The 144179-nt window shown below is 32.8% G+C and overlaps 1 protein-coding gene and 2 long non-coding RNA genes across 8 annotated transcripts; all 3 read left to right on the top strand.

Moving 5' to 3' along the window:
* The first annotated feature begins 39630 nt into the window (after positions 1-39630).
* LOC134682108 (uncharacterized) lies at positions 39631-50050 on the top strand. Its single transcript, XR_010100785.1, has 4 exons — positions 39631-40128; positions 43513-43600; positions 48150-48236; positions 49681-50050. It is a non-coding gene; the product is annotated as an uncharacterized LOC134682108 (long non-coding RNA).
* Positions 50051-77670: 27620 nt separating this feature from the next.
* On the top strand, positions 77671-123249 carry LOC134681395 (uncharacterized). Of its 6 annotated transcripts, none has more exons than XM_063540999.1 (22): positions 77671-77786; positions 85514-85559; positions 88532-88622; positions 90110-90272; positions 91456-91681; positions 93121-93187; positions 93775-93837; positions 95733-95804; positions 96479-96535; positions 96911-96967; positions 98356-98460; positions 101316-101414; positions 101901-101954; positions 103183-103323; positions 104626-106269; positions 107008-107085; positions 111828-112034; positions 113321-113355; positions 114597-114714; positions 118960-119034; positions 120457-120570; positions 122530-123243. In XM_063540999.1, coding segments are annotated over exons 1-22 (3675 nt in total). In that variant the 5' UTR covers positions 77671-77784; the 3' UTR covers positions 122691-123243. The 6 variants fall into 6 exon arrangements, with proteins under 6 accessions (XP_063397069.1, XP_063397067.1, XP_063397068.1 ...); XM_063540997.1 differs by having other exon boundaries at positions 101274-101414; positions 122530-123242; XM_063540998.1 differs by having other exon boundaries at positions 101274-101414; positions 107011-107085; positions 122530-123240.
* A 5518-nt stretch (positions 123250-128767) lies between these two features.
* LOC134681394 (uncharacterized) lies at positions 128768-131949 on the top strand. Its single transcript, XR_010100623.1, has 3 exons — positions 128768-129340; positions 130093-130160; positions 130545-131949. It is a non-coding gene; the product is annotated as an uncharacterized LOC134681394 (long non-coding RNA).
* The last annotated feature ends 12230 nt before the right edge of the window (positions 131950-144179 follow it).

The raw sequence follows: 144179 nt of genomic DNA, 5'->3' as shown, positions 1-144179 counted from the left end.
ATGATCATTACCATTATACAAATATAAATAATTAAAGGCAACAGTAGTATACCGCTGTTCGAAATTCATAAAGATAAAAACCGGGTTACAAACTAAAACTGAAGGAAACGTATCAAATATAAGAGAAAAACCTTTACAAATCGCTTTTAACGAATTGACATGTTATTACAAGTTATAAAAACATCGATTTACAACTTAAAAATATTGAAATTACATAGATACTAATAACAAATTGACAATTTACGAATTAAGAATTTTGAAACTTCACAGTAATAAGTTACAAATTGATTATTTACAAAAAATTTCAAAGTACATGTACAAAGAAATTGCTTCCAAAAAATTAGAACAATATTTTAAAAACGTAAATTTCCAGTATATCGTTATTCGCAATTATTAATTGAATTTATACAACGCTTTTTTGTGCATTTTTGCATTTACAACAGTTATGCTTATCAGTTATTTATAGCTGTTGCTTATTATATCGGATATTCACCAAGTGCTGAAATAAGTCATGCATATGTTGACAAAATAAATGTATCTAAAGAATACATTTTTTTACATGCAGGTTAGGCCTAGTTACTTTTTACCACAAAACAATGCTTATTTACAATATAAGCCGCTGGAGATGAAAAAACAAATAAACAGATAGACTGGAAAGAATTCCGAAACGTCAAGAAAGGACACGTAAGGACTAACAATGCCAAGCAAACAAAAAAACAGCAGACAAAGAATATAAGCTGGTAATCAGTCCTTTGTTGTAAGCATACAACTGTTCCAAAAGGATGAAGGCCATGGAATTGCAGAAACACTCCTGAATCACAAGGCAAAATATTGTTATAAAAATCATTGGAAGGAATCATTGAAACAATCTTCTAAAAAGTTGAATACTACCTGCAATAGATGAAATGCAAGCAAACATGAAAGGTTGCATCGTTATCCTGGTTGTCAACGAATATATTGGGGAAGTTCTGAAGTAGGCCATGTCTAGGCATAAAGGTGAAGGCCTTATAATAGCCAAAAGTAACTAGAATAGTTTGAAGAGAAAGGATTGCTACTATAAAAAAGCTTCACATGGACATTCAATATAGGCTTTCACAATAAATCAGTTCAACAAACATTGAGACATGTGGTCAGATAAGGCATATACATGTTTACGAAATAAAGAGATCAGTATAAAATTAACCTCTGTTACTTACACGTTTGCCTAAGGAACTTTTTTAACAGAAATTATGTATGTATGAAATAGTTCATGACTGACGGTCGATTGGATCAAAATTGTAGACTTAAAAACCCGGAAGTAAGATATCAATCACACTTAAACTAAAGAACCTCATGTACGAATAGACTGGAAGGAATGTGTGAAACGGCAAAAGATGACATTTGAGGTTTGCGCCTTATATATAGTGAATATCCAATGTAAATTTGCAAAAAAAAGTATCAATGCAAAATTTTTATAAAAATAGTAAATATAAATGATTTATTGAAAATTCATGTTTTCAAAATAGCCATCTTTGAAGATAGCAACCAATAAATCAATATCTGAACTCTGATAAATATACCATGTGACTATATAGCAACCTTTAGCATCAAGCGCTTAACTAATAAGTCAAAGTGAACAAAGTGAAACGATTACCAAGGACATGCAAATGGTAAATGCGTATTAAGCGTTTTGTCAAAAATCTAAAATATGCCATATATTTAAGGTGGTGTGGAAACTATTCGAAGATTGCAAGCTTCTTATATTATACACAAGACATATCTGTCCTTTTAAAGGCTTATAAGCGGGGCTCGGATTGAACAGATGAAGACCAAATTATTACAGCGTTGACGAGCTTTTGGAAAAAGTCGGACATTCTGAGTAAAGTATGCTAATGCTTTATATGTCTCGAATGAATAACCTCATTCTTTCGAATAATTCAATATGAACTTGTGAAACAGATAATGAACTAAGATCTAGATATTTCAAAGTTACAAAGACTTATAGGGAACATACAAAGCTAGTTTATAACTTTGCCTTTTACAATTAACTTACAGGTAAACTCTGTTATTTTGGAAGGGGAAATTTATACTTCACTGTTAGTGTCTAGATGACATTACTCATTCTATTGATCGAACACAAACACAACAAAATAAAATGCTTCGCCGAGTGTAGCCTGATACGAACACAGAGGTCCAACCATAAACAGTTGGTGCAAGTGTGGTCACAATATTCAAGCTTGATACCGTCTGAATTTTGAATGTGATAAAATCTTTTACACAAAATAAATGTGGTGAAAGATCTTAATAATTTGTAATTGCATGATTGGTTGAAATACTTGTATTAATTTTCAATTTAAGATTTCTTGCTTTTGCACAATACTGTGCAATTGATGATTTTTTGCTATTGCGCAATACTGTGCACTTGAAAATGTCTTGCTAGGCCACACCAATTTAATTTCTTGTTCTACGGATTTTTGGACTCCAAAAATTGGGGCGAGCGAGCGAATTGAAAATTTTAATACAAAAATATTTAATATGCAAATTTTTGAGGCGAAGCTTAAAAAGTAAAGGCGAGCGATTATACATTTTTTTTTGTAAACATAAAATAGTAGGTTTTGACTATATTAAAACTTGATTTATCACTTGTACCTTGACATTTCTTCAATTTATGAAGTATTTTTTCCCTGTTCAACAAGAAATAATTGAATAATTAAATCTGGTCTATGTATGTGTGACTGACAATGAGAAAATTCTCCATCCAAGTCATAATTAGGTTCAGAACAACCCCTTAATGTTATGAATATCCTTTTATGAGGGGTCAAAATATTAAAGTTATAATATATTTTTTTGGTAAATACACTTTAAGTACAAAAGGGCTTATATTTTCCCAAAGAACTATAATATTTGGTATTAAATGGTCAAAACATGTCCAAAAATTTTGTAATATTCCTGGACTTTAACCATAGTAACACATTTACTTTAACAGTTTTAAAATAGGCACATCATGCACATCAACAAACGATAACTGATGAACGACAGGTCTCTGAACCAACCAGGACAGGTGCACAAGCCTGCAGCGGGTATGACCGTCACCATACATTATAATTGCAGTTGAAGGCAAATCCTTCAGAAGTTCTTTGTACTTTATTTTAACAACGAACATTTTTTTATAGGGAATATAAGTTAGGGGGAAAGAAACCAACGTTTTGTTCTGTACTGGTATTTCTATTTATATCGGAGCACTCCCGCTTGGAATAAATTGGTTTCATGCTGAAACAAATATTCTCGCAGATATTTACAGTGTTGTGGGGTGCTGATAGGTTTAAAATCGTTATATAAAGGCTAGACTGTGATTTTAAAAAACAAATGTTGAGATCTTTATATAATATTTACAATAAAAACGGTGCGGGAAATGGACATGATTTCATTTCCGGATGCGGGAAGCGGGAATATAATAAAAATAAAAAAAAATCTGTTTTGAAAATAATAGGTGCGGGCGGGTCCGTCGAACAAAGAATCAAATTGATGTGGCCCTATTGCGAAATAATGTGCAATTGAAGATTTCTTTTTATTGCGAAATACTGTGCAATTGGAGATTTCTTGCTATTACGCAATGCTATGTAGTTGAAGATTTCTTGCTATTCCGCATATGCACAACTGTGCTTTAGCGCAATACTATGCAATACTTCATATAATAATTAAAATTTCATGTTTGGTGTGTATCTCCTGCCATTTCAGTATTTCACGCTTTAATATATAAACTAGAAATAATTAATGTAAAAATAAAAAATGAAAAATGAAAAAAAATGATATGAAGAAATATGAAAAAAATCCCCCCAAATTTCTTTTGACCCACCTCATAGTAATAACCCCCAAACCCAGCTTTTCCTTTGTAATATGGTACCTTGCAGTTCAATTTGAAAGAGATCCATACACTCAAACACACGTTATTGTCTTGAATAACGACGACGGGACACCAATATACGACCGCATTTTTTGTTTACGTTTGTATGAAAAGTGCTCGCATTTATTTTAAGTTAGATTGTAATGTTATTTGTAGCATCACATTCTTCATACACTTCGAGTATACACCAGCTGTAAAATACGATTCTAATACGACGTGCTACTTTCGCTTTTAACAACACCGTGATAAAAATGTTCATATGTCTTTTCTTAGCGCAGACTCAGATCAACATGATATGGCAGATAAACGATACCTCCCACGTAAATCCACATTTATCGTAACCTATGTGCAAACGCTATACCAATTTCGCTTTGATAAAAATTGCAATTGAAAAAAAACAACCTTCAGAACATTTATTCTTATTCTCATGCATTCTAAAAAGAATTAACGTATAAGAAATCGGAATAATGTACAAATTCAAAATAATATAAAATTCCGCAAAAGTTCATTCATACGTTTGGCGTATCAAAATCCTGTCAAAACATGACGTCATTCGAATGAAAACGCCTAAACTGAACTTTTTTTTCCGTTTTCAAAGTTAGTTTTTTTTTAATTCTATTTCATCATGCGTATTTTTTCTGATAACGGCAAGTCAACATCGTGGCTCCTTAGTTACTAAATGTCAACTGTGGATTTGATGGCAGTTAAATAGAAAAAAATGTTTTAAAAAAATGGCATTTGTTTGTAATGAGATTTAACAGAATTATACACATGTTCTCCAGTGGTAATTTAAGAAATACTTGATGTAAGCTCCTGGTAGTATGCTTTAATGAAACGGGTTACAGGATGTCATTATACAATCAACTCTAGATGAAAAGTTAACCATAATCATTGTATGGGAAAAGCACAAATAAGAAAGTCATTGAAACATGCCTAATTTTCATAATTGTCTCATATCATATCTATGTATGATTTTGTAAACAAATCAAAACATATCAGTTGTACATCTTTCTTCATTCTTTATATCAATATAATAAGATTGTTTAATGATTGGAACAGCAAATTATAAGCTTTATCTAAAACAACCAGCGAAATTCTCGAATCAGAATAGACCAAATTCATGAGTTTTGAATTTAAGACTTGATTTAATGAAGAGTTGGTCCTTTATTTAGATATTTTACCCACAAATTCTTTACAATATCAAGCTTTAAAGACCAAGTTCAAATCTCGAGGTTTTTTTCGTAAACATACAGTCGATTTGTTCTTGTGGTGAAAACTGCATACTTTTTCAATACAAATATTTGTTAATTTTACAAGCCTCACCTCATAATAGAGTTGGCATACTGGCATAGGATAGGCATGTTGTAAAATGATAGATGGTGACGTTGAACTGCATATTTCATTACTAATGTTATTTTCAATAACCTCTGGTTTTCCTGTACAAAAAATAAAAAAACCCAGGAAAGATTAATATACAGAATGGACTAAAACGAGATCCTGAACTTTAATACAACCTGACTTTAAATCTTTATACAAACGTATGTGGATTAAGTTAACAATATAATATAATTTCCAAAATCTATTTGTATCAATGGTTTACGTGAACAAATAGTGAAAAGACATCTTACGTTGGGAAGCATTACGATTAAAGGGAGTTAATGTAGTTGCATGCATTGTTGAATTTTACCTTTATTTTGGAACTAAATATGCTTTCGATTCAAACATAACATTCTTTTTTATCATTATTTTTAAATTGTGGATCATTTTATTGTTTCGGAGTCATGTGTTATGTCTTAATCTGTTTTTTGGTTGTTTTTTTCTCTGTTTTTGGATCAGATTGTTGTATGTAAGATGTTCGTTTCGTCTGAAAAATCATCAACAATGACACTCGAATCGTAAAAGTTAGGGACAAGCTTAATACGACAGTCACCGCAGAGGTCGAATCCAGAACAGTTTAGGCAAGTATGGAAAAACTATACAAGCTTAAACTTTTAATTAAAATTGCGATTGATTATTTGAAACAGCATAGGTTTTTTTGCCACAAATTTAAAGTGTAAAAAAAATGAAAAATTTCAAATCAGACTTATTATGATTTAGTTTTAAATTCTATGCGCATGGTTAGAATCAGCTTATAAAAGAACCCCAAGAATTGAATTTTGATAAAATTAAACAAAAGTTTAATTTAAGACCCTTTGACCTGATCAACTTAGATACATTTTATAAAAGGAGCCCAAAACCTAAAATTTCTATATACATGGTAAAACTAAGTATTTTAAAGACCTTAACAAATTATTTTTTTTGTTAAAATCAAACAAAGTTTTATAGTGGACCAACTTGAAAACTTGGCCCCAAAATACACATTTTAATATAGTCTTTGATTCAGCATTACAAAGAACCCTTTAACAATATTAATGTTTTGATTTTGGACAATAATTTTGACCAGTTTGAAAAGTGTGCTCTAAATCAAAAAATATAAATCAATGTTAATTGATAGACAGTATAAACTTAGTTTTAAAGGGAGTTTTAGTGGGAAACGGTAAAAGTGACGCTATCGAATTTCTAACTTGGTGATAAGTATTGCGTATAAGTTTTAAAATACAAAAGTAAGAGAACGGAAACACATTTTTAGGCTTTCTGCATGGACAGATGGGACAGACGGGTCGGACGGACATGAACAACACTTAACGCTACTCCAAGAGCATAAAAGCAGGTCAGTGAAACAGTGATATGCCCTTCCGAAAGTTACAACATTTGCAAGCTTTTGTATATGCCGTATTCATATTGTATCCATCGGTTACGTAAAAGTTGTAATAGATATAAAAAAAGAAGATGTGGTATGATTGCCAATGAGACAACTATCCACAAAAGACCAAAATGACACAAACATTAACAACTTTAGGTCACCATACGGCCTTAAACAATGAGCAAAGCCCATACCGCATAGTCAGCTATAAAAGGCCCCGGTAAGACAATGTAAAACAAATCAAACGAGAAAACTAACGGCCTTATTTATGTAAAAAAAATGAACGAAAAACAAATATGTAACACATAAACAAACGACAACCACTAAATTACAGGCTCCTGACTTGGGACAGACACATACTTACATAATGTAACGGGATTAAATATGTTAGCGGGATCCCAACCCTCCCCTAACCTTGGACAGTGGTATAACAGTACAACATAATAACGAACTATAAAAATCAGTTGAAAAAGGCTTAACTCATCAGATAGACAAAATATAAAAGTGGACGTGGCCGGGTACTTATACATCCCGACACAAAAAGACACAATGAACAGATCTGAGAGTACTCGCAATTATCCGACAGCTAGTTCAAAGCCACTAACAACTAATAAAAAAATCATGCCTCTAAGACTAAACACTCAATCCGTACACATCCAACATACAATGGATTTAGTGTAAAGACGTTATAAACAGCCAGAGAAGAACATGACCTATGCAATGCCAAGTTACAGGTATCGACAGATTGTAGATTCATGAAAATGTATATGTATATAACATACTAGTTAAATTTAGTTAGCTTTTAATATACTGATTACAAAATCAATATTTATACCAATAAAAACAATATTCAATGATCGTATTACAGTGTTGAATAGGTAACCTTTGAGAATAAGATTGTGTTCAAGCCTTATATTGTGTATTCATTTTAATACTATCAAGCGAATTGTATTTTGATCAAATGCATATATGATATTTGAACTTAACACTTTATTTTCTTTAAAAGGACGGCAAGTAAATATTTGTCTTTGATAATACTAATTTTAAAGTTTTAGAGTCTTGTTTAAAAGATTCCTTATCTGAAAACCACACCTATGCTGAAGGTAAGTTGCTCCTTGTTTTTCGGGTGTGTTTTTTAACTTGATTTTCCTAAATTCCTACACGATAAAATTGAGAATGGAAATGGGGAATGTGTCAAAGAGACAACAACCCGACCAAAATAAAAAAAACACAACAGCAGAAGGTCACCAACAGGTCTTCAATGTAGCGAGAAATTCCCGCACCCGGAGGCGTCCTTCAGCTGGCCCCTAAACAAATATATACTAGTTCAGTGATAATGAACGCCATACTAATTTCCAAATTGTACACAAGAAACTAAAATTTAAATAATACAAGACTAACAAAGGCCAGAGGCTCCTGACTTGAGACAGGCGCAAAAATGCGGCGGGGTTAAACATGTTTGTGAGATCTCAACCCTCCCCCCTATACCTCTAACCAGTGTAGAAAAGTAAAAGCATAACAATACGCACATTAAAATTCAGTTCAAGAGAAGTCCGAGTCTGATGTCAGAAGATGTAACGAAAGAAAATAAACAAAATGACAATAATACATAAATAACAACAGACTACTAGCAGTTAACTGACATGCCAGCTCCAGACTTCAATAAAACTGACTGAAAGATTATGATTTCATCATATGAACATCAGGCACAATCCTTCCCGTAAGGGGTTTAGTATCATACCATCATAACATATATGAGAAGAACATAACCCGTGTCATGCCAACAACTGTTTTTAGAATAAATGTGTTTAGTTCCGACGCAAAGACCTTATCAGTGACTCAATATTAACGCCAAAATATGCAATCTTTAATGACTTGACAACAGTATCGTAATTATATCCCTTCTTAATAAGTCTATTCAAAGGTTTTGTAAGTTTATGAGGTGAATACTGACACCTTTGTGCTTTATAATGAATATTTCCATAAAAAAATGGATGTGAAATACCTGAACGTATAAAAAGTCTGCATGTTGAGCTATATTTACGAATGATGTCTTTATACCGATGATAAAATTTAGTAAATGTTTTGACTAGTTTGTGATATCGAAAACCCTGGTGTAATAATTTTTCAGTAATACATAAATTTCTCTCGTTAAAATCTAAAACATTGTTACATACACGAGCGAATCGTACAAGTTGAGATATATAAACACCGTAAGATGGTGACAAGGGAACGTCACCATCTAAAAACGGATAATTAACGATAGGAAATGAAAAATCATCCCTTTTATCATAAATTTTAGTATTCAGCTTTCCGTTAGTGATATAGATATCAAGATCGAGGAAAGGGCAGTGGTCATTGTTAGTATTAGCTTTATTTAAAGTGAGTTCACCAGGATAAATTTCATTAATATACATACTGAAGTCGTCATTATTGAGAGCCAAAATATCATCCAAATATCTAAAAGTATTATTAAATTTGTTTATCAGATGTTGTTTTGATGGGTCTTTGCTTATTTTTGTCATAAATTGTAACTCGTAACAATACAAAAAGAGGTCCGCAATAAGTGGTGCACAGTTAGTCCCCATTGGAATTCCGATAATCTGACGATATACGGAATCCCCAAAGCGAACAAAAATGTTATCTAGTAAAAATTCAAGGGCATATATAGTATCAAAGCATGTCCAATTAACATAGTTTTTTTGTTTATTGCTACTAAAAAATGACCTAAAAGAGTTTGAACATATATATTCACATTCTGATTTTTTGAATGCCCATTTAATTAGGTGTGTGAATTTTTTCTTAATGAGAATGTGAGGCAATGTGGTATACAGGGTAGAAAAATCAAAACTTTGAACAGATTCAAAATCACCAATATAAGCATGCAATTTATCATAACTACATAGGTTTCTTGGTTACATACACTAGCCATATAACTATCTTTTTAATGAGGTAACAACAGTTTTGAGTTTTATTTAGTATAAAAATACATGTTTTAAGCGTATTTATACATAGATTGCGAAAAAGAAGAAAGCTCGGAGAATATCACATGTTTCTCTTATTCATATAAAAACTTAAAGCTATGTACAAATAAATATTACTTATTCCGACAATGAAAGCATTTTGAACTTTTATTTACACTGACGACTGTAAGGGGAAGAGTACACATTATATACAGACTGAATACGCTCGAAGTGTTAAACATTTAAACAGGAAAAACAGTATTTTGTTACACCTAAATTCCCTTTTTGCAACTATTACGTGGTCTACTAAACTTCGAAACACTCATTTAAGCCTTCTGATAAATTATAAATACTATCACAAATTTCATTCCTTGGTTAACTATATATTCATTCATTCATTCATTCATTCATTCAAGAAGGGATAAACAATTATAGAATTAGGTATATGTAAGAGAATGATAATCCCTTTCTTCATGGTTAAATACGAGCGATAGCGAGAACATATCATGAAAAAAGGGATTATGATTTTCTTACAAACTTAGAATATTGTAAAGTGCTCAAGGTGCAAATGATCTCTTCATTGGTTGTATTCAAGAATTTGTTTCATTGTTGGTGTTAATCAAATGTTTATAATTGATGCATGACTCATTTTAGAGTATTTCATTTATGGGCTAAATTGTGTGATGTTAGGACTTGCTTTTACTTTGGGAAATATTAAAAATAATGTGTTAGACAAGCTGTCAGGTGACACAGCAGTACAAAGTATATGTTACTTGACTGTGGGTATGCATGTAAATCGTATAATGTTTTAGCGAGAAATTATCCTTTTTTAATTGCAGTTTCAATCAATAAATAAACTTCAGTTAACACAAATTTTATTTCTCAGCAAGTACTTCAGTCTGGCTTTTAAAAACTATTTTATTATGTCTGGAAACATTTCTAATAAAATGCCTTTAAAAGTTTTTAACTTAAATCAAATTTCTGTTGTTTTTATTTTTATCGGAATATTGGAAATGATTATTCTCTAATAATTCAATTTTGGATGTAATGCATCTTCTGATAATAGACTGACTGACGTTATTTTGTTATCAGCTCATAGACATAATTTAGTCATGTGACCTTGACGTCATCAACATTTTTTCATGTTTTTTTACAATTTAAAATGGAATTTAGAATTTATTTATAAGAAATGACTGTAATAGTTTTTCTGTCCATTCGAAATACAAAAAATGTAACATAAAACAAATGTGGTGCACACTGTTAATAGTGGAGCGGCGAATGATGAAAAAGTCGCTTAGTTAACGATTTTAAATAACCTAAATACCTCATGGAATTTTAAGGTCTTAAATTGTTTATCGATTATTTAGCTTTAGATAAATGTTTGTCGTAAATATCAAATGTGTTACAAATGACGTTAAAAACAGCCTTGAATGACGTTACCCAATTTGCATCGAATACCCCACTGCTGTTTGGGTAGACAAATTTCTCAACAAACCCGTTCTAAAAATGATTTATTTAACGAAATTGGTAAGTTCAGTTATTAATGAACTTCATACAGTATAAGGGCATTTCCAAATAGTCCTATATGTAAATCAGAATGCATCTGAAAATGGTTAAAAATAACACTGAAAAATTATCGTTTTTCACCGAGCATTATTTGCACGTGCAGTAAAGGTGTATTGTAAAGCCACAACAGTAAAGCCGCCTTATAATACTTCAATCGACCCGATTTACTTTTTGAAGTTAATTCCTAATAAGATAGATATTTGGCCAAATATCTGCTTTTTATCCAGATTTCAAGTCCGAATATTTGTCACAGATTTACCGACATTGTTGTGGTTTCTTGTTATAGACCCACATTCAGCACTTTCATTTTCAAGCATATTTCTTGTTCATTTTATAATTTTCTAAGCCTTGTGATTAATTTATGTTGTTTGGTATTGCTGTTTATTCGTTTTTTGTTGAATTCAACTGGGAAAGTGAATATTATTGTAGGGTTGTTTGGTTTTCAGGTGTGTCTGATTTGTTTTTTTTCAATCAAATGGACAATTTAACAGTCTCGTTAAAACTGGTCCCGCCAGATGCCAAAAAAAAATGAAGGTGAATGTTGGTGTTGACAAACGTATTATCTGCGATTCTGTTGTTGAACACCAGATATAAATTCAGATTTATCTATTTCTTTGGTGCCTGAAAATATTGATCACAATACAAAAAAGTGTATTATTTGCAAAATAATGTCTCGGAAAACATGTAAAAGGTTGAAAACATTACACACAATTTCATCTGCTGAAAAGTTAGAGCATGCGACGCTGAAATAATTAATCGAATAGAGCAAGACAATTTGCTCAATAATGCAGTGCATCACGCAGCATGTCTGACCACATACTTGGCATATAGACCAAAATCCCCTGATAAATTTGCGTATGATTTAGTATTTGAAAGAGTAGTTGAAAATATAGACAGAGACCTTATTCATGACAAAAAGTCTCTTGTATTGTCATCACTTTTGTACCAGTCTGTTTTACCTGATAAAGTAAGTAATATAAAAAAGAAGATGTGGTATGATTGCCAATGAGACAACTATCCACAAAAGACCAATATGACACAGACATTAACATATATAGGTCACCGTACGGCCTTCAACAATTATCAAAGCCCATACCGCATAGTCAGCTATAAAAGTTCCGATAAGACAATGTAAAACAATTCAAACGCGAAAACTAACGTCCTTATTTATGTAAAAAAAAAATGAACGAAAATCAAATAAGTAACACATAAACAAACGACAACCACTGAATTACAGGCTCCTGACTTTGGACAGACACATACAAAAATAATGTGGCGGGGTTAAACATGTTAGCGGGATCCCAACCCTCCCCTTAACTTGGGACAGTGGTATAACAGTACAACATTAGAACGAACTGTAAGACATACTTTAATTAAATTTCTAAACTTAAGGCTTAACTTGAGAAGCACTACAGGGATGCCATTGTATTTTTTGCTCAACAAGAACAAGGTAAATCTAGCATTGTATTTGCTAGCAACATGTCCATTGGAGACGCTGTTAAGGTAGCAAATAACATCTAAGCAGAATTTGTAGCTCACACAACACCAACGAACAAACCATTTGTACCGAACAACTTGTTCCATTTTGACAAATTTAGCCAACCCAAAATAAGAATAGCTCCCCATGTGCTTTTGCTTGGAAAAATGCGAAAAATGACAAGTTAGAGCCAGTTTTCTTTGAGGGACAAATGACATCAGACTTTCTACAAGTTCAAATTTGTTCATGTAATGGAAAAAAGTAAAATCACAAAAATACTGAACTCAGAGGAAAATCAATTTGGAAAGTCCATAATCACATGGCAAAATCAAAAAACAAAACGCATCAAAAACGAATGGACAAGAACTGTCATATTCCTGACTTGGTACAGGCATTTTCAAATATAGAAAATGGTGGAAAAAGCATGCCAGGCAACATGTGTTTGCAAGGACCAGGGTCTTCCTTGCAATGATTTATGTTTTGTTAAAATGTAGGTAGTTGAAACAATATCCAGGCAGAATCAGCCGACATAGATGATGACACAGATGAAATAACATGAAAATAGTTCTTGTTGTAATATTTGGTAACTTTATTTTAATTTGCTATATTTTTTTCGACGCTTTATTTGGTATGAAAATAAACTCATCATAGATACCAAAACGGTCATGTCGCAATTTTGAATTTGTTCTACAACACACTTGCACACATTGAGTAATATATCATTCCAATAACTATATTATATATCTTGTATTGAGATAGTTGGAATTCATTTTACGAAAAATCAGTGATATGTCGAATCCTCGAAAACTGAAAGGAAATTTAAAATGACTGCACATTTTGTTTGATTTATCAACAATGCATTTCGGATACTCTTCGGAAAACCTTTATCAAATATTATTCAAGAAATGCTATTTGTCGAGGTCAAATATCAAGGTAATTATGTTACTGTTTTTGATTAGGCTTTATAATTTGTATACCACGGACTACCTTAAAAAAATTTAAATAAAACATTGGTTTGACGCGATGTGCAAATATGAAAAAGAATTTGTCTAAACTAACGCATTTCTACATAATACTACTCATATAATTTATTAAATAGATTATTAATTTTGATAAATATCAACGGTATTGTTTCTACAGATGAAAATAGGATTTTTTTAAGTGATGACCTTTGACCTTGATTTTCGGTATAATTGGACCAGATTTATATTTACGACACATATTTTCAAAAACTACACGATTTCAGCTTTCGAATGAGCTATTAAACTCCCATGAGGTATTTAGGTAATTTAAATTTCTAAAATTGTCCTGTTCGCCGCTCCACTATAATTAACCCGCTACGCGCGTTTTTCAGTGTGCACCAAATGTTTTATGTTATTTCTTCAGAGACAGTAAAAATATTACAGTCATTCCCAAAATAATTTAATTAAAGATGTAATGCGTCTTCTGATTGGCTGACTTCGTTTTGTTTATCATATAATAGACACAATTTTGTCATGTGACCATTACGTCATCAACGTTGTTTCATTATTTACGCCGGTTCCAGTTTGAAATGGAGTTCAGAATTAAATCATAAGAAATAACTGTAATTTTTTGTCAGTCTATTCGAAATAACATAAACAAAACTAGAGGCTCTAAGGAGCCTGTGTCGCTCACCTTTTCTGTGTGCATATTAAACAAAGAACACAGGTGGATTCGTGACAAAATTGTGTTTTGGTGATGGTGATGTGTTTGTTCATCTTTCTTTACTGAACATTCTTGCTACTTACAATTTTCTCTATCTGTAATGAACTTGGCCCTTTAGTTACAGAGAACATATATTGTAGAAAGTTACCAAGATTTACCAAATAAATGAAAATTGTTAAAAATTGACTATGAAGGGCAATAACTCCTTTGAATTGTAAGTAGTTTTGCACAATAGGATAATCCCTTACTAAGAACATGATTTACATTCATTCTTCACAAGTTAGAGACACTAAATTCTACAATTTCATTGGTCGAGAGCACTTCGCTATATTCTAAATAGAATTGACCTTCTGATTAATGATTAAGTATAAAGTATAAAGTACATTTGTAATTCATTCCCAGCTTGGGTCAAACTCATAAAAAAGATCACACCTGGTCAGAGAGTAATATATTTTAAATAACATTCATTCAAAATTGCCACATCATGTAAAACTTAAATATACCAAGCTTACGAGTTCAGATAAGTATTACACGAGTTAAAGAAAATAGGGCCTTTCTTTTACCTGTTAAAACACGCGTACTGAGTTAATTAGGCCGTATTAAAGTGTACTACTTGTATGCCATGACAAAAACAAGTTCACTACATTTTTAACTAACCTCAACTTATACCATAAGTCTATACTAGACTTAATTTAAGAGCGAAAATTATCCAGTAACCATAAAATATATCTGAGCACTCAAAAAAATTTAATTAACATTGAAAATATTAGTTTCAATCCATTTACTAGTATTAATCCAGAGATTATTTAATCAACTTGTTCTATTCTTTATTTTAAAGTTAATATATATGTGTATGTATAGAAGGGTTGATTTAAATCATAAAATGTTTTAATATTGTGAATTTGGGTTTTAATGCTTTTTTGATAACATTTTTAATTTCAAATTATTGTTCAAATTTCTTGCCAAGAGAAATAGTTGTTGTTAAAATTAGTTCCTAAATTGATGAAATAAATAGATATATACCAAAACAGTTTTGCATTATTTCAGACTTGGTCAAATATGGCTCAGACTAAGTCAAGTATGGTTCAAACTAGGTCGAGCATGGATCAGACCAGATTGAGCATGGATCAGACTATGATGAGAATGGTTCAGAATCGTATTAAATGGTTATGTTCTGGTCAAGAACAAGATGAGACTGTTCATATTTATAGGAAGATGTGGTATGAGTGTCAATGAGACAACTCTCCATCCAATTAACAATTTATAAATGTAAACCATTATAGGGTCAAGGTACGGCCTTCAACATAGAGCCTTGACTAACATCGAACAGCAAGCTATAAAGGGCCCCAAAATTTACCAGTGTAAAACCATTCAAACGGGAAAACTAACGGTCTAATCTATATAAAAACGAGAAACACGTATGAACTACATTAACAGACGACAACTACTGTACATCAGAAACTACTGTACACCAGATTCCTGACTTAATGCGAACATTTATAGCGGGATTAAACATTTTAATGGTACCAAACCTTCTCCCTTTTCTGAAACAAGTTTGGTTTCAGTCGAGTTATATCAAGTAAATGTTAGACCAATTTAGACTGGTCAAGCAAAAATCAGTACAGTTTAGTTTAGTTTAAACATATTTATTTATAGTGGATTGGGAAACAAGTTTTGCCACTTATATTAATCCCTTTCCACTTTGCAGGTGCGAGTGCTGCCTTGTAGCGGCATTAGCCTACTCTTTTTCGAAATCTACAAGGGTGTCTTTACCGTGCAAGATATATGGCTCTCTCTTAACACGGGTCAACCATTTATCGTCCCCTTCCGACGGACTATTATCGTTTCCTCAAGACCATACTCGCAAATGGTGTCAAGGGAGAGCCGAAAATTGAGTTCCTGAAATTCTCATCCCGAAAGGGAATCGAACCAGGAACCTTTGTGTTAGTAGTCCGATGCACTAACCACTACACCACGGCTATCTTATAGTACAGTCGAGTACAGATATATGACATTTCAGACGTTTACTGGTTTGTAGTGTAGGTGACCGCAATCCTAACTATTTTAACTTTGAAATGTAACTCAAATGGTAAGTAGTTGACAAATAGGAATTGGAAAATCTTAATAACTAGTGTCATTACTAAGGTATAAAGTATTGCGAGAGTTCTTTACTGTTTATCCTTTTCATAAACTTAACCTCATGCAAAAATCATACATTATTCATGTTATTCCTGCAAACAGTTTAAATTGTACACATACTATATAATATACACTGAAATTTATTTGTAATTTTACAATGCAGTCTCCTATTAACCCGGGCGAACTCTGATGTTCACATTCATGTTCATGCTACATCTATTTTTTTCAGATGCATGCAATGTCTGCATTTAAGGATGTTCGCTTGTCATGTTTTGAAGTTTTTGTCAGATTTTCGAAATCCTCAGGTTTTATCCATTTGAATGCCTTAATTTTTTTTTAAACCTTAACCCCCACTTTTTCTTTTTATAAATCTTTTACATGTATAATTATCAGCCTTTTATAAAAGTCTTATAAAATCTTATTTATTTTTAATAGTTTTTGAGACCTTTAACTACTCAATGATAAAGCTAAAAAAAAAATCAAGAGAGAACATTTACCCGCTAAAATGTCGATCGCTTATATCTCGAAAACAAGCATTGTTTGCTATTCTCCTTCCTTAATTAAGACCCTATCTATGTATACTAGTGTTTTGGAAAGCTATTTATATTGAAACTGAGTAGCAAACTTCCTTAAACGATGTAGATTTCTATCAAAAGAATTGAGGGTATATTGCAGGATATAAACAATATGTGTACACGTACGTTGTCGGAAATAATAAATGGCATGATGTGTATCACAATGAAACAGAAAATCCATATATAAGTATTGATGTCCGTCGTGTTTCTAAAGCTCATTCAAAATTGAATATTTTTCAGTCAACCATTTACGTATACCTTTAAATTTTATTACTTTACATTTTTTATGTTTTTGGTTGATTGTTTCGTTTTCACAACTAATTTATGTTAAATACTTTCATGTTCGCAGTTACCCATTTCAAAGAATACAAGCCATACAAACATTTATTCCTATATAGTGATTTGTATATGATTCAAAACACATGTCGTTATCGAGATAGTATGCAAAATAACGTGAAAATAATTAAAAATACAAAATAGTATTTATATATTGATATCAACAACGTTTGATGCACTCATTTTTTTTTTATATATTTCTATGTTTTTCTTGATATAAATGCTTACCAATAAAACCATCTTTGTCGAGCGAAAGAAGTCTTCCTTCGCTTTTAAAATCCATGTTACACTTGTAAAAGGAGTTCACATCAGAATAGTTGAAGGCGACAATCGTTAGTTCATAATATAACCCTGTATGATTCATCTGTAGTTTAGGGGTATATTTATGTGGATAAAGTGATGTATTGCCTCTACTTATAATCTTTGAATTTTTGCTCCACGCGTATCGACCAAGACGTTGGGAATTGACAATACTACATACAAAGGTAGCATTTCCTCCAAACTCTATTGGGTATGTCCGTTGTTCAAATTGAACTAAAATAAATAAAAAAATCTTATGAATTTTTCGTCGATGAATTATCGAAAACTGAAACCCCAGGGCAATATACCCATAGTTGAACGGCTAAATATATGTTCATTCTACTAAATTTTGAGAGACATTACTGTTTTTAAAATGTTCTTTGATTATTTATATTGTGGTTTGTATAGTGCTGTTTTTCTTATAGTCGTTTTGTTTCTCACTTTTTAACATTGTATTGTTAGTTTGGTTTAAACTTATGAGACTGTATATTCGTGAGATATCTTTCGACTCTCTTCAAACAATTTCCAATATTCTTAGTTTTCTTCATTCAAGTCAAAATGGCCTTAACATGATATTGTACATGTAAGACTTTTAAGTTTATATTAGTAGTTTTCAAATTCTTATTGATTTGACCTATAAACAGTTTTGAATCGAACGCAATAGAAGAGTATCGTGAAGACGACACCAGAAAAAAAATCATATCTTAATATATTTTATGAGTTAATGTAATTTTTTTTCAACAATGAATATCTAGAATTTCCAAATTGTATAATTTCACTAAAAAGATAAAAAAAAATAGTATGCCTTAGTAATATTTTTTATTGCAACCGAAGCATTCAAGTGGTTTTTTTTTTGGCTATTTGATTTGTATTTTTATAGTTATAAAGATTATTTCCAGACTATATTTCTTCGTATTTGAACGAACCCATTTGAACAATACACGCTATACTTACTCTGACAATTTGCACGACAGGCAAACCAAGCGAACATGAACACCAACAGGTAACAAACTGATTCGTTTCTACAAACAAAATTATTACAATTCCAATACATTGATATAAGAAGATGTGATATGAGTGCCAATGAGACAACTCTCCATTCAAGTCATAATTTGTAAAAAAAACTTTATAGGTCAAAGTACGGTCTTCAACTCAGAGTCTTTGCTCACACCGAAGAGTGAGTAATAAAGGGTGCCAAAATTTATTTGTGTAAAACCATTCCAACGGAAAAAACCAACGCCTAATATATAAAAAAAAAAGAGAAAAGAGAAACACTTACATGTATCAACCGCATCAACAAACGACAACTACTAAACACCAAGTTTTTGATTAGATCAGGTGCAAACAAACTTGCATGTTTAGTATCCAGATCTCCAGACAAATACTAGTTCGATGAAAAATTTTCTTGATCAAAGAGTAATTTAATTTAACACTATCAGAAAACAGGAGGTGGATGTACTGCCAATCTAACAAGATGTGTTGAAACGACATGAACATTTGAATAGCGGTACGAAACATTGTTAACTTACATACCAACAATCAGCCCAATTTCTGAAAAAGTTTTGCCTGGTTTTCGGAAGTATTTGATGACTAAGGCATGTCTTATGATGGTCTTAGAACATGTCATAGTCGTAAGATATGTTTTCGAAAGTGTCCCAAGTTACGATTTGTCATAACTTTTGTCGTAAACTTAAGACACCTAGCGACATGACTTATGATGGTCTTATGATTGTCAACTAAAATTTTAATTACTTTTCATGTATAATTTCATGTTAATTGCAATAAAAATATTTGTTATGTTTCTCAGTTAGTCAAATACAAATGTAGTAAAGGTTTTATTTTTCTCAACTACGTGAATTAAAATTTGAATCTGCAAGAAAATAATGTTCACTTATGATAGCCATAAGAACATTATAGCTATGACTCTCTTTAGACAGCTCGTTTGAAATCAATTGTTATAATAGTTTGTTTAGTAATGACGGGATGACGGAATGACAGATATGACTGAATGACAAACACGAGTGAAAGTATATGGTACTGGCAACTTTAGTGTGAGGCCATTTAAGATAGAATGAATAATATTCGTGCGACTTTATAAGTGCCCGTCATACACCACGTAAACGAGTGTTAAATGAAACCAAATGGAAATTCAGACCCATTAGTCAAAAACTAACAATACCAAAACAATACATAACATAGAAAACTAAAGACTCCGCAACATTAACCCCATAAAAAAACAGGGATAATTTCAGGTGCTCCTGAATGGTCAGCAGTTTTTTCTCCTTAACTGGCACCCGTCGTGTTGCTCATGTACGTACAACCCCGGTGATTAGTGTAATTTCTTACGTCACATATGAGGAAAAGGAGGACGGGATTGGGGTTACGATATTAGGAATATATCCGTTGTCATCTGTGAAAGAAATACGCTTATAACATTCAATCTACTTGTGATGGCCTCTGTGAAATTTTCGGACGGATGATTTCAACTTCATATCTTGGAACTCTTTGTTCAATAGCTTCCTACTCTCTATCAATTAGGTCATGGTGGGAAACATAAGCTCTGGAATATCGTTTCAGCTGGGAAACATACACCATATGCAGGCAATCTGGAATGGGCTACATGAACGGTTAAATGGATATGCAGATATATGTTTAAAAATTCGAAGTATGATCAGACCAAACATAATCCCCTGTTTGCAATAAACAGGCTTTACTATAGGCGTTTTCGAAACTCTTCCTTTAAGTTTTTTTTATCGTTCCTGTACATGCGCAGTCTTTGTCCCATCTATTAACGAATTGTCTAGAAAAGCGGTCATCCAGTACAATCTTCTTAACGTAAGACTAAGATTTTTTTTGTAATTGTGGCTCAAATATTTAGAAACAAGTTCTTTTTCATTTCAATCGAATAATGTAATTCTAAACAATACAACCTACGTAAATTGATGTGACAGTCATGAATTAATTTTGATCCCTTTATTGTGAGGTGATGACACACATTTCATTATGCATATTTCATTTCCTGTCTATCAATTTCCAAATAATGACAGCATCAACGTTTTTTTCTCCAAATGCTTTTTTTATAACAATAAATAATAGTGAATTTCGCTTTTAAAATTCTTTTTATCACATCACCGATGAAACAGGTAATGATACTTAAAACGAAAATAATGTTTTTTCAGTGTTAATCGGCAACAAGTGACATAATGTTAATTTAGAAAAAATCGCCGTAATTTTATATGAGACAACTTACTTGGTCGGAATGTTTGTCAAACCTGTAACGAGAGTAATAATGAAGTGCTAATGATTCTATCACATTGCAGGTTCATTTATGATGAGGAAAAAAATACGGTATGCACATGTGACATATGACAGTTGTTATCTAGTCGTTTGATGTGTTTGAGCTTTTGATTTTTTCCTTTTAATAATAATAATAATAATAATAATAATAATAATAATAATAATAATAATAATAATAATAATAATAATAAATTCTTTATTTAAAGAGGGTAAACTCAGTTAGTTACAATAAACTAATCTTCCCTGAGGCCCTCACATACAAATTACAATACAACCAAAACAGATATTTTCACATAGTTAATTTAGTCATGTAGTTCAATGTATTGTTATTAACATAAGATATAATGCTGTTTAAGAAGTATACATGTAGTCATAAAATCAAATGAAAATAAAAAAAATATACAAATACATTGTAGCAAACATTTCTTAACAGGATTGTGTTAGGTACTTCTTGATACTTTGCTTAAAAGTAAAAGTGTTTTGAGATTTACGCATTTTGTGTGGTAGTCCATTCCATAATACTGATCCAGAATAAGCAAAGGATTTCTTAAATAGTTCAGCTTTTGGCTTAGGAACTATCAGATTACCTTGAGTAACACCTCTTAAGGAGTAAGGTTTATTATCTGATTTCAGTTTAAACTTTTGAACTAGATACATTGGTGCTTCCATACGCATACATTTATAAAGAAGTAAATATTTGTGGTATTTTATTCTATTGTCAACTGTCATCCACCCAAGTTTTTTTTAAATAAGGGGGCTGAGGGGGATAAAGGATCTGCATCTAGAATTTATCTTGCTGCCCTTTTTTGGAGTTTTAAAATTCTTGTTTCCCCTTCATTTTTACATTCACCCCAAATAATACAGCAGTAGTCAATTAAGGGAAGAATATACCCATTGTAATATGTTTTCCTTGCATTTATATCTTAAAATTTCTTTATTTTAGAAAGAAGGTATATTCTGGATGATATCTTAGCACAAACTTGGTCAATTTGATTTTTCCAGTTAAGTGTGTTGTCAATTTTAACACCTAATATTTTTTCACATGAAGAATTTTGTAAAACTTTTGAATTTATTACCAAGTTTGGTTGATAAGTCTGAATTGACAGTTTCTGTTTTGTTCCAGTAACCAAACATTTTGTTTTATTTGCATTAATAAAAACATGTTGTTCATTTTACACCACTCTTCAACCCTGTATAAATCTTCTTGAACATCATCATGTATGTTTTCTATGTTTTCCCAGATTTATGAAGAGTGGTGTCATCAGCATATAGGTCTGTTTCACAATTTTCAATGCATAAGGGAAGTATAGAACCTTGGGGGACACCAAATTTTACATGTTGTTGTTCAGAATAAACATTACAAATGTTAACCTGCTAATTAGGGACTATCCGTATTGAATTTTCATCAGAGTTCAGTATTTTTGGTGATTTTACTTTTTTCTATTTGCAGGACATGGTGGCGTTTTGTAACATGCTGAGTATTTGCAGCTATAAAGGGCGTATGATGTGCGAAGAAGAATAAAATTACTAGAATAAGCATGCATTTGTATAAATTTTTACAAGCACTAAGCTGTTTCCTTTCTGGGTGACTTTCAACTTTCAACAATTTGTTTAAAATAACATTTCCTAAATTTTATAGTAATCCCCAAAACAACTAACATTTCAAACATTGATGGTCTTAGGCAGGTTTGAATATACTTAATAGAGTTTTTTTTACATTTTGATGACAGGTTCGAACGAACGTAAAGGGAGCATGTATTACATTTCCAAGATAACACTTAAAGCGTTTTTTTGTTTAATCCAGCATTTAAAAGCATCTTTAAAGATTTAATCATACCGCAAATAAACACCTCTTAATATTTGGTGGGAAACAAGAAAAATATTTTCAAATACACGTACGTCCGATGCGTTACTTATGATAACCACAATTAAATGGACATGTTCGCGTGCGTTTCACCTCTGAAATTTAATTATTGAAGTATGATACTCTTAATTTTACAAGATTTACAATTGTTTTCATTTTTAATGAGTTTGTTTTCATCAAATAAGATGATTGCTGATTATTGGTTGCTTCACGTTTAGTGGCAAATAAATCATGAATGTTCAGGACAAATACGCAATTATACGTTGATAGTACGGTTTCATAGGTGTGCCTTACTCTGGTGTATGGAAACATCACAAGGCGACAATGAGTATTCCCTCAGGGAGAGGCGGTAAAATTACTGCAAGTGTTTACACGACCCTTGGCATAATATGTTTTAGAGATAATTATTTTTGATTTTATTAATTTGGGGGTTTCAAATTTTCAAATTTAGTAAAAAAATATTAGTGTTTTATCTATATTTTGTGTGAATGGGAAGCTCATTTATTTGCCTTGATGTTTTCTTAGGTTAAATAATGCAAAGTTCTAATTTTGTATGTGTGGTTGGTAAACAGAATCTCATGTTAATGTTGTTCTTTTCTTCTGACGAGCATATACTAAGGAAGTTTGTAGATCGATCTCCTTCCCTCTGGTACTATTTTTACCAATGACAATCCCAAAATTCCCATATAGCACGAAAATTCAAGTCTAACAAGTATCGATGTATGCGGTGCACTCGTCCTTAAAAGCAGACATTAAGGCGAAACTCCATCGAAGTTCCATGACGATTCGATCAAGATTAGATACATTTTTGTACCTATCAAAATTAAGGATCCATAAAACGAGTCTTACGTATGATTTTTTAAGCGGCGAAAATAACATGACCTACATTTAGTTCGAGCTTCACTGACGGACGCAGAGAACTATCAAATGATGGTGGTCAATATTTTTGTTTTCAGACAAACTTGTTGAACCAATAAACATCAATAATTACATTAGACGTATGTTTTATCATAATACGTTATTCTGATTGGCTACACTGCAGTTTCGCGTTATTTCTTAATCAACTTCATTTAAGAATTGAATGCTTCTTTTTGTAAATTTATTGGAGTGTAAAAGCGTTGACCGAAGTACATTTTGTATGAAGCGTGGAAGCCAAATGATTGCCTTGGGTATAGACATATTGACTGGACATCTCCCGTCGACATTATACCCTGGCTAAAGGGATGCGTCAGTTTGATTGTTCAGATGTATAAATACGCAGCTTCGTCTGGTCGAAATGAAATATCGTATATTCGATACCTGGTGTAGTGAGAGTTCTTATCCCAGGCATAGTTAACCTTAGCCGTATTTGGCACAACTTTTTGGAATGTTGAATCCTCAATGCTCTTCCACTTTGGACTTGTTTGGCTTTATTAATATATTCATATGAGCGTCACTGATGAGTCTTATGTAGAGCGGTAAATATGATCAAGTTAAATGATTGAATCTGAACAAAACAGCAAAGGACAGCTAAATTTTCAAATAATTCCCATTGCTGATTTGAACACAATGTTTTGTGATTTTTGCTATGAAAATTGTAGATTATTTTTTTAACAACTATAATACCAGATATAAAAAAAATGGAAACAGCAAATGTTGTCACCTAGAACAGACTGTCGTCGTTGTACGCTTCAATATATGAGTTATTATCACTCGAAGATTTTTTTATGTTCTACTCTGGATAGAATACAATGTAACCCCTGATGTGGACTACGTTTAAAATATTTAAAAAAAAAAAAAGAGAACTTGAAAAAAAAACCAGGCTGATGTGTGTTTTCTAATTAATTCAACAACCTTGGTCAGCTTTCATAAAACAATCTAAATCTTTAATACCTTCGGAAATTTTCATGAGGTAAATAAATTAATACAATATCTTGGATGACACCTTTATTTAATTTGAAACTGTCTGATAATGCCTGAGCCAATAGGATTAACTATATACGTATTAAAGCTAATCTGTTTTACAACGGCATAACATTCACAGCTGTTTGGATGCGTGACTGCAGTTTGTGTCAATAAAATAACCCAACATTTTCTTTTAGGATTAATTTGAATAATACTAAATAAATGATCATGATGTTTATTTTGTAGCCTATTATATTCACTTGTACTGATTTGCGTACTCGCTTATATAAATGTTAATAAACTTATATATTTTTTATAACTTTAATTATTTATATTATTATATAAGGGATTTGTTTTGTATTATGTTTATTTCTTAAAATGTACCGATATATATTGTTTCAAATATAAGAGGAGTAACAACGCCTGGGTAGAAACATTAGTCACGAAAACTTAGAAAACTAGCGACAAGGGTCCTTTTCAAGCCCCAGTCACACTGTCATGTTTCAAGAGATATGTTTTACTACGTTTAGAAAGCGTAGCGAAACGGGAATATACGTAACGAAGCGTATCGAAACGTAGTGATCCTTTATTCAAAACTGGACCTGCCCCGTATGTTTTGAAAATTCAACAACAAACGTAGCGAAAATTGAAACGAAGTAGACACCTAGTAAATACGTACCAAAGTTAAGCGGATCGCAACAAAACGTGCTTACTACGTATCGAAATGTATCAATGCGTGGTGAAAACGTTGGTCTACACGTACTACATGTAATACGTAGCGAAACGTAATCAGAACGTAGCACAAACCCAGTAAAACATAGTTTCCAAAATAACGGGACATTTTTGTTCAAAACGAAGTTGAAACGTAGAATTTTAAATCGTAGTAAAACTTGACAGTGTGACTTGGGCTTTACACTGCTGGACTAATTCAGAAAATTAACAGAACATGCAGTTGCATTTAGAAAAGAACTTGCTTTCATTCTGATTTCAAGAGGAAGATGATAGTACACTGTTGTTACTTTGCTACATGTACACGTAACAGTAATTGGTTTTTACATGTGTTACTTATTTTGCTACATAAATTTATACTCAAAATACTTTTTCTCCTTTAATTTACTATGAACAGTCTATCCTTATTGACGTGTTTTTTTTAATTAGAAATAAGTCAGCATAAAATAGACATGCAAGCGTGTCGCAATGCACAATTAAAAATGTTTTCATGCTCGATTGCAAACAGATTTTATTTAGGGGCCAGCTGTCTGAGTACCACTTCCGGGTGCGGGATTTTCTCGCTGCGTTAAAGACCAATTGGTGGCCTTCAGCTATTGTCTGCTCTTTGGTCGGGTTGTTGTCTCTTTGAAATATTTCCTATTTCAATCTTATTAAAACATGTAAATGCACGATTCCAATTAACTACAAGCAACACTTTTCTTTTTCATAACATTTTCATGCAAAAAAAAACAAGTAGAAATTGAGTAGTAAATTTATAAAGCTATACTTCAAACAGGTTTGATAAGTTATTACACAAAATTCCTTCGGTGTCTTAAAAGAGGCTTACCAAAACTGAGTCTGTGATCAGAAACAAAAACGCAAATCTTAAGGAAAATGGAAATCATTGCCATTGTGAAAAAAGTATGCATTAGTTGTCTTGCAGGACTAGTTTTAAATTTAGATACTCTATACTCCTTTCATTTTAAGAATTAAACCGATATGATGGGTAAATACAGTGTAAACAATGAAAAGATTATATATACGTGAAACGATTGTTTTTTCGATTGAATACTAGTAGTTAAACAAAGTGAAATTCGGTACTGTAACAAGAAACAAATACGCAATTTTTTGTAGCACTATTTGTTTTATGCCACCGTGCTTTATTTTCAAAAGTAAAGACTTACTTATATATATATGTATGCAATATGAAAACACTGTTAAATACCACCCAAATAGAATTTGAACATGATAGATAAATACTTACAACCAAAAACAATACTTAGTATTTGTGGAAATACTTTAATTTTCACAACTAGTTCTGTTTTCGTTGAGGCTTCTGTGTCAGATGTTTTCTTGAAACAAAATAATAAATACTATAATTGTTAAATACCATGGATTTCACATTATTTAGTTTAGCACAAAACAATGATAGTGACATTTGTATTCTCATATCTAATATTTTCAATTTATGCTTGAGCGTCACTGATCAGTCTTTTGTAGACCAAACGCGCGTCTGGTGCAAATACAAAATTTCAATCCTAGTATCTTTGATGAGTTTATTTGTAGATCAAAAGCTTATGAAAGTGTAATATGTTCCTTCAGTGATACAATATAAGTCCATCACGCAATGCAACGTATCTGCAGATCATTATTTGCTATGATTAACAACGGATACAACTGTTGTTGCAAGAAACAAACGCACCTAAGTTCTATTAATGACTGTTATAAACAGATTTCGTCTGTTTTTTTTCTTTATTAAAATTGCGAATGCTATAGAAGGTCAAAAAGGTCATAGTTTTAAAGCAATAACGGTAATTACTAGTTCTCCATTAAAAATTTAAAATAATAGTGATAGTGACGAGACGTGATGATATTTGATCAAAGGATAATACGAATCAGTTATTCGATAATGTTCAAAGTTGTTACAATACTGCAATTTTAAAGGAAACGTGATCCATTGATTGGTTGTTGTTTTCTGAATGTACTGTGGAAAATATTTCATGCAAATTTATGACCAAGAGAAGAATTTCCAAACAATAAATAAGATGTTGCATGCAATGAATTTAAATCAAAGTGATGGAAATCACCCAAGGAAAGATTAGAAGAGCAGTTTGAATAATTTCATATTATTAAAGTATGGTGGGGAAAAATGAACACTTATAAAGCACTATTGCTGAAAATTGCTTTTCCAGTATGAGGATAAAATGAGGTTAAATTAAAAAAAATGGGTCTCTTAATTTGCACAATTTTATTTAAACTGCAGTTTATATATCATCTCAATAATGTTGCCTGTTCCGAACCTGTTTTAAATATTAAAAAAAAATGCAAATAAAAAATTCTTCTAGTAAATGTTACCACCATCCTTGTAAGACATAAAATCTAGACCAACAGCAAAGAATTTTATAGTGTCAACAAAGGGCATTTTGTAGGTTGAAACAGTGGTTATAAGCCATTGAAGATTAAAATTTGTAGAGTGCCTTTTGATCAGTTTTTAAAGTATTTTTCAACACAGGGCATTGAAAATGTACTTTTCAACGTAAACAAATTAAAAAACTTATTTTATTGAAATAAGAATTCTTTCTTGATTGCAAAAATATATATTCACTTCTAAAAAAAAATTCAAATGACTAAAATTGACATAATGATTAAAGTAATAATTAAAACAATTAATTGTTATTATTAAAAGTTTTAAAATTGTAAAACTATTTCAAGCCATTTTTTTTTTAAAGATCTTGTTAATCCATTTATCATTTATTTTTCAGATATAATTTACAGAATCAATTTATGTAATGTAGATCAAAAGTAATAGCCAATGAATAAATCTATCATCCTTATATATATCAAACATCTAATATCTACATTTGTGTGTTCAATTATGAGGTCAAATATTTGTATATTAAGATTGTTTAGTGATAATGGCAGTTGTCAATCAAATTAGTATTGTATCAACACCCAATTGCCTAATCAAAATGTTTTTAACAAGAATGTGTTCATAGTACATGGATGTTCCACTCCCATGATCATTTTGTAAGTTCAGTGCACCGTTAAATTGGGATAAAAAATATAATTTGGCATTTAAATTAGAAAGATCATAACCTAAGGAACATGTGTACAAAGTCTCAAGTTGATTGGACTTCAACGAAATCAAAAACTACCTTGACCAAAAACTTTAACCTGAAACTTGCACTATCAGTTTCTATGTTCAGTGGACCGTGAAATTGGGATCTATTTTTGTTCGCTTTGGAGATTCCGTATATCGTCAAGTTATTGGAATTCCAAAGGGGACTAACTCTGCACCACTTATTGCGGACCTGTTTTTGTATTGTTAGGAGATACAAGTTATGACTAAAATTAGCAAAGACCCATCAAAACAACATTTGATACAAAAATTTAACAATACTTTTAGATATTTGAATGATATATTGGCTCTCAATAATGGCGACTTCAGTATGTATACTAAAGAAATTTATCCTGTTGAACTTACTTTAAATAAAGCTAATACTAACAATGTCCACTGCCCTTTCCTCGATCTTGATATCTTTATCATTAACGGGAAGCTTAATACAAAAATTTAGGATAAAAGAGATGATTTTTCATTTCCTATTGTTAATTATCCGTTTTTAGATGGTGACGTTCCCTTGTCACCATCTTATGGTGTTTATGTATCTCAACTTGTACGATTCGCTCGCTTATGTAACAGCGTATTACAGTTTAGCGAGAGAAATGTATGTATTACTGAAAAATCATTACACCAGGGTTTTCGATATCACAAACTGGTCAAAACATTTACTAAATTTTATCACCAGTATAAGGAAATATTTCCTAGATATAACTCAACATACAGACATCTTATACGTTCTGGTATTTCACATCCATTTTTTTATGGAAATATTCTTTATAAAGCAGAAAAATGTCAGTATTCACCTCAGAAACTAACAAAACCTTTAAATAGACTTATTAAAAAGGGATATAGTTACGATACTGTTGTCAGGTCATTAAAAATTGTATATTTTGGCTTTAATATTGATTCACTTTTAGGGTCTTTGCATCGGAACTAAACACATTTATTTCTAAAAAGCAGTTGTTGGTTTGACACGGGTTATGTTATTCTCATATATTTTATGATAGTATGATACTTAACCCCTAACTGGAGGGATTGTGCCTGATATTCATATGATGAAGACATAATCTTTCAATCAGTTTAATTGAGGTCTGGAGCTAGCATGTCAGTTAACTGCTAGTAGTCTGTTGTTATTTATGTATTATTGTCATTTTATTTCTTTTCTTTTGTTACATCTTTTGACATCGGACTCGGACTTCTCTTGAACTGAATTTTAATGTGCGTATTGTTATGCGTTTACTTTTCTACATTGGCTAGAGGTATAGGGGGAGGGTTGAGATCTCATAAACATTTTAAACCCCGCCACAATTTTGCGCCTGTCTTAAGTCAGGAGCCTCTGGTCTGTATGATTTTTAATTTTAGTTTCTTGTGTATAATTCGGAGTTAAGTATGACGTCCATTATCACTGTACTAGTATACATATTTTTAGGGGCCAGCTGAAGGACACCTACTGGTGCGGGAATTCTCGCTACATTGAAGACCTATTGGTGGCCTTCGGCTGTTGTCTGCTCAATGGTCGGGTTGTTGTCGCTTTGACACATTCACCATTTCCTTTCTCAATTTTAATGTTTTTATATTTTGTTGTACAGTTACACTATATTTAAAGGATAAAATCTAGTTCTAGCGATCGATATCTCGAATATACAAATAATACGAAGAATTAAAATAGGTCTGTGCTCCCCCGTTTGGTTTAATTTTGATAAATGGTATCATTTTTGCAGTAATATGACAGCCTAAGAAAGGGAGATGAACGTGGTAGTGTCGTCATACATATGTCGTTGATACAGACAAAAAGATCTATCCTGTTCAAATTATGATACCAAGTGGAAATTTTCTTATGCATAAACCGAATACACGAATTTTACAGAAACAGCAAATTGGCGAAAAGAATTATGACACACAGAAATGACATTATGTAGACTTCCTCCTCAAATCAAGACCTTCATATATCCTTGTGATTGATAGTTTTGTTTGTTCTATTTAACTGTTTTTATTTTCGAAAAGAATCTTTATACAAGGTGTTGTTAATAAATGTAACGGATAATATATACCTTATAAAACTAACTTGCCGTAAGGTGACCTATAAAGGCAACAGTAGTATACCGCTGTTCAAAACTCATAAATCCATGGACAAAACAAAAAATCGGGGCAACAAACCAAAACCAAGGGGAACGCATTAAATATAAGAGGAGAACAACGACATAACTCTAAAATGTAACACACACAGAAACGGACCGAGCATCAGACAAAATCCCACGAGAATAGCAAATATAACATCAAAACCAAATACATGAATTTGGGATAGACAAGTATCGTGACACGTCTTATCGCAATGTGAATTTACACTAAAAAATAAGAGAGAACAAACGACACAACGTTAAAATGTCATACACACAGAAACGAACTATAATATAACAATGGCCATATTCGTGACTTGGAACATAGTACTATAGTTGTTAATTTCTGTGTCATTTTGGTCTCTTGTGGAGAGTTGTCTCTAGTCATTAATAATCATACCGCATCTTCTTTTTTTATTTTTACATTTCTTGAATAGAATCAATAGGCGCCCTAAAATTGAAATGAAATAGAACACACCCACAAAATCAAGGGCATTCAGTGAGTGGTTGAAAGTATGTAAACTGTTGTAGGGTGAATATCTGTAAAATATTTTATGACTGGCTAATTTAAGGAAAGGTATCAAAAGTCTTAGCCTGCGGGTGCCCTCTCCCTCTTTTTCCAAAGTCAGTTATTGCTTGTTTTTTGTTTTTCTGTATACTATGAACATACATATACTTAAAATAAAGTGTATATGCTATTTACCATCAATTCCGAGTTTACTATTCACGGCGGTCACTGATATAGTCTTTATATAATATATCAGCGACCACATCAGTTACCGCCGTGGATAGTGAACTTGGAATTGATAGTTAATAGGAAATACATTTAATTTATAGAATATGTATGATCATAGTATACAGAAAACCGTGTAAATAATTGTCCTGTCCCAAGTACTTTTGGAAGTTATGTGCTATTATAAAACAATTTTGCCTTCTCACGGTGGGACAAATTAGCATCATAAAATGGGCGATTTAACGGCGAACCAGTGTAAAATGAGATCCGTATACCAAAGAGGTAGCGATCATCTATATTGGGAAGTCAAAAATATATCTTTTAAGGAAATCGCGTAATGATAGAAAGAACGGTCAACAAATCACAATACAATCACTAACAATCACCACAGATGAACACAGTTGCTCAGAATGCACTTTACCCTCAACCTAAAATATGTTTACTCTTTGCATGGCATTGTTTTTGTTATATATAGTAACTCTGATACGGACTTAAGAGGACAGTTTCGGTAGGCACAACCTCACCATTGAACTACAGTTATTCTTTTTTATTAATAAGACATTTATATATCTGGTTTTACCATTGAAAACTCATTAGCCCGAATACTTTCTTTTTCCTTGCACTTTATTTCTTCAGGTTCTTTGAGAATTTCATCTGCTTTGACCGCGCAATTTGTTTTGACACGGGCTGGAAAGAAAACGTTTGAAAGCAATAATTTACATATAAAAAGAAAATATTCTGAAAACGACGACTAATTACTAGAAATGAGCTATAAACAAATGTTATGCTTTTTTTTATGGCACCATGATCAACCCGTACAAAGGTTGCGGTATATTTTTCTTTTCAAATATAAATGGGTTCTTGACGCCTTCATTCTGTATGATCCTTTTTTAAAGTCAAGAACATACAACTTAGATGTTTATGTCTTACTTAATTATTTGTTTCTCGGTCATTGTTTTGTACGTAAATTAGGCCGTTAGTTTTCTCGTTAAAAAGTTTTACATTTGTCAATTTGAAGAGTTTCTTTCAATTTCTAACTCATTAAAAAACAAAAATTCAGGAAGAAAACACAAAAATGTACGAACCAATCCTCAAATCAAACGTGTGAACTAGGTCTCTTGTCCATTCTTTTATATCACTGAAAGAAATACTTCGAATGTATTAAACCAAGGAAAATGATATAAAAACATTGTATATATAGACAATCATGTTAAAATATAAATATGTAATTAGCATCATATATTGCGAAAAATTAGAATTCGTATTGTAATCAATAATGTGTGCAACGTTAATTTCGAATTGGAACGTCAGAAATGATGGAAAATCATTTGAACGATTGATGGTTTGGATTGTGCGCGGAATCGCAGATGTCTCGTAATTTAAGGTGTGTATTGTAAATTTGCATTCGAATTGGGACAACAGTAAATTAAACATGTTATTTAAAAAATTTGAAAGTTTCAGTATTTTTTTAATTTTTCTTTAATTGTTTTAAAAAATTCGTAAATTGAAAACAGCATATTTCTATGATGACATTAAGAACAATGCCAGAGATATGGGTTGACATTTTTTTGTATCGCTTTCTACGAAATTAAATGACATCGTTTTAAAAGTACTTATTGTGATTCTTTGATGCATATGACGTTGCTCAGTACATATACATCCCGTCATTGTGTTATGGGGCGTAAAGCAACCAACAATCATGTTATGGTGCCATAGTAAATGTTTGCGTACATATTTGTTTGTTTTTATAGTGATTAGACAACACAATGTTGACTGCTGTACCCCTATTTTTCAATATATCACCTATTATGTCTGTTTGTTTTGTTCACACATCGTCAATAAAATGGAATCTTTTTGGTGCAAGGTTGGTGTGATAGTGAATTTTATATTTTTCTTACCCAGGCGGAGCAATAAAAAGCTGAAATTTGCCAAATCTGATTCACATTCTTATGCCTATAGGAACTTTATTTTCTTTGTTTATAAATGTAAAATTAGGTTCACACGGCCGATCAGATCAACTCGATGATCCTGAAAGTCCAAATTTCCACGACCAAGCGTGACCAAATTTTGATCGAGCCTTTTAACGACACCTACCCGACTTCTATCCGACTGTACTCAACCTTAACCCGACTATTCACGACTCCTTAACGACTCTAGCACGACTCAAACCCGATCGCTGCAGCGGAAGGAGGCATAACCTTATAAGAAGTGTTACCCTTGTCCGTCCTTAAATACGAATTCGTACGTCCTATCAATTAGTTTCCATTCTCTAATTTTATTTTGCCTCAACCAAATTTTATGAATAGCATTTCCATAAAACACAGATGAAGTGCTAATTTTCGTGGTGTCACTTTTACCGTTCTTGAGCAATCACTCTTTATACCGTTATATGTAAGATGGGTCATTATCTATGTCAAATGAACACGTTCCCCGTTTATTTGGTTATATTCAGTAGTTCACAGCAGGTCTGAGTAAAATTGTAGATGTAAAATATCTACATGGAAATAAAGCAGTTGGATTGTTTAGCAAGATGGTTAGAGCTCAGAAAGACAGCGTAGAAAACGAGGAAAAACGGGTGGACAACTCTACAACAGATTTATCCATCGGATCATCAGCAGTGATAGTGATACATGGCTGTGTACATTATGTATATACAACTCGTCTCATGTACCCCTATTTTTCAATATATCACCTATTATGTCTGTTTGTTTTGTTCACACATCGTCAATAAAATGGAATCTTTTTGGTGCAAGGTTGGTGTGATAGTGAATTTTATATTTTTCTTACCCAGGCGGAGCAATAAAAAGCTGAAATTTGCCAAATCTGATTCACATTCTTATGCCTATAGGAACTTTATTTTCTTTGTTTATAAATGTAAAATTAGGTTCACACGGCCGATCAGATCAACTCGTCTCATATATATATACGGATAGTTGACCTTCCCATGCATTCGTCACTAAACAGGTATATAAGGATCGTTTCTTTTTTTTAACATTATAAAAATTAAGTGGCGTGAAGCGGAGAAAATTTTGACAAAAGTAGCATCCTGGCAGGAAAAGGTCGCCGCTTCAGAATTTAAAGGACTATGGATAATCTCATTGTTCGTACACCAAAATGAACATAACGTTACGTCATTGGCTGAATTTCCATGGTTTAGAACGTTATAAACCAATCACGTTTTGGTGTACACTTTTGGAAACATTACCCAGGATGCATTAGATTCTGAAACGGCGAACAAAAGTGTACATGAATCTAGCGGCAAAATAACATTAACTCACTAACACGAAAGGAAGAAAAATAAAAAGATCTAGAACTCTTCAAAAAGACATTTTCAAAAATATTTAAAAAAATAAATTGATGAAACTCATTGAATTATAATCGGTATATTGGTTCGAAGTTGGTAATCGTAACTTATTGGAAACCAAAACGTTTCTGTATGTGAGCATTTTGTTTTAGATATTACTGTCCCTAGTGGAACAGATTCCTTATTTGTGCTTGCAGCTTCTTTCGAAGTCATACGTTTTTGAAGCTAAATTAGAATATGATGGTCCCAAAATACGATTTGATTGATATATATTAGTCAAAGAATATATCTAATTGATAAAAGTTCTTGGTAAACTATAACACGTAAATCTTGACCATTTATTTATGTAAGGGTGCGACCTTAAAAAATTAAGGGGGAGGGTATGGTTTTTTACTAAATAAATATTGTAACTTAATATACCGTAAATTGTCAAAATAGAAAACCTAGAAATGTTTTATACGGATACATATAAATTTGTTGTCTGTGTTAAATAATTGATAAATAATCACATAGAAACTATTAGAAAGTATTATTTAAAGTTCGATTCTAGATCAATTATGTTCATATCTTTTTACTGCCAATTTGTGTATTTTGTTATAGTAAAGAGTTGATAGTTTTTTGTTGTTGTATTTCGGTCAAACCTTTCTATGTATTAATATGAATACAGAACATATGAACTGATATTCGTATCTGATGGTATATATTGGGTCCACAACCATACATTGGTGTTTAAATATGTTGTCAATTTTTAATACAGAGAAGTTTTGGTTCGCATGACAGGTGATAAATGAATAGCAAAAGTTGCTGATGCTGTCTCGGAGTAGTGGTACCATCAAATATACAGTAAATCGCATTGACAAAATATGTACAAGTAGTAGAAATAATCTACCATTTTCTACATAAGAAAATGCCTGTCAGGAATATGACAGTTGTTGTCCATTCGTTTTAAGTGTTAGAGTTTTTGATTTTGCCATTTTATTACGGACTTTTTTCGAATTTTCCTTGTAGTTTGGCATTTTTGTTATTTAACAATTTTAAACCACTAAAGAAATTGGCGTTGTCACTGTCCAAGAGGGCTTAGTTAATAATTGCTTGAGAAAAGAAGCTTATTCGACTGTTCCTTCTTCGTGGCTTTTGAACAAAAATCACAACACATATAATATGTTGTTTTACAGAAACATAACGCATTTAGATTATGTCTATTTCATCTAATCTTAAAGAATTCAAAAGATTATGTAAACATATAACTCTCTTTAATGGAAAATGTTGATATTACAAAAAACAATTAAAATACATAATATAAATGTATTCTGCTTTCTTGAACATTGAATATAATGTAAGTAAAAAAACATTTGATCATCTGTTATCCTGTGCTAGTTTTATAAATCAGCACAATATCTTTTTTTTTTGATAAATCGTGTTTGCTTTGACATGTTTGAGTAAAATCTAATAAAGTTAGAGAACGGAAACGAAAAATTCAGCATTTTCTACCATTTGTAAACAGGCTTAACTCTTAGACTAGAAAGATTAAAGTGGCGCTACCGCGAAATTCAAACTCGATCTGTGTTTTGTGGTAATAAGCATTGTGTATAAGCTTCATAACATTTGTATGAGGTAAACTAAAGTTACATAATGAAAACGAAAAATTCATCAATTTTACATTTGTAAATGAGCATAACTCTAGAGTGGTACAAGTAACGATGCCCAAATTCAAACTTGATTGGTGTCTTATGGTTATTTGCATTATTTATTAGTTTCATAATATTTAATTGAAGCAAACTAAAGTTAAAGAAGAGAAACCAAATTTGGGACATACGGACAGACGGACAGACGGAACCTCCTCCACTACGATTCAGGCATACACATTTTTCCGATGATCTCGCCTGCCAACCAATATGGCCGACATGGCTTCAAAAAGAACAAAGGGGTAAAATTAAAATTCGAATTCAAATTTTGTCTTTTATTTCGAAAACCGGTATAAACAGAGAAAAGTTTGTTTTGCGTTTTTTGTCACACATATCTTAACCAGATGCTCCGCAGGGCGCAGCTTTATACGACCGCAGAGGTCGAACCCTGAACGGTTGGGGCAAGTATGGACACAACATTCAAGCTGGATTCAGCTCTAAATTTGGATTGTGATTAAATAGTTGACACAGCATAGGTTTCTGACACAGAATGAATGTGGTCTAATGAACTTAAAATTTTTTTTTTGCCTTTGAGAAATTCACTATGCTGTTGAATATTAATCCTCTCAAAAAAATGTTTGAAGAAACCCCCCCCCCCATTTTTTTTCACATCCCCCTTTCCCTTTTTCCAAAACTGATCTCAATTCAAATTTCTAATGGAGTTTGCAACACTTACTACTCATTTAAATACATCTTAAAATATTAAAATGTAAAATAAAGTGCTTGTTATCACTGAATGGTAAAGATTGTTTTAATTTATCAGTTGGTAGTAAAAGTGAATATACATTGTATATTGTATAAAACAATGATTTATGTTGATTCAACTACTATTCTGGACAAAGAAAGATAACTCTAATTGAAAATTTCTTGCTATTTCACAATAGTGTGCAATTAGATATTTCTTGCTATTGCGCAATACTGTGTAATTGAAAATATTTGCTATTGCACAATACTATGCGAAAGATTTCTTGCTATTGCGCAATACTGTGCAATTGAAAATTTCTTGCAATTGCACAATACTGCACAATTGAAGATTTCTTGCTTTTGCTGAATACTGTGCAATTGAAAATTTCTTACTATTGCACAATACTTCATATAATAATTTTGGATCCTGATTTGAACCAACTTGAACACTGGGCCCATAATCAAAAATCTAAGTACATGTTTAGATTCAGCATATAAAAAAAGCCCAAGAATTCAATTTTTGTTAAAATCAAACTAAGTTTAATTTTGGACCCTTTGGACCTTAAGGTAATGTAGACCAATGTGAAAATGGGACCAAAATTTAAGAATCTACATACACAGTTAGATTCGGCATATCAAAGAACACCAATTATTCAATTTTTGATGAAATCAGACAAAGTTCAATTTTGGACCCTTTGGGCCCCTTATTCCTAAACTGTTGGGACCAAAACTTCCAAAAACAAACCCAACCTTCCTTTTATGGTCATAAACCTTATGTTTAAATTTCATAGATTTCTATTTACTTATACTAAAGTTATGGTGCTGAAACCAAGAATAATGCTTATTTGGGCCCCTTTTTGGCCCCTAATCCCTAAACTATTGGGACCTCAACTCCCAAAATCAATCCCAACCTTCCTTTTGTGGTCATAAACCTTGTGTTTAAATTTCATTGATTTCTATTTACTTATACTAAAGTTATTGTGGGAAAACCAAGAATAATGCTTATTTGGGCCCTTTTTTGGCCCCTAAATCCTAAACTGTTTGAACCAAAACTCCCAAAATCAATCCCAACCTCCCTTCTATAGTCATGAACCTTGTGTCAAAATTTCATATATTCTTTTTACTTAAACTAAAGTTATAGTGCGAAAACCGAGAAAATGATTATTTGGGCCCTTTTTGGCCCCTAATTCCTAAAATGTTGGGACCAAACTCCCAAAATCAATCCCCACCTTCCTATTGTGGTCATAAACCATGTGTTAAAATTTCAAAGATTTCTTTTCACTTTTAAAGTTAGAGTGCAAAAACTAAAAGTATTCAGACGACGACATCGACGCAGATGATGACGCCAACGTGATACCAATATACGACCAAAAAATTAAACTTTTTGCGGTCGTATAAAAATTATAATATATAATCGAAACTTAAATAAGTAAAAATTATAAGCAAGGAAAGATCTACTGACAAGTCAAAGTTTGTCGATATCGTTAATAGACTGTCACTCTTTATAGGAGTGAATGCCTTCAAATAAGGATTATTTTAAACCCTAATTTGTGTTTTGAGCAAAAACTAAAAAAGATAGTGAAAAGCTTAACAGATAGATATCAGCAATACAAGATCAAAGAAAACATAGATTTTTGTCATGAATTCTATAATTTTCAATATTAATGTTGGAGAGTATCCTTTGTTGAAAAAAGAGGGGCAAAAGATACCAGAGGAACAGTCAAATGCATAAATCGAAAATAAACTGACAACGTCATGGCTTAATATGAAAACATTAAGACAAACAGACAAATAACAGCACACAAGAAACAACATAGAAAACCAAAGACTGAGCAACATTAACCCCACGAAACACTAGGTGATCTCAGGTGCTCCGGAAATGCACATTGATCAAGGCGAGCGACATTACTTTTAAATTGTATTGTAATGGATTATGTACGTCTAGTTATAGGTGGATTCTGTCAAACAGCAGAAAATGTCTTACCAAACCTTTGCAACACCTTTTTTTCACCTACTCATTTTAAATATTGAAAAAATTACCTCATCATCATTATCAGGTCATCCACACTATCTTTTCTTTGTGGCATATTTTCTTCCGTCTTCTCCATTTCTCATTATCTACGGGAAAAAGTTTATATATCAAATTGAAGTTATAAATTCTGGAAAAGTTATAAATATGGTAAGAAAAACAAATTATAGGTATGCAGGTGTTTATATTGAACTGTACATTATCATGATTATATATTTAATGAAGTTGTGACGAGTACAATTAAGATCCACAATTTGTATTCATGACTTAGACATTCTTGTTTCTTTCTGTTACTACGATAAAATTGCATGATCAAATATCCTACCTAAGTCTATAATATATGTATTCCACTTTGAATACACACAGTGCCAAAATAATCAATGAATTGAGCTTAATAACCTTCAATATCCAGCACACATATAAGAATTGCAGTTTTTATCCAACGCAATCATAGGTTTGAATGTAGTTTTCAATTTAGACTCGTTTATATAATCGAAATATAGATTGTTGGTGTCCGTTTATATGTAAAATTGGTACCTTTGGGGTAATAAATTCTTTGGGGTAATTGAAAAAAATTCGCCCAAAGGTTTGTACTAATTTCAACCTGTTATGTTAATGTTATCATTTTGTGGTTTTAATATGATATACAGCTAGATAATATCTCCCCAAAACGCTTCCAAACATTTAAATCGGACAACTATTTGAACAATTATCGGTTTATGAAATATGACCGTCTGTAAAGTGCATATCTAGCTGGAGTTATAAACGGGCGTTTGGGCTAATTCGCCTTTTTTGGTTTTCCACCAAAAAAACTGATATATATCACTTATATTATTATTTGAGTAAAGTGGTGGGAACTTTCTGCAGTTTTCGATTAATTTTCTCCAAGAAATTGTAAGAAATAGAAAAAATATTCGACATATATATGAGTAGCACGTCTGAAATTTCACATATATTCTTTCGAAGATCTTATTCGGAACACCTTTGGATTCATTCGCTTCGATTAAATAGGACAAAATGGCAGCTTGCAGGTAAAATCGTTCCGTTATATAATCATTATTTTATATGTCAATCTTTCAACTGAATTTTAACGTATTGTTGCAGATAGATGTATTTTTGATGGATTGAAGAAAAAAGGGTTTTTTTTTATCTTTTTATTGTTTATTCGTTACTCATGCATGTTGGTTGTACGGAAGCTTGCTTCTGACTGTTTTGTCGGATATTTAAATTATAAATCATGCATGTAAATAAAGAAATATACTCCTTCTTCAACAAGTCAAAGATTTAAGATATTTTATATTTGTTTTCTGTTTAACAAGACGATTGTTTAGTCAGGTGATGAGATCCAGTGAAATTGATATACTTGTGAAATTTGAGCTTTAAAAATTGCCACTTTGACCTTTTGGATGCATCAGCCGTCTGGTGTCTGTCTGCCTGTTGCATATCTGGTGGTAGATCACATTGGCGGATCCAGGGGAGTTTGAAGCTTTAAATGGGGACATAATTATTGTTGGAATACCCCCCCCCCCTTTTTTTTAAATTGCTGGATCCTCCCCTGGATCATTCTTATGGTCTTCTTATGATATACAATGTACAACTTAAACTCAAGGATCTGTGGCATGAAGGACATCAATATGCATATGCGAGTGTGTTACTTGGTTGTCTTTTAAGTTTTAGATGTACATTATGTTTTTTCTGTTTATTCATTTATTCCTTGGCGCAAATGGCTTCTTCAGATATTCATGATATATATTTTCAAACATGTTTCTGTCATTTTTGTAAAACATAACAAGTCTGGTTTCCTTTCTTAGTTATTGTAGGGAGTCCATCATGTCTAGCAGTTGTCACATACCTTGCAGCCCTTCTTTGTATAAAAAAAATTGTTCTATTTATTCGTGTTAGTACTAAGACATGTAAGACAAAATGGTAGATGGATTCTTTTGCGAATTTTCTTTTCGTACGAATAATATTTTGTCAGCCTGAACTTCTTTCAACTGGTGGCTGTATAAATGGTCTGTTGATTTTTTGATAGGTTTCTTCCTGTTTGTTTCCCTTTAGACATTGCATTGGTCATGTTGGTGGGGATAAAATTGCATACACCATGATTTTTCCAATATTGCAAGTGTTTCCGATAGGCATGTTTGTAAAATTTTAGCATGGATAGACTCCATGTCTGATTTGCTTACCTGCCCCATAGGGCCAAGTGAGCTTTTCTCATCTTTTCACGTCAGTCTTCATCGTCCATTGTCTTTAACCATGTTTACATACATGACATATATTATTAACTTTTAATTTTTAATTTACAAAAATTTTTAATTTACAAAAATCTAACCAAACTTGGCCACAATCATCATTAGGGTATCTTGTTTAAGAAATGTGTCCATTGACCCGGGCAACCAACCAAGATGGGCACCATAGCTAAAAATAGAACATAAGGGGAAAATGTAGATTTTGGCTTTTAACTCTGAAACCAAAGCTTTTATGAGTAAATCTGACACGGTTAAAATTGTTTATCAAGCTAAGATTTATCTGTCCTGAAATATTCAGGGGAATCTGACACCTGGTTGTTGGGTTGCCCCTGGGCTGAATTAGTAATTTTAAGGAAATTTTGCCGTTTTTGGTTATTATCTTGAAAAGTATCATACATGTCATAGATAGAGATAGCCTGTAAAAGCAATTATGTTCAGCAAAGTAAGATCTACAAATCAGTCAGCATGACTAAAATGGTCAAGTGACCCCTAAAGAAGTTATTGACCTTTATAGTCAATTTTCAACAATTTTTGGTATACAATTGCTTTAGAGCAATCTGTAGACTTATACCGAGGGCTCAGAGCATTACCCTCACGTCAATCTTTTTATTCTAAACATTAAGGAACATCTCAGATACTTACATGACTTATGATTGTCTTGCTTTAATTCGGTAAGTTGGGTAAATTAGTAGGGTTTATTAAACATAGTAAAATGATGTCCATCTATAATAAAGCAGGTGAAATTGATAATCAGCAGTACTAAGAAATACCTCGGCCTGGTTAAGGCCAAAACAAATTTTAAATAACTTTTTTCAAATTGGCACATACTGTTTAAAAATGCATATTAGGATCAAGAAATATCAACAAAAACATGAAAAACATGAAGATTTTTATGTGATGATGTCACAATTAGGTATTATATATACTGTTTTCACAAAAACGATGAAAAATACAGAGTTTATACAGTTTGCTATCTTTATACAATGTATCTGTTGTGAAAACATATCAGCCAAGAAACAACAAAATAATCATAATAATTTAACAGATGCTTTATTACAACTTTTATGCTATTAACAAAATATCACCAAAGTTGTTTCTTAGGTTGGCACTTCCTTTTCAATCTAAAATATACTTAAAAATTTGAAGAACAACAAAGAAAATCAAGAAATTTTACAAATTATGCACATGATGCAAATTAAGTCATGATTTGTTGCCTTGGTAACTCGTTCAATGTCCAAAATTGTTTTCCTTTTTCTGTATACCTTGTATCTTAGATATTGTACAGTAATTTAAAAATATGTACATGATAACTTTTAAATTAACAGTAATTTTTGGAAAGGGCCAAGTTTATTAAAGATAGAGAAAATTGTAAGTAGCAAGAATGTTCAATAAAGTAAGATCTTCAAACACATCGCATCACCAAAACACTATTTGCTCATGAATCCATCTGTGTCCTTTAATTAATATGCACATAGAACAAGGTGAGCGACACAGGCTCTTTAAAGCCTCTAGTTAAATGATGTCATATAAAAAAGAAGATGTGATATTATTGCCAATGAGACAACTATCCACAAAAGATCAAAATGACACAAACATTAACAACTATACATTGTAGGTAATCGTACGGCCTTCAACAATGAGCAAAGCCCATACTGCATAGTCAGCTATAAAAGGCCAAGAAAAGACAATGTAAATCAATCCAAAGGAGAAAAATAACGGCCTTATTTATGTAAAAAAATTAATGAAAAACAAATATGTACATGTACATGTACATATAACACATAGACAAACGAACTACTGAATTACAGGCTCCTGACTTGGTACAGGTACATACATTTTTTGTACATAAATAATGTGGCGGGGTTAAACGTGTAAGCTGGATCCCAACCCTCCCCTAACCAGCTGGGACAGTGGTATAACAGTACAACATAAGAAGGACCTATAAAAATCAGTTGATAAAGGCTTACGTATTGTTATGCGTTTACTTTTCTACATGGGCTAGAGGTATAGGGCCCGGGGGAGGGTTTAGATCTCACAAACATGTTAAACCCCGCCACATTTTTGGCTTATCCCAAGTCTTGTATCATTTTAATTTTAGATCTTGTGTACAATTTGGAAATTAGTATGGCATTCATTATCACTGAACTAGTATATATATTTTTTTAGGGGCCAGCTGAAGGACACCTCTGGGTGCGGGAATTTTTCGATACAGTGAAGACCTGTTGGTGAGCTTCTGCTGTTGTTTTTATCCAAGGTCAGGTTGTTGTCTCTTTGACACATTCTCCATTTCCATTCTCAATTTTATTAACTTGTCAGATAGACAAAAAATACAAGTGGACGTGGCTGGGTACTTAAACATCCCGACACAAAAAGACACAATGAACAGATGTGAGCTCGAGAGTACTCACAGTTATCTGACACAGCTAGTTCAAAGCCATTAACAACTAATAAAAAATCATGCAACTAAGACTAAACAATCAATCTGTACACATCCAACATCCAATGGATTTAGTGTAAAGACGTCTTAAACAGCCAGAGAAAAACATGACCTTGTGCAATGCCAAGTTACAGGTATCGACAGATTGTAGATCCATGAATATGTATACATGTATGTATATAACATACCAGTAATATTTAGTTAATCTTTTAATCTACTGATATCAAAATCAATATTTATACCAATAAAACAATGTTCAATGATCTTATTACAGTGTTGAATTGGTAACCTTTTAGAATAAGTTATTTAAGGGAGCGACAAGTTTACATGGATCATTTCTAAATTTCTGGGCACTGTTAACAACATTTCCGTAAAAATGAGGATGTGCTATCCGGTATGAAATAAGTTTGCTACAGGTACAATCAAGCTTCAAAACAAATCTTTATATCTATCATGTCTATGGAAAAATTCAGTAAAGGTTTTAAGTAATTTATGGTAAAGATATCCATGATATCCCTGGTTTTAATAATTTACCAGTAATACATAGGTTGCGTTTGTTAAAATTAAAAACGTCATAACAGACATGGGCATAACAAACAAGTTGTGAAATATAAACACGGTAAGATGGTGCCAAAGGAACATCACCATTTAAAAATGAAAAAATAACAATAGGGAAAGAAAAGTCGTCTCTTGTGTTGTAAATTTTAGAGTGTAGTTTCCTGTTTAAAACCGAAATATCTAAATCCAGGAAAGGACAGTTATTACCGAATAAATTTGATTTATTTAAAGTAAGATCCTTAGGGTAAATTTCAGCAGTATATTGAGAAAATTCTTGATTATTTAATGAAAAAATATCATCAAGATAACGGTAAGTGTTGTTGAATTTATCAAATAAATTTCGATGGGTCTTTGTTGAGTTTAGTCATTAACTGTGATTCGTAACAGTAAAAAAACAAGTCATAGAACATATTCATAGAAAAGTAACTCTCTGACAGAATGTATAAGTACAGAGCTACGTCATATGTAATACAGAAACACAAAAACCCATATGGAAAAAGCATTTTAACAAAAACGAAAGACAGGCCTAAACACTTTTATTACAAAATATATATCAAATCCAAAAACAAATGTTGAGTGCATCTAATTCATCCCATCTTAGGTAAAGTAAATAGTAATGTATTTGTTGAAATTGCGAGATAATAATATCATTTTGCAGATCCCTTTTGCTTAGAAACTAAAAGACAAATAGAAGAATATGTGTTCTTATCAAATCTATCTACTACTTTGAATTGTAAGATGCACTCTGAGAATGAAAAAAATCTTTAATATCGAATAGATTTTATTTTGATAGAAGAACTTCAACATATTTCATAGAAGTTTGCAGTCTTTCAATTTATGGTTATTTAAATCTTTCTAAAATGTGAACTAGTAAAAATCATCGTACTTTTTTTCAACAAAACCTTTGTAAGTATTTCTTGGTACTGCTGATTATCCATTACACCTGCTTTATTATAGATGGACATCATTTTACTATGTTTAATGAACAAAATTGATGGAAATACTAAATTCTTTGTTTTTCAAAATTGACAAAATGCAAGACACCATTTTGTGAACTTTAAACTGGTCCTTCACTTTTGCTTGTGCAAAAATAATCATGAATATATTATAATGCCTACCAATGTTAAAACTACAATAAACATGATAAAGTATTTCTTAATATATATTATTTTTAGATAATCCCCCAATATCATGTCAGAATAGAGTAGCCTTACTTCATTTTTAGCTCACCTGGCCCAAAGGGCCAAGTGAGCTTTTCTCATCATTTGGCGTCCGTCGTCGTCCGTCGTCGTTAACTTTTACAAAAATCTTCTCCTCTGAAACTGCTGGGCCAAATTAATCCAAACTTGGCCATAATCATCATTGGGGTATCTAGTTTAATAATTGTGTCCGGTGACCCCGCCAACCAACCAAGATGGCCGCCACGTCTAAAAATAGAACATAGCGGTAAAATGCAGTTTTTGGCTTATAACTCAAAAACCAAAGCATTTAGAGCAAATCTGACATGGGGTAAAAATGTTCATCAGGTCAAGATCTAACTGCCCTGAAATTTTCAGATGAATCGGACAACCTGTTGTTGGGTTGCTGCCCCTGTATTGGTAATTTTAGGGAAATTTTGCTGTTTTTTGTTATTATCTTGAATATTATTATAGATAGAGATAAACTGTAAACAGCAATAATGTTCAGCAAAGTAAAATCAACAAATAAGTCAACATAACCAAAATGGTCAGTTGACCACTTTAGGAGTTATTGTCCTTTATAGTCAATTTTTAACCATTTTTCGTAAATCTTGGTAATCTTTTACAAAAATCTTCTCCTCTGAAACTACCAGGCCAAATTTAAACAATCTTGGCGGCAATCATCATTGGGGTATCTAGTTTAAAAATTGTGTGGCGTGACCCGGCCAACCAACAAAGATGGCCGCCATGGCTAAAAATAGAACATAGGGGTAAAATGCAGTTTTTGGCTTATAACTCAAAAACCAAAGCATTTAGAGCAAATCTAACAGGGAGTAAAATTGTTAATCAGGTCAAGATCTATTTGCCATGAAATTTTCAGATGGATTGGACAAACTGCTGTTAGGTTGCTGCCCCTGAATTAGTCATTTTAAGGAAATTTTGCCGTTTTTTGTTATTATCTTGAATATTATTATAGATAGAGATGAACTGTAAAGGGAAACAATGTACAGCAAAGTAACACCTAAAAATAAGTCAACATGACCTAAATGGTCAATTGACCCCATAAGGAGTTATTGCCCTTTATAGTCAATTTTTAACAATTTTCATAAAATTTGTAAATTTTAACTAACATTTTCCACTGAAGCTCTTAGGCCAAGTTCAATATAGATAGAATAATTGTAAGCAGCAATAATGTTCAGTAAAGTAAGATATACAAACACATCACCATCACCAAAACACAATTTTGTCATGAATTCAAATGCGTCCTTTGTTTAATATTCACTCTATAGACCAAGGTGAGCGACACAGGCTCTTTGGAGCCTCTAGTTTATACTTTCACAATTCTTATACAGACTCTGACAAGAGTGTAGATACAATTGTAAATATTGCCATTTTACATGATCCCATGCTTAATTTTCAAAATCATCCATATTGCTGCATCTTTGTTAGCCATGGATTACATGTACTTTCAAGTCCCCCTCTTCTGATTTGATTTAACACAAAGGTAATGTAATAAGATCAAAAATACATGAAATATATATATTTAGCATATACTCAGACTAAATAACATATCATTTTTACTGTGTGATAATAGCATTTAATTAACGTAAATTCCATATTTTTCGATTGGTGCTTGGCGGGCTGATATGAAAAGTTTATCATTTGCTTCGATTGTTATCGCATGCCTTTCCGTAACATTATCGCATGGCATTCCGGTGATACTCGGAAAATTCCGGAAAATACACCTCAATGCAACGTTTTCAGTGAAAACACATCAATTTACAAAGAAGTGTACAAAACAATATTTGGATACTTGAGAATATATTGTGTAAAATAATTAGAAAAAAAAGAAACAAACAAATTATTAAAAATAATTGCATTTTTAAAACAGTTTCAAACATATTAATTTAGAAAGTTGCTTAAAAAAGTTGACCTTCAAACAATGTTAATTATGTATATTGTTTAATTATATATTTTGTCGATTCATCTATAACAAAATATTTTTCTTCTCTGTTGAGCAGATGATCGAAAGTATTCATATCGAATGAACTTAATTATGAGTCCGACGTCCGTAATCTTTTCACTCTTTGAACTCTATCTGGTAACCACGTAAAATGATTAATTATGATTTTAGCCGTTATTATTCTCCATTGTTGAAGCATATGATAAAAAGATCATAACATGTCATTTTTCTTATCGCATGTATTATCAGCCCTGGGTCAATATCAGCCCTTGAGCCATGCGGCTTTTGGGCTGATATTGCACCTAGGGCTGATAATACATGCGATATGAAAAATACCATGTTATAATCTGATAACATTGTACATGAATATAATCACAAAAAGATGTGTTATCGTTACCAATAAGACAACTCTCCATTCAAGCCCCAATGAGTACTAATGTGAAACAATTCAGGTAGGAAGAACTTATTGCCAGTCTAATATAAAAAGATTAACAAGCTACATGTACAACCACTTAAGATACTGAGTCGGGACAGGCATATTGTGCATATAGTATAACTGCAGTTAGGTTAAACGTATTTGATGGATCCAAATTTTAAACCCTCTCTCTAACCTGAGATAGTGGTGTTAAAGCACAAAAATAAAAAAACATTTAAAACTCTTTTGTAGGGGTTTTTACTCATCAGATGCATGATTCAGATCAATACAGTGGTGTCTGCATAAAAAAAGTTGATGGGAGAATGATGTTTATCAAAGGTAGGGTTTGAACTGGGTAAGAGAATGACAATAGAACAAAATAAATCTTGTAATTTTATAGGGTGTTTTTCAAGGGTTTAAGATGTTTTTAGAACTTTATAGTTAATACAAGTGTTGATTTTGGATTTCATCATGTTCATTATGCGCTGGATGTCACTTTAACTTCAACAAAAATAGAATATACATGTATGGGGTTTTTCAATATGCTGAATCTAACCATGTATTTAGATTTTTAATATTTTGGCCCGGTTAGAATTAAATTGCTCCACATTGAGATCGAAACATCTAAAGGGTGTAAAATTGTACGTTATTTGATTTCATCAGAAATTGAATTTTGGGGTTCTATGATATGCTGAATCTAACCATGTAATTAGATTGTGGGTATTGGACCATAATTTAAAATTTTGAAGTTTCGAAGTTTCGAAGTTTAAGATCTTAGACAAAATTCATTCTGTGATAGAAACCTATGTTGTGTCAACTATTTAATCACAATCCAAATTCAGAGCTATATCAAGCTTAATTGTTGTGTTAATACTTGCCCCAACTGTTCATGGTTGGACCTCTGCGGTCATATAAAGCTGGGCACTGCGGAGCATATGGTTAAATGGGGAAAAAATGCAAATGAATTTACAGTAACTTGTGTATAGTCGGGTTTGTATAAAATTTAAATCAATTAGATTATTAATTAAAGTTTTCAAATTTTAGATTTTTGAAATTATGATCCAAGTTTTTAGAATATCAAACAGATCATTCAAGTAAACCATTGTATATATTGCCCAAAAAATTTGTGCTACCATTATAATCATTGTATATTTATGAGACTTTTTCAGTGTACCAGGGTTCGATTCCCTGCCTAGGAAATCATCATAGTGCTGGTGCAAAGTGGGCAAATATCCTAGTGGCCCCGCACTGATTAAAGTCTCTTTTATACTTTGTCTTTATTATTTTTTTGTACATGAAGTTATAAATGTGAATGAAAAGAGGGATACCTTACAAAAAGAACCCCAAAAAGTATTTTATTGATAATGCATGCCATTGTATTAAAATTACATTTGTCAATGTGAATGAAAAGAGGGATACCTTACAAAAAGAACCCCAAAAAGTATTTTATTGATAATGCATGCCATTGTATTAAAATTACATTTGTCAATGTGAATGAAAAGAGGGATACCTTACAAAAAGAACCCCAAAAAGTATTTTATTGATAATGCATGCCATTGTATTAAAATTACATTTGTAAATGTACATGTTTGTCATGCATGGTAGAAAAAATATATATGTTTTTTGCATGGTAATAATTTGGCCTCAAACATCACTGATGAAAACTATTTGTTGATCTGCACATCTGGTGCAGCGAAATTGGTATTTTAACATTATTCCCTACAAAGGCCTACACGGACAAGTATATTAAATATAAATGCTATACTATTTGTTCACATTTAAGGTTGATGTAAACAAAGAAAAGAAAATTCAACAGATGAGGCTTTTTGACAAGAAGTGTTATTTTGAAATGATTTTTAGCCAGCAAATCAAGGTTAACAGCATCTAGAGAAATTTGCACAGCAACATGGAGGAGAAAAACCATCAATCCTTGCAAATCTTGCTGGACGGAATTGAGATTTTTTAGCACAAGCAACAATTCATGGAAAAAACTATGAAAAAAGGCTCTAGGTGTAATACCACCATTGATTTTCCCCTATTAGTCTTTGTTAAATTTGCACTTTTCAAAAAATTGTGCAGAATTTATCTTTGTTTCAAATAAAGAAATACTTGGCATGAGTAAAGTTTTATCCTGTCCAGTTCTATAGAAAAAGTTTCACATCACATTCCATTGCATATAAGAAAATAACCATCATTGGAAGTTAACCAATCAAATTTCTCCCCTTATTATACCCCACGCAACGAGTTGCGGAGGGTATAATGTTTTTGACTCGTCAGTCCGTCTGTCAGTCCGTCCGTCAGTCCTGTTTCTTGTCATCGCAACTCCTCTCAAACCACACAACAGAATTTCACGAAACCTGTTCAGATAATAAGGACATACTATGAAGTTGTGCAGATCAACGGGAAATTGCGATTCCCTTTTGAACTTATTTGCCTCAATGTACTTCTGCAACAGTTTGTCATCTTAACTCCTCTGAAACCACACAACAGAATTTCATGAAATTTTGTAGATAATAAGGACATACTATTAAGATGTGCATATTGGCAGGAAATTAATTTTTCTTATACAATTTTTTTTTCTTACACTTATTTAATTTCTCCAATGACATGTGGGGACGTGGGGTATGTGAGCGTGCTCACTAAGGTTCTTTAATTCTATCTGTGTACAAGGTTTAGTCACCATGTAACCTCAAGATGACAACATTTTCTATAGAAATCACAAATAAAAAATAATGGTGCTTTGAAATACCAAAGACATATGTTTATGACACAGAAATAGTTTTACTGCAATAAAATGTAAGATTAATTACCTACAACGGTCAAATTCAAGGGAATATTTTTTTAGACCTACTTTTGTATGCAACCAGATGTGACGTTCCATGATTTGGTGGTAATGCACCTAAATCAAAATCAAAACTGAAAACTTCTTGATGACAAACTGTTGCAGAAGTACATTGAAGCAAATAAGTTCAAAGGGGCGTAACTCCTAGAAAAAAAATTGAATCGCACTTTCCCGTCGATATGCACAACTACAAAGTATGTTCTTATTATCTGAAAAGGTTTCGTGAAATTCTGTTTTGTGGTTTGAGAGGAGTTGCGATGACAAACTGTTGCAGTAGTACATTGAAGCAAATAAGTTCAAAGGGGCGTTACTCCTAGAAAAAAATTGAATCGAAATTTCCCGTCAATATGCACAACTACAAAGTATGTCCTTATTATCTGAAAAGGTTTTGTGAAATTCTGTTGTGTGGTTTGAGAGGAGTTGCAATGACAAACTGTTGCAGTAGTATATTGAAGCAAATAAGTTCAAAGGGGCGTAACTCCTAGAAAAAAAATTGAATCCCAATTTCCAGTCAATATGCACAACTACATAGTATGTCCTTATTATCTGAAAAGGTTTCTTGAAATTCTGTTGTGTGATTTGAGAGGAGTTGCGATGACAAACTGTTGCAGTAGTACATTAAAGTATATAAGTTCAAAGGGGCGTAACTCCTAGAAAAAAAATTGAATCGCAATTTCCCGTCGATATGCATAACTATAAAGTATGTCCTTAAGTTATTATCTGAAAAGGTTTCGTGAAATTCTGTATCAGAGCTGCATCAATTTTAGATATTGTGTCCAAACTAATCACATTAAATTTTGTTTAAATTGCGACCTCTGCAGTCGCAGCCAGGTACACCAAATATACCCAATGTATAAAGTGTATAGGAAATGTAAACCAAGTACATTCAATGTATCACCGGTTATATATGGTCCAATGTACACACCAAATATTGTGCACGAAGTAAACGCCCTGTATACGACATGTACAGGGTTTATGCCTTATGTATTACGGTGACATCCCATTAGTCCGACAACCATTATTCCGACAGCCCATTACTCCGACAGCCCACTATTTCGACAGCCCATTACTCCGACAGCCCATTATTCCGACAACCCATTACTCCGACAGCCCATTATTCCGACAATGCGTTTTTCTTATGTGTATTGGTAAATTTTCTTTAAAAAGACCAACTCCGTTCTTTATGATATGTGTGGTTGTCCGTCTTGATTACAATTACTTTTTCCATGCGGGATATTTGTCTCAGTATATTGGAGTTAATACAAATGCTAATGGCAACTGCTCAGTCTTTACCCACGTCCCATATTCGTTTTAAGTGTAAAGGTACTTTATCTATCTTAATATTTCGTTGTTTGTGTGTCCACTATCAGTATGTGCTGTTCTAGTTCACTATTTGTTCGCATGTGTGTCTCGATCTACCTTCTTTATAAAAAAGAAGATGTGGTATGATTGCAAATAACACAACCATTCACAAGAGACCAACATGACACAGACATTAACAACTATAGGTCACCGTACGCCTTCAACAACGAGCAAAGCCCATACCGCATAGTCCACTAAAAAAGGCCCCGATATGACAATGTAAAACAATTCAAACGAGAAAACTAAAGGCCTTATTTGTATAAAAAATGAACGAAAAACAAATATGTAACACATAAACAAACGACAACCACTGAATAACAGGCTCCTGACTTGGGACAGGCAGATACATAAATAATGTGGCGGGGTTAAACATGATAGCGGGATCCCAACCCTCCCCTAACCTGGGACAGTGGTATTACAGTTCAACATAAGAACGAACTATAAAAATCAGTTGAAAAAGGCTAAACTCATCAGATGGACAATAAAACAAGTGAATGTGGCTGCATGGGAACATGTACATCCCGACAACAAAAAGACACTAGGAACATATCTGAGAGTATTCGGAGTTATCAGAAAGCACTGTAGTTCATAGCCACTAACAACTAATAAAAAAATCATGCATCTAAGACTTTTAAACTAGATCTTCGGCTCCCCCTTTTCGCGTATCAGGGGATTGATGTTTTCCCCACTATTAACTACATATAAAATAAATACTAGAACACACCCGCGAAATCGCGGGCATTCAGGGCGTAGTTTAAAGTATGTAAAGTGTTGTTGGATGAATTTTTTAAAATATTGAATGACTGGAGCAAAAAAAGTATCATAAGTCATAGGTTATTGAGGACAGGAAAATACTTTTTTTTTATCCCTCCTCCTTTATTTCCAATTATCCCATTTTTTGGTTTTCTATCAATTTCAATATGAACATACATTTAGTATGTTATGAACATTCAAGTAAGGAGCCTGTAATTCGGTGGTTGTTGTTTGTTTATGTGTTACATATTTGTTTTTCGTTCATATTTCTGTACATAAATAAGGTCGCTAGTTTCCTGGTTTGAATTGTTTTACATTGTCAGTTCGGGGTCTTTTAAAGCTAAGTATGCGGAAGGGCTTTGTTCGTTGTTGAAGGTCGTACGGTAACCTATAATTGTTAATATCTGTGACATATTGGTCTCTTGTGGAGAGTTGCTTCAACATGGCAATCATACCACATCTTCTTTCTTTTGTAATCAATGAATTTTGTAAAAGATTTAATGACTGGAGAATTTCAGAAAAGGTATCAAAACTTCACATGACTATTTTTAGCGCTTATCTGTATATCATGAACATTCATTACTATATAAATATAGCGTATTTACTTTCGATTCTAAGTTTACTAATCGATCCATAGTGGTCATTGATATACTAGTATACAGACCCTCTCTATTTAATAAAGTAAAAAATCTAAGACAATGTGTGACATTCTTGTCCTGCTTGTGTCTTTGTCATATTGTCTAATTTTAAAAACATAGTACATTATGTGTTTTGTTGGAAACTTGACATTTGTTTTTCATTTAAAACATTTTTCAAGAAGAAGAAAAATATTTAAATATTATTGATTTTAAGAAAGGTAGGTCATATGTTAATTCACAATCAGTGCTCTTCCATTACATTAAGAATTGGAAATGCTCGATACTAAAACAATCGTTTTGTACAGCTGACAAAGTTGAGGATGGGAGTTATTTTTCAATCGAATGCTCACTTCATAATAATTTGAGGGTGGAACTCTTTCACCATATTTCTAGCACATGTAAGAACTTTTAAAAGTCAGATAAATAAGATAAATTTTGTTAACACAAGAAAACTTTACTATTATGGGGGGAAATGATGATTACATTCAATTTGTTAGTTCTTTTGACGATTATGGATTACATGTCTTGATACTGACTGTAATTTGATATCCATGTGTTAGTTGGTTTTTTTTCTATTTTGTCTTGGCTCCGATTGTGACCGAGGCTTATAGGGCTATAAAGATAATTATATCATATTAGTATTGTAATGTTTTAATGTCATGAATGTTGACCCAATCATTAGACCGCCGCTTCGAAAAAGTGGGGTAGACTGTTTTACCTCTGTCTGTCGTATCGTCTAACCGTCCATCCGTCAGTTTGTCCGTCCGTCCCATAAATATTTTCGTTCCATCTTTTTTCATGAACTACATTACAAGGATTTCTGAAAGGTTAATTGAAGTCGGCTGTGGCGTGTGATACTTTTTCAAATTGATTACGCATTACATGTGACAGCCAAGTTGAAAACTGTCGTCACATTTTACTCAGGAACTACAAGAAATTATTTCTGAAATTTGATTTCAATATTTTTATAAGTCAGTTATACTGTGTGATGCTTTTTCCTGTCTACCGAAATGTTTGGGCGGGGTTGTCATCAGTAGCTCGTACCACCAATGGTTGTTCTTGATTTATACATGTATGCTCTTTAAGATCCTTTAATTTGGAAAATGACATATTCTTTTCTGTTTTATTCTATATATATACAGATTTCGAATTGAGTATATATAGAAAGTATTCGAACTACCTTAGCCTCATGTTATATATACGGGATTATTTCTTAAAATATGTTAAAATATTACATATCTAAACGTAATAATACAGACAGACACATTTTATTTTCCCCTGATACCATCAGTGTCGGACTTATGGGTTGTCGGAGTTTTGGGCTGTCGGAGCAATGGGTTGTCGGACTTTTGGGTTGTCGGACTAATGGGTTGTCGGACCATTTGGGCTGTCGGACTAATGGGCTGTCGAAATAATGGCGTGTAACCATGTATTACGCGTACACCGAATATACACAATGCATAAAGTGTACACGCCATGTAAACCAAGTACTTCCAATGTATCACCGGTTATATATGGTCCAACATACACATCAAGTATTGTACACAAAGTAAACGCCCTGTATACTGCGTATACGACAAGTACAGGGTGTATGTCTGATGTATAAAAGTGTATAGGCCATGTATCACCGGTTGTATATGGTTCAATGTACTCACCAATATTGTGCACAAAGTAAACACCCTGTATACGACATTTACAGGGAGTATGCCTAATGTATTAGCTGTACACGTCATGTTCACCAGATATATCCAATGTATAAAGGGTACATCCAATGTATCACCGGTTATATATGGTCCAATGTATAAATATATATATTAGTTACCATGCGTCTTCATGCAAAATATTCATACCTAGAGATTGCAGTCCTCTCTTTATGAGTGCAGTCCTCCTTTGAATATATATAGGTAACCATGCGTTTTCATTTAAATTATTCATATACAAGTGAGTGCAGTCCTCCTTTCAATATATTTAAGAAATAATTCATGGGGCATACATCAAAGTCAAAAGAAAAGAAAATATGATTGCTTGGAATAAGTAGAATGTTCTATAAAATAAAAAATAAATGTTATGTCAGTTTGAACTTGAGAACTTGTGCATTTCCACTGCACACAATTATCATACCATCATAACATATATGAGAAGAACATAACCCGTGCCATGCCAACAACTGGTATATTAAAAGTAAATGTGTTAAGTTCCGATGCAAAGACCCCGGGCTATAAGCGAATAAATTAAAAATTATTCAGCTTATTGGTTAAGTGGTTTGAGAGTAAAAGATCTTTGAAATAGTCTACACTGAAGGACGGACAACAGAAGCGACAAAAGACACCAAGTTATTGCAAAAACTTAATAGATATAGGATGATGTGGTGTGAGTGCCAATGAGACAACTCTCCATCCAAATAAAAATTAATAAAAATAAACCATTATAGGTCATGGCCTTCAACACGGAACCTTGGCTCACATCGAACAACAAGCTATATAGGGCCCCAAAATTACTGATGTAAAACCATTCAAAAGGGAAAACCAACGGTCTAATTATATTTAGGGAAAGGTGAGCTAAAAAGTTTTCAAGGAACTCTGGTAATATTAATCAATACAATTGAAATCACTGCAAAATTGACAAAAAAGCATAAATTTGTTTACCTCCATCTTTACTGTAACTTTCATTTTGACTGGCATCTCCTGCATCTAAACCAACTGACATAAAAAAATAATATTATAAATCACTGAAATTTTGCAAATAAGCTACACAAATAATTGTAAAAACTAGGATTACACCCAAAAATTATCTAAATATCTTCTTAAAAGGGCAATAACTCTTATAAAAGATGGTTGACAATTTCGGTCATTCTTACTTTTAAGTAAATTTTAATTGTTGATTTTTTTTTACTGTTTTCAATTTCACTTTACCTGTAAATAAATTCAAGACAATAATTGAAACTGTAAAAATAATCATCATTACAGGGTCGGTAACCCAACAATATGTTGTCAATTTGTTATAAAATTTCAAGAACACAAAGATTTGGACTTGTTCACATTATTCATTAAGCTGGGGTCACACATTCACGATGTTTACTACCGTCCTTGACAGGACCATTCCCGATTGAAATTTATTAAAAGTCTGATCAAGATCCTGTGAATCGTGGATGGAAATTCAAACTTAAATTTAAATTTGTAAAAAAAAAAATTTGATCACGACAACAATCAGATAGTGTTCAGGAAACGTCGATATTCAACCGTTTCAAAGCGAATTAGTCCCGATAATCCCGTTCTGAATCCGCTTCTAATCCGATTTGTATTTTTCGCCGGGTAAAATTCGACCGAGTCTTTCACGATTCCGTTCCGACTTTACCGAATGTAATCCGACTGAGATCAGACAGTGACCAGACAGTGAACCGACACTGACGGAAGTTATCCGTTCGAAAACTGTCGGCATATTCTGGATGATCAGGTACTGTCGGAACGTAATCCTATCACGGTCCGCTCCATCGCATTGCAAACGGCTTTGTCTGGTCTCAGTCGTATTGTATTCTGTAATTGTCGGGACTCCGACGTGGGTATCATTGACGAATTTCGTATTAATAACGGGACGGTTTCGGAACGGTTTCGGCAAAAACGGTTCGCAATCAACAAGACCTGGATGCAATCTGGACTCAATCGGCAGAAAAAAAGCTATGAAAAATTACTCCAGATCATTTCCGTTCCACAGGACACCGTCCAGAATACACAAGACATTGTTCGGAATTCGATCCGATACAGCAGAATCTGTCATGACATAGCCACGATTGTAATCCGACTAGACAAAATCGGCTGAGTTGCCCCGAATGTTACGGGACGCACCTTACTGTCGGGATGCTTGGCCGAACTATTCGGACCCTTCCCGACCCGTAGGAATCTGTTACGAACTAAAACGACTGCGTTCAGACAATGATAGGACATTCCAGATAATTGAGGATACTAATCCGACTTTTTCACTTTTCGTGTCGTATTGCTGTCTGATCTCAAACGGGAGCAAAAATCGGCAATGTGTGAACCCCGCATTAAATAAATTCATAAATTCAGATCACTGAAAAAAATACATTCTTAACTTCATAAAAAAAAGCCTAGTTTAGATAATTACTAAAATCTACTCTTAATGTTCTACAAACCCTACATAAAAAAATGATTCAAATAAATATACCCATAGAGGATTTAAGTGGCATATACAAGAGAGCACATGCAGTCTTTGGAGTGCAGTCCTCCTTTCAATATATTTATAAGTAATCATGCGTCCTCATGCAAATTATTTATATACTAGAGAGTGCACCTTCTCTTTAGAAGTGCAGTCCTCCTCTTGATATATTTATAGATTATGACATGACATTTTCTGAACTTTTGTATCAAGGTTTATATAAGTCAGTTATACTGTGTGGTGCTATTTTAGAATCACAACACAACAACTTCCTGTCTACCAAGATATTTGACAGGGTATCATCAGTAGCTCGCACCATCACTAGTTGGTCTTAATTTGTTTGCTCTTTATAGACCCTGTAATTTGGAAAATGAAATATTCTTTTGAGGCTCCCGCAGGGTAAAAAACGACCTCCGACCTCCGGGCTTTTTAGAGGCGACTTCCGACCTGAGGGCCTTCTAAAAACGACCTGCGACCTTGCCATTTTTATCGCGATGTTTTCCTATGTGGTTCTTTGTCGCTACTTCTGTTATCTGACAGATCTGCAAAATTGCGCGCGATTACTGGTTCTCTGTCTCAGCCTATTCCCTAGCCTGGGATCCGGCCCAATCTAGCTGCGCGTCGTAATGGCCGGGTGGGGAACAAATACCCATTTGACTCTGAATCTAAAGTGAGGCTGAATAAATCTTTGCATAAATTTTTGATGTTTGATGTAAACCAGCGCAATTGGATTCCAATTGACACCTTGGACATGTGAAATTTTAAACTTTTAACTTTCTCACCAGGCGATTGCTGATAAGAATTAACCCTTTTCTGCTTACTAATTATCATCATACTACTAATTAGATATGATAACACTATACATCAATTCATAAAGAAAAATTATTACAGTCTAATTTTTAGCTCACCTGACCTGAAAGGTCAAGTGAGCTTTTCTCATCACTTGGCGTCCGTCGTCCGTCGTCCTGCGTCCGTCGTCCTGCGTCCGTCGTCTGTCGTCCGTCGTCCGTCGTCCGTAAACTTTTACAAAAATCTTCTCCTCTGAAACTACTGGGCCAAATTTAACCAAACTTGGCCACAATCATCCTTTGGGTATCTAGTTTTAAAAATGTGTCCGGTGACCTGGCCATCCAACCAAGATGGCCGCCATGGCTAAAAATAGAACACAGGGGTAAAATGTATATTTTGGCTTATATCTTTGAAACCAAAACATTTAGAGCAAATCTGACATGGGGTAAAACTGTTGATCATGTCAAGATCTATCTGCCCTGAAATTTTCAGACGAATTGGACAACTTGTTGTTGGGTTGCTGCCCCTGAATTGGTTATTTTAAGGAAATTTTGCAGTTTTTGGCTATTATCTTGAATACTATTATAGATAGAGATAAACTGTAAACAGCAATAATGTTCAGCAAAGTAAGACCTACAAATAAGTCAACATGACCAAAATTGTCAGTCAACCCCTTAAGGAGTTATTGCCCTTTATAGTCAATTTTTAACAACTTTTCGTCATTTTTTGTAACTTGTACAAAAATCTTCTTCTCTGAAACTACATGGCCAAATTTAACCAAACTTGGCCACAATTATCATTGTGGTATATAGTTTAAAAAATGTGTCCGATGACCCCGCCTACCAAACAAAATGGCCGACATGGCTAAAATTAGAACATAGCGGTAAAATGCAGTTTTTGAATTATATCTTTGAAACTAAGACATTTAGGGCAAATCTTTCAAGATTTAAATGTCCATCAGAATAAGATCTTTCCCCTCACAAATTTTCAGATGAATCCGACAACTCGTTGTTGGGTTGCTGCCCTAAAATTGTTAATTTTAAGGAAATTTTGCAGTTTTTGGTTATTATCTTGAATACTATTATAGATAGAGATAAACTGTAAACAGCAATACTGTTCAGCAAAGTAAGATCTACAAATAAGTCAACATGATCAAAATTATTAGAGGACCCCTTTAGGAGTTATTGCCCTTTATAGTCAATATTGAACAACTTTTCGTCATTTTTGTAACTTGTACAAAAATCTTCCTTTCTGAAACTATGGGCCAAATTTAAACAAACTTGGCCACAATCATTACTAGGGTATCTATTTAAAAAAAGTGTCTAATGACCCCACCTACCAACCAAGATGACCGACATCAGTAAATACAGTAACAGGTGAGCGACACAGGCTCTTGAGAGCCTCTAGTTACTAATTGATGTTAAACAAGAATTGATTGGATACAGATGTAAAACAAACATTGAGGACAAAATTAGTATTAACCAATCATTGACAGGCAGTACATTGATACACGCCTGGCTATACTGAGAAGATTAGCCAGGACCCCAGGCTACCTATTCCCCCCTTCCCCCAAGACTGTACGTTCTTCCCACATGTAGAACTAAATCGGGATGAACAATCGGCTTGCGTCATCGGACCGATCTGATGAAATAAAATGCCCAAATTACATGTCTGTTATTAAACATAAACTGCTAACTGTTGGTCCCACCAACCATGATCAGCCATACTGTTTTTCCGGCCATCTCAGTCACAATTGTGTCTACTGTAGTCTGTATTATACCCCACTACACACAGTAGAGAAGTTTTACATGGCATGATGGTTTGATGTCCGTCCATACTTTCATCTGTAGTACCGTCCCATAGTGGTATCCAGATGAAAACTTCAGAACGGATCAAAGATTTATATCGTTTGTTCCCATTTGTTTAAGCCCTAGTCCTACTAGACCACGATCGCCCTCCGCTCGCCGCGATCAAAAATAAATTCAGATCGTGGTGAGGTCGCGGTATGAGCGGCTTGAAATGTAAATTTTCGTTGCTTTCACGATATGCTTCTACGTCCTCATTAATACGCTTCTACAACGATCCCGCTACGATTAGACCTCGTTCTCCGCTCATTTTGCGATCTCTACGCTTATCAAGATCTTTCTACGCTCATCACGTTCTCACTACGACCATACCACGAGTTATGCGATTGCAACACGATCTTACAACGCTTTTACTGCGATTATTACATACGTTCATACCGCGATCTTACTCTGTTATATGTAATAACGCCAAACTCGTGTTCCATATCAACACCATTCCATTCCTTCTATTTCTGAATAATACATGTACATAGATTTCTTGGAAACAATTATACATTCATGCCACCAAAATGTCAAACTGAAAGAACACATTCAAACGGGAAAACCAACGGTATAATCTATTATATGGTTGAGCCATTAGAAAAAAGGGACAAGAACTACATACAGACAAACAAAACCTGGATATGTAATATTTTTATGTGCAAATGACAATGAGAATGATGGTCGTAGTATGAAAGTAGTCAGGTCGTATGGAGAGTGTGATGAGGACGACAAGGGCGTGCTAGAATCGTACTATGCCTTGTTTCTTAAAAAAGAGAGGATTTTGAAAATAAATAACTCAGCCTTGATAATCACAAAAATAAATGGTTTGTTCTGTGGTTGTTTGAAAATAAATTACCTGACTTGCAATGTATTGTAAATAAATAACTCGGCAGGGTTTATCGAAAGTATGAGATGGCACAAGATTCTTCATAAATTCATCTTTTTACCCCAAAAAAAATCGGGAAACACTTCACAATTTTTTTTAACAATAAAAGTATAAATATTTCTTAAATATACTTGAAATGTCTGAAAATTGGTTTCTTTTAACTTGAGATATATTGTCTCAGGAAACCTTACCTCACTTTTATTCTAACAGGGCCGTAACTACATTGAGACAAATGCCTCATGTAGGAAATTTCAAAACGAAACGCTTGTCTCCATATCAAATTGTGTTCACGGCGAATGCCTTGCAAGAAGCAAGTTCTGTTTTCACTCAGACATAGCCCTGATTTTTCAGAATCAATGTTTCTTATTTTTTCAGTTTCAGGATCAATGTTTCTTATTTATTTGTCTTTTGTTCGTTGATTGCCCTTCTGCATTCTGTTGCATTCCCTTTTTAATCTAGTAATTTTGTTATGAACTTGATCATGAGTTTAAAAAAATAGCAGCCACAGACTTAACTATGTGAATTCCAATTTTGCTTAATCATGCACCTTGGTCTTTTTGTGTATTCTCTAGAAAGTCACTGAATTTATACATTTTGCTTTGAGACCAAAATATAGTAAAAAAATATTAAAACAAAACTTGCATTTTCAAATTATGAAAGGGTCTTCAGGACACCCAGAAAGCATGAATTTGCATCATTTGTTCTATAGCTTCTTGGGCCTTCAGTGGCTCCAAAACGCCTTAAAAAATGTTGCCTCGCTCCGCTCGGCGAAATATCTTGGCCAATACTTTTAAAAGAAGCAAGTTACAACAAAAAAAAAATTCTATGTACGTATGAAATACATGCATATGCAGTTGGGAATATAAAAGAATCATTTCTGCAGACGATGATGATTAAATGGTACATAGTGAATTGACTATACATGTATTATTTAATAAATAAATCATTTAAAAATTTGATGTTTTCGAATATTACAAATAAAGTTGTGAAAATGAACCATCAGTTCCTTGCTTTAATGAAAATGAAAAATCTTGCTTCAATAGTGCAGAAAATGAATAAACTTTCCTGTTAGTTTACAAAAAAAAAATACTCCCCCCCCCCCCCCCCCCCCCCCCAGGATATCTAATGGTCGTCCCCTAAGTCGAATCTTCATGAAAATTTGAACCGTACTTTGTATTTATCATAGCATGGCCTGACTAACAACTGTGTAAAAATTGGGGAGTCCAATATAAAATGGACATGAGTGCCGAGCGGGACACATCTGTCTTCAAGACATTTCCTTGTTGCCATCAGTCTATAGATCGTGTTCAAAGTATCAGTAGGTAAATCCAGCTCTACATCCCCGGTGATTTTGGGAACTTGCTCAATATGAATATTGGTTTGGATTAGTGATATACTGAATGTTTGGTTGAAACTACTGTTCTGAAAAATCGAAAAGTTCAAGTCCTGTTTTTGGTCTCAATATGGAAAAGAACGGATATGGGTTAATGGCACGAAGACATCACATATTAATCATTAAATGCCACACAAAATATAAATCTAGAGCTGACAACACGAACTTCAATAGAGCAGGAGCTTCTCGCTTACAGACGACCATCTCTTGATGGCCTCAAACAAAACAAGAACAACCCAGCCCAAGGGCACATCAATGACTTAAATAGACCCTTTAAATATAAAAACGACATCCGGCCTCTATGTTGGAAAAAACGACCTGCGACATGTACATTTCCCTTAAAAACGACCTCGCGACCTTGCGACGAATTTATAAGCGACCTTGCGACCTGAGGGGGGGTACCATGTGGGAGCCTCTCTTTTCTGTTCTAATCTATATATAGATTTTGAATTGAGCATGCAGAAAGTAATCGAATTACCTTAGTCGTATGTAATATGAACGGAGTTATTTCTTGAAGTATGTTATTACATCAACGTAATAATACAGACAGACACTTTTTTATTTTACCCCGATACGTATACCCTGATACTTGACTTGATAAGTGTCGGACTTATGGGTCGTCGGGGTATTTGGCTTTCGGAGCAATGAGTTGTTGGACTATTGGGTTGTCGGACTAATGAGGTGTCGGACAAATGGGTGTCGGACTAATGGGCTGTCGAAATAATGGCGTGTAACTTCAACGTATATATCCAATTAAAAAAGACTGTTCTATCTTGAATATGAATAATTTGTACGGCGGAAACGGAAAACTGAACGGAGACGGAAACGGAAGAAATAATTATATGAACAGAACATAAGGGGTAAAATGGAAAGAACTATGAAAATGAATAACGACTGAGGTACAAATAAAATCACACAACAACTATCTTGACAATAGAATAGGAGCTATATATCAAAGACAATAGCAAACAGTTTTGGAAATACACAACATTGACAGCTAAAACCCAAAAATGCTATAAAGACCACGTGGCATTCTTCTGCTCTAGGTAGATGTGTTCAACAATGAGAACTCTTCAACATTGTAGACTTAAAAAGTTCATGATAAAAATCTCTCTACCTTCTCTAGTTTCAACCAAAAACACAAGAGAAGATGAAAAGTCGTCCGTCAGTAAAGGTCCATCATTACTCTGAAAAGTCTACTTACATGTATTATATCAGAAATATTAACTTGTTTGTAGATCTTGTCTTGCTGATCATTTTTGTTTGAATAGTTTCTAGAATACTGATCGCAAAAACAACGTAGTTATCTATCCTGGGATCTTGTGTTTCAAAAACATAGTCTCAGTCAGCCTCTTGCCTTTGGTAGTCTTGTTAGATTTATTTTTTTTGTTTTAATGGTCCACTTACGGTAAATGGGCATTATGAGTTCTGGACTGTGCGCCCGTCTGTTCGTTCGTTCGTCCGTCCGTCTCTTCGTCCGTTCCTTCCAGGTTAGAGCTTTTGGTCGATGTAGCTTTTGATGAAATAAGTTGATGTCCAATCAACTTGAAACACAGTACACATGTTCCCTGAACAAATCTTTCTAATTTAAATGCCAAATTATAGATCCCCCATTTTCTCGGTCCATTCAACATAGATAATGATAGTGCGGATGGGGCATCCGTGTACTGGGGACACATTCTTATTTGTGTATAATTCGGAGTTTAGTATGACGTCAATCATTACTGTAGTAGTATACATATTTGTTTAAGGGCCAACTGAAGTACGCCTCCGGGTGCGGGAGTTTATTGCTGCTTATAAGATCCATTGGTGGCCTTCGACTGTTGTCTTCTCTATGGTCGGTTTGTTGTCTCTTTGACACTTTCCCCTTGGTCATTTTCATCCATACCCTGCTTAACTTTTTCATTACTTTCTACTGGATGTCAACGAGTACTCGAGTACCAGAGTATTGATTACAAGGACCAAAATGATACTCGACTAAGGCAACAACCATTTTCTTATGGGGGGGGGGGGGGGGGGGGGGGTATGGGCTGGGATTTTTTGGAAACAAATATTTTGATGGCCTAGCTGAAAGAAAAAAAAATGTTTTGCACTGTAGCTGAAAAAAAATGCGTGCTTTCACCTGCTTGAAAAAAAAATGTGCACTGCTGAATTTGAGTATAACAACAGTTATAAACATGAAATATGAAAAAAGAAGATGTGGTATGATTGCCAATGAGACAACTATCCACAAAAGACTAAAATGACACAGACATTAACAACTATAGGTCACTGTACGGCCTTTAACAATGAGCAAAGCCCATACCGCATAGTCAGCTATAAAATAATGGTCCTTTTGTAACAGGGATAGATAAAGTAAAATAAGCAGTCTTTTAAAGGCCTTCGATTGTGTAGGACACATACTTGTATACCGGTTATTCGTTATACCTCTTTTTTGAATGGAATGTCAATTATCATAGTTGGAAACAGTGGATGTTTATAATTTGGAGCTACTCACTCTTTGCCATTACATATGGCAATGGTGGCCACTTCAATTGCAGTATTAAAATTCAAGGACTGAGGTTCCTGTAAGACGGACTCAGAGAATATCAATATGTAGAAAGTGGGTTAAAAAAACTACAGAGACAACAGCCAATGTCAGGATATAGATAGAGCCATGCACTTTACAATTTATATCAATTAAAAAATTAAAATGAATTCTATGTAAATTTTATGGTTTTGAGAGAAAAAAAATAAGTTTCTGTTCCACATGATAGGAAAAACATGTTTGCTTTCCTTCTCAAAAGAAAAAAATATTTTATCGAACGAAGGTTCTGAATTTTTTTTTAAAAAAAATAAAAATTCGAATGTTATGTTTACGTAAAGCGGTCATTAAAAATTCCTGCGACCAGAGGTACGTGTAGAATATATGGACAAGAGCGTATTTCCAACGAATACGATTTCCAGCCCAATTAATCTTAGTCACTCCCCAACTTATGTACCGTTAGAGCATGTAAGTTCACCAGTAAAACTGTAAGTTACCCAATAAATTTTAGAAATTGCTACGTCCAAGAAAAGTTGGCAAGATAATATTTTTTAATTAGTACAAATTCGTTGCACCATGTATCGACCCTCAGAAAATAATCAATGACATTAGTTCTAATCAACCCTTTTTAGTATTTTTAGGGCAGCTGAGGGTGAAACAAACATTTTTTATTTTCAGAATCAAAAACAAATTATTTTTTTTTCTCCCAAAACTGGAGAAAAACTTAAAAAATAAAAACCATAGCTCCCCCCCCCCCCTAGAAAATCAAATGGTTGCTGCCTTAAAATCCGTCACTAATTTTATATGAAAACGGAAACTGCCTTTCGTCATTATAGACTGAGATTTTCACATGCTGGATTTTATCAAGAGCAGATGTCAGTCTTTATTTTCGTTGCGGTTACAACTTCCTGTAATTGTCGCTATTAATCAGAGTATATGTTGACCTTTGATCCTTTTTTATTTTAAGAATGTGTTTACGTCAGCTTTTTTTAGAAAGGAATGGCAATTGGTGTAATTTGTCATAAGTTTAGTTCACTGGCTACATATATCTATTTAGTATTTTACATTGTCTTTTCGAAATTGAAATTTCTTAGTGATGAACAAGTTGACAAGGGTTAATTAAGCTTATTGTGGCAATCTAAAACACAATGTATGGTCCCTACAACACATATATTTGTGTGCTAAACTTATTTGCTTATCAGGTTTATAACCGTGTCTGAAATTAGAAAAAAAAGGTTGCATATCAATTCAATTCATCCTTTCGTGCCATAAAAATTAACTTATATGCTCCGCCGATTGCCACTAAAATGCAGCCATTTCGGGATTTTTCATCAGTAAATCTAGTATTTATATATATTTTTTTAGGGGTCAACTGAAGAACGCCTCCGGGTGAGAGAATTTCTCGCTACACTGAAGACCTATTGGTGACCTTCTGCTGTTGTCTGTTCTATTGTTTGGTTGTTGTCTCTTTGACACAACCCCCATTTCCATTCTCAATTCTCTTTCCAACTAAAAAGCGTCCGGAAGCGCTCGAGAGCGCCCAGGAGAAGAAAAACCTCCCGGGGAAAGGAAAAAGCGCCCTTTCTAGAGGAAGGTAATTTGGCACCCGGGGGGGGGGGGGGGGGGGTTAAAATAATAATATTTTATAACAATAATGTTTTTCCTTAAAAAAAATAATCATTGGTTGTTTTGTCCTTAATATAAATGTGGCCTATGATGCCTAAAATCTAATATGTTCGCAATTGCATGGAGAACACTTTTTTATGCAGATGCTGATATACATTTATTATAATTTTTTTTATGAAACTAAATGTATCAATGGTATGCATACATTTTTTTTTGTTAAAATTGAAACATTCATACTTGTTTTATTACAAATGTCTATTATCTGAATTTGAAAATTCCTTGTCTAAAATTAATAAAAATTAATGTGCTTAACTTATTTCATCAACACAAAGTTGTCTCATGCCAGTAAAATATCTATATACTTTTCCCCGGCGCATATTCTTTTCCCGGGCGCATTTTTGTAGGACCCTCAATTCTATGATTTTAGCATGACAACCGATCTTTCTGTTAGTTCAACATAGCGTATGGTTGATTTTACATTTTCTTCTTTTATTCTGTTCGGCAGCCATTTTCAAAATAAAAAAAAAATGCTACGTCTATGTAAGGCGTCTAACACTTTTGTAAAGTTTTATGAAGTTTTGAGCATTTTGACATTTTTGCCTTGTGTCTATGTAGTGGAGCGGCGAATGTTGAAAAAGTCGCTTAGTTAACGATTTTAAATTACCTAAATACCTCATGGAATTTTAAGGTCCTAAAATGTGTATCGATTATTCAGCTTTAGAAAAATATTTGTCGTCAATATCAAATGTGGTACAAATGACGTTAAAAATAGCCTTTACTGACGTTACCCAACTTGCATCGAATACCCCACTGCCGATTCGGTAGTCAAATTTCACAACAAACCCGTTCTAAAAAATAATTTTTGAATGAAATTGGTAAATGTAGTTTTTCGTGAACTTCATACAATGTAAGGGTATTTCCAAATATTCCTAAATTTAATGCTTAATGCATCTGAAAATGGTTGAAAATATCACTGTAAAAATCATCGTTTTTCATCTAGCATTATTTGCACGTGCAGTATAGGTGTATTCTAAAGGCACAACAATGAAGCCGCCGTATAATACTTCAATCGACCCGATTTATTTTTTGAAGTTAGCTCCTAATAATATAAATATCTGACTGAATATCTGCTTTTTATTCAGATTTCAAGTCCGAATATTTGTCACAGATTTACCGACATTGTTGTGGTTTCTAGTTATAGTCACACATTCAGCGATTTAGTGAAGGTCATTTTTAGTCATTTTTAAGCATATTTCTTGTTTATATTATAATTTCCAAAGCCTTGTGATTAATTTATGTTGTTTGGTATTGTTGTATACTCGTTTTTGTTAAATTGAACTGGGAAAGTGAATTTCATTTTAGGGTTCGTTTGGTTTTCAGGTGTGTTTGATTTGTTTTTTTTATTCAATCACATGGACAGTTAAAACTGGTCCCGCTAGATGCCAAAAAAAAAGGAAATAGAAAGTTTGTGTTGACAAATGCGTTATCTGCGATTCTGTTGTTGATGAACTATTAATAACCTCAACAGAATCTGGAAGAAAAATCTGATTACTGCTGCAGCAAAGAGACTGATGATGATTTGTTCAGTTATTTGAATGAATTCTGCAATGAAACAGCAAATGAATTAGCCGTATTTAGGTATCATAGGTTATGTTGTAAAAGCTACACAAGTAAGCAGAATTTAAAATCAGTATCAGCTGAAAGGAATCACCAGATATAGATTCCGATTTATCTATAAATTGTTTGGTGCCTGAAAAAATGATTACAATGCATAAAAGTGTATTATTTGCAAAAAAAATCTCATAAAAGGGTGAAAACATTACAAGCAATTTCATCTGCTTAAAGGTTAGTCAATTTTATAGATGCTGCTTTTAGAGCATGTGACGGTGAAGTGATTAATCGAATAGAGCAAGATAATTTGCTCAATAATGCAGTGTATCACGCAGCATGTCTGACCACAAACTTGGCATATAGACCAAAATCCATTGATCAATCTGCGTATGATTTGGCATACAGAGACCTTATTCTTGACAAAAAGTCTCTTGTTTTATCATCACATTTGACAAAAGGTATCAGTCTTTTTTACCTGATAAAATAAGTAAGACATACTGTAATTCCTCTAAACATAAGGCTAAACTTGAGAGGTACTACAGGGATGCCATGGCCTTTTTTCGCTTAACAAGGACAATATAAATCTAGCATTGTATTTGCTAGCGATATTACCATTGGAGACGCTATTAAGACAGCGAATAACATCAAAGCATAATTAAAAATGGTTGAGATAAAAGCCGACTTAAGTACATGTAGCTCCACCAAAACCAACGACATATCAGTATGCATGTACTTTATGAAGCAGCCTCAATTTTATGACAAAAAATGGAAAATGTTTATATATCTAGGGATTATCATCGTGCAAATAACCAAGTACAAATGCATATCGTTGGAAATATCAGAAGCAATGTTGTCAACCTGTTTGATGAGATTTGTTACTTGTCTCTTGACAAAGTCTTTTGAAACATTTCTTCAGTATCAATTAATATTTCGCATGACATAATTACTCCATTTAAAGTCTTATTATGCCGGTCTGGGTGGGTGTGACTTCACTTCAAGTTTTTTTTTTGGAATCGGTTAAAAGTCGGTATTCAACCTCTTTAGGACAAAACCAAGCCGTTTCGGTAATCTTGTAGCCTTAGGTCACCTTACGGCTTTCAACAATGAGCAAAACCCAAATGGCCATACCGCAGTCAGCTACAAAAGGCCCCGATAAGACAGTGTAAAACAATTCAAACGAAAAGCTTTCGGCATGTGCATTCGTATTTAAGAATCACGTACTACGCAAAGCAAAGTTTGGTTGTCGGCAAATCTAGCCAACCGAAGTAATGGCTCCCCATGTGCTTTTGTTGGAAAACTGCGCAACATGACAAGTAAGAGCCAGTTTTCTTTGAGGGACAAATGGCATCGGACTTTCTACAAGATCTAATTAGTTCATGTAAGGGGGAAAACATGCTAGGCAGCACGTGTTTGCAATGGGCAGGGTCATCCTTGCACTGATTTATATTTTTTGTCAAAATGTAGGTAGTTGTAATGAAATACCATGAAAATGGTTCTTGTAATATTTGGTAACTTTATTTTAATTTACTATAATCTTTTCGACGTTTCATTTGGTATGAAAATAAACTCATCATAGATACCATAACGGGCATGTCTCAATTTCAGGAAGTTGTTCTACAACACGCTTGCACTAATTGAGTAATATATCAAACTCCAATAACTATATCAATAAAAAGGTATCTTGTATTGAGATGGTTTGAATTCATTTTAAGAAAACTCAGTGACACGTCGAATCCTTGAAAACTGAAACGAATTTGTTCATGGTTGCATGGTTTGATTCATTAGCTATGCATTTCAGATACTATTTGAAAACTTTTAAACTATTAAAGTATTCAAGAAATGCTATTTGTCGATGTCAATTATCAATGTTAATATGTTCCTGTTTTCCATTAGGCATTAACATTTGTATGTACCATGGAATACCCTCAAAAAAGATAAATAAAACGTTGTTCTGACGTCATGTGCAAATATGAAAAAGATTGTGTATGAACTAACGTTTTTCTACATAATACTACTCGTATAATTTATTGAATAGATTATTAATTTTGAAAAATATCAATGGTATTGTTTCTCTAGATGAAAGTAGGATTTTTTAAGTGATTACCTTTGACCTTGATTTTCGATATTATTGTACCAGATTTGATATTGACGACACATATTTTCAAAAAGTACAGGATTTCAGCTTTCCAATGAGCTATTAAAATCCCATGAGGTATTTAGGTAATTTAAATTTCTAAAATTGTCCATTCCGCCGCTCCACTAATGGTAGCGGCAGTCATTTTAGAAAGTCGAATGCCACATATGTCACCTAACCTCACCTTTTCTCTTCATGCCGGTCGGCATTTATGGCCATTATACACTTTTCCATTTTACACGGTCTTTAGTGAGTTCATTTACGTTTTTTATTGAGCTAAGGCTTCCAATTGATATTTTTTCGTGTTTTTTTTTTATGTTGTGATGTTATAATACTATTGTTTTAGAAAATAAAGGAGAAGGTTTGGTTCCATAATCATTAAAACGTTTAATTCCGCTGCAAATGTTGGTGTGAGCCAAAATTTGTTCCTGTGAAAAAAGTTTCAGTGGAACTTATATCACAGGGAGTTTGTCCTGGGAGAACGTTTTTCATAAATAATTTTAAAATAATTTGTTCCATCTCTATAAAATAAGTTCCACACTTTACCTGGTGAAATAAGTACAGGGTTGGTGAAATTTGTTCCTTGCTTAGTGAAATATGTTCCAGGTTTTTGAGATGTGTTAATTACCTGGTGAAATTAGTTCTGGGTTTGTGAACAGGTTTTGATTTGACGGTCCCAAATCTCCGTTTTACTGTCTCCGCTACGCGTCGCCAGTAAAACTGCATTTGCGATCATCAATATAAAAAATGATGTGGTATGATTGCCAATGAGACAACTATCCACAAAAGACCAAAATGAAACAAACATTAACAACTATAGGTCACCGTAAGGCCTTCAACAATGAGCATACTGCATAGTCAGCTATAAAAGGCCCCGATGAGACAATTCAATAAAACAATAAAACAATTCAAACGAGAAAACTAACGGCCTTATTTATGTAAAAAAATGAACGAACAACAAATATGTAACACATAAAAAAACGACAACCACTGAATTACAGGATCCTGACTTGGGACAGGCACATACATTAGTAAATCTACAATTGACGATGGAAACTCTTCAACTACAGTACTGTTATTCCTTAAATGTAAATCGTCCAATTGGGACTGTGGACCTTAGCAAATGTTTCATCATATACGTTAAAAATATCAAAATGACAGTCCCACTTTTGAGACAGAAAAGACAAAAATAAGAAAAATCTTTCAGAAAAAAAAAATATAGTTCAAGATGAACATATGAACTAATTTAAAAGGACAAAATGATTGATCAATTATTCCAAAAGACATGAAGAAAAACAAGACACACTCTTTTGATTTTTTTCCATGACAAGTTTACTAGTATGCCTAAATACAGGGCCATGCCAGTAAACGGGAATGAGGAATATCACATAAAACATAGATACAAATTTTGGTCCATTTCTATCGATTTATCCTGTAGAACTTAACAGTCATGCCTACAATTGCACATGTATCTCATGCCAGTACACTCAATACATCATTTAGCTTGCATTATAAGTTAAGTGTACCAAGAAAATGTTTCGCTGTGCAATATGTTGCAAAGGTAATTATTTTGTGTTTCGTTTTCTTATATAGATAAGATCGTTGGTTTTCCCGTTTGAATAGTTTTAAACACTCGTACTTGTGTGGCCCTTTATAGCTTGTTGTTCGGTTTGAGCCAAGGCTTCGTGTTGAAGGCCGTGCCTTGACCTATAATTAATGGTTTACTTTTATAAATAGTTATTTGGATGGAGAGTTGTCGCATTGCCACTCATACCACAGCTTCCTATATCTATTTAGCTGCTATTCTTTCTTTAGTCCAGCTATTCCATCTGAGTGATGTTCTTTCACTCTCTACAGTTCGTCTTGAGGGAGTTTTAAAAAAAATGCCACATCTGTATTTGCCAGTATACATTTCTGTAAAGTTTTATACATTTTTGAAGAATATTTATAATTTCGATATTTTTGAACAGTTTCCATGGCAACATTGTAGATCTGAGAATCTCAAAACCATTGTTTTAATTCATCTTTTTTTTTTTTAAACATGGACAACGACCTGTTCACGAGATGTTCCATTCAAAACAAACCCAGCTTTTAAAAAAAATTGATTTTCGCAGCTGAACAACTTGAAGAGATCTTGCATGAAGAGATGACATTTGTCCCTGAATAAAAACTGGAACAAGACATTCCTTGTCTCCCCATCATTTGAGCAATGACGGTGACCTAACAGAGTCTGCACTTTATATAAGTATTCCATGTTTGCTTAAATGCTCTCAGTACATTGTGATGTAATGTTGCTTCGAAAGGTGGTGACTTGGCCATACCTTCTTCTTTTTCTGCTACAAGTCAAATTATCAATTAATTGAGACTAGAGAAATCTGCTGGTTTTGCTATGTATAAGGGCTAACAGCAAACTATTTAATACAAACCAAAGTATATTCTACGTTTCTCTCTAAGAAAAAACCAACTTATAATCAAAGTACTGAAGTACTGAACATCGGATGACCACAAGTTCTTGTGGATTGTCAAAAGTAAATGTCACAGAAAAAGATCACATCTCTATACCTGAAATTGAGTTTAATGTACAGAGATACTTTTTTTCTGATACAAGTTCGTGCGTGGAAGATGCATAAATGACAGGAAATTTAACCGCACCGTAATAACTACATGCATGGTATTGTAGTGATACACATTAGTATATTTGGTACTATAATTATACTTATATAATAATAGTCCAAGAGAATTATACACTGGTTTGTTGTTATATACTATAGTAACATAACAGTTACATAGTTACATGTATATATAGTATATATAATTTTCATCCATTTGTATATATATCATTCAATTATACTATTATAACAATTAGTTTGCGTGCAAGTGCACGGTGGCAACTATCCTGAAAAAAAAATCGATTTTTCAAAACGATTGGATATGATAAACCATTCATTTCCCCCCGAAAAAACAATAACAGAGTTACCGTTCATTACCGGGAGCCAGTTATATTATCTAAATTTCTTACTTTTATATACATTTCTTACGACAAAACATTTTCATATCATTAATTTGTGTTAAAAATTTTTTTTTATGGGAATATATCAATTGAAAAAATAAATTTAAAACAAGCGATAAGGAATGTTATTTTTCACTAGATAGGGTCCATGTGGACCCTTTGGCTAAAATGGCCGTATTTTCACATCACAATTCACTCTGTGTGCAGACAAACCTGTACTTCTAGAAAAGTTTTAAGACATAGCATGCCCTAGATAAATAAATTTCAAAAATAAAAACTTAACAGGATTTTGCAGTGCTCTTTTTTCATTTCTCCAGAAGGTACCAAAATAAACTAAGTTGAGAAAGAGATTTAAGATCTTCCCCACAGGTAATTATTGGATTGAACTGTTTTGTTTGAAATGGGCAATAGATGGACAATATATATGTACATTACATGACAATAATTGGTGACTTAACTGTGTACCGGAGTGGACCATATCAAGCAAAAAAAAGTACACTGCAAAATCCAGTTGAGTTATAAATTTTCTGAATTATACAATGCTTTTGAATTCTAGTTATCTAGGCATGCTTTGTATTCAAACTTTTCCAGATGCACAGGTTTGTCTGTACTAGTTCATAGTAAATTTTGAGGTGAAAATGCAGCCATTTTAGCCAAAAGGTCAACATGAACCATAGTGTCCGCATATCTATGATTTTTATAGATCGGTTGAAAACCCCCAAAAATCAGTCAAACTTCTCAGACTTGCTCCTGAGAACCTTATAAACTGTTCTTTCCTATACCGATCACTAACGATGTTGTACCATAAACCGATAAACGATGTGCAGCTTTGTTTGGAAGGGAAGGGGGCTGCTTCAATACTTAATTGATAGAGGGTTTCGCTAGAGCTCTGTTACCCCAACCTTTTTATATAATCTAAAACTTTATAAATGTAAACATTTTCATATATTGCGTACTGCAGTTAAAAATGAAACTGTTTCCCTTATTGTTTGGGTTTCATGTGGTGTCTAATGTAAGAATGGAATAACTTAGTGTCATGCAAAAGAGAAAAAAACTAGTTGATATATATATATACCGGAAAAAACTTGTAAAACTCACAGTGTCAAATAAAATCCCATTAATGTAAAAAAAAATGTCGTTCAGTGTTAGATTATAATTTGTTAAATAAGGGACGACATCAAAAGATCGATGTAGGACAAAAAAACTTCATTCAAATAGTTTGGGGGTGGGGGTCAACATTGCTGCAAGTTTTGTTAATCTAAAATCGATTTTACATATATCCCTATTGGTCAATCAATTTTTCCAAAATTAAGTTAAGAGAGGGGGGTGTGGGGGTCAGTGAAAAAAACTATGTGAATTAAGTTTTTTTATTCTTCATTGAACTTTTGATGTCATCCCTAAGACTGATCTACTATAACACATATAGTGTTATAGTAGTCTCATTATAGGACCATAATGAAATATAAATTCGATAAAAATATGAAAGAAGTTTAATAATCAACAAAAGGCATACTGAGAAAACACATATGGGGCGTATATACATGTATATAAACTGGTTGCGGGTGCAGGAATTTCTCGCTGCATTGAAGACCTGTTTGTGACCTTCTGCTGTTGTCTGTTCTATGGAGTTGTTGTCTCTTCAACACATTCCCCATTTCCATTCTCAATTTTATGGCAATAAGATATTTTGGAAAAATAGAGAATTTAATTTAAACTGTCAAATAATGTGTCATGCCTAGTATGCTAGTTTGTTTGTCGCAATGCGCTTCTTTCAGTCCGGAGAAGATTTCTCTTCCAAATTTGGTGTCCATGCAGCGTCTTATTATAATTAATATTTTAAAAACTTGTGGTATCAGGTTTGCCACTCCCCGAACGTTTCGTGAATGATTCAGGCCTCATCTTGTTGGAAATAGAACCAAGAGTTTCCAAAAAATAGGACTTACCTAAAGCTAAAGTCATTTATGCTTTAGTGAAAACTGTTGTCGTGTAACTTCGATTGGCGTGAACGGCGTCAACAATTTTATATAAAAAAGAAGATGTGGTATGATTGCCAATGAGAAAACTCTCCACAAGAGACCAAAATGACACAGAAATTAACAATTATATGTAACCGTACGCTCTAAACGGCCCCGGAATGACAATGTAAAACAATTCAAACAAGGAAACTAACGGCCTTATTTATACAAAAAAATGAACGAAAAACAAATATGTAAAACATAAACAAACGACAGGCTCCTGACTTGGGACAGGCCGCACATTTATACATAATGTGGCGGGGTTAAACATGTTAGCGGGATCCCAGCTATCCCGACCTCTTACCTGGGACAGTGGTATAACAATACATCATAAGAACGAACTATAAAATTCAGTTGAAAAAGGCTTAACTCATCAGATGGACAAAAATACACGAGAACGTGGCCGGGTATTTGTACATCCCAACAACAAAAAGACACTAGGAACAGATCTGAAAGTACTCGCAGTTCACTGACAGGAACAGATCTGAGAGTACTCGCAGTTAACTGACAGCTAGTTCAAAGCCACTAACAAACAATAATCTGTTCATACTTTTAGTATCCGAAACAGAGTATCAAATTTACGGGTATAAAACATTTTTAGGAAAGAACCAGGACTATTTGTCCGGCCAGTACAATGCGCATGTCACTATTTGTGTGTGCGTGTAATATTATCTTCAGTAGCACCAGGGGGTAGCATATATGTTTGTAATCTTTATTGTAAGGGCCTTATCTTGTTACTGGTAATTGTAATAGTTTTTTCTTTCTTAATTTATATACTAGTACATAGTCCAATCTGGATTACGAATAATAAAAACAAATCATATATATTCCATATTTATTACTTCATCTATTTTATTTCCGTGATGTGGTCGAGGTGACACGGTGTGCTCTTTTTCCCAAATACCTCTTTTCTTTTTTCTCCAAACCCCACCTTTAATGTCCCCTATATGTCATAACCCACTTTTTATATATCCAACATCCCCACTTTTTGCACATGTATCCTCAAACCCCTCCCCTTAATATATATCCCATTCCAAGGGCTACTTGCAATATTCATTTTTGGAATATAATTATATTTTATTAAGTTAGACATGCCATTGTTAAGGCCTTTCTCAACAACTAGTACTCTTGATTTGAAAATCATTTACACCATTCATTCGGCTGATTCGAGTCGAATTATTTAGTAAAACTATAGTTCTACGAGCAATTACATTTTATTTCCCATTTTCCTTGTGATTTCAATTATTCTTGAGTCTCTCTCTTTTTTTTTATAGATTATATCATTCTTTGAAGTTCATACTTTCGTATGCCGTTGTCAAATTCTGAAAACTGCAAAATTTATCACAAACGTTGATATCGCCGAATTCAGTCGTGATCTTAAAATTGAAAATCAGTGATCGAATTAAGCGCGCCCCTCCTTGTGCTACTGAAGATAATATCACAAATGTCAAACGCACTCCCAAACGCACATAATATGCCATGCGCATTCCAATGGCCGGACAAATAGCCCTGGCATTATTCGTCCGGCTAGCTGGATAAATAGCCACTCCGTTTAGGAAACAATTGCGCTTTTTGGCGCATCTGTTAGTATGATTGACATGAAACTTTACATGAATTGTGGGATTAATATAGTGTTGCGTTATACTTTCTCAAAATGCGCGGAATACGCAAAACAATTTTCTACAAGTGAAAATTCTTCTTATTGTGTACCAAAAAAGGGAAGGGGTATTTTTAGAGATATAGTTTTTAATATTACATCAAATATGAATTTTCTCTACATTAATATCTTCCTTCGTTTATACAACTAATTTTTTGTTTGTATGTTGTTTTTTTTTATCGATAAACAATAAAGTGTTATAGATATGATATTAAATTTTCAACTATAACCACCTACATTTGTATGTTTATATACATTAGGTACCTTCGGAAAACCGAAAATTTCATGAAAGTTGTCTTATTACAACATGTACAAATTGTTTACGACCCTCTCTAATAGAAAATATAGACATCTTCAATAGAGTGAGCATAATTTTATCCATATTATTGCGGTACAATACTCCGATGGATGCATCTTTCCAGACATCATCCAATCAGGTTTGACATAAAACTCTCATATTACTGCAGTGGTGTTCGCATAACACGTGATATTTGTAACATTCAAAGCTACGTTGTTTTGAACACACGACAGTTAATTATTGATATTTGCTTTTTTGTGAGACTTTTATCCGAATATTTCTGAAATTTGTGTGAAAGTTAGAAGAAAAGGTTTTTGTGAATATCCAAAATGTGAGTATTTATTAATTTATCAATCCATTGTTCATTACTCTTCATTGGTTGCATAGTACACTATAAAACTATTTCACGAAATTGGTGAACCAATGTATCCTGAGCTCATAGATCAAACTGTATCACATTTATGCATTTTATTCTCTTTTGAATTTATTTTTCACTTAGACAAATTAGAGATGTTGTTTGTATGTGCCAATAAATAGCAGCACATGACCTACAAATATATGTTTTCGGATAGTTAAACACGATTCCTGCTTTTTAAAAGTTAACTTTTGAGAGAATTATAAGAACGGGTAGAAAAACATTTATTCAACATTTTAACAAAAGAGGCAGATACCTTTGTAAAGCAAGAAAGGTTCGTTCTATTGATACATGTAGTTGTTCTTAGTAGTGAAAATATAATGCGTAGAAATCTTAAAAGCTAGACACAGGACGCTAACACCACTCCTTTGAATTCTATAAACCACCCTCCAAGGGTGATAAAGAGACGTCAAACCTTAGTGATTCATTCACCATTCTACCATCTAAAATGGACACGACAAGGACGCGACTAGTGACCGCCAAAGGTAGACACGAATAGTCACGTCATATGATATCCTATTCATACCCGTAGCCAGGGGGGTTCGGTTCGTTCGGACGAACCCCCCCTTGAAAACAAATAAGCACTGTTAAAGTCGATGTTCTGTTCGAATTGTGACTGTTAAAGTCGAGTTTGTGAGTCAAACGAACCCCCCTTTGGAAATTCCTGGCTACGGGCCTGCTATTGCTGGAACATCCAAGTTGGGTGGACACCTTTGAAAGTTGACGTAAAAAAAAACAAGTCATCGGGAATTTAGATAGCAGCTTCGTGGATTTATGAACTCCCTGACGACATCCCAGTGGTACGAGTTAACTTTTTTGGTACGAGTTAACTTGCTTCTGTTTAACATGTGTTCAGGCTCGTTCATTTCATGATCATTAAAATCGGAAAAAATGCCAGTTCGGATCGACCATCCTTCACGACGTTTGGCTCTGAAATTACGTACCAATTCATCATTTCCGACATCTCCTACCCCGTTGATATGCAAAGCCAAAGGGTCTAAGACCCATCACGCAAGTACTAGATTAGGTAATTCAATATGATGCTCATTAAAACATACGGATCTCCTGTAATTGGTGATCTTCTTCTTCTTCATTTTCTGATATACAGTTACAGCTTCATTATTATTGAAGATTACGAACTGTTGCATGCGCGGAGTATATGATATGAACAAAAAATTATCTTTTACTTAGTAGAATACTTGGTGATATTTACATGAAAGAAAACAACAAGGGATTAAAAATATGTACATTGTTATTTATAGAATTAAATTATGTTGTGGAGAACAGTTGGTGTCAACTGATCTCTGTAAATTTCAATGGTTTGACTTGCTACCACAACTTGTGGCAACATGTTCCATTGAATGATTGTTTGCGGAAAGAATGACCATTTGTAAATGTCTTTAGAGGTGGACATTTGCCGAAATGTTTGAGTATGGAATTTTCTTGTTCTAGTATCTGATGGTATGAGGACTAGTGATGGGATTCAGGGATCTCCATGGATGAAAATTGAACCATGGAGGAACTTTCACCATCATAAATTGTATCTACGCCGTACAGTGTAGCGGTATCGAAAGTATTTCATTCCTCCACATAAGGATAGGTGAACATGCTAATTCATTGCTTATTTAAATTATATTTTCATTATAAATACTATATATAGAAGTATATGTATTTTCCATAATTGCCGTTTGTAACTCTTCAAAGGACAAGCCCTCATGCCCCCTCCCTTTCCCTTAGAATGACAAATAACTATCACAAAGGTCACCATGTAGTTTTCTTGCTATTTTTGGTAATTGGTATGGGGGTTAAAAATCATGTGGAGATTATTTTTCACGGACACTGTCAAATTCAGAAGTCATGAAACCATTACCGGTATGGTTGATTTGCAGCAACGACAAAACGAGTCGTACGGGTTAAAAAAAAATGTATTTTTTAACAAACGTTGTCAAATGAAAAGGTTTTTAATGACTTTATTTAGCAAATCCATGCTATGCAACATGCATCTTTCAAGTCTGAATAGAAACCGGAAATGCGGATGTATCATTTTCATTGTAAACTAGGAAATTAATTCGGAATTACGATACGATATTTCTTTACAGGAAATATTAAAAGTTTATAATTTTTAACTTTTAAAGTAATTCTATATTATCGTTACAATACAGCAGTACTCGAGCTATTTGAAATGAAATAATAATTACTGTTTTACGTTTTATTTTGTAAATTTTAAAAAGGGGGATGCTGATTGCGTAAGTCAAAACAAAAGCACGTGTTCGACTTGTTAAAATTTGTAACTGGATTATTAATTTATTTATTTAATCTAAATTATCATAAGCATTTGCAGAAACTTAGTTAAATAATTCGACAAATGAATCGTCTATCTTCAGATACTATTCTCCTTTCTGGTTTGTTGATCTACCTGTACAAGCTCAGGTACAAATGATTAGCGATTTTAATCCGGATATCCCCTAGGCGTGAGAACTGTAGTGGATTATACTATAAAAAAAAGCCTGAGTGTTATGCAATTACATGCATTTGATTAAAATTGCTACAAAAATGGCGTCAGGCTATAAAAACGACCACAGTTTCGAACGATGGCGGAAGACAATTGAACGATGGAGCAAGTCATTTGACCATGGCGGAAGACATTTGAACGATGGCGGGGCGCCATCGTTAAACAGGTCATGGAGATCCCTGGGATTGCAATGAGTCCATGGATGACCTTGTACAATGTAGAACATGATAAGTCTGGTTTTGAGACGGCGGTCACTGAGTGAGGGCCATTGTAGTTCATTTAACATGGATGTTACACTACTGGTGTTGTGGTAATTGTTACATACATATCGGGCCGCACACCTGTCCTCTGTACCATTTCTAGCTTATTTTTATAATCTGCTGTGTGTGGATCCTATAGACTACAGGCATATTCAAGTTTTGGTCTCACTATTGATTGGTAAGCACGGGATTTGATACTGGAGTTAGAAATTTTTAAGTTTCGCCTAAGAAAGCCAAGAGATTTATTTGCATTTGATACGATGTTGTTGTAGTGAATGTTCCATTTTAAGTTAGACTGTAGGGTTACGCCAAGATATTTTGCAGATGTTACTAATTCTAAAGTATGGTTATGAAGGATGTTATCGTGTTTAAATGGTTGTTTTTGTTGTGTGATGGTTAAGATAGTGCATTTTCCAGGATGGAAGGCCATGAGCCAATCAGCCTCCCATTTCGCTGCTGCATTAAGATCTTTTTGTAAATTTGTGCAGTCTTGTTGACATGTAATTTCTCGGTATATAATACTGTCATCAGCGAAGAGTCGTAGTTTGCTGTGTTCCAGGTATTCTAGAAAATCATTAATGTATATTAAAAAGAGTATAGGCCCAAGGACAGTTCCTTGGACAGATCGCAATACTGGTATACCTTGTATAATGTATATATAATATTGGTGCCAGTATCGTAACTTTAAAAAAACCATCCCAGAGCATTGCCAGACATCATTATTATTTCATGTATTTGGTCTAACTCTATCTGTATTTAATCCATACTGAAAATTGTAGTTTTTGGTAAGTACTATTTCTTGATACATTAAAATACATGTAGGTTTGACAGTGATAAACTAAATACTACAAATGAGTAATTACTTTGTAATTTGTAAGAATAGTACATGTATATATAATATTGATGAAAGGCAAGTTTTAATTCATGACATTTGTGGCAGGATTGCTTCCCTTAGAAAACGTAGTAGATACTTAGTCAGCCGTAAGCGGTTGAGCTAAGGAAGTACTTCTTTAGCTCAGTTGGTTAGCGCGCTGCCTTGTACCACAGATGTCCCGGGTTCGAGTCCCGATGGAGACAAGCAATTTTGTAATGAAATTCGTGCTCTCCGGTTACACAATCAAAGATGATTTGACAAAGTTATTTTGTCTGTGACATGCTTCAAAAAGATAAGATCTTAATATTGCCTTAGACTATAAAATATATCTTTCAAATTATGAACCAAAGTTTATATTTCCCAGGTATTCATATGTTTTGCACACATTTTTTTTTACCCACCTACACTGTATGATAGAAGAGGGACATTATGTTTTCTCGTCTGTGCGTCTGTTTATCCGTCTATTTGTTTGTCTATCCAGCTTCAGCCAAGTTCAGGTTAAAGTCACTGCTTCATACTTTGTTCATATGATGTCTCATGTTAAGAAGTTTCTGTCAGTCACATGTCCAATGTCCTTGACCTCATTTTCAGGATAACTATATTAGGCATGTGTGTACCTTGCAAGGTCCATGTCCATCAGACAGTTTTCACTTGACCTCAACCTCATTTCATGGAGCAGTGAACAAGGTTAAGTTTTGGTGGTCAAGTCTCATATCTCAGATACTTCAAGCAATATTTATAGTGTATTTGGTGTATGGAAGCACTGTAAGATGTACATGTCCAAATGACAGGTGCCATCTGACCTTGACCTCATTTTCATGGTTCAGTGGAATAATAGTTTTTGTGTTTTGGTCTGTTTTTCCTTTATGCAATAGGTCTATTATATTTGGTGAATGGAATGATGGTAAGGTGTACATGTCTAACTAGCAGTTGTCATCTAATCTTGACCTCATTTTCATGATGAAAGCTAAGTTTTAAAAAAATTGTCTTTTTTATGATACTGAAAATTACTATCATATAAAAAAGAAGATGTGGTATTATTGCCAATGAGACAACTATCCTCAAAAGACCAAAATGACACAAACATTAACAACTATAGGTAACTGTATGGCCTTCAACAATGAGCAAAGCCCATACCACATAGTCAGCTATAAAAGGCCCAGATAAGACAATGTAAAACAATTCAAACAAGAAAACTAACGGCACTTCATACTATATATAAATCCAATAGGTCAACTGTATTTGGTGTATGGAAATATTTAAAGATCTCTATGTCCATGATGTCAGTCGTGTAGGTTTTATTTGACCTCGACCCCATTTTCACGGTTCATTGCTCATTGTTAAGTTTTTATAAGACTCCAAAAAAATTTTTGGATTGTATAATGGTATGATGTTGTGTGTCTGACTGTGTGGTCGCTGTCCGGAGACACATTGGTTTAATAACTTTAGTTTGAGTGAATAGATCTTCATGAAATTTTTTCAGAAGATTCAATACCACAAAAATATGTTGGAATTAGGGGCCAAAAAGAAGCATGTTTCTGGTTCCAAAACAATCAAGACAATAACTTGTGTTTTAAGTGTATGGATCTCTCTGAAATTGTACTACAAGGTTCAATCCTGCAATGGATTTTTACCATTTTTGAAGGGCTTCCTTTTTTTTAATTTTTAAAAATTTTGAACTTCGTTTTAAGAAGAAATCTTTAATTGTGCACATACATGTAGTTTTTTTTAGATCTTTGACCACATAAATTTTGTGACAAAAACCTATATTATGTCAAAAATTTTATCACAATCCAAATTCAGACAGAATCAAGCTTGAATATTGTGACCAAATTTGCCCCAACTGTACAAGGTTCAACCACTGGGGTCTTATAAAGCTGTGCCCTGCGGAGCACCTGGTTGTCTTTTGGTCTGTTAAACTATAAGTAGTAGGTCAACTATATTTGTTGTTACTTGTATGGAGGAATTGTTAGCTGTAAATGCCTGTCTGGCATGGTTCATTTGACCTTGACCTCATTTTCATGGTTCATTTGTCAATGTTTGATTTTCTTGGTTGATGTTAAGTTTATGTGACAGTTGTAATAAAACCTTTATATTTATGACCATCAACATAATACAGTCAGGGGTACTACTTGTACAAGTGTATTTTATTTACTTGAAGAAGTGAAAAAAAATATACACATATAAGTAAATAAATAATGTTTGAATAATCTCCCCTTAATTTTCGGAAAATTTACTTGTATAAGTAAATTTTTCTTACAATCCCACAAAAATCATCAAGTTTTGAGATGTAAAATCATGCCTTTAATGATTTTTCCCAGGTTTGCTCAAATTTTTTCATTAAAGTTCAATGTTTCATCTCATTAATTCATCAAAGAAACTGATTGAGCAAAGATCTTGTATATTTGCGCAAGGCATTCAAAAATTGCTCCTTTGGGGCTTGTAAATAAGCAGTGTTAAGAAGATAACAGACAAATGGGACTTTCATAGTCCATGAAATTACACTTAAATGATTAGTAAAGACATCTACAAAGGGTACACAATTCAAAATTCTATTAGAGCAAAGAAATCTTAAGAATTCAAGAAAAGAAGAAAGGATGATTTTTTTACCTATACAAGTAAAAAATTCTGAATGCCAAAGGGACATAACTTAGCCAATTTTTTTTTTACCTATACAAGTAAATAAAATTCACTTGTATAAGTATCCTACAAATTTACTCATATGTGTATATTTTTTTTTACCTCTTCAAGTAAATAAAATACACTTGTACAAGTAGGACCCCTGACTGTAATATCAGTGATTAGTTAAGAAGGAGAGACATTTCAATGTGTACATGTGCACTCTTGTATCATTTCATGATGGTCATTTGAGACTTTGAATTACCTATTTTTACAAGAATTGTAAACTTGTACAACACCTGCCCTGGGTGTATTAGTTGCTATAAAAGTCTTCTGAACTTAAAGGTAACTGACAGTGACACTATGTAAAAAGGTAATTGCTGTAAATTGAAACAACAGCTGCTAACATGGCTAATGCAAATATATCAAGAAATTTTCCAGAATTTTTCTTTTGTAATTTACAAAGTTTCATCGTAAGATTAAGCTGGTTATGCTTCATTTGTCATGTTTATATTTCTTTCCTGTAGTCATATAGCATTTAATAGTACCCTTAAGAATACTTGTTTTGATCAAGGAAGGCTGCACTATCATATGTGATGTTTTTTATGTACACCTAAAGGCATTGTTAAGTATTTGGTAATTTATGGGTGTTATTCTTATATCATAAACACAGAACCCAAAAGGCTCTAAGCTACCAATGTACCCTATTGTTGCCTACATGAATAATTACTTCACTGTTAACCTAAATTTACTAATCTGTATCAGCTAGAATATTTTCTTTAACCTTTGGTTTAATAGATAAAATACATGACATCTTTTGTTTTGTTGCCATCTAAGACATCGTTCAGCAGGTTTTGAGCTAATTTGGCACAAACTTAAACCCTCTACAACCCTATTAATGGTCAAAAGGCAAAGATGGAAGAGTCAAAATATTCACACTGTGAACAGAACCCACCTCCTCTTTGTTGAAAACTTTTAAACTAGCAATTACTTATTTTAAACATCAGTTAATTTATACCAAATATATAAAAAAAATCTTATACAAAGTTTCCTTATCTTTTGAGCTTCCAGCTTACCAATCGAAAGATTTTGCAATGTTTTATGACCAGTAAATGAAAATAGCACTCTCCATACAAGTCACAATTGTATTTGAAGTAAGGTTACCACAGGAAGATCTTCAACACAGAGCCCTGGCTCACATCAACAGTAATTAAGCTATACCAGGGCCCCAAAATGGAAAGTGTAAAAACTAGCTCTTTATGTCTGCTTACTAACAATTAATATATATACAAAATATGTGCCTATACATGAATATACATTGTAGTATTAAGCCTATCAATTAAATTTGTAGATTATGATAACTTATTGATTATTCCAGGGAAAGAAGAAGTACAAGATTAAATAACACAGCAAATCAGAATACTGTAAGTTTGATCATTTCACAATTTCTTTTCTAACTAAAATTGTGCCCACTTTTTGGCAATTCTTTAATTTTCTTATAATTAAAATTGGTTTTCAGCACACTTCCAGCTGACATTTAAGATTATCTGTGAATGAGTTTTGTGTATTCGTTTCTGGATAAAAGTAATGATTATCAAATGTTAAGTTCATTTTTTTCTGCCATTCTTGTCAGACTTTCTATTTGAAAGATATGCACATTGACAAAAAGTTGAACTTTCAAAATCTTTTAATGAATACTTGAAAGATCACTGACATTATGGAATTTCTGTTGATAAAATTGTGATCATGTAATCTTTTTAATGTAAAATTTGGTGCAAATGTCAAAAATAATTGTATTTATAGCATCTATGTCTAGTTTCAGTGGAAATACCACATCAGAAAATGAAGAAAGATTAATTGGTTTGACAAATATATATGCCTTTCTAAAGGTGGTTTAACTGTATTTAAAATGTATACTGACATCTGATAAGTTTCAGATACTTATGCATGTTATGATAAAATCGAGCAATGGAAAAATTTCTCACCCTTTTCACAGTGTATCATAAACTCTGTCAGACTGACAAAATGTCATACAAAAATCATTCGAAATTGCTATGAGGATGGATATAAAAAAAATCTTAAAATGCACAAAAGAGCTGCAAGTATTATTATACTTGATAGTACATGTATAGCATTTTCTTGGTTTTCGCACAATGACTTTAGTTTAAGTAAATAGAAATCTATGAAATTTTGACACAAGGTTTATGACCACAAAAGGAAGGTTGGTAGTAATTTGGGGAATTTTTGTCCTAACAGTTTAGGAATAAGGGGCCCAAAGGGTCCAAAATTAGACTTTGTTTGATTTCATCAACATTTGAATAATTGGGGTTGTTTGATATGCCAATTCTAACTGTGTATGTAAAATCTAAATGTTTGGTCCTGTTTTCAAATTGGTCTACATTAAGGTCCAAAGGGTCCAAAATTAAACTTAGTTTGATTTTGACAAAAAATGAAGCCTTGGGGTTCTTTGATATGCTGAAATCAAACATGTACTTAGATTTTTGATTATGGGCCCAGTTTTCAAGTTGGTCCAAATAGGGGTCCAAAATTAAACTTTGTTTGATTTCTTCAAAAATTGAATAAATGGGGTTCTTTTGATATGCCAAATCTAACTGAGTATGTAGATTCTGAATTTTTGGTCCTGTTATCAAATTGGTCTACATTAAAGTCCAAAGGGTCCAAAATTAAACTTAGTTTGATTTTAACAAAAATTGAATTCTTGGGGTTCTTTGATATGCTGAAATCAAACATGTACTTAGATTTTTGATTATGGGCCCAGTTTTCAAGTTGGTCCAAATCATGATCCAAAATTATTATATTAAGTATTGTGCAATAGCAAGAAATTTTCAATTGCACAGTATTGCCCAATAGCAAGAAATCTTCAATTGCACAGTATTGTGCAATAGCAAGTATTTTCAATTGCACAGTATTGCGCAATAGCAAGAAATATCTAATTGCACAATATTGTGCAATAACAAGAAACTTCAAATTGAGTTATCTTTCTTTGTCCAGAATAGTAGTTGAATCAACTTAAATCATTGTTTTATACAATATACAATGTATATTCACTTTTACTACCAAATGATAAATTCAAACAATCTTTACCATTCAGTGATAACAAGCACTTTCTTTTACATTTTAATATTTTATGATGTATTTAAATGAGTAATTATTGTTGCAAACTCCATTAGAAATTTGAATTGAGATTGGTTTTGGAATAAAGGAAAGGGGGATGTAAAAAAAAATGGGGGGTCAATTTTACTCATTTGAAATTTCATAAATAAAAAGAAAATTTCTTCAAACATTTTTTTGAAAAGATTAATATTCAACAGCATAGTGAATTGCTCAAAGGTAAAACGAAAATTTTAAGTTCATTAGACCACATTCATTTTGTGTCAGAAACCTATGCTGTGTCAACTATTTAATCACAATCCAAATTTAGAGCTGAAACCTCTTTATTCTAGTGGACCAGTCTATTATGTTTTTTACATAAATGCATGTTAAAAATTATTTCTGTACAACATGTTTGCATTTTTTATCAGTTTTTGTTCTTGAATATTATTACTCACTTTAGTTTCCTGAAATTGACAATGAGCAACCTCAGTCTGATCTGTTTAGGAAATAATGGTTTAATTTCTTCTTTGTCCGTGGACACGATGTAATGCAATGTTTATGATAGCTGAGCAATAATATTTCATCTAAATAAAAATTTAAGAAATGTCATGAATTCAGAATAGCATATCAAACATTTTGTTAGAAAGGTGAAATATATATTTTTTGGAAGATTTTTTTTCTTTTCTTTTTTGAACTGACCAACCTGAGTTTTTCATAGGAAAAATCCGTAAACCAAAAAGTTTTAAAACCCTGGCCTTATTGTGCATTTACATTTTGGACCCTGAATTGAAATTAGTCCATATGAAGCTTTGAAGAGTTAAAAATTAAACTTTGTTTGAATTCAACTAAATTTCAGGGCTGTAACTAGCCCCTTTTATTACTGAGGCAAAATATATTTGCCAAGCATGGTGAGGCGAAATTTTTTTGGTAAGGGGAAGCTCTGAGAAAAATAACTCAAAATCGTGTATTCTAAGCGTTTCCCTGACTCCTTCTTAAATAGAAATGCAAATCATTTTTAGTAATTTTTTCGACAATATTATGGTCTCAAAGCAAATAAAATAGATTCATTGTTATTCAAGACTTTAAAGTTTTACAGAAATTAAAAAAACATTAAAAGACTGATATGTAGGATAAAGCAAAAATCGTAATTTTCATAATCATTAATACTTTAATTTTATAGAATATTTGTTTTTATTTGAAGGTTGAGGAACAGCTTTGTAGAAATTTCTATTTCTAAACTATCTGATGAATAAAAAGCTTTTAATTCTCTATCTTTTTATAGGAAACATTTCCTGAAAATCAGGCTGAACAATATATCAGGTTGAAGAAAGACAAAGACGGTTTTGTTGTAAGATATATAGATGATACAATTGGTAAGGATATATATTTTCATAGGTTGTAGTTATTAGCTCACCTTTCGTGAAAGGACTTGTGAGCTTTTTCAATCACTTGGTGTCCGTTGCCCTTGTCCATCATCCGTCCAGTGTTAACAATTTTAAAGACTTTCTCCTTTAAAAACTTCTGAACCAATTTTAACCAAACTTTAGTTAAATGATTCTTAGGGTATCTAGTTTAACTGTTTTGTCAAAAAGCATGGCAGTTATGGCTAAAAATAGAAGATAGGGGTAAAACTGATTTTTTTTGGGTATTGCCTTTGAATTGATAATTTTAGAAAGTTTTGCAGTTTTTAGTTATAATCTTGAATATTATTATAGATAAAGATGAACTGTAAACACCAAACATGTTCAGCAAAGTTAAGATCTACAAATAAGTCAGTATGAAACAAAATTGTTGATTAACATCTTAAGGAGTTATTGTACTTTTAAAGTAGATTATTTTTATGTTGCCTTGATGGAGTCTAAAAGTGAGACATAGGTATGCTGTTTCCAGCGTCAGCGGCGACGTAATGGTGTCAACAATGTATAAGTTTGTGATTTTAGTTTAGTTTATGAAGAACGGCAAGGGTTAGGTCAACCAAATTTGGTATGCAGTTGTATAAGCATTGGCACATCTCATTTCCATGGAGATTATTTGACCCTGCCCCCTCAGTTATGGTTTATTGACTTCAAAACTTTTGCTTATTTTACATGTACAAATGTATTAGTTAGTGATAAGGTCAGTTTATGGGGAACCACAAATGGTAGGTCAATGATATTTGGTATGCAGTTGTATACGCTTTGGCACATCTCATTTCCATGGAGAATATATGGCCTTGCCCCTTAGTCCAAGAATTTTGGAACTTATCTTAGTTTACATGTATTAGTTTGTGATTAGATCAGTTTAAGATACACTGCTGATGGATTTTTTTGCACCAAAGGGAGATAATTTAGAGCTTTTATCATGTTATAACATTTTAAAAGTCATCTAGGTCCAATTGATTCTTTTGGTTAATATTTGTTCCATATCATAAAGTTATTACTGATGGTGTAATAGATAAAATTTGTAATGAAAAAGAAATGTTTAGCTTTTTGCTGCAATTTTTGCACCCGCAAACCTCCTTAAGACAATTTTTCTTAATTTGAAAAAAATGATGGAGTATAAGAAGGAAAATTAAATGTGAGCAATTCAGGCTCTTGAGAGCCTCTTGATTTCTTTTTACTGTAAGGTTGGTAACGGTTGAGATTTTATATATATTTTGTTAAACACTTGTTACCACTTAGTCATATTACCACCTTTACCTTATTTATCCTGTGTCAGAAACTATGCTGTGTAACTATATTCAGAGATATATCAAGCTTGGACAATTATTAGAGTCTGTACATTTTCTTTTTGTTCATCTATACCTCTAATGCTTAATCATTAAGGAACCTTTTGGATTTCCCTTTCTTAACACCTTTTCAATTCTATGGTTTTTAAACAGGAAAAGGGGTGTTTGCTGAAAGATCTTTTAGCAAAGGTGAATTTCTTTTGGAATATGATGGGGATCTTGTTTCGAACAAAGAGGGAACTAGGAGATTGGAGGAACACAGCAATACCTTTGGCTGCTATGTGTTTTTTTTCAAGTATGGAGGCAAAAGTTTAAGGTAGGTGTTTAGCCTTTTTTACTTTTAGCTTTCCTGAAAGGAAATGTGAGCTTTTGCCATCACTTGGCGTCCATGGAATATACCTGTCGTCTGTCGAGTGTCAAACATCTCCTCTGCTACATGTGAGTCTACCATGATGAGTTACAGATAAAGTTTATGTTTTGTTCTGCTCTAATGAATTTTGCCAAATATGTAGGCTTTGTTTTGCTTTGAAGATTTTAACAGAAACTACGGGATTTAGACTGAAGTATATTTTGAAAAAATAGTTGTACATACTTTTCCTGTAGGCCAACATAATTTAATTTGTATAAAGAATATTTCATTACATATTAAAGAAATAGTGTTTATCTGTTAGGTTTATTATTTAGCTAACAATTTGTTTCAATATGCAGTGATCATGGCAATCAGAAAACATAAAAAAAAAGTATTTGAATAATGATACTCAGACACTTTATGCATGAAACTAGGGGTAAAAATGAGATTGAAATATTCACAATTTTACCGCAACCATTGTTAATCATGCATATATTTAGGAGCAGTGAAGACACCTTTATTTGAATTTGTTTTTGATTAGTCAGCAGGTCAAATGGTCATGGTCACACTTACTGGATGAAATACAATGTTTCTTTTGAAAATTTGTTTCAGATGCATAAGTTCTTTAAGCCTTTGTTACACAGCAAAATTGTTCTTGAATATTATGACATAAAGAAAACATCCCACTTACTATCATTCTTTTTCTATATAGTTCTTTTATGATATCACTGAATAAACTATGAATTACTTTGGGAAAGTTTAAGTAAACTACATGTAGTATGCTTTGTTCTGAATTCTTGCAATTGTTTTACTAGTCATTTAAGTTCATTCTCTTCATTAAAATGTTAAGCAGTCATAATTTTTTGCTTATCTTATTAGAAATGATTTTAGATACAAAAGTAGAATAGTTTAATTTTCAGTTCTAACAGTCTTCATCATGTTCATGGCTAATAAGAAAATTACATAGGCATGATAGGTGAAGACTTTTAGGTAGGGAAGAGGACTGTTGATTTTTGGATTTTGGTGTCAGTAGTTATATATAGGTCAAAGGTCAATGTCACCCATACTGACATACAAGTAGTCATCTGAAAATTTTGAATTTTACCTTGAAACAAACATTGTCATTTTTGTATCTCAATCATTATTTTAGCATAGATGCTACTTTTTCTAAACAAATGGGAAGGTTTGTTAATGATGGAGTTGGAGCAGATGAGAATGCTTTAATGAAAAGAATTGTTGTGGATGGGAGCCCACATTTAGTTTTATTTGCCAGAAGGGATATATATATAGGAGATGAAATCAGATATGACTATGGTGATGTTAGTCGAAACCTCCCATGGAGAAAGAGACCACTAACAGATGAAAAAAAAAATACGGTAATTTCAATTTGAATTGAAAAAAACGGTCCCATATAAATATGTTTCTGTTACCGCCAAACAAAGATAAAGACTTACAGTCCTTTTATAATCATTTGTCATTCTTTTTTACATCATAAGTGGTGTAGATATTATATACAAATTGGTACTTAGGTTTCAGTTATAACAGACACACAGTTTTTGTCTACCCTGCAACTGTAGTTGCAAAAGCAAGACATAGCCATCCTACATTCCATTGTTGTCCACAAATATTCACTCTGTGGTGAAAGTTTTTTAAATTAAAATAACTTTTTTCAACTATCCCAGATTTCTACAAATCTTGCAGTAGGTGAGACACAGGGTTCACGGAACCCTTGTGGAACCCTTGTGATTTTTTTTATGAATTTATCTTTCTTTAAGTGTTAACTCTTAGATCGATTGTGATTTTTCTGAGAGTGAAAGTGTTATACTTAGATATAAAAATAAATCTACATACGGTTGCGTTGGTATATATATTCTTCGAAATGACGGCCTTTTGGGGTTTCATCCATATTCTCAAATAATTTGGCAGAACTTGAAGATAAAAAACAAAGAAATATATTCCATGTTTTCATGTCATTTTTCTGAAAAGATAAATCCTGTTTCCCTTGTCTTCAATCAAAATATTATTTTCACATTTCTTTGGTTAATGACTTGTGACATGTGGGTATTATGTTTTCTGGTCTGTACGTCCGTTCCTCTGTCTGTCTGTTTGTCCGCTTCAGGTTAAAGTTTTTGGTTGAGGTAGTTTTTTATGTAGTTTAAGTCCAATCAACTTGAAACTTAGTACACATGCTCCCTATGATATGATCTTGCTAATGTTAATGCCAAATAAGAAATTTTCCCCTATTTTCACAGTCTGCTGAATATAGAAAATGATAGTGTGGATGGGACATCCTTGTACTGGGGACACATTCTTGTTTGTTATTGAAATTGTTAAACCTATCATTTTAAGATAAAATTGCAATGTTAAGGCACTAGTTCCCGATCTATCTTGATTGTTCAAATTTAAACGCAAGCTGTTTTTTTTAAAGATCAATTTAATTCAGAGCAAGTGATAACAGGCTCTAACATTTCTCCAATATGAATGTGTGTTAAGCAATCATCCATTTATTTATCTGCATTTGCTGTGTGGCAGAGTGATTTCATGTGTATTACAAAGTTACTTAAGTAAGACATAGTTCAATTCTTTACTTATACTCTCAGTTCTGCACTGTTAACAGGATTCTGAAAATGTGTGTTTACATTTTATTATTTCCCTATAATATGTGTCATTCTCATGCAAGCTGGGCTTTTTCAAAGTATGCAGGTATTCACTTGTATGAATTGTGTTATATCCCAACAAATGATACTTTGTTGATATTTACTTTATTTATGTGTAAACTTTGTAAACTTTGTAAAATTAAATGTATATCTTACAGACATTGAAAGAATGTTGTGTTTCAATAAGAAGACTGGAGATTAAAGATGATAGTCATAAAGTGGCATGTATGTTATATGAATTTGTATAGAAGTTCTGAGCTAAAGAATGTACTTGGGTGAAATTTAAAAAGTCTAGAATTTAGAATTGATAATATAAAGCAGAAGAGCATTAAACAAGGAACAAGACAATAGCAATCAAAACCAAGGAGTAAACAAAGACTCACAAAACCAAAGGACATTAAATAATAATTAAGAAAAAACATGATCTCCACTAAAAACCGAGAGTGAAATCAGGTGCTCTGGAAGGGTAGGCATTTCCTGTACCGTACATGGCACCTGTCATGTTATTTCTTTGTTCAGTTCGGTTATGATTGAAGGTTATTATGAAACATTACAATATAACAATATCAATATTTTTTTCCGAAGTACTGGCTACAAGGGTACTGGTGATAAATATTACAAAATGTAAAATTCTAACATACAAGTTTCACTGATGAGAAATCTAAAAGTTAATGAGTTACACATAACACATATTTTGCACATATTATTTATTTTGTTCTTAAAAAGATTGAGTTTGGTTAGGTTAAATTGATATGTTGAGTAAAACAGCATGCATATATTGTTAATTCTTTCATAATCTCAATTATTCATAGGCAATAGAGAGGCATATTCTGACAGTGATAGTGATATTGAGAACTTGACAAGGAAACATAGAGGTATGTCTTTTATTATCATATACTTAGACTAAATAACATATGATTTTTACTGTATGATAATATCATTGAATTACCGTAAATTCCATATTTTTCGAATTGGTCCTTAGCGGGCTGATATGAAAAGTTCCGGAAAATACACTTCAATGCTACGTTTTTTTGTGAAAACTATTACAAAGTAGTGTACAAAACAATCATTTGGATACTGGAAAGTATATTTTGTGAAATAATAAAAACAAAAATAAAAAAACCCAACAAATTATTAAATAAATGCATTGTTTAAAAGTTTCAAACATAATTTAGAAAGTTACTTTAAAAAGTTGCCAAACAGTCTTCATTATGTGTATTGTTAATTTTTGTTTGTTTTTGTCGATTCGTCCATATTAAAATGTTTTTCTTCTCTATTGAGGCAAATGATAGAAAAATTTCATATCGAATTTACTAAATTTGGGGTCTGACGTCCGTGAACTTTTCAATCTTTAAACTTCTATTACAGAACCATGTAAAAGGATCAATATACGAATCAGTTATTTTTTCTCCATGGTTGAAGCATATGATAAAAAGATCATAACATGTCATTTTGCCAATCGCATGTATTATCAGCCATCGGTCAATATCAGCCCTCGAGCCATGCAACTCTTGGGCTGATATTGAACCTAGGGCTGATAATACATGCGATATGAAAAATGCCATGTGATAATCTGATAATACCACATTCCTTTTGAAATTGTATTCAATATCAATTCGCTATAGGTCCAGGTTGAATCCACCATTTTTTTACATTTGAAAATGTCTGTACCAAGTCAGGAATATGACAGTTCTTGTCCATTCGTTTTTGATGTGGTTTTTTTTTTGTGATTTTACTTTTTGGTATTGGACCTAGTTAGAAGCATAGTAATTGTATGCCCCAGTGAAAGTTATTTAGTAATAACCTTTTGCATTTGTACACATAACACTGAATGTTTAAGGAATAATTAATCCAAGAATTAAAATTAAGAAAAACATTCAATATGTGACCAACCAACACATAAATGCATGAATGTGCCTACCACATGAGTTAATCATCAGAGTTTTTCAGTCAAGCTTTTATTTTTATGCCCCACCTAGGATAGTAGAGGGGCATTATGTTTTCTGGTCTGTGTGCCTGTTTGTTCATTCGTTCAGTCTGTCTGTTTACATGTCTTTATAGCTTGTTGTTCTGTGTGAGCCAATGCTCGATTTTGAAGGCTGTTCCTTGACCTATAATAGTTTACTTTTATAAATTGTTATTTGGATGGAGAGTTGTCTCATTGGCACTCATACTACATCTTCCTACATCTTGCTAATGACTTGAGTTACTTTCATATGAAAGAGTATATTATATATTGTTAATATCAAGTTTTTAGCTTACCTGGTTAAAATCTCCAGGTGGCAATTGAGATAAATAGAGGTGGATTTAGAGGGGGCCGCTCCTCCTTTTCTAGGAAAATTTTGGTTGACTATATTGAAAATCACTGAAGCATGACTGTAGACTGTAGCACTTATGAAAACTTCTGGATCTGCCACTAATGAATTTTTCAGATAACTTGAAAATACTTACATAAAGGAAAAAAAAAAAAAAAAAAAATATACTTACATGTAGATAGCAAATGGAATATTATCTTCCATAGTACTATAAAAATCAAGTAACTCATGCAACTAGTTGATTTCATTTAAGAATATAAATATTCAAAATATAAAACCTTAACCTTAAAAGCTTTAAATTTTCTTTCATGTGAAAAGCGTATCATAAGATTGGAATAAAGCTTTGACATTGGGATGTCTCCTATTTTCAAACTGCCAGACCCCATATTTATTTTTGATTAGTTTTAATTGAGATAAACCCTTAGCAAAACATTGCATACACTCTTGTTTTTTAGTTTTGAAACTACCATCTGATGATGAAGATGAGGAGAAACAAGAATTAGACCTAAGTAATGAGAATAAACAAGGTAACTTTGAATAATTAAGTGTATCCATACATCTTTCCTACATGGTTCAATTAATTCACGAAATCTAGAGAACATTTCATAGAATATTTACAGAATTCGTTCGAAGCAATAGCATCATTTGCTGAGCTTGTTTAAGATGTTTTACTATATCATATATATGCATGTTCTTCCTGTTAATTGAGTGTAAAGTTTGAATTTTTGTGTTCTTTTTTTGTATCATTTTCAATCATCTACATCCTAAAAATCATTATCACACTGCAGGTAAATTATCATGTTGTGATTGGTTAAACACTGTCACATGGTTACCCCCTATGGATTTGTAGGGGGTTAGCTACGTTGTAACTTCTGTCAATGGTGACTTCATCTATTGATGTTGTTGGGTTTCATTGTTTATTTTTCTTTGGAACCCAGCAGGAAAAGTCCTGTTTGCAATATTTTCTTCATACAGTTTACTACTGACCTGTACAAAACCATAGAGGGATATTAAATCCGCCTGCCTCATCACCTATGTATTTTACTAACCCTCTTTGGATCTGTAGGGAGTCAGTAACAAACCATATAACTTATAATATTGGGACTGATAAGTGTGCTATCCTTGTTCAAGGCCACATTTATATTTGAATCTGGAGCCATGATTTATCATATGTCATTATATTTCTCCTGTTTAATTTTAGTATTGAATCAACCACCAGAAGATGAGGAAGTTGGTAGTAATATTGGGGTTAGAGAAGGTAATGTGAACTTTGTAAAAATCATGCTCAAATTTTATTTTGGGAACAATGAATTTTGTATTGCTATGCAATACTCTCAGTGTGCTGGATACTATCCATGCCATTCTGTTTCCACCCTTATTATCTTAAACATTATCATAGATGTAGATAAACTGTAAAACGCAAAAATGTTCAGCAAAGTATGATTTACAATTCAGTCAATATAACTTAAATTGTTAATTTGCCTTAAAGAGTTATTAGCGTTTAAAGACAATTTTAAACAATTTGTTCATCATGTTTGTTAACTTTAGATAATCTTCTCCTCTGAAACTACTGAACATTTTGCAGCCAAACTTATTTTAAATGATCCTTAGGATGTTTCCTGTTTTATTTTAGTTTTGATACAACCATTAGAAGATGAGGAAGAGGGCAGTAATATTGAGGTTGAAGAAGGTAATGTGAACTGTTGTTCAGGTATATTTCCGATTGTTAATGGGTTTCGGACATTAATTGTCTAAATCAAGCCAGAGCTTTGTCCTTAGTATAAATTTGCTTGGCTGTATTTACTTTTTTTATGACCCTGTCACAAAGTGGTTTGGGCCATATAGTTTACCCTTGTCTGTCTTTCTGTCATTCAAACAGCAAACCATTATACTGGCTTTTAAGCTCAGGGGGGCCATAATTTGACGTCTGTCGTCTTTGTCGTCTGTCATCGTAAACTATTTAAAAAATCTTCTTCTCTGGAACTACTGGGCCAAATACCTTCAAACCTTAACTAAATATTCTTAGGGTATCTTGTTTGTAAATTGTATCCAAAGTTTTGATCCATCGACAAACATGGTTGTCATGGCTAAAAATAGAACATAAGTGTAAAATGCAGTTTTTGGCTTATATCTAAAAAAAATCGATTTCACAGGCTGATATATTTTTATTCCCCACCAACGATAGTAGAGGGGCATTATGTTTTCTGGTCTGTGCCTCCGTTCGTCTGTTCGTCCATTCGTTCATTCGTCCTGCTTCAGGTTAAAGTTTTTGGTCGAGGTAGTTTTTGATGAAGTTGAGGTCCAATCAATTTGAAACTTAATACACATGTTCCCTATGATATGATCTTTCTAATTTTAATGTCAAATTAAAGTATTGACCCCAATTTCATGGTCCACTGAACAAAGAAAAAGATAGTGTGAAGCTCAGGTTAAAGTTTTTGGTCAAGGTAGTTTTTGATGAAGTTGAAGTCCAATCAACTTGAAACTTAGTACACATGTCCCTTATGATATGATCTTTCTAATTTTAATGCCAAATTAAAGTATTGACCCCAATTTCACGGTCCAGTGAACATGTAAAATGAGAGTGCGAGTGGGGCATCCGTGTACTATGGACACATTCTTGTTTTGGGTTTATTTGAAGGAAAGATAAAGTTGGGTATTAAGAGTTGCAGCTCATATATATGGATAACAATAAAAAAAAATATACTGGAAGACATGTACTCAAATTCATATGAAAATCAAACTTCAGATAAATTTAACTGCTAGTATACTGTTGACAATATATGCCAAAATTTCAGAACCTCACTTAAAAAACAATGATTGGTACATGAAGAGTTGTAAAGCCAGACTGTACAAAACATCACTTTAATGATCAATTGACATGGTAAAGGACATATGCATGATGTTAGGTACTCACACTTCAAAGGCACATGTTATTTTACAGAGTCATTTTACTATGTTTGATTTGTTCTTCATGTATTGAGATTATTCTAAGTGGCATTCCTTATTTTGTTTTCCAAAATTTTGTAAAACAATTATAGAAGCATTATTTATTTTTTCTTTTGTTATTTATTGCAGAAAAATCTGAAGGGGAAACTGAAAAGCTATTTGTATGTGCCCTATGTGATAAAAAACTAAGAAGTAGAGAATCATTTCTGAGCCATATGGGTGTGCATTTCACTGGTAAGAATTTGGTGTATTTAGATTTTTTTATGCCCCACCTACAATAGTAGAGGGGTCATTATGTTTTCTGGTCTGTGCCTCCATTCGTTCGTCCGTCTGTGCGTCTGTCCATCTGTCCCGCTTCAGGTTAAAGTTTTTGGTCAAGGTAGTTTTTGATGAAGTTGAAGTCCAATCAACTCGAAACTTAGTATACATGTGCCTTATGATATGATCTTTCTTATTTAAATGCCAAATTAGAGTCTTAACCCCAATTTTACGGTTCACTGAACATAGAAAATGATAGTGCAAATTTCAGGTTAAAGTTTTTGGTCAAGGTAGTTTTTGATAAAGTAGAAGTCCAATCAACTTGAAACTTAGTGTACATGTTCCTTTGATAACATCAGTCAAATTTTAATGCCAAATTAAAGAATTTTTCCAATTTCATGGTCCACTAAACATAGAAAATGATAGTGCAAGTGGGGCATACGTGTACTGTGGACACATTCTTGTTTAATGTGAAATGAATTAAGAATTTAACGCTAGGTTTACTTTAAGTTGCAACTTACACTGTCATTGATTTAATGTGAGAGTGGGACATTTATGATTTGAAAAATAAGAATAACTGTATTTTGCAAATTGGAACAAAAATGTATTTGATATTTGAGGTATGTGTGAAAGTGTAATATTTTATTAGAAAAATCAACATATGTTGACACTGGTGACAAAATGGAGGTCAAGATCAGTATTGATGATTTTCACTATTACTGTTCAGCAGTTTTGGTTCTTGTGTTATTGAAAAATTTGGGGACTCAAATAAATGTTATAAAAGCCAGTTTATTGTCAGACAGCTCTTGTTTGAACTGTATACAAAATGTTATTCTTTAAAGTTTTTACATCAATAGGTATGAAGTTTTAGCCACTTTTACAAAAGTCTTTAATTTTAGACTTTTGTAAAAGTGACTCAATTAGATAATATTTCATTATGATAAACTAATTTAATACTGCTCATATAGGATATTTTACATTTCTTTGAAGCCCCTGAGGCCAATCTTGGTAAGGGTATAGAGTTAATTAAAGTTTGTAATATTCTTCTGAACATTAAGTCAATTGATATGTTGTGTAATGTCATGGTAACACAAATATTTCACTTTGAAAGCACCAACAAAAATGTCTTATTTCCAATATTTGCACTGTTTTTAAAGATACCCAATTTAGAGGGCCATGTCAGGAACCTTTAGTTGTATATTGGTATCATGTTGGCGGCGTCCTCGTCCGAAAACATTTGGTTTTCACACTCTAACTTTAGTTAAAGAAAATAGAAATCTATGAAATGTTAACACAAGGTTTATGACCATAAAAGGAAGGTTAGGATTGATTTTGGGTGTTTTGGTCCCAACAGTTTAGGAATTAGAGGCCAAAAACAGGTCCCAAATAAGCATTTTTCTTCGTTTTTGCACAATAACTTTAGTATAAGTCAATAGAAATCTATGAAACTTTAACACAAGGTTTATGACCATAGAAGGAAAGTTTGGATTGATTTTGGGAGTTTTGGTCCCAACGAATTAGGGGCCCAAAGGGTCCAAAATTAAACTTTTTTGTTTGATTTCATCAAAAAAATTAATTATTGGGGTTCTTTAATATGCCAAATTTAACTGTGTGTTCAGATTGTTAATTTTTGGGGTTCTTTGTTATGCTAAATCTAAACATGTACTTAGATTTTTGATTATGGGCCCAGTTTTCAAGTTGGTCCAAATCATGGTCCAAAACTAATATGTTAAGTATTGTGCAATAGCAAAAAAATTTCAAATGCACAGTACTCAGCAATAACAAGAAATCTTCAATTGCACAGTATTCCGCAACAGCAAGTAATCTTCAATTGCACAGTATTGCGCAATAGCAAGAAATATCTAATTGCACAATATTGCGCAATAGCAAGAAATTTCTAAGAGCACAGTTTTGCTATATAGTAAGAAATATTCAATTGCACAGTATTGTCTCATTTTCAAATTGGTCTGCATAAGGTCCAAAGGGTAAAAAATTAAACTTTGTTGGATTTCAACAAAAATTGAATATATGGGGTTCTTCAATGTGCTTAATCTAACCATGTATTTAGATTTTTAATATTTGGGCCCAGATCAAATTGGTCCACATTGAGGACCTTAATTTGAGATCATTAGGGTCTAAAATAGAACATTATTTGATTTCATTAAAATTGAATTCTTAGGGTTTTATAATATGCTGAATCTAACCATGTGTTTAGATTTTGGATATTGGACTTAATAGGTAAATATCTAATTTAAATTTTTTAAGTTTTTAAGTTTAAAGTTCTCAGACCACACTCATTTTGTGTCAGAAACCTATGTTGTGTCAACTTTTTAATCACAATCCAAATTCAGAGCTGTATCAAGCTTAAATGTTATGTTCATACATGCCCAAACTGTTCAGGGTTTCGACCTCTATGGTCGTATCAAGCTGTGCCCTGTGAAGCATCTGAATACTGTTTAGATTAGAGATGTTGTGTTTTTGAAACATTTATCTGATTTCACTTTTTATTCTAAAGATAATAGTTTGTATGACAGACGCTATCCTGGAAATAAGGCATTCAGCTTAAATCCTTAGCAATAAAGTAGCACCTAGGCAGTGAGTTTATTGCCTACATAATGTTAGGCATTAGTCTTAAATCCTGAAAAATATGTGCAGGCATATAACTCAATTCCTAGGTGTTAGCTTATTGACTACGATTTAGGCTTCATACTTAAGATCACTTTTTGCCACTACCATATACATGTACAAAACAATAAATAACAATAGCTATTGATTTTATATTTCTATAGATAATGTAAAGAGAATGCTACCCAAATCAAATGATACTACAGAACACATACCTGCTCAAATTGAAATGAATAGTCAAGAGACAGCCAGTTGCAGTGAAGGACCAAAAAAGGATAGAGGCCCACCACTTAAATCCTCTATGGGTATATTTATTTGAATCATTTTTTATGTAGGGTTTGTAGAACATTAAGAGTAGATTTTAGTAATTATCTAAACTAGGCTTTTTTATGAAGTTAAGAATGTATTTTTTTCAGTGATCTGAATTTATGAATTTATTTAATGAATAATGTAAACAAGTCCAAATCTTTGTATTCTTGAAATTTCATAACAAATTGACAACATATTGTTGGGTTACCGACCCTGTAATGATGATTATTTTACAGTTTCAATTATTGTCTTGAATTTATCTACAGGAAAAGTGAAATTGAAAAAAGTAAAAAAAAAATAAGCAATTAAAATCTACAAAAAAGTAAGAATGACTGAAATTGTCAACCATCTTTTATAAGAGTTATTGCCCTTTTAAGAAGATATTTAGACAATTTTTGGGTGTAATCCTAGTTTTTACAATTATTTGTGTAGCTTATTTGCAAAATTTCAGTGATTTATAATATTTTTTTTTTTTATGGCAGTTGGTTTAGATGCAGGAGATGTCAGGCAAAATGAAAGTTACAGTAAAGATGGAGGTAAACAAATTTATGCTTTTTTGTCAATTTTGCAGTGATTTCAATTGTATTGATTAATATTAACAGAGTTCCTTGAAAGCTTTTTAGCTCACCTTTCCCTTAATATAATTAGACCGTTGGTTTTCCCTTTTGAATGGTTTTACATCAGTAATTTTAGGGCCCTATATAGCTTGTTGTTTATGTGAGCCAAGGCTCCATGTTGAAGGCCATACATTGACCTATAATGGTTTATTTTTTTATGAATTGTTATTTGGATGGAGAGTTGTCTCATTGGCACTCACACCACATCATCCTATATCTATTAAGTTTTTGCAATAACTTGGTGTCTTTTGTCGCTTCTGTTGTCCGTCCTTCAGTGTAGACTATTTCAAAGATCTTTTACTCTCAAACTACTTTACCAATTAAAGCTGAATAATTTTTAATTGATTCGCTAATAGGGTCTTTGCATCGGAACTTAACACTTTTACTATAATATACCAGTTGTTGGCATGACACGGGTTATGTTCTTCTCATATATGTTATGATGGTATAATTGTGTGCAGTGGAAATGCACAAGTTCTTTCAAACTGACATAACATTTATTTTTTATTTTATAGAACATAGAATAAAAAACTGTTCTACTTATTCCAAGCAATCATATTTTCTTTTCTTTTAACTTTGATGTCACATCTATCTCTGAAACAATTTTAAATTGAATAAATCTATTGTTACAAAAAAGAATAGATTTTTACCACAGGGTGTGAAGAGCAGGGTTTCTCGAAACATTTGCTTCTACATCCAGAAAGTACAGTCCATTGTTATTCATAACAATAAATTTTTTTTAATAGCATAAACAGAAGTGATTACTAGGATAGTGTTCATTACAATTGCATAAAACATTCAACAGCTATTTAGATTTGGATATTGGGCTCTGTTTTTAAGTTGATCCACATTAGGGTCCAAAGGGTCAAAATTAATATTGTGAGAGGCTATTTAATTTTGGGCCTGTTTTCAAATTGTCATCTTTGAGGTCCAACATACAAATGTCTTCTTTTAGAGAATCACTGAATGGAATTAAACCAAACATAGCAGGAATGTGCCTTATGAGGGTGACCAGATTATTTTTTTTTTTATCTAGGACAATTAAAGTACCTCTTCCCCAAGTCACTTATTCTTAAAAATGTCAAATTGTTTTAAATGACAGTCAATGTCCAAAATATCTGTTTGATATATTTTTATTTTCATACAGATAATATTGAAAGAATATCACCTGCATTCAATGATACTTCAATACGCATACCTGCACAAAATAAGATGAATTGTCAGGAGACAGCCAGTTGCAGTGAAGGACCAAAGAAAGCTAGAGGCAGACCAGTGAAATCATCTACTGGTATATTTATTTCAGGGCTGTTCCAGAAAATACTATGTCCCCCCCAGGGACGGCACTTTTTTTTAACCCCCACCACCCACAGAAATAAAATTTAATTAGAACAGCACTCCCTTTACATTTTGGTATTTCAAATACAACCACCCACATAATATTTTAAAAAATTGCCTTCCCTGGGGGGGACATAGTATTTTCTGGAACAGCCCTCATTAGATTGGATGGTCTGTTTGCGAAGCAATAAATTTGAGATATTTGATATACTACAGAAATGAATTTGAAATTGATAACATATACTTTTATAGCCTATAATATGAACACAAAAAATATGTTGTAATGATGAAACAACCCTCCATCCAAGATCCAAAAGTAGTGAATATAAGCAATATAGATCATACTGACTTGGGACAGGTATAAAAAACCGCTCAACAATACGCACAATATGCACAGTAAAACTAGTAAGAGAGGTCTGAATTTGATGTCAGAATATGAAACAAAAGAAAATAAACAAAATGACTTTAATATTTTTCCTTAATCTATAGACTATCTGCCTTGTGAAATTAGCTTTCGTAATGATGATTTTACTTATCATTTTTTGGACCACAAGGGTTGTCCTGCCATTTTTGAAGTTATAAATGAATACTGTACGCAATTGAGTAATTCACTTACAGAAAAAAGAGGGGGGTGTCATGAACCATCATTCCAAATTTATATGTTGGGTCATAGTATGATAATTTGAAGTATGTATGTAATCTTTTATAAAAAAATCTTCTTCTCTGAAACATATGTGTCAAATTTATCCACAATTCTCATTAGGTTATTTGGTTTTAAAAATGTGTCGAATGACCCCACCTGCCAACAATAATGGTGGCCATAGCTAAGATCAGAACATAGGGGGAAAATGTAGATTTTAGTTTATCTCCAAAGCATTTAGAGTAAACACTGACCAGTTCTACAACACATTGTTTGGTTGCTGCCCCTGAGCTAGTAATTAACAGTAATTTTTTATTTTTTTTTAGCTCACCTGGCCCAAAATAATCTATGGTAATCTTTTCCTGAAGGTAGAAAATCCTAAGTTAAACCTATCTTACTGTTAAGTGCAATGTCTTTGTTTTTGGTAAAAAAGCACATGCTCAACAATTATTTTTAAGCTTAGAAACAGTTTTATTTTTGTAGGCGGAATACAGTCCTCAGCACATCTCCTGCTTTCATTATTCCCTAAACAGAAAAATTAAATTAAAGTCATGAGTGGCTCTCTTTTATTGAATGAGTTTTTATTAACTTGATTCTTTTAAATGTTTCTTTCAGGAGAAAAAAGCAAATCAACAAGGTCAAAACCTTACAGACCCTGCCCTTTCTGTGGTCTCCTTATGGCTAGATTGTCCAATCACATCCTTCGCAAACACAAAGATATTCCTGAGGTCAAAGTTTTAAAAAGGCTGCCCCATCAAGATCAAGTAAAGCAAATGGCTAACCTGAGGAAAGAAGGTATTTGGAAAGCTAATTTAGACCAGGTGAAAAAAATGGAGGATGAAGGATCTCAAGCAGAAGTAAAATATTTTAAAGAGAGGGAGCATGGAGCAGGTCAACTTGCTTACTGTTCTTTATGTAAAGGTTTTTTAACAAAGTCTTACTATAAGAGACACAGATCCACATGCACTGCAGTTGAATCTACAACAACTACAGCGAAAGCCTTAGATCCAGTGCATATTGCATCTCCAAAGTTTACTTCTTCATTTAACTTTGATGTTCTAGCAAAATTCCATAATTCTGAGGTAGGAAATTTATGTAGAACAGACAATCTTATAACATCATTTGGGCTGCAGATGTATAGAAATGTGGAGGCTAAGAAAAGTAAAAAAGAAGAAAAAAGAAAATCAGTTATGTCAGATATGAGGAGACTGGCACATTTATTGTTAGAATTTAGAAAACAATGTGAGATAAATGGTGATGCTGAGGCTAAATCAGCTGTAAACATGTTTGACAGAGGCAATTTTCATTCGTTGGAGTCATCCATTTTAGCCCTAACAATAAATGAAGAAACTGGGCACACAAAAGCAGGGCTAAAAATCGGATATGGCTATCTCATAAAGAGAGTTATCAAATATCTCACTGGAGAATTTCTCATCCAAAAAAAAGATGCTGAAGTTGATGAGATTAAGCGCTTCGGAGATCTATTGGAATTTTGCTGGCCAGGTATATTTGGGGATGCAGAATATAAAATAACTGTACTAAGACAGAAAGAATTGAGGATGCCATCTCGCCTTCCAGATGAGGATGATGTTAAGATGTTGAAAGAATGGCTGGAAAATAAAATTAAAGACATTAAAACGAAATTCCAATTTATAACTTCTAATGAATATGCTGAGATTAGAGATTTACTTGTATGCAGATTAACACTATTTAATGCTCGAAGAGGAGGCGAACCTGCTAGGCTTTTACTATCAGAATGGGATGATGCAGAAAATGGGGTCTGGTTTTCGCAAGATTCAGTGGAAAAGGTGGAGGACCCCATTGAGCAAAAATTATTATGTGAATTAAAGATTGCATACCAAGCAGGAAAAAGAAAGCTTGTGTCACTGTTAATACCCCAGGATTGTTGGGATGCCATTAGAATCCTTGCAGATGAAAAAGTTCGAGATGATGCCGGCATTGGGAAAGGAAATAAATTTTTATTTCCCACAACTGCTGGTAAAGATGAACATGTAATTGGATGGAGTTGTGTAAAAAAATGTTGCAAAAAAGCCAGACTTAGCAAGGACATCACTGCTACTGATATGCGACACAGGGCTGCAACTTTATATGCTGCAATGGACATCCCAGAAAAAGAGCGCCGATTATTTTATTTACACATGGGGCACAGTGCAGACATGAATAGAGATGTATACCAGTGCCCTGAATCCGTGAGGATAACAACATCTGTTGGGAAAGCTCTTCAATGTTTAGACAGGGGTAAGTACATTGTTAAGGATCATAACCCTTGGCTAGCAAAGATGTAGTTGAGTTTTTGATGTCATATAATTACAATAGTTTTTATAATAACTCCCCTCCTTCATAAAATCAGTCTTGTCATTCATTCTATCCATGCACTCCATGAAACTTTGCATACAAGATTAGGCGTCGTATGTATAGATATAAGAAGCAAGACAATAATGGGGGTAAGTCCCAACATTAGAGTTTTACATGTTCATAAAAATAAAATGTGATATATTGTCAGTGAGACAACTCTCCATCCAACAGTAAGTAGTAAATATAAACAATTAAAAGTCACAGTACAACCTTCAGCATGAGTCCTTGACTCACTTTGCTACAAATGGCCCTAAAATAACTTTTATAAAACAATTCAGGCAATACAAACACACAGTCAGATTTATTTAAAACGCCATAATGAAATATTATATGACACAATTAAACATAAGATATATATATATACATAAACTATAAAGGTCTAAAAATCAGAATTAAGAGATACAATATAACTGAAGATGCTGGAGCCAAAACAATCAATTTTAATGAAAACCTACTAGTTACACTTGTCAAATGATGAAGACAAATATATATCCTGAACCAAATTAAACCTATAGATGAAAAATAAGTGTCTTAAGATTTTTGCAAGCAGATGTGGTTCTCAACTCTGATTGAGGTTTGCCTTTGCGTTAAATGTTAATGCTGAAAGTTCAATTTTTTTTGCAGGAAACATGAAAGCTTCCTCATCAAAAGTTGCAGAGACTGGTCCAAAAAATCCAGAAATTACCTTCTCTCTTAAAGGTTAGTCAAATTTAATTAGTTAAATGGTTAGGTACATACAGTACTGTGAAAGTACTTTAATTCTTGTGGTTTGAGCAACATTTACATCTTCATTGGTTTTTAGATTCATTGATTTTAGTTTTTCAAAAAAAAAAATTGAAAAATTTAAGCCATCAGTGTTCTCCCCAGGATTTTTGGATAGCAACAGGGTAACGCGTGGCGAAATGAATTTTGCAATATTTTGTGTCGCGTTGCGTCGCTTATTTTTTTCTTGTTAGTTTTTGTCATTACCTGTTTGCCTTTGTTTTGTTAACTGTGGTACTGTGTTATATAGACTTTAGGTCAGAACATTATCATGATTATTGGTAGAAAAAGTAAAGCAATAAAACAGTTTGTATACTTTAATATCTTTGAAAAGGAAAAGAAAGCACAATTAGTCACTTCTTTTTGATCAAGCCATTTTGTCCCAATACTTGTAGTTACACTACACATTCCCCATGTTAGATTTGACACATAATATTGAACTTTGAACAAGATCAATTTTTGATACAGAACCTTCAGTAAATTATAAACTATTTTCCATTCTTTATGGCATCAAAAAAGTTATTTATTTTCTCATGCATATTATTTATTACTTTAATTTATTTTATAGTTTTAAAAAATATGTTGTATCTATTGTAAAAGTAATTTTATAACTTCCATTCCTACTATGATTAGGCATCAAGCTTTTCATCCTAACTGATTTTGGAAAATCTACCATCTTAATATAAAATGTCTGTGTATCAATAAAGGTATGATTCTCTAAAATAAATTGCAAAACATTTTTGTTGGTATATTCTAAGAAAGTTTTTATCCTTAATGTAACATTCTAATACAATTTTGCATTCAATTTATACTTTATTTTAATTTTCAATGAGAAATTATATGTGAGGAGCATTTATTTGTAATAAGCAAAATCAGGGGAAGTAACTCCGCAATTAATTTCTAACAGGCAAATTATTTTGACTAAAGACTGGCGTAATAGTTTATTTACAAATGTCTGCTTGTCCCTTATTACAATCCTGATATTAAAATTATGATCTCTTAATTAATTAAAACACAAGAGAATCATGTACATCGATTAAGTCCAATCATCAACAAGGTTAACCTCAACAGGTAAATCGATCACGTGGTGTAAACAATCTATTTGTCAATACTGGATTAAACTGGTTAGAACTGGTCAATTTTCATGTAAAATTTTAACCCTGCTCACTGAAAGTTGAAGTCATCTGAAACTTTACCGATTTTAATACGATTTTTTTACCGAAAACTTTAGCACCACGGAGAAAAATTATACATCGCGGCAAGAACGATACCACCGCGGTAGAAAATTATACATCGCGGGCCCGTGGTCCTTTAAGGGCCTGGGGAGAACACTGAGCCATTACATATGAAGATTACAAATTGTTTGAATTGACAGAAACTGCAAAGTAAACATTGACCCATGTAAGTTATAACAAACTCACTTAAACCCTGAGATCTTGTGATCAACAGATTAAAGACCATCAAAGGTGTTAATTAGGTCACCTAAAGAAAACAGTAACATGAACTTTTGATATAAATGTATCTTGAATTTTAAAATAATTCTTATCAAAATCAAGCCCAGGATAAAATTACTATTTCCCATATGTACGAGAACTATGAGGATATAAAATTAACACTTTATCGTACTAGCATCTCACTACCAGAAATCTGACTTTCATTTATCAAAATTTTGTTTTTATAATAATTAAAAGATTAAAAGTTGCAGTTTAGATTATTAAATATTAAATGGGTATCATTCTGCATGCAGTTGTAGTTCATAGTGTGTTTGCCCTGTGACTTTTTTTTTTATAATATTCTGTACTTTCACAGTTTACTAATTATATATGACCAAAAGTGATTAAGTTATAGTGTAAAGTGGTTTCCTTGCGTAAATTATGTTTTTTTATTATGGTACATTATCAGAGGAGTGTTTATATTTTATGTAGTTTTCTTTTGTTATTCATATTTTTATATAGTATTTGTATTGTTGTGCTGACTGGTCTTTTCCATTTAGTTGCTCTCTAATATATCCTATTATGTCTTTTACTACTTATTATATATGAATTTCATTCAGTCTGCCTGTAGATGGATGTCTATCTGTTGGTCAATACATTTTTTTAGTGCAACTCTTTCTCACATTAACAATGTTTTGATGAAACTTAACCTTGGTACTGGCATTAAAATACAGATATTGTTTTAATTAATTTGCTGTTAGTCTGATATATGATTTGGAATTTATCTTAAAGGGACATTAGCTGTAAAATTGAATTCATGTTCTCTGATTTGAATCAAATTCTCATTTGGGATTTATAACTATGTAAAACATTTATCCAAATTATAAAAAGTCTAAAATTAACACTTTACCGTACATTTGCTCAAAATATGTAGCTTTATTTTTAGGCAGTTTAACTGCCTTATACAAGCACCCTGGATTTGTGTTCTACCCAATAATTGCTGAAATACTTGCCATTGTTATTATCTAGCTGGATTTTATGTTATTTATAACTTATTGGACAGTTTTTCATACTTTTAATTCTGATTTACAAAAAATATGACAAGAAACACCTTAAATGATCGTCGATTTTTCCAAAAGTTTTGAAGTTGCACATAGGAAGTAGAGCACATATGTAGTTTATTATCCCCTGAGCTTTTGGCTAAGATGTCAAAAACAAATGTATGAAATATTTAATCGCTGAAAATCTCTAAAGACAAATAGTTTAGATTTCCCTAATGGCAAAAGTTGAAGGAATCAAATGAATTATAAGGGGGTCTCTAGGGTAACTGTATACCATCCTGTTTAAGAACTTGGAAACATTTGAGATCCTCAACCCTAAACCATAATTATTCATGTATTGGACAATATACTAGTAACTAATCAAATGAAATATAGGGGGGTCCCTGGGGGTCACCCACTCCTCCTGTTTGAGAACTTCATAACCATCAAGATCCCCACCCCTACACCATATATATTCATGTATGGAACAATATAACAAATCATATTAAATATAGGGGAAGTCCCTGTGGTCACCCCATCCTTCCTGTTTGAGAACTTTGAAACAGTGGGGATCCCAACCTCTAAATTAAATAAAATATAGGGGGAGTCAATGCAGTCACCCCACCCCTCCTGATGGAGTTATTGGAAACAGTCAAGATCCCCAACTTTAAATTAAACCATATATATTCATGTATGAGAACTTATCAAATGAAATATAGGGAGAGTTCTTAGGGTCACCTTACCCTCTTCTGTTTGATAACTTAGAAACAGATGAGATCCCCATCCCATAACCATATATATTCATGCATTGGACAATATAACAAATCAATTGAAATATAGGGGAAGTCACTAGGATCACCCACTCATTCCTGTTTGAAAACTTGATAACAGTTGAGATCCCCACCCCAAACCATATTAATTCATATGACAAGATAAAAAAATAATTGAAATATAGGCGTAGTCCCTAGGATCACCCCACCCCCTATTGTGTGTGTTTTGAGAACTTGTAAAAGATTGAAATACCAACTCCTAAACCATATTCATTCCTGTTTTTCATTTAAAAAAAGACTGAATGACATACAAATGATAGTGCAAGTGGGGCATTCGTGTACTTTGGACACAATCTCGTTATAATTACCTGTCATTTTATTCCAAACTTAGACATCATAGACTTGGGGTGAAGGTGGGGGTCATTTACATTTACTATGAACTGGTCAGTCAGACCTCACCTTTGATCCCTGTAGTAGTAAACATTTGTCTGATTTGTGTCTCATACCTTTTGTACTGTAGAACACAAACTCAGTTTTCTTTTCAGGAAAGCAAGTCCATTCATACTTTTACAAGCTCGTACTAAAGTCAAATTGAAATACTGACAGTCAACTTATATGGACATTAACTATAAACTAGAAGAACTGCAATCATTGCGAATTTGTACCACTGCAGACTCATGACAGCGAAAAAAATATACTTGATATATGTGTTGCTTTTGAAAACCTTGATAAACTATGAATTATTTGCATAAATGTACAATTATATATGAATGTTTAATGTTTGTTCTTTTAAATCTTTGAAAATAAATTGAAGCAATATTACCACAGTTTTCATAATTATGTTTGCCTTGGTTTTTGGTTATCTGCCTACAGTGCTTACAGCGGTTTTATTTGTGTACATAAGCCTAGATGCCACCTAAATAATTAACTGTTGAGTTGATCTTCAAATTATTCAAAATCAGTTGTATTAGTGTTTTGGTTTAAATATTTCAGCCTTGAACATCACTGAAGAGACATAATTTGTTGAAATGCACATATGTTGCAATAAATTTGGTAGTTTATGTTATTTATATTATGCATTGTAAGTGATTATAATACTTAATGAGATGATCAACAGAAGTCACAAAAAAAAAAAGATCAGCAACCTTTAAATGTAAACAGTCAATTGTTGTAAATCTTTATACATTAATAAATAATGTGGTTTAAACAGATTTTTTTTTCTTAACCACTGAATATGTACCCGTTTTTACAAACTGATTAGGTTGAGGAATGATAAAATAATAGTTTTTGTGACTGTCCTTAACATGATTAATGCTTGTAGTAATTGCCAGATTGCAATATCAGGTTCATTCATTGTCCATAGACAATAAGATCAAAAATATTATGTTGTTAATGAATAACAGAAATATTTAAATGTTGATTACTTTTGATTTCAGACTTTTTGAATGAACTGGTGGATGATAATGTTGCAGTAAGGGCAATATCAGGAAAAGGATTGATAGAGGAAGATGAAGTAGAACAAAGACCAGAAAAAATAAGAGCTGCAAGCTGCATGAAAGATCTGATGCTACAAGATGCAGCAAAAGAATACTTCACAGATGATGCTTGGCTGGCAGCTGAATCAGTTTTTGATTTACTTCCAGGTATGAAGAATGAAAATAATATGTTTCATGCAAAAATCTATTTTAAGCGCCTTCTATCCAATAGGTCAAGTTTCTTTTAATTTGGCGTCATCTTCTATATAAACATCCATAATTTTTTTTGTCCTCTCAAACTGGATAGTGGGACCTACTGAAAATTTGTATACTTCAATGTCAGGAGCTTCAGGACGTTTAATTTTGGTGCTTTTGGTGATTTTTTTTAAATGGGCCTGTTTTTAATTGGAATATGCATTATCTCCGTGATATGACATCTGTATTTATGTAGTCACCCTAGTAGTGCACATTTTTTGGGATGATCATGCATGCATAAATTTTTTCCATTTAATTCCATTTGGGTAGTGTATAAGTCAATGGAGTGGTTAATCGTGCATGTGAATTTTGTGAGTGGGATTTGGAAGGTTAAACATTTCAAAAGGTGTAAGAGTCAATACTTTCTTTAAAAATCCATACCTGTAAGTTGACATAAAAATGTTAACTTTGCTTGGTAATTTGTATGCCCAAACTATAGCAGGGGGACATTTGATTTTACCCTTGTCTGAATGTACCTACGTACCTCTCAAAATTTGTTTCTGTTCTCTAACTTAAGTTTGCCTCAATCAAATGTTATGTAACTTGTACACAAGGTGTATTATCACAAAATACAGATCAAGTTTGAATGATGGTAGTGTCACTCTAACCATTATAGAGTTCTGTCCCTTTATAAATGGGAAAATTACAAAATTTTAAACATAACTTTGCCTCTACCAAATGTTATGTACAATGTTTATTACACAAAACACAGATCAAGTATGACTTTTGGTGGTGTCACTTTTACCGTTCACAGTTATGGCCCTTTATAAATAGAAAAATAGCAAAAATTTTAGTTTCTGTTTTCTGACTTGAGTTTGCTTAAACCAAACATTAGAAAACTTATACACAATACTTTTTACCACAAACACAGATGAAATTTGGTTGCATCATTTGAAACATAATCTGGTTAAAAATGGAAAAATTGCATAATTTTTAGTTTCTGTTCTATTACTTAAGTTTGTCCCTACCAAACATTATGAGACCTATACACAATTTACAATACTTGTTTGCCAAAAAAAACCAGAACAAGTACATGTTTGGGTAGTGTCACTTTTCAAGTTCTTGAGCTATGTCACTTTATAATTTTTAAACAGGGGCATCATTTATGGACACAACATGACAATCTCCATTTATTTGTGTTTATCTCCAATATGTTATTCTGAACATTTAGATATCAAACTGTTGGTGGTTTTTTTCAGACTGTAGTGATGATGAATCTGAGAGATCCCACATGGTAAATATCACCCTATAGCTAGTTAATAATACATGTTGTATTTTTGTCAGTACTTGATATTTACAAGGTACATAAATGTTTTATAGTGATTTTGAAAAAAAGATGGATCATACATAAACTGAGGAACCTTTTAAAAAAGCTTGTAGAATTTTAAAATATTTTTACTCATTAGATGACAAAATGGAGGTCATGCTTGATATGAAGGATTTTCACTTTCACTGTTCATGAGCTATGGTTCTTGAAAGATTGAAAAATGGCATATCCAGTTGTATTTGTGCATTTATTCATAAATCCTTCAAAGCAAAGCTTTTCAAATTTTAATATGTTGTTAGTAATGATAAAATGGAGGTCAATATAAAAATGAAGATGTGGTATGAGTGCCAATGGGACAACTGTCCACAAGAGACCAAATGACACAGACATCAACAAATATAGGTCACCATACGGCTATCAAAAATGAGCAAAGCCCCATACTTGATAGTCAGCTATAAAAGGGCCTGATAAGACAATGTAAAACAACTGTTTTGTATTGATGATTGTCACTATTCCTGTGCAGGATTTTGGTCCTTGTGATATTGAAAAATGCTGGGACCCAAATAGATGTAAAAAAAGTCTGGTTTCTTGTCATTCTGACAGCTGTTGTTTAAACATTCTTTCTTACATTTTATGTCAAGTTCAAAAGTATTAAGTATATTTGGATGTCTTGTATGCTATGAATCTTGAAAGTGGAGGCTTTACTGCAATTGCTATGTTTCAGAATACATACGCACTTTCATAACAGATTTTGCAGGTTCTTCCATAAAATATTTTATACATCTTAAACAGGAAAGTTTTGAGAGTATTTAGATATTGGGAGATGTGATGTGAGTGCCAATAAGACAAATCCCCATCCAAATAACAATTTATAAAAGTAAACCGTTATAGGTCAATGTACATCCTTTAAAAAGTAAAATCACAAAAATACTGAACTCAGAGGAAAATCAATTTGGAAAGTCCATAATCACATGGCAAAATCAAAAAACAAAACGCATCAAAAACGAATGGACAAGAACTGTCATATTCCTGACTTGGTACAGGCATTTTCAAATGTAGAAAATGGTGGATTAAACCTGGTTCTATAGCGCTAACCCTCTCACTTTAATAACAGTCTCATCAAATTCCGCTACATTTACATGATGCGTTAAATAAACAGTCACAATTAATAAAATAGTCAACAAGTCTTAAGTTTGTTTTCTGTTTAGATTTTAAATACAACAGATGTAAGTGATATAAGAGATTGTGAAGATGAACCATGTTCTTCAAATGATTCTATGATATCTGGTGATACAGAGGAGCAAGTAGAGAGAAGAACAAACAAAAGTAAGTTTAAACTTAGAACAATGGCTGTCTTGTATAACTTGTTATTAATTTTTTTTAAATGAATGGGTAAATAATGTGATAGTGAGTCAAGCTGTGTTCTTGTAATCAATTTTGCTACTTTTCAATGTTGCACATCTAATTGGCCTATTTAAAGAACAAGTCCCTTGAACATCAGGTGCCAATGTTTTTAAATCCTGTCAGGTTGAACATCCGAAATACAAACTTTCCATGCAGCTCAACAGTTGTTTTGTTAAGTGTTTTGAAGTTTTACTTACACATGTATGTTCTAAATGGAAGTTAAACTAATTAACACTAATGAATTTGGAATAAGTTGCTAGGGACAAAATAGATAGTTGCTATATGGTAACTCAAATAAAGTTCTCCGACCACATTTATTGTGTCACGAGTCTATAGTAATGTATAACTAACTTGATCATATTCCAAATTCACACCATTTCAAGCTTGAAAATTTTGTCCAATCTTGGTCCAATTGTTTAGGGTTTGACCTCAGCAGTAATATGAAAAACCTCAAGACGGAGCTTATTTCTTAAACATAGATAAGAAAGGAAGACAATAACAATCAAAACCAAGGAGTAAACAAACACTCACAAAACCAAAGGACATTTACATCAACAATTATAAATAATAATTAAGAAACAACATGAACTCCACTTTAAACCGGGAATGAAATCAGGTGCTCTGGAAGGGTATGCATTTCCTGCACCATATACAACACCCATCGTGTTATTTCTTTGTTCAGTTCGGTAATGATGGAAAGTTCTTATGACTGAGAAAGAGTATTATAGATTGCATCATACTATATAGTTGAGTTATTGTTATTGTTCGGGAAAAGTTCAATATATGATGCAAAACTTCAGAAAGTTCCAACTGAACCTGAGGCAGAAAAAGGTAACTTTCTATAACATTGACACTAAAGCTGCAATAATAATTTTATCTCATACAGTCAAACCTTAGTAAACTGACCATGAATAAACTGGTTCCCTGTTCATTCAGCTAAAACTAAAGTCCTATTTTTTTTACTTCAAAGTCTTTCTTAAAATACCCTTTGTAAATTGGACCCTGTGTATTCCAAATTCCTGTCTAATGATTTAGTCCCAATATTGTTATTTACATCAATTATTACTTGTCAAAACTAATCTCTTGTGTCACAACTCAGATAACACAAGGATTCTAATGCAAAAAGAAACAATGAACACAAAGGGAAAGTGTCAAATCAGAGACTGATGTTACAGAGGTCTATTTGACAAATTGATCACATTCCAAATTCACACCATTTCAAGCTTGAAAATTTTGTCCAATCTTGGTCCAATTGTTTAGGGTTTGACCTCAGCAGTAATATGAAAAACCTCAAGACGGAGCTTATTTCTTAAACATAGATAAGAAAGGAAGACAATAACAATCAAAACCAAGGAGTAAACAAAGACTCACAAAACCAAAGGACATTTACATCAACAGTTATAAATAATAATTAAGAAACAACATGAACTCCACTATAAACCGGGAGTGAAATCAGGTGCTCTAGAAGGGTAAGCATTTCCTGCACCGTATACGACACCCATCGTGTTATTTCTTTGTTCAGTTCGGTAATAATGGAAAGTTCTTATGACTGAGAAAGAGTATTATAGATTGCATCATACTATATAGTTGAGTTATTGTTATTTTTAGGGAAAAGTTCAACATATGATGATAACAAGGCTACAAAACTTCAGAAAGTTGCAACTGAACCTGAGGCAGAAAAAGGTAACTTTCTATAACTTTGACACTAAAGCTGCAATAATAATTTTATCTCATACAGTCAAACCTTAGTAAACTGACCATGAATAAACTGGTTTCCTGTTCATTCAGCTAAAACTAAAGTCCTATTTTTTTTACTTCAAAGTCTTTCTTAAAATACCCTTTGTAAAATGGACCCTGTGTATTCCAAATTCCTGTCTAATGATTTAGTCCCAATATTGTTATTTACATCAATTATTACTTGTCAAAACTAATCTCTTGTGTCACAACTCAGATAACACAAGGATTCTAATGCAAAAAGAAACAATGAACACAAAGGGAAAGTGTCAAATCAGAGACTGATGTTACAGAGGTCTATTTGACAAATTGATCACATTCCAAATTCACACCTTTATTTCAAGCTTGAAAATTTTGTCCAATCTTGGTCCAATTGTTTAGGGTTTGACCTCAGCAGTAATATGAAAAACCTCAAGACGGAGCTTATTTCTTAAACATAGATAAGAAAGGAAGACAATAACAATCAAAACCAAGGAGTAAACAAAGACTCACAAAACCAAAGGACATTTACATCAACAGTTATAAATAATAATTAAGAAACAACATGAACTCCACTATAAACCGGGAGTGAAATCAGGTGCTCTGGAAGGGTAAGCATTTCCTGCACCGTATACGACACCCATCGTGTTATTTCTTTGTTCAGTTCGGTAATAATGGAAAGTTCTTATGACTGAGAAAGAGTATTATAGATTGCATCATACTATATAGTTGAGTTATTGTTATTTTTAGGGAAAAGTTCAACATATGATGATAACAAGGCTACAAAACTTCAGAAAGTTGCAACTGAACCTGAGGCAGAAAAAGGTAACTTTCTATAACTTTGACACTAAAGCTGCAATAATAATTTTATCTCATACAGTCAAACCTTAGTAAACTGACCATGAATAAACTGGTTTCCTGTTCATTCAGCTAAAACTAAAGTCCTATTTTTTTTACTTCAAAGTCTTTCTTAAAATACCCTTTGTAAAATGGACCCTGTGTATTCCAAATTCCTGTCTAATGATTTAGTCCCAATATTGTTATTTACATCAATTATTACTTGTCAAAACTAATCTCTTGTGTCACAACTCAGATAACACAAGGATTCTAATGCAAAAAGAAACAATGAACACAAAGGGAAAGTGTCAAATCAGAGACTGATGTTACAGAGGTCTATTTGACAAATTGATCACATTCCAAATTCACACCATTTCAAGCTTGAAAATTTTGTCCAATCTTGGTCCAATTGTTTAGGGTTTGACCTCAGCAGTAATATGAAAAACCTCAAGACGGAGCTTATTTCTTAAACATAGATAAGAAAGGAAGACAATAACAATCAAAACCAAGGAGTAAACAAAGACTCACAAAACCAAAGGACATTTACATCAACAGTTATAAATAATAATTAAGAAACAACATGAACTCCACTATAAACCGGGAGTGAAATCAGGTGCTCTAGAAGGGTAAGCATTTCCTGCACCGTATACGACACCCATCGTGTTATTTCTTTGTTCAGTTCGGTAATAATGGAAAGTTCTTATGACTGAGAAAGAGTATTATAGATTGCATCATACTATATAGTTGAGTTATTGTTATTTTTAGGGAAAAGTTCAACATATGATGATAACAAGGCTACAAAACTTCAGAAAGTTGCAACTGAACCTGAGGCAGAAAAAGGTAACTTTCTATAACTTTGACACTAAAGCTGCAATAATAATTTTATCTCATACAGTCAAACCTTAGTAAACTGACCATGAATAAACTGGTTTCCTGTTCATTCAGCTAAAACTAAAGTCCTATTTTTTTTACTTCAAAGTCTTTCTTAAAATACCCTTTGTAAAATGGACCCTGTGTATTCCAAATTCCTGTCTAATGATTTAGTCTCAATACTCTTATTTACATCAATTATTACTTGTCAAAACTAATCTCTTGTGTCACAACTCAGATAACACAAGGATTCTAATGCAAAAAGAAACAATGAACACAAAGGGAAAGTGTCAAATCAGAGACTGATGTTACAGAGGTCTATTTGACAAATTGATCACATTCCAAATTCACACCATTTCAAGCTTGAAAATTTTGTCCAATCTTGCTCCAACTGTTTAGAGTTTGACCTCAGCAGTAATATAAAAAACCTCAAGACGGAGCTTATTTCTTAAACATAGATAAGAAAGGAAGACAATAACAATCAAAACCAAGGAGTAAACAAAGACTCACAAAACCAAAGGACATTTACATCAACAGTTATAAATAATAATTAAGAAACAACATGAACTCCACTATAAACCGGGAGTGAAATCAGGTGCTCTAGAAGGGTAAGCATTTCCTGCACCGTATACGACACCCATCATGTTATTTCTTTGTTCAGTTCAGTAATGATGGAAAGTTCTTATGACTGAGAAAGAGTATTATAGATTGCATCATACTATATAGTTGAGTTATTGTTATTTTTAGGGAAAAGTTCAACATATGATGATAACAAGGCTGCAAAACTTCAGAAAGTTCCAACTAAACCTGAGGCAGAAAAAGGTAACTTTCTATAACATTGACACTAAAGCTGCAATAATAATTTTATCTCAAACAGTCAAACCTTAGTAAACTGACACTGAATAAACTGGTTTCCTCTTCATTCAGCTAAAACTAAAGTCCTATTTTTTTCACTTCAAAGTCTTTCTTAAAATACCCTTTGTAAAATGGACCCTGTGTATTCCAAATTCCTGTCAAATGATTCAGAAGAAGAAATCTTCCATTGCACAATATTGTGCAGTAGATTTGCAAGTTCTTGACATTTGTTTTGTGGCAAAAACGCGTACTGTGGATTCATTTATTTTCGTTGGTATCAATTTTTGTGGATTGCTGAAAACTTGCAATTTCGTGGATATTTAATTTCTTGGTTTTGCCAATCTCTGTATACAGAGCCTAATGATAATATGAACATTGAAATTTGTGGTTCACCTGTACCCACAAAACCCACGAAAATTGGTATCTAACGAATAATAATGAATCCACAGTATTATGTTAACAATTTGACAAGTTTCCCTCTGTTTTAAACTTTTAAATTTTTCCTGTCAAATTTATTCAATTAGAACTTCTGTGGATGCATTATTATTTGTTGGATACAAATCATTGTGAATTTGGTGGGTACAGGTAATCCAGAAAATCAAATGTTCAACAAATAAAAAAAAAATCCATAAGTGTGAATGCAGACTTTGGCAAAACCATGAAATTAAATATCCATGAACATGTTAGTTTTCCTATTGGTTTCATCATTATTCATAGCAATTTTACAATTTTTCTGTTGATGCAATTTTTGAATAGCTGACCCATCTGATTTTCTATATATTACAATATCATTGATCTATGTTTCCCCCACACCAAATGATGTTGCAAGTTTCCCTGAACTGTTGAATTTACAATCATACACAAATTTTTTATCAAACTATAGGAAGTATCTTTCTTGTCAATGTTATGTGCCTGTACAAAATACCAAAGCCTGTTTTACATGAGAACATTAGCTGGCCTAATTTTTTCAAATCTAGCATGAAAACACCTAGCCACTGGCCAGATAAAGGAATTGGCTATACATGGGAGGTACTTCTGCATATAATTGCAGAATTATAAGCCTAACGTGGACCAATAAGGGAGGTGGCCGTTCTAGGGTGGGGCTGTTTCATAGAGGGACTACTGTAGTGATAATTAATATTGTATTGGAATTTGTCTATGCAACTGATGAACGATATGGATATACATTAGAATTTGAACATCAACATTTAATTATAAATTAGAATAAATATTTTGCAGGTTTTCAGAATTTATATTCATGGAAATTAAAAGGTTGATGTCCAAATTGTTATTTATTTCAAACCCAAAATCTATGGAGATTTTAGGTAACTTGATTTATGAGTGATTACAATTATTAAACAAGTAGCTTTGTAATTGAATATTTTATAGGAACAAAAAGAAAATATAAATTATGGACTGAAGAGAATACTAAAGTAGTGGATGTTTATTTTAAGAGATACATTACAGATACATCTAGCTTGGACAACAAAGGGTCATTGCCAGGTAAACTTTTGCATTATCGATTATCAAATACAAAACCTATACAGAAAAATGATCACTAAGCCAACTGCATTGCTCAACTGGACCAGGGCTCGACAATAACGCTTGTCCGATTGCCCGGTACCAGAGGTGAAAAAAGTCGGACAAGTAAAAGCTGTATCGAAGGACAAGCACAATTATTCAGCAGAAAATAAATGTAATCCAACTTTGAAGAACAAAGTTATTATAAACAAAAAACACGAAAACAAATATTAATTTGACATGTTTCTGCATTCTGTTTATTTAAATGCAAAACTTTTTTCTTCAACATGTTTACTTGCAATTGATTATTTTCAACTGGTTCTTTGTCAGATACTTTTTAACAGGTGAAAGGTATTTACTGATCCGAATCAATGATGCGTTTTGTAGATCAGGTAACTTAACAGGACAGTTCGTCACCTCAAGTTTTAATAGACAGTTTGGCACTGAGAAAACATATTTAGTAGACATGATTGATAGACAGTTTGGCAAGGCAGGAGATATTTTGGGATCAAGACAAATCAGTACCTCATTTTGCTACATTATTCTGTTCCTTATAAGAAATACCATACCAGTAATTTTTTCACAAAAATATTTTTTTTAATTTACCATTAAATTCACAAACTCATATTTGATCATAAGTAGAAAAAAAACCAATACTGACAATATGGTGACCTATAGTTTTCTGTGTCATTTGGTCACTTGCAGAGAGTTGTCTCATTGGCAATCAGACCTTATCTTCTTTTTATTGATTGCATTTCAATAAACTTTTTTCAACTTAAAAAAAAAGCAGGATACAAATCCAATGAGTGTACAGGCCTATCAGATGGTGCCTCTTGTTTAGAGTCTGATGAGACTCACATTGATGAAAAACTAGAACCTTAGTCCCGTGACATGACTAGATTTAGTTGTACTTGACTCGTATTTTTGAAAAGTATTTCAAATCAAAAGAAATACATCAAATCCTGTCTATTGTTTAAATTCGTTTTGTTCCTTTTATCAACTAAAAATGTAAAAAGGTTATTTTTTAATAGAAATTTTTTGGACAAGTAACAATATCATTGGGACAAGTAAATTTTGGTAGGACAAGTTGAAAAAAGGGTATCGTAGAGGCCTGCTGACCCCAGTTGAACTAAGAGTTGAGGGCTAGCTGGCTATCAGTTGAGCAAATAGTTGAGGGCCAGTTGAGGGCTACCTGGATTCAAAACATGCCTCTTTTGGGGAGATCTTGAATACTTGTAGAAAATTAATTTTGCTTACATACTGGTTCCCAGTTGTGTTCTCTGTGATCCACCTCACAGAGACATAACTTGGGAATGTTAGCAGTAAATAAACTTGTGCATATTGTTTACATTAAAATCTGTTGTAACCTTTCATTTGAGGTGGGGGTAGTTAAGAAAATTAGTGTTAGTTAAAACTCTGAAAAGTTCAGGGCAAAGAAAAGTTGAAAATATGCCGCACAGCTCTATATCTTGACCTTTGAAAAAAATTTTGGTGAATATTAACTTTCAATTCTAGGATAAACAAAACTTCATAGTAAAAGTAGTACAGTTTTAGCCGTAAAAGGAGTTCCTATGGGAAATTGCATTGTCAATATTTACAGAAATGCAACCTATAACAGCTAACCCTCAACTGTCCACCACATGGCCATCAACTGGCCCTCAACTTTTTTTTCTACAGGGGAAAGGCATGGATACCTTAGAACTAAATTACAACACTAAGAGATTGTAAAAGTAGCCCAAAGAATAAAAAAATAAAAATAAAGCAAAAAGGAGAAAAAAGTAAACAAATATAACATCAAATATAAAAGTCAGCCACATTTCAATAGACACTGCCTTATCAAATGCACATTATGGGTAACTGTAAAATAAATTCCAACAATTTTTTTTTCTGTATGCTTAATGAATAACTATGCCAATGAACAAAGATTGTTGTTTTTTTCAGGATCAAAAGATGTAAGAGAGTTTCTTCAGAAGCATCCAATCCTTCAAGATATTGAAATTAAAAAAAGGATAACAGCCATCAAGACAAAAATCTTCAATGATAGAAAAGTATACAGAGAAAAAATTTCAAAGAAACTTAAGAAAACCCTCCAAAGTATGTGAGCATTCTGAATATCATGCATTCCATATAATAGATTGACTTGTAATAGGCCTCTTAATCTGTAATCATCCTCATCTCTCCACCAACAGCCAGTATCATGTAAACTTAATCTGCATCATCATCTCTCCACCAACAGCCAGTCTTATGTAAACTGAATCGGCATCAACATCTCTCCACCAACAGCTAGTCTTATGTAAACTGAATCGGCATCATCATCTATCTACCAACAGTCAGTCTTATGTTAACTGAATCGGCATTCTCATCTCTCCACCAACAGCCAGTCTTATGTTAACTGAATCGGCATCAACATCTCTCCACCAACAGCTAGTCTTATGTTAACTGAAACAGCATCAACATCTCTCCACCAACAGCCAGTCTTATGTAAACTGAAACAGCATCCTCATCTCTCCACCAACAGCCAGTCTTATGTAAACTGAATCGACATCATCATCTATCCACCAAAAGCAAGTCTTATGTCAACTGAATCGGCATCAACATCTCTCTACCAACAGCCAGTCTTATGTAAACTGAATCGACATCATCATCTATCCACCAAAAGCCAGTCTTATGTCAACTGAATCGGCATCAACATCTCTCCACCAACAGCTAGTCTTATGTTAACTGAAACAGCATCAACATCTCTCCACCAACAGCCAGTCTTATGTAAACTGAAACAGCATCCTCATCTCTCCACCAACAGCCAGTCTTATGTAAACTGAATCGACATCATCATCTATCCACCAAAAGCAAGTCTTATGTCAACTGAATCGGCATCAACATCTCTCTACCAACAGCCAGTCTTATGTAAACTGAATCGACATCATCATCTATCCACCAAAAGCCAGTCTTATGTCAACTGAATCGGCATCAACATCTCTCTACCAACAGTCAGTCTCATGTAAACTGAATCGACATCAAAATCTATCCACCAACAGCCAGTCTTATGTAAACTGAATCATCATCAACATCTCTCGAACAACAGCCAGTCTCATGTAAACTGAATCAGCATCATCATCTCTCTACCAACAGTCAGTCTTATGTAAACTGAATGGACATCAACATCTCTCCACCAACAGTCAGTCTTATGTAAACTGAATTGGCATCAACATCTCTCCACCAACAGCCAGTCTTATGTAAACTGAATCGCCATCAACATCTCTCTACCAACAGCCAGTCTCATGTAAACTGAATCAGCATCATCATCTCTCTACCAACAGTCAGTCTTATGTAAACTGAATCGACATCAACATCTCTCTACCAACAGTCAGTCTTATGTAAACTGAATTGGCATCAACATCTCTCCACCAACAGCCAGTCTCATGTAAACTGAATCAGCATCATCATCTCTCCACCAACAGTCAGTCTCATGTAAACTGAATCAGCATCATCATCTCTCTACCAACAGCCAGTCTCATGTAAACTGAATCGACATCAACATCTCTCCACCAACAGCCAGTCTCATGTAAACTGAATCAACATCAACATCTCTCCACCAACAGTCAGTCTCATGTTAACTGAATCAGCTTTCTCATCTCCTCACCAACAGCCAGTCTTATGTAAACTGAATCATCATCAACATCTCTCCACCAACAGTCAGTCTTATGTAAACTGAATCAGCATCAACATCTCTCCACCAACAGTCAGTCTTATGTTAACTGAATCAGCATCAACATCTCTCCACCAACAGCCAGTCTTATGTAAACTGAATCAGCATCATCATCTATCCACCAACAGCCAGTCTTATGTAAACTGAATCGGCATCATCATCTTTTCACCAACAGCCAGTCTTATGTAAACTGAATGGGCATCCTCATCTATTCACCAACAGCCACTCTTATGTAAACTGAATCTGCATCATCATATTTCCACCAACAGCAAGTCTTATGTTAACTGAATCGGCATCATCATCTCTCCACCAACAGCCAGCCATATGTAAACTGAATCAGCATCATCATCTCTCTACCAACAGCCAGTCTTATGTTAACTGAATCGGCATTCTCATCTATCCACCAACAGCCAGTCTTATGTAAACTGAATCATCATCAACATCTCTCCACCAACAGCCAGTCTTATGTAAACTGAATCAGCATCATCATCTTCCACCAACAGCCAGTCTTATGTAAACTGAATCGGCATCATCATCTCTCCACCAACAGCCAGTCTTATGTAAACTGAATCGGCATTCTCATCTATCCACCAACAGCCAGTCTTATGTAAACTGAATCGGCATCATCATCTATCCACCAACAGCCAGTCTTATGTTAACTGAATCGGCATCAACATATTTCTACTAACATCCAGTCTTATGTAAACTGAATCAGCATCAACATCTCTCCACCAACAGCCAGTCTTATGTAAACTGAATCGGCATCATCATCTCTCCACCAACAGCCAGTCTTATGTAAATTGAATCAGCATCATCATATCCCCTTCAACAGACAGTCTTCTGTAAACTGAATTGCCACAACATCTCTCAACCAACCTGCTGGCTTATTCTGAATTATTATCCTCATCTCATAACCAACAAACAGTCTGGCATATATTAAATAAGCATCATCACCTCTTTACCAACAAACAGTCTGGCATACACTGAATAAGCATCATCTTCTTTCACCCAATCATGAGCCTAGTGTGTACTGAATAACCATCTCTCTACCAACAAACAGTCTGGCGTATATTGAATTAGCATCATCATCTCTCAACCAACAAACTGTCTGGCATATTCTGAATAAGCATCATCATATCTCAGCCAACAAACGTCTGGCATATATTGAACTAGCATAATCATCTTTCTACCAGCAAACAGTCTGGCATATATACTGAATGAGCATCGTAATCTCTCTACCAACAAACAGTCTGGCATATACTGAATAAGGAATATCATCTCTCAACCAACGAACATCCTAGTTGTACTGCACTACAATCCTCATCTCTAAACCAACAGTCTGGCATTAACTGAATCAGCATCACCATCTCTCTACCAACAAACAGTTTAGAATATACTGAATAAGCATCATCATATATTAAGGAACAAACAGTATGGCATATCCTGAATTACCATCATCATCTCTCAACCAACCAACAGTCTAGCATATCCTGAATAAGCATCATCATATATCAAGGAACAAACAGTATGGCATATCCTGAATTATAATCATCATCTCTCTACCAACCAACAGACTAGCATATACTGAATTATCATCATTATCTCTCAACAAACAACAGTCTGGAATATACTGAATAAGCATCAGCATCTCCCAACCAACAAAAACTCTGGCATATTCTGAATTACCATCATCATCTCTCAACAAACAACAGTCTGGCATATACTAAATTAGCATGATCATCTCTCAACAAACAACAGTCTGGCTTCTACTGAATTACCATTCTCAACTCTCATGCACCAAACAGTCTAGCATATACTGAATTAGCATCATCATCTCTCAACCAACAAACAGCATAGTATGTACTGAATTAGCATCCTCATCTTTAAACCAACTAGCAGTCTGGCATATATTGAACTAGCATCGTCATAATCCTACAAACAAACAGTCTGGCATATACTGAATTAGCATAATCATCTCTCTACAAACAGACAGTCTGGCTTCTACTGAATTACCATTCTCAACTCTCATGCACCAAACAGTCTAGCATATACTGAATTAGCACCATTATCTTTCAACCAACAACCAGTATGGCATATACTGAATAAGCATCATTATCTTTCAACCAACAAACAGTCTGGCATAAATTGAATAAGGAACATTATCTCTTAACCAAGTAACAGTCTGGCATATATTCCATTAGCATTATCTTCTATACCAACAAACAGTCTGAGATGTACTAAATGACAATCCTCATGTCTCAACCAACAAACAGTCATATACTGAATAACCATCAACATGTTTCAACAAATAAAACATTTGGCATATACTGAATTAGCATCATCATCCTTCAACCAACAGTCTGGCATAAACTGAAGAAACAGCATCATCTTTCAACCAACAAACAGTCTGGTATATACTGAATAAGCATCATCATCTCTCAACCAACAGACCGTCTGGCATATTTTTATTCAGCATCATCATCTTTCTACCAACAAACAGTCTGGCTTATACTGAATTACAATTTCATCTCTCAACCAACAGACAGTCTTCCATATATACTGAATAAGCATCATACTCTTTCAACCAACTAGAAGTCTGGCTTATACCGAATTAGCATTATCATCTGTCAACCAACAAACACTCTGGCATATACTGAATTAGCATAATCATCTCTCTACCAACAAACAGCCTGGCTTATACTGAATTAGCATCATTTTCTCTCAACATACAATAGTCTGGCATATACTGAATTAGCATCATCATCTCTCAACTAACAAACAGCATAGTGTGTACAGAATTAGCATCTTCGACTCTAAACCAACTAGCAGTCTGGCATATATTGAACAAGCCTCATCATCTCTCTACCAACAAACAGTCTGGCATATACTGAATAAGCAAAATCATCTCTCAACCAACAAACAGTATGGCATATACTGAAATAGTTAAATCATCTCTCAACCAACAAACAGTATGGCATATACTGAATTAGTATCATCTTTCAACCAACAAACACTCTGGCATATACTGAATAAGCATCATCATCTTTCAACCAACAAACAGTCTGGCATATACCTAATAAGCATCATCATCTTTCAACCAACAAACAGTTTGGCATAAACTAAACAAGGAACATTATCTCTTAACCAACAAACAGTCTGGCATATATTCCATTAGCATTATCTTCTATACCAACAAACAGTCTGGGATGTACTAAATGACAATCCTCATGTCTCAACCAACAAACAGTCAGGTATATATAAATTCAGCATCTTCATCTCTCAACCAACAAACATTCTGGAACTTACTGAATTAGTATCATCATCTCTTTACCAACAAACAGTCTGGCATATACCGAATTACCATCCTGATGTCTCAACAAGTCACCAGTCTAGCATATACTGAATAAGCATCATCATCTCTCCACCAACAGTCAGTCATATACTGAATAACCATCATCATGTTTCAACAAATAAAACGTTTGGCATATATTGAATAAGCATCATCATCCTTCAACTAACAGTCTGGCATAAACTGAAGAAACAGCATCATCTTTCAACCAACAAACAGTCTGGTATAAACTGAATAAGCATCATCATCTCTCAACCAACAGACCGTCTGGCATATATTGAATAAGCATCATCATCTTTAAACCAACAAACAGTCTGGCATAAACCTAATAAGCATCATCATCTTTCAACCAACAACAGTCTTGCATATATACTGAATAAGCATCATACTCTTTCAACCAACGAGAAGTCTGGCTTATACCGAATTTAGCATCATCATCTGTCAACCAACAAACACTCTGGCATATACTGAATTAGCATAATCATCTCTCTACCAACAAACAGCCTGGCTTATACTGAATAAGCACCATTTCTCTTAACATACAATAGTCTGGCATATACTGAATTAGCATCATCATCTCTCAACTAACAAACAGCATAGTGTGTACTGAATTAGCATCTTCATCTCTAAACCAACTAGCAGTCTGGCATATATTGAACAAGCCTCATCATCTCTCTACCAACAAACAGTCTGGCATATACTGAAATAGCAAAATCATCTCTCAACCAACAAACAGTCTGGCATATACTGAATTAGTATCATCTTTCAACCAACAAACAGTCTGACATATACTGAATAAGCATCATCATCTTTCAACCAGCAAACAGTCAGGCATATACCTAATTAGCATCATCATCTTTCAACCAACAAACAGTCTGGCATATACCTAATTAGCATCATCATCTTTCAACCAACAAACAGTCTGGCATAAACTAAACAAGGAACATTATCTCTTAACCAAGTAACAGTCTGGCATATATTCCATTAGCATTATCTTCTATACCAACAAACAGTCTGGGATGTACTAAATGACTATCCTCATGTCTCAACCAACAAACAGTCTGGTATATATAAATTCAGCATCTTCATCTCTCAACCAACAAACAATCTGGTACGTACTGAATTAACATCATCATCTCTTTACGAACAAACAGTCTGGCATATACCGAATTACCAGCCTGGTGGGTACTGAATCAACATCATGATCTCTTAAGCTAAAAACAGCCTAATGTGTACTGAACTAGCATCATCATATCTCCAACTACTGACAGCATGGTGTGATCTGAATCAACATTAGCACATCTCATTATTAGACATACTTGTGTGAACTGAATCAGCCTTCTCATCTCTCCATGACAGATAACCATGTTTAAATTTCATCAGCATCATCATCTCTCAGCCAACAGACAATCTAGTATCGACTTAATAAGCCTACACATCTCTCCACCAACAGACAGCCTGGTCTAAACTGGAACAGCCTTTTAATCTAAAAACTAACAGCCAGCCTGGTCTGTACGGAATCAGCATCCTCATCGCTCCATTTACAGATAGCCTGGTGTGTACTGATACAGACCTCCATATCTCGTGATCAACAGATATCATGGTTTGTACTGAAACAGCTTTTCATCTATCAACCAACAAACAACCTGGTGTGTTATTAATCAGCATCATCATCCCTCCACCAACAGAAAAAACAGGTGTGTATTTAATCAGACTACTGATTTCTCAACCAACAGACAGTTTTAATTTAAAGTATCCGAGTTGTTGGGTTTTATTCAATTAAAAAAGGGTTATTTTCCAGTTTAGGAACAATTTCTCAAAAATGCCTTAAGCAGTTCTCATTAAACTTGGTTGAATTGATTATTCTATTGATTAACGCTCCTTTTTGATTTTCACCAATTGACATTGAGAAGTAATCAAACGTTATTCTTTGAAAATGAGACAGATGTATCATATGCTTACGGGGCAGCTGTTTATTTAACGTTCTTAATTAATCAGATTTTTTCCTAGGTTTTGTGGTTTCTGAGCTATTAAGGGGGCTCATGGGTCTAAATCTATTTTTGTTTATCTAATATAGGATTTGGATATATTTTTCTTTAAAATTTACTTTGTCTTATACTTAATAGACAAATGAAATAAAAAAAATGGGGTCACCATTCATTTACACTCACAATCTCCCTTCGAAAGAAGCATACATTTTTGTAAATGTCCTTTTTTTCTGTTGAACTAATAGGAGAAATAGTGGTAATATTGAAATAAAAAAAAGAAGTAAATTACAGAAATCTCTTAAATTTTACAATTATTAAGTTTATGTACAGCATATTCGAAAACAAACAATAAAAAATAAAGGTCAGCGATGAGTTAAAAAAGATAATTCAATTTTGGCATTTTTGCACCAAAGGGAGATAATTTGGAGCTTTTTTAATGATATCTACATTTTAAATTTCAGCTGAAGCCAACAAGAATTGACTTTTAGGAATGATGTTTGTGCCATATGATAAGTAACAACTACTTAAGGTAATAAATAAAACTTGTAATGAAAAATAAATGTTTCATTTTTTCTGAAGATCTTATACACCAAAGATGTGGTATGATTGCCAATTTAGACAAGGCTCCACAGCAGACCAATTGGCACATAAATTAACACTGTACAGCCTTTACCAATGAGCAAATCCCACACTGCCTAGCCAGCTATAAAAGGCCAAGACATGACAATGTAAAACAATTCAAACAATAAAACTAACTGCTTAATTAATGTACAGAAAGTGACAAGAAAACAAATATGTAATACATAAACAAAAGACAGCCACTGAATTACAGGCTCCTGTACTAGAGTAATAATTTTGTTTAAGTCAAAATCATATTTTTAATGATTCATAATTCAACTTTTTTTCATTGCAGTTTATTTTTCCTACACTTTTAGTTGTGACCTGCAGCAGATATTTTAGTCAATATTTCACCATTGTAAAGCCCTGCAGCTGAAGAGTCTCAGAAAATGCTAAGTATTTTACTGCTTTACCATAGCTTATAATATATATGATTAAAGGTTTACCACAGCTTATATAAAATTTTGTTTAAAGGTACTATAATTGACGCTTAAATGTTGGCGTAAAATGCAAGTTTTGTTTTAATTAGCTTTAAGGATTATTGTTAAAATAGTACATACAAAAAATTTGAAACCCTATTTTTATATGACCATAAATTTTGGCGGTCTTGCTGCTGTTCAACATTATCGGCCACAAATATAGTTTCCTGACTAAAACTGAAGTATTTGCTCAATTGTTAATAATTTTAACTTAACGTAAATGAATGTGTGTATCGTGAGTTTCTCTCACTGACAACACTGGATAATAGCTAAGTGCTATATGCTAATGACTAAAAAATTAACCTTGTTAAACTTATATTTTGTGACTTCAATAACTTGTATTTACAAGGGAAGTTACAAACATATGTTAAATAAAAATATAGATTCTATATCAATGAAACTGAATTAATCACGGAATGTAAAATATATTTCTGTTTGATTTTGGTTTTATTATCTCAAGATGATCTAGGCTTCCCCCCCCCCCCCCCCCCTACAATGCAGAAATTAGAATATTGTTTAAACATAGCTCTTGTCAGAAAACTACCATTCACCAATTGGCCTTTAGGAAGATATATAAGCATATATGTTCTTTTAGCAATATAAATGATATTTTCTTTAATAATTGAGCTTTGTTAATGGTCTTTTTGGCATTTTAACTTTCATTGCTTATCTCCCTTTTTATGAAAGGTATATTAAGTCCACGCAATGTTGCTCTCTTTTGAAGCTTTTGTTATTGGATAGATTAATTGACTAATTGTTTTGCTTATTCATTCATAGAACAAGTACAGTACAGTTGATCAAAATAAACAAACAAATGACAAATTTATGTTATAACATATACAGTAATTTTATGTACATGGTGTTTGGTCAATTTTTTAAAGTAGACATTTTTTTGTGATCATTGTTTTAATTTTATTACCTTAGTAAGTTCTCCTTCGTCATCTTCAGTTCTATTTAATCAGCTTTTCTATTACAGCTGTTATCTGGTGCTCTCCTCCTTTTCTTGGACTTTGGTTCCTCAACATCTTAATGAACAAATAATGTAAAAAAATTTAGTTAATCCTTATATCTATCTTTCTTATGGATTGTAAAAAAAAATAATTGTAAATGTATAAAATCAAAACTCAATGTTTCAATATTAATTGTAAAATGGTAAATGGGTCATATTATATTTTAAAGTCAATGGCGATTGCCATCTTATTTAAATATCAAAATTTTGTAAGTAGGTATGAAGGACGCCTCTGATTTACTAGTAGTCAATCCTAATATCCAACTTTTTTATGAATTGTAGAAAAATAATGGTTAATGTATAAATCAAAACTCAATGTATTAATACAGATTGTTAAATAAGTCAGATCAGATTTTACTGTCAATGACATTTTTCATCTTATTTAAAATATCAAAATTTTGTAAGTAGGTAAACTAATCATTGAATTTATGTTGTAAGTCTTTAAGTTTCACACAAAATGCCCTGATAATTCAGATGTTGTTGAAATCATATAAAAGTTTAATTTTGGATCCTTTGGCTTTCAAAATGACTCAAGGTTTTAATGAAATATCTGCTATATATATATTTGATATGACTTTAACATTAATCTTAGTATACCCATCACAAACAAAGTATTAGAGGGGAATATAGGAATCACCCTGTCCATCTGTCTGTTTGTCCATTTTCTTGTAAGCACAACTCCTTCTAAGCAGTCAGATGGATTGAATTTTCATTTGGTTTCTTGTGCCTCTTAATTATTTTGATCTGCCTTGATTAACAAAAAAATATTGACAAATTATGTATTGTTGCATGCTAAGAAAAAATAAACAAAAATACCATGCTTTTGATAACAATATATTTCCAGGAGGCATGCATGACTAATTTTTTATATAGTCTTAAAAATAGTTTGAAATTTCTTTAGATGAAATTGTTGGTAATATCAACCTACCAGATGCTATGTATAAGTTTATAATATATATCAAAATGAAGGTACAAAATATTAACAATTCTAAGTCCAATAACTACAATGACTGTCTTATATATTTTTTTTAACATTTAGGTTTAATGAATTAAGTCTTATAAATTTGTGTTGTAACTATTAACATATGGTTAATGAATTGTGGTATTAAAATATATTTGAAAAAGGTTATTTTCTGTATTGATATATTTTGCTTTGGCAAGATATTGAAGTCTTTGTGCTATAATCTCAAGAGATATTCTTATAACTTCAGGTTTTATCAGTCTTGTATCTAGTCTTTTCGTACCATTTAATTGCATTCTACACAGATCACTAAAATTAAGTTGAGCAATACAAATTCAAGCCTTTGTCAGATTGTTGCACATGCCTTCTATTGATTTTTACAAATCTGATACTGATACTTTTATCTGACAGATCTGGGACTTTTTGGGATCTTCGAAATTTCTATTCAAAGTTACATCTTCTAACAATTGTAAACTTATTATTTGTGATTTTATTCCTATCAATTTGTGACTTTCTGATATCTGTGAAATAATATTGTTTGTAGTTTATAAAACTATGTTTAGCAACACGATGAATAATCATCATCAGATCTCAGGAAATAAGCTCAATGACTAAAAATTCAGGCAATAACTTAATGCCTAGGCGTTAGCTTATTCTCTAGGATTCAAGCTTTAAATGGCTAATTTCACTTATTGTCACTAACATATATATTTATTGCAAATCTTTTCCCACATATGTTACAATCATATTGCTTTTGGTTGGATTGCTTTATTTGCTTGTGGGTGTTCAGAAATAGTGACTGTGAGAAAGCTGTGTTACAAATATCACGATTATATAGGTTTTCTTCAGTGTGTGTCCTCTAGTGGCTTTTCAGGAATGAAGTCGTTTAAAACATATTTCCACACAAATTACTTATGATGTTTCTTCATCTTACAATTGAAGCTTTCTTCTTCATTCTAGTATTCATCCTTTGCATAGTGTCTATTGTAACACTAGATCTTAAGCTTGTCAATTCGCAGTTTATGTATATCTTTTCTACACTGTTGGCAAAGAAAAGCTGCTTATAAATTAAGCACAAATCATTCCCATGATTTGGAGGAGATGATTCAAACATTCGTGTTGCTGATTCTTACATTGAACTCAGGGTTTTACCTTGAAAAACTCTTTTAAATTCAGTACCTTTTCAATCAAAAACAAAAAGAAAGGTCATCTGTATGAGGTGTCCATGCGACGATGGCCCTACACACTGCCTCTCTATGGTCCTAGTTTCTCTCTGGTCCTCTACAATAATGCCTGGGATGCAAGAGTGTAGTTACAATATGCTGTTGCAGGGAGCATTATAGAGGTCTTGAATAGTGTAAGAGGCTATGTACTGGCAGAAAGACTTACACGCTCGTCTTCTTGTTCACCTACAAAGCAAACTACATCTTACAATTTAAGCTTTCTTCTTCATTCTAGTATTCATCAGTTAGCATAGTGTCTATTGTAACACTAGATCCTAAGCTTGTCAATTCGCAGTTTATGTATATCTTTTCTACACTGATGGCAAAGAAAAGCTGCTTACAAATTGCCATGATTTGGAGATGATTTCAACATTCGCATTACATGATCCTTCCCTTGAACTGAGGGTTTTGCCTTGAAAAGCTCTTTCAAATTCAGTACCTTTTTAAGCAAAAACAAAAAGAAAGGTCATCTGTATGACGTACTAAGTATGTCCTCATTCACACAATTTAGTGTTGTATTTTGTGTTGTGTCCATATTCAGCTTCTGTTAGATTTGCCTGCCAATAAGCCATGCATGAAACCTATCTGTTAAATTAGATTTTACTGTCTCTGTTTTACTTCCCATAAACTATTCCTACGATGGCTGACAATCTCTGTCTTACTGTCTTTTCTTTTTGGGTCTGCTTCCATAGCCTTAGATATTCCAAGATCTTACATCAAGGCAGTGGTACTATTTATTAAAGCAGGGACAAGGTTGATGAATGCAAAGAGATGTCCATGCGACGATGGCACTACAGACTGCATTCCTAGGGTCATAGTTGCTCTGCGATCCTCTATTATAATGCCTAGGATGCAAGATCGTACACAATCCTGTGGTACAATCCACAATGCAGCAAACAAAAAAGCAAAAAAATAATATACTGTACATGTTTTTCTTTCTCTGCATTTGCTCTGTGTATTGATGATTGGATTTCAGATTATTTTGCAAAATTCACTTCTCCATAGATGCCAACCATTACGATTTTTCCGTAGTTTTTCCGATTTTGCGATACAAACTACGCTATTACGGTCAAAGTCGAATAGTTACGGATTCCCAATCATCGCCGTTCAATTTTGTAAATCGCGGATTTTTATCATTACTTTTCCGTCCTAGTCCGGTATTTAGAAAACGACAATGTAATGTTTCCGGTTTCTTGGGAGTTATAAACCTATTGATGGGAACTAACTGACTTCCGAAGAGGAAAACTTGCATTTTATGAAGTAGCTTTCCCCCTTTCTCTACTTCTCCTTGACAAAAATGTACGAGTCGAGAACATCTAAACAATTAATGAATGGAATTCATACTACAGACAACATGTTGAACGACAAATTTTAGTGCACATCATTTTGCAACCACTCGTCAGTAATTTTTATTGGTAAATGCAAGTTTTTGAATGATTACTGAAAACTTTTCAAAAATACGGAACATTTGATAGTTTGTTACTGATTGTCTCAAAAGGGGTTGGCATCTATGCTTCTCTTTTGCCAAGGCATGAGTTCCTCCTTTCTGTAGCATGAATTTAAAGTCTGTTTTTCTGTTTTTTTTCATAGTTGTCTTAAATCTTATATTAATCACTGAAGGCTTGCATCAGAGGCGAATGTCTGTCTCTGTTTTCAAAGAGTACTACACCACTTTTGAAACTTAGAGTTATTAAATTCAATCCAACAATGTAAATCATCTAAATTAAGTTTTTACTATTAATAGAATAAGTCATAGAAAGCTGATAAATGATGAATTATAGATTATATTTGAATTGCATTCCAGTCTTAAAGTTTGCATATTTATTTACTAAAAGATTTAGAAAGCGTTGAGATCAAAATAATTCATCAAACATACTAGACTTATAAGTTTGTGTTGAATCAGTTATACTGAAAGTTAAGCATTTTTAACAAATACTATCATAATATATTTCATTAGTGCTTAAAATCAAGTTTTTTAATGTAATTATTGTTTGTACAATTTAGTTCTAGTACTCATTGACTGATCATTATAGTAGTTTGTGTGGTATTTTGCATGGCATGCAATTAAAACTATCTGGCAGGTCGAAACTTTCCTGGTTCAGTTCAAAATTACGTTTTTGGACCCTGATTACGAAAGATAAAACATGTAATAATGTTGTGGATTATTTTCTACAATGTAATATCACTATAAATTTTGAATATGCTGTTTAGATTAAAACACTATATTTGGCTTGTTATTTTCTTTTAAAAAAAATCTATGATGATTTTTCAGAAGTGCTGTATATAAAAACATTTACAAGCATATAGAACCAGGAAGGTCTCAGGGAAAAGTCGGATTACTATGTTATGTTCCTCACAAATTGTAAATTTGATGCATTCCCTGACTGATGAGACCAAACATGCAATCAAATTTATGGTTTTTTCAGATACTGATAGTTATATAAAAGCGCATATCAAATTTCCCTGCTATTTTTATGCCCCACCTACTATAGGAGAGGGAGATGATTTTTTCTGGTCTGTGCGTCCATTTATCCGTCCATCCGTCCGTCCGTCCGTTTTCTCAAATGGGATTCATGAGCTTTAAAAATTTGTTTTTTAAGAGGAGTTGCTATCCTGTTTAAAAATAATTTTGAAGAATTAATCATAGTCATCTGATAAATGATGAATTATAGATTATATTTGAATTGCATTCCCGTCTTAAAGTTATATATTTATTTACTTTAAGATTTAGTGTTCTGCTTTTTTACAATCAAGATAACAAAAGATAATTGAGATCAAAATATTTCATCAAACATACTACGCTTATAAGTTTGTGTTGAATCAGTTATACTAAAATTAAATTCCGCGAGGTGAACCAACGCCTGTGACATCGTTTTGGTAGAGTCCCTGAAGTGGATACCTTGGTATACTAAAAGTTAAGCATTTTTAACATATGCTATCATAATATATTTTATCAGTGCTTAAAATCAAAAGATTTTTAATGTAATTATTGTTTGTTCAATTTAGTTCTAGTACTCATTGACTGATCATTGTAGTAGTTTGTGTGGTATTTTGCATGGAATGCAATTAAAACTATCTGGTAGGTCGAAACTTTCCTGGTTCAGTTCAAAATTATGTTTTGTTGGACCCTGATTAAGAAAGAGAAAAAATAAAATAATGTGGTGGGTTGTTTTCTACTTTTTAATATCACTCTAAATTTTGAATATGCTGTTTAGATAAAAACACGATCATTGACTTGTTATTTACTTTTAAAAATATCTATGATGATTTTTTAGAAGTGCTGTATATTATCACATTTACAAGCATATAGAACCAGGAAGGTCTCGGGGAAAAGTCAGATTAGTATGTTATGTTCCTCACAAATTGTAAATTTGATGCATTCCCTGACTGATGAGACCAAATATGCAATCAAATTTATGTTTTTTTCAGATAGTTATATAAAAGCACATATCAAATTGCCCTGCTATTTTTATGCCCCACCTACGATAGGAGAGGCAGATGATGTTTTCTGGTCTGTGCGTCCATTTATCCGTCCGTCCGTCCGTCCGTTTTCTCAAATGGGATTCATGAGCTTTAAAAACTTGTTTTTTTAAGAGGAGTTGCTATCCTGTTTAAAAATAATTTTGAAGAATTAATCATAGTTATCTGATAAATGATGAATTATAGATTATATTTGAATTGCATTCCCGTTATATATTTATTTACTTTAAGATTTAGATAGTGTTCTGCTTTTTTACAATCAAGATAACAAAAGATAATTGAGATCAAAATAATTCATCAAACATACTAGGCTTATAAGTTTGTGTTGAATTAGTTATACTAAAAGTTAGGCATTGTTAACATATGCTATCATAATATATTTTATCAGTGCTTAAAATCAAAAGATTTTTAATGTAATTATTGTTTGTTCAATTTAGTTCTAGTACTCATTGACTGATCATTGTAGTAGTTTGTGTGGTATTTTGCATGGAATGCAATTAAAACTATCTGGTAGGTCGAAACTTTTCTGGTTCAGTTCAAAATTATGTTTTGTTGGACCCTGATTAAGAAAGAGAAAAAATAAAATAATGTGGTGGGTTGTTTTCTACTTTTTAATATCACTCTAAATTTTGAATATGCTGTTTAGATAAAAACACGATCATTGGCTTGTTATTTATTTTTTTTAAATCTATGATGATTTTTAGAAGTGCTGTATATAATCACATTTACAAGCATATAGAACCAGGAAGGTCTCAGGGAAAAGTCAGATTAGTATGTTATGTTCCTCACAAATTGTAAATTTGATGCATTCCCTGACTGATGAGACCAAATATGCAATCAAATTTATGGGTTTTTCAGATAGTTATATAAAAGCACATATCAAATTGCCCTGCTATTTTTATGCCCCACCTACGATAGGAGAGGGAGATGATGTTTTCTGGTCTGTGCGTCCATTTATCCGTCCGTCCGTCCGTTTTCTCAAATGGGATTCATGATTCTTAAACTATCCTTGGTTTGAACCAAATTTTGACAGAAGCTTGTTTATGATCATAAGATAGTATCCAGAAGTAAATTTTGTAAAAAAATAAATCCATATTTTCCGTATTTTACTTTTAAATGGACTTAGTTTTTCTGCAGGGAAACATTACATTCACTCTGGTTAAAGTTTTTAAAATTTCAATAACTTTCTTAAACTATCCTGGGTTTGTACCAAACTTGGACAGAAGCTTATTTATGACCATAAGATAGTATCCAGAAGTAAATATTGTAAAAAGATAACTCCATTTTTTCTGTATTTTACTTTTAAATGGACTTAGATTTTCTTCCAGTTAACATTACATACAGTCGACAGTTTAAGTTTTCAAAACATTAATTAGATTCATTAGCTATCCTAGATTTTTACCAAACTTGGACAGAAGCTTCTTACAATCAAAAGATTGTATCAAGAGGAATTTTTTTATTGATTTTTTTCCTCATTTTTTGTTGAGCCTGCAATTTACAGCAAAAGTAAGCGAGACACTGGGTTCCGCGGAACCCTTACAAATTTTTTCCTTTTTTAATGACAAATGGACTTAGTGTTTCTGCCAGGAAACATTACATTCACTCTAGATCTGTGGTTAAAGTTTTTGAAATTTTAATAACTTTCTTAAACTATACTGTATTTGTACCAAACTTGGACAGAAGCTTATTTATGATCATAAGATAGTATCCAGAAGGAAATTTTAGAAAAATAAAATTCCATTTTTCCCGTATTTTACTTATAAATGAACTTTGTTTTTCTGCCAGGAAACATTACATTCACTCTGTGGTTAAAGTTTTTGAAATTTGAACAACTTTCTTAAAACTATACTGTATTTGTACCAAACTTGGACAGAAGCTTATTTATGATCATAAGATAATATCCAGGAGGAAATTTTGGAAAAATAAAATTCCATTTTTTCCATATTTTACTCAAAAATGGACTTAGTTTTTCTGCCAGGAAACATTACATTCACTCTGTGGTTAAAGTTTTTGAAATTTTAATAACTTTTTTAAACTATCCTGAGTTTGTACCAAACTTAGACAGAAGCTTGTTTATGATCATAACATAGTATCCAGAAGTAAATTTTGTTAACAAATAAATCCATTTTTTTGTGCATTTTACTTTTAAATGGACTTAGATTTTCTGCCAGGAAACAACGCATTCACTCTGTGGTTAAAGTTTTTAAAATTTTAATAACTTTCTTATACTATTTTGGACCTGTACCAAACTTGGACAGAAGCTTGTTTATGATCAAAAGCTAGTATATATAAGAACATTTTGTTAAAATTTTGTACCTGTGTATCTGTATTTTACCTATAAATGAACTTAGTTTTTCTTCCAGTTTACATTACAGATATTCTGCAGTTAAAGTTTTTAAAACATACTGTATTTTTACCAAGCTTGGACAGAAGATTCTTAGAATCATAAGATAGTATCAAGAGGAATATTTTTATTGATTTTATTCCTCTTTTGTTGAGCCTGCGATTAACAGCATAAGTAGACGAGACACTGGGTTCCGCGGAACCCTTAAGAATTTTTTGATACAATACTAATAATTGAATAGAATATTGGAAAGAAATAACTCCGATGAAGAAACATTTTTTTATTTTTGAATTCGCCCAAAGGTCCCATATTTACTTATTTTATTCACCCAAAGGTCCCTTTTATTTATCAAAAAATTATCAACCTTAAGGCAAAGACCAACTTATGTTTATCAATTTTAGTTGCATGAATTTTAACCTTCTTTCATATAAAGCATAATGCTGCCATTAATGATAAGCATTTTACTAATATTATAGTGTAGTATATGTATATAGATAATTAATTGCTTATACGCACTAGAATATATTTTCATATTGAAACACAGATTGTTCTTAAGTTGTTTACACCAAAATGTTTTTATTTAAATACAAAGGCATATCCGATCTGAAATGGTAGACATGGAGAATTTGCTAATAAAGGAAAACTCACCATCTTGAAAGCGGAACAATGAATCAAGAAATTTGCATTACCCCTTACCCTTCATGCCCTTTTAAAAAGAAAGAAAATATGAAGGTGGTGTTTGAAAAATAAAGACACAACGTTACCTTAAATAACAAGTGACAAATGAAGAACATATTATTGTCCATTTTTGAAACAATACTAATAATTAAATAGAATATTGGAAAGAAATAGTTTCGATGAAGAAACTATGTTTTATTTTTGAATTCGCCCAAAGGTCCCATATTTACTTATTTTATTCACCCAAAGGTCCCTTTTATTTATAAAAAAATAATCAACCTTAAGGCAAAGACCAACTTATGTTTATCAATTTTAGTTGCATGAATTTTAACCTTCTTTCATATAAAGCATAATGCTGCCATTAATGATAAGGATTTTACTAATATAATAGTGTAGTATATAGATAATTAATTGCTTATACGCACTAGAATATATTTTCATATTGAAGCATAGATTGTTCTTTAGTTATTTACACAAAAATGTTTATTTGAATAACAAGGCATATCCAATCAGTAATGAAAGACATGCAGAGTTTGCTAATAAAGGAAAACTCACCATCTTGAAAGCGGAACAATGAATCAAGAAATTTGCCTTACTCCTTACCCTTTTTAGAAGAAAGGTCATATGAAAGTGGTGTTCGAAAAATAAAGACACAAAGTTACCTTAAATAACAAGTGACAAATGAAGAACATATTATTGTCCTTTTTTGATACAATACTAATAATTAAATAGAATATTGGAAAGAAATAACTCCGATGAAGAAACGATTTTTTATTTTTGAATTCGCCCAAAGGTCCCATATTTACTTATTTTATTCACCCAAAGGTCCCTTTTATTTATCAAAAAATTATCAACCTTAAGGCAAAGACCAACTTATGTTTATCAATTTTAGTTGCATGAATTTTAACCCTCTTTCATATAAAGCATAATGCTGCCATTAATGATAAGCATTTTACTAATATTATAGTGTAGTATATAGATAATTAATTGCTTATACGCACTAGAATATATTTTCATATTGAAGCACAGATTGTTCTTAAGTTGTTTACACCAAAATGTTTTTATTTAAATACAAAGGCATATCCGATCAGAAATGGAAGACCTGGAGAATTTGCTAATAAAGGAAAACTCGCCATCTTGAAAGCGGAACAATGAATCAAGAAATTTGCATTACGCCTTACCCTTTTAAAAAGAAAGAAAATATGAAGGTGGTGTTCGAAAAATAAAGACACAACGTTACCTTAAATAACAAGTGACAAATGAAGAACATATTATTGTCCATTTTTGAAACAATACTAATAATTAAATAGAATATTGGAAAGAAATAGTTCCGATGAAGAAACTATGTTTTATTTTTGAATTCGCCCAAAGGTCCCATATTTACTTATTTTATTCACCAAAAGGTCCCTTTTATTTATCAAAAAATTATCAACCTTAAGGCAAAGACCAACTTATGTTTATCAATTTTAGTTGCATGAATTTTAACATTCTTTCATATAAAGCATAAAGCTGCCATTAATGATAAGGATTTTACTAATATAATAGTGTAGTTAACATACTATATAGTTAACATACTATATAGTAAAAAATCATTTCTGTAGATCACCGAAAGGGGAAGTGGTCTAGAACACAGTATTATTTTATTTAGGGGGTTCACTATACACGCAAATTTTTATTAGTCTTCACTTCCAAGGTTAATAGAGCAAATTTTATTAAATAAGGCTTTTTACAGTTTTTTTTTACTTTACTATGGGCTCATAAGGATCTTAAATCTGATTTTATTGCTGTTTCCACAATAGACACAGCAATATTATTCTACGTATTTCACCTGTATCGGTTTGGACAATTCCATACACACACCATTATGCTTAAGGGGGCTCGCGGGTCTAAATCTATTTTTTTATTTAATATAAGATTTCGCTATATTTTTCTATAAATTAACTTTATTTTAGACCTAATAGAAAAATGAAATAAAAAAATGGGGTCACCGTTCATTTACGCTCACAATCTGCCTTCGAAAAAAGCATACATTTTTGCTAATGTCCTTTTTTTCTGTTGAATTAATAGGGGAAAAAGTGGTAATATAGAAATTAAAAAAGAACTAAATTATAGAAATGGCTAAAATTTTACAATTATTTAGTTTATGTACAGCTTTTTCGAAAAGAACAATAAAAAATATAGGTCACCGATGAGTTAAAAAGACTTAAATTTTAATGCCAAAAAATGCCATTTTTGCACCAAAGGGAGATAATTTGGAGCTTTTTCAATGATATCTACATTTTAAAAGTCACCTGGGCCAACACCTATTGATTTTTTGGAATAATTCTTATACCATATAATAAAGTAACAACTTCTTAAGGTAATTGATAAAGTTTGTAATGAAAAATAAACGTTTGATTTTTTTCTGAAATTTTTATACCCGCGAGCCTCCTTAAGGGGTTTTCATATGTCATGTCAAGATGATATAGGCTATTTACCGTTGATTGCCACAAAAAAATCTGGTAAAGTCACTTTACTGAAAAACCAATATAAATATAGTTAACATATTTATATATTTAATCTAACTGTGTTGATTGACCCGAATGTTATAATGACAACACACACCTAAAATTCGTTTTGGTCTATTCCATGACATTTGCGCGGGAAAAATTCATCAGAGACTTAATTTTAATGGTTGTTCATTTGGAAAATTTTACTATCTTTTATGTGAACAATTGTCATATGTGTTTGTGTTTCGTACATTTAAAGGATCAACGTTATTTAAATTCCGTATATATATCTTCATTTCACATCAGGTTTGTACGCATTTAGTCTCTTCTCTAGTCTATAATCTAAACTGAAGGCCGCGAAGGGACACATGTCATGATGACACGTGCTGCACAATCCCACACATTTCAACGAAAACAAAAACGTTACTATTGAATAGACTTTATCAGCTGTCCCCTAATGTCAGTCATGATAACACTGGCATTAACAGCGGAAAACCGTGTATTCGCGAATTCTGTCTTTCGCCTGCTATGGACGATTCCATACAACATTGTATATTAGGGGTTTACATTATGGACGATTCCATATAACATCACGGGTTGTTTACATGTGTAGTCGTATCTGGTATCTTAATGAAAACGATGTACATTATTTCTACATTTTTGTATATGTTGAAGGAAACAGCTCAATTTCATGATAATTTGGTATGTACAGAAACCTGACATAAGTTTTTTGTACAATTTTGGTGTGTATAAATGACTTACATTACAGCCCTGAAATTCTTGGTCCATCTAATGAGGGGGGATAGGAGGGGTTTACTCTTTAACGGATTTACTGTACACATGTAAATACTGGTGGAGGATATTCAGTGTATTTTGATATACTGTACTCATCTGGGTTTGCCTTGATTGGAAGAATATATTTACAGACAGCTATAGTATAGATGAAGCAGCTGTATTTAGACATGGCATTTACCTGGGAATTCCCAAAATACAATGCTGACATGGAATTTACCATCAATTTGGAAAAATTAGATATAGGAAGATGTGGTGTGAGTGCCAATGAGACAACTCTCCATCCAAATAACAATTTAAAAATTAAACCATTATAGGTTAAAGTACGGCCTTCAACACGGAGCCTTGGCTCACACCGAACAACAAGCTATAAAGGGCCCCAAAATTACTAGTGTAAAACCATTCAAACAGGAAAACCAACGGTCTAATCTATATAAACAAAACGAGAAACGAGAAACACGTATATATTACATAA

The sequence above is a fragment of the Mytilus trossulus genome, chromosome 8, assembly GCF_036588685.1.
Source record: "Mytilus trossulus isolate FHL-02 chromosome 8, PNRI_Mtr1.1.1.hap1, whole genome shotgun sequence".
Taxonomy (NCBI): domain Eukaryota; kingdom Metazoa; phylum Mollusca; class Bivalvia; order Mytilida; family Mytilidae; genus Mytilus; species Mytilus trossulus.
The sequence above is the reverse complement of the archived record's forward strand: the minus strand, read 5'-3'. Positions and strand labels throughout refer to the sequence as shown.

Excerpts from the sequence above, each read along its gene's own strand:
- LOC134681395 (XM_063540997.1), top strand. Across the intron at positions 93,188-93,774 it reads TGATAGTCATAAAGTGGCAT|GCAATAGAGAGGCATATTCT; the intron begins GTATGTTATATG and ends AATTATTCATAG. Across the intron at positions 103,324-104,625 it reads ACCAGTGAAATCATCTACTG|GAGAAAAAAGCAAATCAACA; the intron begins GTATATTTATTT and ends TGTTTCTTTCAG.